Consider the following 144,179-nt stretch of genomic DNA (forward strand, 5'->3'; position numbering starts at 1 on the left):
AGCCATAAAACAAACGTGTCACGTCAATGATCGTCTTCACCACTAAAGTCACTACCATGCCTCTGCATAAGCATTCATTAAAAGTACCGTAACTACGAATACCAGTATCACACACCACCAGTATCACATTGTTGAAACATTGCAAAATTCAAATGCCTGTACAAGTGTATCTTTGTAAATAAAGCAGTGTAGTAATGTAAATTAAATATTTACAAACTCTGTGGACATGTAGGCCCACTTTAATAGGGACTTACAGGTAAATTAAATGTGACAATTGGGTATAAGCCAATATTACCTTGTTTACAGGAGAGAGAACAAGCATTTTAGCACTAATTAGCAATGGTAAAGTGTGCAGAGTCCTAAAGCCAGCAACACTGCAGTCAGCAAAACAGGAGGCTAGAAGGCAAAAAGTTGGGGGGAACCCATACCATCTATGCCAGGTTCAACAGGCTGCATTTAAAAAGATGAAAAACATTTTAAATGAAAAATTATCACAGCAGCAGACCACCATCCCAGTGAAGGGCACCAATGGTATCGACCTACCTCGTGAACATTGATGAGGTAGCTCAGAATGAGACCCACTATGATTCAGAGTTTTGTGAAACCAGCCTATTTATACACTGGTCAGTTTGCTAAATTCCATACTGTTCATTTAAATACTGGTCGCAATCTGCAACCAGTGTTTTGCAACCAATGTTTTGTACATTTGGCACCTATATCTCTTTATCTACCACGTTCTCTTTCTACCCCTCTGCATCTTCCTATCTGGCTATCTCACCATTCTCTCTACATTTTCACAACCTTGCTTCATACCTTGCCAGTCACTCTGTCTCAACTCTATCTTTACTTCCCTTCTTCCTCTACTCCACCTTTCTCACAACACTATTCTCTTTACCTCTTTCTCCTTCTCTTGACTCCTGTCAACTACCATTTGTCTACCACAACAGAGTTGGAGATAACTGTCTAACCAGAGAAAGGTTCGCATAAAAAGAGATAGGGAAGGACAAAGCAGGGAAAAAGAGCATTAAGGAGAAAATGAATACATTTCTCCAGATGGAATAGTGAAAAGCGCAGTGCTTTGATTTCTACTGTTGCAATGGGAATGACGGTTGTGAGTGGGGTACATTTGTGATTTCAAATATGCAACAATTAAACAAATACATTTAAGTGCTATGCATCTTCTTTTATTATTATGCACTAGTTAACTAAACATCCACCAGGTTACCCTTGGCCTGTCTTTCCTACACCTGATGAACTGTCTGGTTGACACTGAATTCCATATAAAATATTGCTCTTCTTAGATGAAAGAAATCAAGAACCAAGAGAAAAAAATACTTTTTGTCTTACGGACACCAGGAAGCTGAAGTTTTCATCAGTTTGTGTGTGCCCTTGTCTCTGAAAATGTAACATTTGTCATTATGAGGTCAGAAAATGGGTAATAAATGCAAAGTTGGCCCGAAAGGGTTAAGTGATTCGGGCATTTAAGTTTTAACATAATAATAATTAACAATGTTATCAAATTATATGTGACTATTTGGAAATATTATACTACCTCTGGAAAAACAAAGTTTCTAGAGAAAAAAAGGTATCAATGTGGTTCTTAAAAGTTTTGCCTGTGACTGTCTAGAGCTTATTAAAATCAGTAGGTCAGACAATAGTAAGAATTTGAGTACTAGTAAACATTAACATTGAGTTAAAATTGTTTGTGGTCAAATATCTTGTAGAGGGAGTAATTTGAAAGGATTTTTTTGTGTAATATTTTGAGGAGAATTTCAAAATACCTCTGACTCCTGTAATGAAACTGTGCCACAATTCACTGCTGAGATTTTGCTTTATCATAGGGTTAGGAGCAGGACTGATAGACTTGTTTCTACTTAATCAGATGCTATTATCATTTGAAATTTGCATTTTAAGATAATTAATATTGGTTATTAAAAGAAACAAAATGTGAGATTTCTTTTTAATACATTTTTCTTATATTGTATACAGTTTTAACTCATTGTTAAAATAAATAACTTATCTGTCTACCTAGTTCAAAGAATAGGCATGTGTGGAATGTGTGAACTTCAATTGCTTGTTACAATAGAGAGCTGTGTGTTTCACAGCAGCTGTGCTTAATTTGTGCCGGTGTTTGCCAGCACTCGACACCGCAAAATATTCATAAACACAGGCACATATTTATGAGAATTCACCACATCTGGCCCTTTGTTGTTTTTTTTTATAATAAAATCTAACCCCATCCTAAACATACTTTCAGTTAACCCTAAATCTTAATTTACCCTCAATTGCAATTTAGAAACTAAAAACAACGCAAACCCTAACCCCGAGAATGATTTTCAAGTCAGCTTAAACTGAAATATAATGCTAACTTTAAAGTCTGATTAATTACTTCCAAATACAAATTAAGACTTATTTTCTGTAGTTAATATTTTCTGTATCTTATTAACCTGTATGTTGAAGTTACAAACATCTGCTGAAGAGGCAACAGATAGAAGTAATGGTAGGAACAAACAAGGATGTCCAATTAATGGTACATAGAAGTGATGGAGGAGAAATTGAAGATTTGGCATGGCCAAAGGACATACTCTGACAATAAGACTTGCATGGTTACAGAGTAGAGGACATACACAAATGTATAAGCCATGACCTGCATGCAAATGCAAACATGGTTAATGTGCATAGGGAAAGGCTACAATAGATGTCTTTTGGATCTTTATAAATATAACATACTAATTTATGTGAGTAATCATGTTTTATTTCCTCATAACAGCTTTTGCCTGAAGACTGTTAGAATTATGATGCAAAACCATGAAAAAAAAACAAAAGTAACCTTTGAGGATAACTACATAACCATAACATTCCACTAATACTCAGCTCCAGATGTCACTCATGACATCACAGAAGATAACATAACTAGCATCACTACAATAATACAGCTTGTTAAGGGTATTCCCTATGGCCATGGGGAGAGCAACATGGATCAAGCTATATGCGGATTTACGCTACGCCATTTTAAGTTGTGCACCTTTTCACCATGCCTTACTCCTGTTACATGCCTCAAATCATATATGTGGCATGGCCATTGTATTACATTGTTATATTTGTAAAGCTCCTACTTGCTTTATACGGTGCGCTGAAATGCTTGTACAAGAAGGTAGCACACTACAACGTGTGCGTGTTTGTGGCTGGAAATGTCTTGACTTTGTTTAGAGCTTATGTGGGAAGCATATATGTTGACCACCCATGAATGTGGCGTGTGTGTGCAACATACATTGAATCACCTCAGACAAAGCCTTGAATGCTGCCAAACCCAATACTTTTTAATAGATAACAAGATTTTCATTAAATCGTTTTGGGTGAGTCTTGTGAAGATTTTGGGTCCATTTTAATATCAAACAATCAATCAATGGCTTGTAAAGCACAGCTACTCATCCATAAGTGTCTCAAGGCGCTGTGGTTATTTGACTGCATTTTTTATGAATTTGTATTTTCTGGAATTAACAATTTTACTACAACTTCTTAAAGAATACTGCACAGTATTGCAGGGGGTGAGTCTGGCTGGATCTAGGCAATAAATACAAATCGAATGTTGTAGGAAGGTATATAGAGGAGAATTAAATGGGCTTTATGTCTGTTTTTCATTGCATTGCATTGCAAAAGTCTTTTTGCAGTTTTCACATCGAGCTATCCTTTCAACTGCATCTGGATGTGTTATTCATTTTGAAGTTATCTCTATCATTTGGGAGTATGTTTTTTATCTGTACAAAAAATAACTAGATGCAAATATTAGGACAGTTCACCGTCGTTTCCAAAATAATTTCAGCGTTTCTATAATTATCATCGGGTATCAGCGGCTTTCTGCACATAATTTTCTATGTGATACAAAATACAATCATGCTGTCAAGCCCGTGTATAAATGAGATGTTGTAATGCATGCATGTCAAGTTGTGTGAGGTTTGAAAGGTAAATATTCACGAAGCTGATCCCACAGGGCCTTGGAACAACCTTTACAGAACGGATTCCGGAGCACGGAATTCCCCTAAAGAGATGAGCCGTGGAGAGCAGCGATTTGTCACGAACCAGCGTTTATGAATTGTGTCATGCGGTGTGGTGCAAGAAATTGGTACCATCTGGCTCATGGAAGAGAGGTTGGCTAAAGAACATTTTTTTGTTTTTCTCTGAGGTCATTCTTGTCCAATTGTGAGCCAATTAGATAAGGACACATTTGCTTGGGATGCCCAAAACACCCATGAGGCACATTTTAAAATATACTAATTATGGTTGCTTTACTAAATGATTTTCTAAGGCATATTTTAAAAAGATCTGGCTGCCATTCCTAATAGTTTCCTGAGGAATGTGTGTAAAATAAGCAAGATATGTAACTTTGCTTCTCGATGATTTTCTGAGACACATTTTGACATTTTCGAAACATGACTACTTTTAATGGTTTTCTGATTTTGTGAGCCACATTTTAAACAAGCTTTGGGAAAGCCAATCCTCACTTTTTCAATGTTTGTTGGTCCCTATAGACTTTTGTTGAAACAATGTGGACTGGCCCACTATGTGTAGGTAATTATTTGTTATTTATTATGTTTAGTCACTGTTTTGTGGCCTGAATTTAGGACCCATTAGGTGCTATTAAAAGACCCCTCACACACCAACCTGGTTGGTGTAATGCTTCATCATCGGGGTGCTACGACCCCTGATTACAGCGGAGCGGGTGCGGGTGCAACAATGGGATGTGATGTGAATAAAATACAGTTAAAAATACCTCTGGGAATCCTTACCTTTGTATTTTAATGTTGGCGGCCCAGGGTATCGGTTAAAAATATGTGTAGTGCAACTACTAAAGGAGTAATTTTCCTATGAGTTGACTTATGTGTGGCGGTCTACACGTTTCAGCCCTCTCCGAGTGATTAACGGGGCTTTCTTCAGGACCAAGAGATCGAAAGTGAGTGGCAAAAGGTGAAAGTTGCCACGTGAAAAAAAAACAGTGTTTTCCCTACACACTCGCCAAGGTGTGTGTGTTAAAGAAAAGAGGAAAAAAGTGTTGGCGTACTCACAGACACTTTAGAGTAGCAAAAAAATTCAATGCTACAGAGTTTTGAGGCAGTAATCGGGGCTCGGGGAAGAGGCACAATCAATGTCCAATTTGGTTGAAGTGTGTCCTCTGCATCAAACCTATCTATGGTCCCTCGTCGTCCAGGCCCTATAGACTTTTGCCAATCCTGCTAAACTGTGTTTGCATTCACAGAGACAAAAGCTGTGGTTCTAAGGTGGCTGATGCATTGCATGTAAACACAATTTACCAGCCATTTTAAAAGCATTGAAAATAATATTGGGCCATGTTTTTCTATAGTTCCAAGATAGCCACCATGTTGTGTCTACATGTAGAATGACAGTCATTTTGGAAGAATAGAAAATAAAATTCCAAGATGGTCGCTGTCTTGACAGGCTTTTTGGCTCTATTTCGGAGTGATAAAGACTTTAAGCTTGCTCACATCTATAGGCTGTATTCTTCCCTTTTATGATGATAGATCCCTTCCATCTATTGCCTATTGGCTTTGCCTTTCATTATTTTGCCTATAGTAGAGGGTGGATCCTGTGGTCCTGACTTTATATTATACACTAGCGGCCCGTCCCGACGTTGTCCGGGTAAAAAAAGGCTAGGCAGCAATGGTTTTAGTATTGAAAATAACATTTACTTCAAAACTTCATTGTACACCACTTTTCGTGTTTCATGAGAATCAGGAAGTAGAATAAATTGGTTGTCGGAATTCCCCGACCTCGATAGCGCGACATATAACTGTCCATGAGTGAAGCAGTCCTCTTGTAAGTCTATCCCAATGACTTTGTATGTCTGACCTTGAGATTTCCTAATGGTGGATGCAAAAGCAATGTTAATAGGGAATTGTAAGCGTTTGAATTGAAATGGTAGATCAGTAGGGATCATGGGTATCCAGTGAATATGGGCTAATTGTTCTGCAGCAGGGCCAGTGAGAATAGTAGTCTCTATTACATAAGGTAAAAGAGATTTAACTTGTAGGCGCGTCACATTGCAGAGATTTGGTGGATGTAGGTTTTGTGATAACATGATAGGAACACCTACTTTCATTTGGAGTGTATGAGGGGGAAGCCCTGAAGGGTTAAGTGAGTGGAAGAATTCTTGGGGATAATGCACAGCGTCTTGTGTATCTAATACTGTATCAATGGAATTATATATTGTGGTTTCACCTGGGAATAGTTGTACTATGTGTTCATTAATATGATGCACTGCAGAGTTTCGGGCGGCAACTATAGACCTTTCGCAAATCCATGTGTAATCCTTGCTGAGAAGATGCTTGGTGTCTGGGTAAACATGTTGTATGAGTTCATGTAGGGTACAGAGACGCTTACCTAAGATTTGCATGTTGATAAAGCCATTTGTGTCAGATATGTCTCCGTTGGCCACTTCTATTAGAAGATCTGCAAATTGTGTATCTCCACCTCCTAAATGTGTCCTCATGTTAGTGCGCAAGGTAATAGATTGAACAGAGTTCCATAGGTGTGATGCTTTTAAGCATGCTTTTATTATATCAGCCCGCGTTCCTGTAGGCACCACAGGAAGAGTTTGTCGGAAGTCATCAGCAAACACAAAAGTAACACCTCAAATTATGTTGTATGAATTTCTAATGTCTTGGAGAGTTCTGTCAACCGCCTCAATATGTGAGCGGTGTGTCATTGTACATTCGTCCCACATGATAAGAGACACATTTTGAAGCAGTGTCCCCAAAGGTCCGTTTTTCCGAATAGAGCATATTGAATCCTTTTCAAGGGAAACTGTTAGAGGCAGTTCAAAGGTAGAATGTGCTGTTTTCCCAGCTGTTAGCAAAGTGGCAGCTATTCCAGATGAAGCAACAGCTAGAGCCAAATTCCCAGAAGATCGAACTTTGGCAAGTATGAGGTTGATTAGGTAAGTCTTTCCTGTGCCACCGGGGGCGTCTATGAACCATAGTTTGCCTTGCTTCTTTTCAACACTATCAACTATGGTGTTGTAGGCGAGTTGTTTATCGGGAACTAAGTTAGGCAAGTGTTGAGCAAGGTAGTTATTTAGCTCTGGAATATTGTGTGCGGTGTCGATATTGTGGTATCCAGTTAGGTTAGGTCGGACCGCTGGCGGCAGGCTGAAATCTTGTAAGGACTTCTCGCTTAATAGATACAGTGAATCTTCAATTTCTATAAGTCCTTGGTTTATGATTTCATTGTTGATAGCAGCCTGTGCCGACGTTGTCCGGGTATGAATTGCTGCCGGCCAGTAGTATATTGTTTTGTAGGATTTCGTTTTGATAGCATTTCTTATCTGTGACAGGCCTGTGAAACGCTCCGATTCACAGTGCACTACTCATGCACTTAAGAGTTCAGTAGTGTGTGAACTCGAGTTTCCCTACTTTATTTTTCCTTGCAATATTATATAGCGCAAACTCGACAACATGGCATAAGCACAATTTACATTCAGGAAGAACACATTCATTTGTGGTAGGCACGGGGAGACAAAGCGATTTGCCTGGAATCACAGGATGTTGAGCTGATGCCAAGATTCGAACGTAGCTCCCCAGCTCTAAAGTTCGCAATTCTAGAACTTGTGGCGGGAGGAGTGTCTAAAAGTGTATGTTGGTGCTTGCCATCAATGAGAGAGACCTGTACATTTTTCAAATGGGTGGTGAAAAAATATGAGTATGTTGCTGGAGATGTGGGCCGCCGTGCCACCAATGTACTTATCGGGGGAGGGTAAACACCGATTATTCTGCAACTTTCTTTCCGCATACCATCACTCCGCATACTTTCATTACGAAAGTAACATGACTCCCCGATGCCATTATAACGCATGGCATTACATTTTATATGCTTTTACTACGCATACATTTACAACGAAATTCGTTGTAAATGCATGAATGGTAAAAGCATGTTTTTTTTTAATGTTTGGATAAGGTAAGTATGGGTATAGGGGTATATGTTTTGGGGTACTGAGGTATATGTTTTGGGGTGTTTGGGTATTTTAAGGGTTCAGATATAGTTTTGGGTTTTGGTGTATATGGGTATTTTTAGGGTTCAGGGGTAGGTTTGGGTTTTGGGGTACAGGGGTATTTTAAGTGTTCAGGGCTAGATTTGGGTTTTGGGGTACAGGGGTATTTTTAGGGTTCAGGGCTAGGTTTGGGTTTTGGGGTACAGAGGTATTTTAGGGTTCAGGGGTAGGTTTGGGTTTTGGGGTACAGGGGTATTTTTAGGGTTCAGGGCTAGGTTTGGGTTTTGGGGTACAGGGGTATTTTTAGGGTTCAGGGCTAGGTTTGGGTTTTGGGGTACAGGGGTATTTTTAGTGTTCACGGCTAAGTTTGGGTTTTGGGGCACAGGGCTATTTTTAGGGTTCAGGGCTAGGTTTGGGTGTTGGGGTACAGGGGTATTTTAAGGGTTCAGATATAGTTTTGGGTTTTGGGGTATAGGGGTATTTTTAGGGTTCAGGGGTAGGTTTGGGTTTTGGGGTACAGGGGTATTTTAAGGGTTCAGGCGTAGGTTTGGGTTTAGGGGTACAGGGGCATTTTAAGGGTTCAGGGCTAGGCTTGGGTTTTGGGGTACAGGGGTATTTTTAGGGTTCAGGGCTAGGTTTGGGTTTTGGGGTACAGGGGTATTTTAAGGGTTCAGATATAGTTTTGGGGTATAGGGGTATTTTTAGGGTTCAGGGGAAGGTTTGGGTTTTGGGGTACAGGGGTATTTTAAGGGTTCAGGGCTAGGTTTGGGTTTTGGGGTACAGGGGTATTTTTAGGGTTCAGGGCTAGGTTTGGGTTTTGGGGTACAGAGGTATTTTAGGGTTCAGGGGTAGGTTTGGTTTGTGGGGTACAGGGGTATTTTTAGGGTTCAGGGCTAGGTTTGGGTTTTGGGGTACAGTGGTATTTTTAGGGTGCAGGGCTAGGTTTGGGTTTTGGGGTTCAGGGCTATTTTTAGGGTTCAGGGCTAGGTTTGGGTTTTGGGGTACAGGGGTATTTTTAGGGTTCAGGGCTAGGTTTGGGTTTTGGGGTACAGGGGTATTTTAAGGGTTCAGATATAGTTTTGGGTTTTGGAGTATAGGGGTATTTTTAGGGTTCAGGGGTAGGTTTGGGTTTTGGGGTACATGGGTATTTTAAGGGTTCAGGGCTAGATTTGGGTTTTGGGGTACAGGGGTATTTTTAGGGTTCAGGGGTAGGTTTGGGTTTTGAGGTACAGGGGTATTTATAGGGTTCAGGGCTAGGTTTGGGTTTTGGGGTATAGGGGTATTTTTAGGGTTTAGGGGTAGGTTTGGGTTTTGGGGTACAGGGTATATTTATAGGGTTAAGATGGGTTAGTGTTTAAGGGTGTTGGGGTATTTTAAGGAGTAAGGGTCGGTTATGATCATGGGGTGCAGGGGTATTTAAAGGGAGCAGGGTGGGATTAGCACACAATATGAGACATGGCATGAAGGGTGGAACGTACCACACGCCCCCAGTGTTTGTCACGCCCCCAGCACACGCCCCCAGCACACGCCCCCAGCACACGCCCACAGCACAACGCAGACACGCCCACAAGGGACTACTTTGCTGGCACGGTTCTTTTACCTTTTAAATGTATATGGGGGGCATCTGTATAGCCTATGTCCTTCTGTTGCAACTGCCCTTTCCAACGCTGTATTGGGTGTTGTGATTGGTGCTGTGGTTCCTGAGATTACCCGCCTCAAAGGTTTGGGCTCTCTCTTTATATTATTAGTATGGATTGGTATGGTTTATGTAGGTACTCTGACAGAGCTAAGGGTTATTTCATCCTTCTCAGGCCTACAAGGCCCAGAACTAGATAGACTCCATTTTGCTTAGTATCCCTGCAGAGATGAGATGCTTCAAGGGAAAAGGTAATATTTTGGTTTTGAGCTGTTGTTCGCCCTAAGCGAACCGGAGAGAACCGGCCAGAGCTGAATCTAATCAAGAAGTGTCCCTGGGCTCAGGTCTCTAGACGAAACAAGCAGCTGATCACTGTGGGAGCGTCTAGAGCGAGGAGCCCGGTGCATGGACCTGTTGGGTGGAGGCTGCTGGCTGGAGCTTTCCACTAGAGGAGAGGAATCCATATTAGCGAATTGCAGAAGAGGAGGAGTGGTCAGTTCAGTTTGGTTCTTGAAGAGTGGAGAGTAGGATGTCTGCTGGAGCTGCAGAATACCGTGCAGTCCTATTGGTTTTCTGGAATGGAGAAAGAAGGCAGATGATTGCTGAAGCTGAAGAGAGAGCAGTAACTATCAGCTGGGACTGCCAGTTTGTCAGAGAGCATTAAAGCAGATGGAGGAGTTGAGGCTGTCAGCTGGAGCAATTGAGCCAGAGGCGTGAAGCTATGGTGACGAAGGGAGAGACAGAGAGAGCCCTGATCCCACCAGAGTCAGAGAGAAATCTTCCTTCTAATAGGTGAGGTAGTCTAAACTAGTCCCCTTTACACTTACACCTTAATCTTGTCCTTATTCCCTAGGCTATTGTATGTCTAATCCTTTTCTTTCAGCGGTGTGTTAAAAGTTCCTGTTAGTCACAGAGACCCCACAGATAACATTGTTCCTGTATGTCTAATCCTTTTCTTTCAGCGGTGTGTTAAAGTTCCTGTTAGTTGTAGAGACCCTGCAGATTTGTGTATTGTTGTTGTAATAAAGATACCCCAGTTCTTAGTGAACTAGTGTGCATGTGTTGTTATTCCTGCATACAGTGTGTATATCTTTTGTCCCCACACAGTAGGGGTAACCTTGTCTCCTAGTCAGGTATTACTGTTTGAACAGATGTTACCCCTGATCAGGTAAGTGATAACTGAATAATTAGGGAGAGAGAGGAGACCTGGAACTGAGGGATAAATTATATACTAAGTAATTCGGCCATCCCATAATATTATTGTAGTAGCGAACCCTTAGTGAATAGTGACAACATAGAGACAGAGAGCTGAAGGTATTCATAGGAAAGTGGTCGTCAGTGGTAAGTGGCGTTAGTGAGAGCACTGATTGTGGTCAGTGTGTAGATCTGCCGGATTGCAGATCGGATTGTAAGTGAGTGAGCACGGGGGAATACGGTGTTTAGTTCTGCCGGATTGTGGACACAATAGAAAGAGAGTGAGCACTGAGGCTGCAGCTCAGTGTGTAAGGCACGCCGGATTGTGTGTCGAGTGAGCACTGATGGTGATCAGTGTGTAATAGTAGATAATCAGAACTGCCCCAGGGTAGATTAGTCTGGACCCATGTGGTCGCGAGACTATGAGGTATGAGTGTGGTGTAGGGCATGGATGTCCTTAGTAATCAGTGAGTATTCTTAGTATCCCTATAGATTTAGTGGTGTTTCTGATGATATGAGCTTGTATATTGCGAGTTCCCCATCCTCAGGTAGGTACCCAGGTGCCTGGATAGATGGGTCCTGAGGAGGGAGGTGGTTACGTTCCGGCTGGGTTGGAGGGGCTCTCAGGAGCTGATCCCATCTGGTCTAGAACCCGGTCGTTACAGTCGCTCAATGCTTTTTTCTTTGCCAATAATGGCTTGTTTGTATACATCGATTGGCAAAGCAAAGCCACTAGTGGTGTGTGGTATCTTCATGTCTATGCCATGCATTCTCTCCTTAGCTATATTTCCCCTGCTGCTCAAACCAGTGTGAGGTAATGAAGGCTGATGTGTGCATGGTTTGAGTGAGTGGGCTGAGCAGCAAGGATGCTGCTCCCTTTGGGGCCTTCCTACTTCCCTACCATCATTTTCTACTTGCAACCTAAATCTACTAACTTGAGAATAAACCTTATCCTGTTTAACCTACACTACTGGCTGCCCTGCATCTTCATTTACCACATGATAGTTAGCAGAGTGCGATTGAAGAGACGCTGGGAAGGGGACAGAGAGCAAGAAAGGCCCCAAGTCATAGCAGTACATAGTGTCGAAGGTAAACAAGTGAGGAGTACTGATGCACTGGGGAAGAGGAGAAGGAAGCAGAGGATGACATGGTGGGTAGATCACAAGCGTATGAGGACCACTCACTTTCGATATATAGCAGTGGACAGAAAGAAAAAGGAGCAAGAGATGCACTCACTCCCACAGTGTGTTGTGACAACATATTCAAGGCCAATGGGCAAACCTGTATCCCTCCACCTTAGTAGCTTTATGCAGTCCTTCTTATAAAACCTGATAATAACAACGCAGGCAAACATAGATTGTCTCAATATGTATAAATGTCAATTATAACACTACTGTCCGATCTCTGTTCCATGAACGTGCATTGAATCTAATGACCTCATATTGCAATATGTCTCAATTCATATCGCCTTCAATCATAATATATTTCAGTATTGAAATCGAGAATGCATAAAGGGCCATGGTGCGTATGGAATGTAGAGGACAACAATACATGCCCAAACAAGCATTTTCATGTTTTCATTTAGTCCTCCACCACTCTGCTACCACTGCTCAATGCAGCAGGTGCCATTATCAATGAGGGTGGAACTCACTTGCATGGGAAGAACTCTGCTACTTTATTTTCTTAATAAGGCCTGTCTGAAAAAAGACACTGACCCAAATAGTCTTTCAATGATGTACACCTTTTGTACGTAACCTATTAGGTAGTTGCCATTTGATGCCCAATGAAAAGATCTGCCTTCAGGATTCACCAATTTTGTTTTAGAATGTTATATACTCTGGGTGAGCCTTTGGAGAATGTTGTTATCATTCTTACTGTACCGTCCTGGTTAGATTGTGTCTCAGCCTTGTCTACTTGCAATTTATTATGTGTAATCTTTTATACCTTAGCTTTGGCTGCCTCTAGAACTACTGGTGAGTAGCCCTGTATTCTGAATCTCCTTAGTGTACCAGCTTCTGCTACTTCCTAATCCGATACCATTGAGCAATTGCGTATGAGATGCAGTAAGTAGCTAACCGTAAGGTATACAATTCTTCTGATTATGTGGGCGGTGGCTTATTGCATGGAATAGAGAATTCCATGCAGTGGACTTCCTATGTAGGTAACATTTGCAGCTTATTGTCTTGCACAAACACTCTAATGTCTAAAAATGATACATTTGAACTGCTGGTGTTACTTGTAAATTGCAGATTATGGGCATTACGGTGAAGAACCGCTATGTATTCCTCAGCTTCCTGGTGTGTTCCCTTCTACACAATGAAGAGATCATTTGTTTTCCTTAAACAATTTTTATTGCAGAGTTATTTACAGTGTACATTGATGAACTTAGGATCTCTTTGTGCAGAGTCGTTGATCCCTTATCTCTTTCCAGATGTCTCATACACAGCCAGTCAGCCCACACCCCGGAGGTCGGGCGGCGTTACTCATTTACATGTTACTCTCTCGGCTGGGCTGCCTGCTGTAATCAACATATGGGGCCCTCCGCCCTCTGCTTTTGCTTTTTCGCCCCGTTCCCCACTTTCGCTCGTCAAGGTTCGTACATGTTCCTCTACAGGATCCCGGGATGCTTTTCCTCTCCTCCTCCCTCCCCCCCCTGTGTCTTCGTCTTTACCTGGCTCTAGGATATGTACCTATACTGTGAGACTTCGGAGCTTTGTATTTTTACTGTGTGTGTGTGCCTGGTGTAGGTGCCGGGGTCGTTACCATCTCTACTGGAGCCACCAGGTCCCCTGTCCCCTCATCCCCTTCTTTCTCCACTGTGCTATCTCTCAGCGCCTGTACTAATACTTTCCCATGCCAGTGCTGCGTCCTGTGCCTTCTCGTCTGATCTACGGCGGGCCAGTTGGTATCTGATCGTACTCTCCGCTGTTGCCCACTTCAAAAATTCATTCAGCCACCTCCGGTGTGTTGGCCCTACCGTCGACTTCCACCCCTTGGTCAGTTCTCTCTTTGCTATAAGTAGGCCCATGTCAATGAATTTGCTTGATAGTTTGTTCTTGCGTGTGTGTGGGAACCAGTGTAAGATAGTGACCGCGCTGTCGTACTGCAGTTCCCTATCCGTTACTTCATTCAGGGTGTCACCTATTCCCCTCCAATACTCTTGTAAGTGGGGGCAGCCCCTCAGCATGTGTACTAGGTCTGCTCCTATCTGGTTACATCTGGGGCATGCTGCGTCCGCCGCGCCAAATGACGCTGCTATTTTACTCGGGGTGAGGTAGGCCCTGTGGAGATTATAGAGGTGTATCAGTTGGAAACGCGTGTTTCTGGTGCTCTTCCTAGCCCTCCGCACTAGCTGGGACCACGTCGTGTCTGGGATTTCTAACTGTAGGTCTGCCTCCCATTTGTTCTTCAGCGGTGTTAGTGGTTGTAGGGTTTCTGTGTGCATTCTGGAATAGAGGCATGTAACCGCCTTAAATGTTCCTGCCGCCATCATTGTGTATTGGCACGCCAGTGTCGTCGTGGGCTCTATCAGTCCCTCCCCCCAGTGCGCTTGTATGGCTCTCACCACCGCCGCATGCAGTAAATAGTCTCCCCTCGGAAGGTCGTATCGCTCCTGTAAAGTCTGGTACGGGGTTAATACTCCGTCATCATAAAGATCCCCTATCATCTGTAACCCTGCCTCTTTCCACATTCGTAGCCTCGACCAGTCTCCGCCATGTGGGAGTGCTGTCACCATGCCCAGCGAGATTTCGGGCGCATACGGGTGCCCGGGTCCAGCTCGCTTTTGTGAGCAATTCCAACACAATCGGAGCGTCCGTTCTTCTTGGGTCAGCCCTCTAAGCATCAGTCTTTGCTGTAGGGTTATGTATGCCAGGACGTGGCGGGGGGTGCCATTCTCCCTCTCCTGTTCCGGGCTGCGGTAGACCCTCGCAACTTCCAGTGTGAAGAATTGTAATTGAGCCGCCAAGTAGTAGAGCTCAAAATCTGGGACCGCCAGGCCACCCTCATCCTTCGGGCGGGTCAGCATCGCCAATGCAATTCTACGTCTGCTCGTTCCCCACAAAAAGGACACAATCGTCAATCTTAATCGTTTGAAGATCGCTTCTGGTATCCATACGGGGAGGGTCCGGAAGAAATATAATATTCGCTATAGGGCTATCATTTTTAGGAGTGAAACCCGGCCCGCCATTGAAAGGGGCAGGGTGGCCCAGAAGGACATACTACTCTGTAATGCGCGGATACAGCGTCCTATATTACCGTCTAGCAGGTCTGGAGGTCCGTGGTATACGTGCACCCCTAGGTAGCTCAGGCAGTTGGGCTCCCATCTAAGCATCGGGCGGATTGGGGGGTGCTCCTCCTCCTTCCTCAGAGGGAAGAGGCAGGTTTTCGTCCAGTTAACCCGTAGCCCTGATATATCGCCAAAGCGTGCTAGCAGTCTCTCTGCGCCTTCCACAGCCTCCTCAGCATCTTCTAAAAAAAGGAGGAGGTCGTGGGCCCCTCTGAATTCTAACCCGCCGTAATGTTCACCCCGCCTAGCCATTGCCGCTAGAGGCTCCACCGCAAGCGCAAACAGCAGGGGAGAAAGTGCACATCCCTGTCTGGTTCCCCGATTTACCTCATATTGGTCCGATACCAAGGGTCCGATTCTCACCCTAGCTTTCACTGAAGAGTAAAGCACCTTCGTCCATCCTATATATCCCTCACCCAGGCCAAAACCCTGCATCACCCTATATAGGTATTCCCATTCCAAGCTGTCAAAGGCCTTTTCTATGTCAACCGCCAATACCAGGGGGGCCCTTGCACTCGGCGGTGGATTATCTACTAGCCTGAGCAGCCTATGGATGTTGTGTGTCGTGTTCCTTGTGGGTATAAAACCTGATTGATCTTTATGGACCAGGTCTTGCATGTGGGCTAATAGCCTGGTGGCCAGCACTGTGCTCAAAATTTTGTAGTCTGTTGTTACCATAGACAACGGCCTATAGGATGCTGGGTCTTGTGCTTTCTCTTCGCGGTTTTAATAAAGGAATCATTATGGCTTCGCGCATTGATTGGGGAAGTCTGCCCTTATCCCTGGCTTCATTATATATCACCTGAAGTCTCGGGCCAGTTGATCTAGGTACCTCCCGTAAAATTCAATGGGCAACCCATCTATCCCTGGTGTTTTGTTATGCGCCATTCGCCTTATCGGCCCTCTTATTTCTGCCAATTCTATTGGGCCGCCTAGGGTGTCAGCTTGTTCTTGCTCCAGTTGTGGTAGCTGCAAATCGCCCAGAAAAGCATCTATTGCCTCATTCTGGTTCCCTAACTCACTCCTATACAACCTCTCGTAATATGATCTAAAGCAGTCCAGTATGTCCGGCTGTGTTTTATGGGTGCTGCCTCCACTCCCCTTTAGGGTCATAATCGGTTGATTACTCCTATTGGGGTTTGCTAGCCAGGCCAAGAGTGTTCCAGTTTTGACCCCCTCAGCAAGAGTCTTCGTTAAGTATGTTTTATAATCGAAGCTACGAAGGCGCTCCACCTCTACGGCCACTGCCTCCCGCGCCTCACTTACCCTCCCCTGTAACTCAGGGCGGTTAGGGCGTTCTAGCTCCGCCTCCCTCAATTTACGCTCAGCCTTATCCAAGTCTTCCACCAGTGACCTGCCTTCCCCCGCATATTTCCCTATGCAGTGCCCTCTTGCTACTATTTTGAATGCCTCCCACTCCATGGCTCTGGATGAAGCGGTATCCTTGTTTTCTGTGAAGTATTGAGAGATCCTATCTTCTAGCTCTTCGCGGAAGGGTGGGTCATCCAGCGTGTCCGGCCGTAGCCGCCACGTCGGAATCCTTGAGGTTTCAGTCATCCAATCTAGTGTTAGGAGTAGAGGGTTGTGGTCAGATATTGTACGTGCCAAATATTCAGTCCGGGCCACTGCTGGAAGTACTGTTTGAGAGCAGAGGAAGGTATCAAGGCGGACATGGAGGTCATGTATGCTAGAGTAGAACGAGTAATCCCGCTCTGTTGGATGTTGTGTGTGCCAGCTGTCTGTCAGCTCCCATTTCCCCTGCCATTCCGTTCTGCACCTCGCTAACCTGTGTACTGGGGATGTATGCAGCGGTGGATGTGATATATCTAGTGTTGTATCTTCTATTGATTTGAAGTCCCCCCCCATCAGTATAGGACCTGTGAAGTAGCTGGCCAGTACTCTGGAGAGCCTCGCGAAATAGGTCGCCTAGTCTACGTTCGGCGCGTAGATGCTACTGAGCACTATGTGTCGACCTCTAAGTAGTCCCTCAACGGCTACAAATCTCCCATCCGGGTCTTCTGTATGCCTAGTTACTTGGAAAGGAACACCCGCTCTTACCCAAATTAACACTCCCCTAGCAAAGGCAGAGTACGTGGTGTAAAACAGTTGGCCGCTCCATTTACGCTGTAGCGCTATTCCCTCTTTCCTCGTTAAGTGGGTTTCTTGTAGGAATGCTATATGCACTCCTCTACGGACTAGGTAAGAATTAATTTTGTGTCTCCTTGCCATTGTATTTAATCCCTGCACATTCCAGGACACACATTTTGTGGTATTGGGTTCTTCAGGCCTACATACTCCTCAGAATACCCACTACACCGTAAGAACTGTTGGCACGGAAACTGGAAAATGCAAAAGACAAGTTTATTAAGACCCCATGGGGTGGTGGTACATTCCTACAGCACCCTTCGGCAATGCAAGAAGTATCACACCGAACATTGGTGCAAGTCCTTCTTTTATACAGTTTTCAAACATAAGAAAGGTAGGCGGTACATGGTTACAGAGTTTTAGGTACATATATGGTCATTTTTGGAACACAGCCAACTCATGGGAGGGGTTACAACACCACTGGTCAGTTTGGCGGAACATTCCTAAGGGGTGACTGGTCAGTCAGAACTGCGCATGTACAGGCTTGACCGTTACTAAAAAATAGCCTGTTGCTGGGCAAACTCGAGTGGTCAGTGGCACGGACAAAGGACTAAAGGGCACGCCAGCCACGAGGCGGCTCATTCTCTAAAATGGCCGCCGTAACATACAAAATGGCGTTTTCGAGTAAGGCCAAGATAAGAGTAACAACGTGTAGCAAAGCTAAGCGCTAACCCAGGCATCGTCAAATTACGACAGACGACCCTTTTAGCGTTTAGCTGAAGCTACCTCATAGTGAACATAGTCAGGATACTCATCTTCTATATCGATCGACATAATCTGAGCCACTTCTTTATGAAGCGTTAATTCATTTTGGGCAAGAGCTCGTCTAGATGGAATACAGGCTGATAAACACATAGAACATAATGCAGGGCCACATTGTATACATAAACATAAGAAGAATAATATCCCAACTATGATACATAAGATTGTCAGTAGCTTCCAGCCCCACGTACTAAGCATTGACCAGAACCACCCCGAAAAGGTCCATGTACCATTGTCCGGATGTATCTCTGCAGCAATTTTATGTAATTTGGATATGGCATCATATACAGATGGTGAATTGTCTGGCACGTAAACGCAGCAGCTACTTCCGATAATTCGGCATGCCCCCCCTCGATCGGCTATAACTACATCTAGAACCATCCGGTTCTGGAGCGTTACAATTCTAGATATTTGAAGCTCTTCAGTTATATTCCCCAATGCAAAAGCAGTATCATTCGCAACAGCTTCAACAACACAAGTTAATCGTCGTATTTTCCGACTATTTAGAGCAGCTCCCACAAATGAAAACAAACCCAAGTTGAAATCTACATATTGTTGCAGTGCAGTATCAGTTTGGTCAATGTCTTCGAGGACTACAGCTCTTTTGACTCTGTTTAGCACAAAGTCATGGAATAAGACGTAATCATTATGGTACATTGGTGGGGCGATGAATACAGGGGGCAATACAAAAGAGATATAACATGTGCCTAACCATCCTAACGGGAGACGATGGTAACCTTTATTGCCACAGATGAAGTATGTATTTCGGGATGCTACGAATGAGATGCCATTTGGACTGTCAAAGGTAAGTGTGGTGTTACATTCACTTTTGCCAACCGGGATTGTACCTTTATTACGTATACAGAGATCAGCCTTAGTATCTATAACATTAATAACATGAGAGTTGGACATGTTAATGTTCCGTTGGTTGCTGTAAATTCAGGGTGCAGATACGTTGTCAGGGCGGTACTCCTCCCATTCGAACCGTGTACCTTCAGCTTGTGGGTAGCCATCCCGATCATGATAACATATCTTGTTCAAACGGAAAAGCACCCCCCCTTTTGTTGGCCATCGCAAAGTGAACAGAAGAGTATACCAGGCATTGCAAGAACCATTGTGAGAAAAAGGGAGCAGGATAAGTGGTGTGCCTCCTTTCTTCTGATGTCCAGGCAACATCCCACATACCCAACAGTTAGAAGTGTTCGTCATATTGTGAGTATGATGCAAAATTTGAATGAAGCTATTGTTCAAGTAAGTCTGTCGGTGACGTTCTTCATGATAGGGTAAGGTGAAATGAAAATGTTCAGATGGAGCCGGGGTAGTCGGCAGCAAATGTTCTCGCACAGGTACCACAAGTTCTACTACCCAGGCTATCACAGCTATCACCACAATTGTCAATACAAACAATATAGCACCAAGAATTCTTTTGTCTCGTGATGCAGAAGACGCCATAGTTCAAAAGAGTTCACAATGTCTCAAATATACAACTAAAAATAAAAATGTGAGTGCTGAGCTCAAAGGTAGCCGTTGTTTTCTTCTCCGGGGTCAAGACGGGTGTCGCTACTCTTGGCAGAACTGATCCCCCCCCCTTGAGATTCCCGGCTTCCGTTTCACAAACCCCAGAGCGGTAACTCAACCAGTCTCGCACCAAAAAAAAATCTTCCTCCTATCGTGGCCGCAGATTGTATCGTTGTCGTCCAGAAACAGTGTGGTCCGGGAAGGCTCCCTTCGATTCGGCCGACGTCACAGCTGGGCTCTTTTCCTCGTCCAAGATATCTCTGTAGTCAGATAGCACAGTAGGATTCACCAGGTCCGTAGAGACACGGCGGCAGTGAGTTGAATGCACCCACCGCTTCCTGTTGGTCACTCGCACAGCCGTTCGAGTTGCAAGCAGGACTTGCTCGGGGCCACGCCACCTCGGTTCCAAGCTGTTCGCTCTCTCGAAGGATTTAACCATCACAAAATCACCAGGACGAAGATTGTGAGCCTCTCCAATAGAATGGTCAGGGAGCGCTTCTCGAACCTGTTGGTGAATAGAAAGTAAATCATTTGTTAATCGTGCCTAATAATCGTTCATCATTATACAAGGCACATCATGTAACAATCGAGGCTTAGGAACTCCCCATATATTCATTGGTCTTCCAAACACCACTTCATAAGGTGTGAGACCAGTTCGAGAGTGGGGCACTGATCTAATAGAGAGTAACGCTAACGGCAAAGCATCCGGCCACTTCAAAGACGTGGATGCCACAATCTTAGCCAACTTTAGTTTCAAAGTGGCATTGTACCGTTCGACAAGACCTGCTGACTGAGGATGGAACACAGCGTGAAACTTTTGCTGAATCCCCAATCCCTTCGGCACATATTCCACAATTTTCCCAACAAAATGGGGGCCATTATCGCTCCACAAAAATTTGCAAACTCCATATCGAGGGAAGTACTCTTTGAGCAAAACCTTAGCCGTTGTCAAAGCTGTATTATCTTTCGTGGGGAAGGCCTCAACCCATTTGCTAAAAGCACATACCACCACTAAGACATACTTAAGGTTATTGCAACGCTCAAGCTGAATGTAATCCATTTGAAGTACCTCGAATGGTGCAGAAGGTGGAACAAACCCTCCTTTCGGAGTATGCGTCCCTTTTGCAGGATTATGCTGTAAACATATCAAACAGGTCTGCACTACTCTCTTGGCCGTGTTGGCAATCTCAGGATACTCCCAAACTCGTGTTAACAATCGAGTAATTGCAAGGGCTCCAACGTGTGCCAACCCATGCGTCATCTGGACCATCGCTTGCAAGTAAGCTGCAGGCAATTTCCATCTTTCCATATCTTTGCTCCTCCAACAACCCTCATCATCCAGTACTCCCTCTGCTGCCCAGGTTGCAAGTTCTGCTTCAGTCGCTGATTTCTGGATATCTAATATCTCAGCTCTAGCATCATGCCATCGCTCAGCCTGTGACTTCACTACATACATGGGGGAGTCATTTCGTGACATAGCCGTTTGTCTTACTATACATTGCCTTGTCCCACTTTGTCAGTGACCTTCTTATGTGCGCTACATTTTATTATCGCCACTTTCTTTGGACAAAGCAACGCGTTTAGGAGATCACGCACTAGCTCTCCGTGCATAATGTGTACTCCATGCGAAGTCAAAAACCCACGCTCCCTCCAGAGTAGGCCGAAGTCATGCGCTACTCCAAAGGCGTACCGGCTGTCTGTGTAGATGTTCACACATAAGCCAGCACTCAGTTCGCAGGCTCTTGTCAAAGCTATCAGCTCCGCTGCTTGGGCCGATTTCTGGGGTATTCGTGCTGTTTCTACCACCGTTTTAAGTGTCGTGATCGCATATGCTGCACAAGTTGTGCCATCTGGCAGCCTCAAACACGATCCATCAACCCACAGTTCCCCATCCACATCTGGAAGTGGCATATCCTGTAAGTCGACACGACCCTTTGTTTCTTCTTCGGTCAGGAAAACACAATCATGGTGTTCTTCCTCCTGGCCCTCAGCAACCGGATATGGTAATAAAGTGGCAGGGTCTTTTCAGTGTGATATGTGGCACCAGAAGTGTGAGCTCATATCTTGTAAACGTGCGCTCGTAAGATACTGTGTTTTCGTTTGATTTAACAGGGCGTCTACTGCATGGGGAACTAGCACCAACAATTTGTGCGACAAAACTATTCCCTCACTCTGCCGTATAGCTACTGCTGTTGCTGCAACTGCTCGAAAACACCCAGGTAACCCTCGCGCTACAGGATCAAGGATGGCTGAGAAATACGCACATGGCCTCTGCTTATCCCCGTGTGTCTGCACTAACACTGATAACGCGCACCCATCTTTCTCGTGCACGTACAACGTAAAAATCTTTGTGTAATCTGGTGTACCTAACACGGGTGCAGAGCAAAGGGCCTGTCTCAATTGGTCAAAAGCAGTCTGACATTCATCTGTCCATTCAAGGGGCATTGGTGTCGTTTTGGACAATAACGCTAACAAAGGTTTGATAATGTGCGAAAACCCCATGATCCACTGTCTACAAAAGGACGTTAATCCTATGAAAGCGCGTACATCTCTCTGAGTGCGGGGGACTGGTGTATCTAAAATCGCTTGAATTCGATCAGATGTTAATGCACGCCCTTCCTTAGACAAAAGATGACCGAGGTAGGTCACCTTGGGTCTACAGTATTGAAGCTTTTTCTTAGAGACTTTATGATTATTCTGGGCCAAAAAGGAAAGCAAGGCAAGTGTACTTTCCTCGCATTGTGCATAAGTGTCTGCAGCCAACAGGAGATCATCAACATATTGTATAAGGGCTACTCCAGATTGCAATTCAAAGGAGTCAAGCTGTCTTTTTAAAGCCTGGCTATAAATGCTAGGGCTCTCTGTGTAACCTTGAGGAACACGACAAAATCTATACGATTTATTATTTAACGTGAAGCCAAATAGGTATCTGCTGTCAGGATGAATGGGAATGGAAAAGAACGCATTCTTAAGGTCAATAACAGAGAAGGTCGTTGCAGTCGGGGGAACCAAAGTAAGCAGTGTCGTGATATCAGACACCACCGGATATTGGGAATGACAATTTTGTTAATTTCTCTCAAATCAATAATAAATCGATAGACTTTGTCGTCAGTGTCTTTTTTAAGAATCGGAAGAATAGGGCTGTTACAGACATTGTAAGGAACTTCCTCCACTACTCCTACAATGATCAAATCCTGAACGATGTGCGTCAGGGCAATTTCACCTTCCCTAGAAATCTTGTACTGCGGTACACGTGGCAAAGAGACTCCCTCCTTAACAGTAATTCGAATAGGCGGGATAAGCATCTGTCCCACATCCGTATCTGAGGTCGCCCATAACGTGTGTGGGAGAGAGGCTAATGCTTCAATTTCCTTCATGGTACAAAATCTGCCTGAGTCTGGATAATTGTCATTCAAAATAACCTGCACTCCTTCAGGAGCGCAATGTATCGTTGCTCGAAAATATTTGAGCAAATCAATGCCCATAATGTTATCTGGAGTGTGGGGCGACAACAAAAATGGACAAAAACTAAAAAATTTGTCAATACAAAATGCAAGAGGTTGTGATAATGGGCTTGGAGAGGGTGTGCCATCGAACCCTATACATGTTATCGTTTCGCCAGACAGGGGAGCCCTTGGAACCAAGTTTTTAGACAAAGCACTACGAGTAGCTCCTGTGTCAACTAAAAACTGATCAGTAGAACCCAAAATGCCCGCTGATACATATGGACCTCTTTGATCTACTGGCACTTCAACCGATTCCACACCCCATCCTACGCAATCCTATGCATGCACATAATCCTGATTCTCCACATTCTCACCCTCCGATATCTGATACTGATTCCGTCGGTCAAAGGTGTTTCGTTCATCCTGACCACGACCCCTCGTTTCAAACCTACCACGATCACCTCCACCACCTCTCGCTCCCGAATAACTATTCCGCGACCTTCCACTTCCTCGACCACGCTGACTACGTTGCTCACGAAGCACCGGACAATCGTCAGCCCAATGTCCAAATTCTTTACAATATGCGCATTGGTCCTCAGCAATGTCGGTACGACCGTACGACGCATTACCCCCTCCTCGCCTGCCTCTATCATTCCCTCTAGAGTGCGCACCGCGAACCTGCGCCAACATCACCTTCGTCTTCAATTCCTTCGCTTTCTTATCAACACTTTCTTTAGCCTCTATTTCCTGCCGCTCGTAATACTGAGCGATAGTTAACAAAGACGCAGGGGTCGCTGTGGTCCAGGAACTTTCACTTGTTTTCAATCTTTTTGCAATCTCCGGTAGGAGATTAGCCACATACTTATCTACAAACAGATGCCTACCCGTATCATCTGTTAACGATTGCCCACTGTAATCATGAAACGCTTCTTCAAAACGTGTGAAAAAGTCAGAAACCGATTCATCTATTTTCTGTTTGCACGATGCTAGCATGGTCCAATCAATCTTTTTAGGGGGAACAAGCGTTTTTAATTTATTCAAAATAGCTGTTGGAAGATCTAAAATCAAGCGACATGGTTTGCATGCAGGCTCCCTGTCTAAATTAGCCTGGCCTATATCCCTCCACGTTGCCCCAAACATTGCTTGATCATCAAACTTACGAATCGCTCTCCACATATCAGGGGGAAGAATTAATCCAAAGAAAAGGTCTATATCAACAAGAGTCATAACACAAGAGGAAATGGCCCCCTCCACCCCTTCATAAAAAGCTGCTGGATTTTTACGGGGATCAGGTAAAGCATTTTTCAATGCCATAACATCCGCTCTGTTCCAAGGCGTATACACCCAATTATATATAAAATACCCTTTCGTATTTGCGGACGTTTTATCATCGTCTGTACCTTGCCCTTTAGGAGGAACATACAAAGGTGCAGCTTCGCGCATAGGCATAACATGCACTTTAGAATTCTTATCTGCTCCAAAGATAGAACACTCTTTGGTAAATCCCGTCGGCCCTGGCAAGGACTCCTCCGCGGCTTTCTGTGCTGCCCGCAATCTGGACGCCTCATCCCGTAGCTGGACCAATTGTTGGAAAAAGGTATCCGCATCTGAAATATCAAATAAACCTTTACGCATTTGTTCATGATAGACTGATACTTCCTTAGGTTCTAAGTCCTCTGAATTCTTACGAAACCGCTCAATAACTTCATCCGCAAAAGTACCTAAAAAACACATTTGTTCTCGTTCTGACCACATTTTCCTTTCAGCATTAAGTTCTGACAGAGTAATTCTATTCAAATTCAATTTCCTAGCAAACCCTCGTAAGTCAGAAGCTCTGTGCGCAGTTAACCTTGTACTCGTCTTATCCTGACTGTCATCACCGGAATCCTCGGATGGGGCCGTAGGCTGAACATACGGAGGCGGAGATCGATCTAGTAATGAAAAATCATCAGTTTCGTTAGTAAGGACAGGATAAAGCGGCCGTCGAATAGGAAATTGACCGGTCGTTTGCAAATTACGTTCCCGTGCCTCCCTCTCTTTCTTCTCCTACGACTCCTTCTCCTCCAGCTGTAAAGCTTTATCTCGAGCAGCCTTGCGCTGCTCTTTGTCCGCCAAGGCAATCTCACGCTTTATACATTCGCGCACCGCTTTCTCCCACATTCGCACTCAATCAAACATGTCCTGTCTAGACCTGCGCTGAAACAAACATTGCTCCACAAACTGAACCTTTCGTAAATCAAACGACCCATGTAGTGGCCATTGCAACTCGGGATCAGATCGGGTATATTTATGCCATAATTTACTGTACAGTATAGGGGGAAGGCCAAATTTCACATACATATCGCGATTAGGGGTCCCCTCTGGGGGAGCTGGCTGAGATTCATTTAACATATAGGTAGTACTATTTCCAAGACAGCACATCCCTCGGAGTGTGCTTAAAACAGGCATGTTCAAAAAGTACCACGAAAACGTGATACCGAAAAAAAAATGGCACTTACGATACTTCACACAAATGTGCCGCTCAAAGTACGAACAAAGTTAGAGAAACATCTCTACATGCCTGCCTATGTGAAGTGCACTACACATATGTATTCAAATTCACAAACTCAAATGTTAGCTAACTCAAATCATAGTCACATTCATAGAACTTCAGTAAGCGTCCGCAGACTACCTTACCGATCACAATTCTTACCCAAATCTCAAATATCCAGGTTCCAACTGCCAAGGTCTTTGATCGAATCAGCCAAACAGGCACTGTACCGCAACGCAGACGAGCAGGATCTCAGTCGGGGACCGGCGCCACCTGGAAGGTCAGATCAGAAGGAAGGGAAGAAAACACCGTGGGTGCCAAGACTCGGGTCACTTAGTGGCAGCGTAGGCGTCCATGGCGAGTTTCCAATCCTTCGTCACGACCTCTCCTTCGGGCATCCGAGTCGCCGATGAGTCCCTTCGTGGTCGCCAATTTGTGGTATTGGGTTCTTCAGGCCTACATACTCCACAGAATACCCACTACACCATAAGAACTGTTGGCACGGAAACTGGAAAATGCAAAAGACAAGTTTATTAAGACCCCATGGGGTGGTGGTACATTCCTACAGCACCCTTCGGCAATGCAAGAAGTATCACACCGAACATTGGTGCAAGTCCTTCTTTTATACAGTTTTCAAACATAAGAAAGGTAGGCGGTACATGGTTACAGAGTTTTAGGTACATATATGGTCATTTTTGGAACACAGCCAACTCATGGGAGGGGTTACAACACCACTGGTAAGTTTGGCGGAACATTCCTAAGGGGTGACTGGTCAATCAGAACTGCGCATGTACAGGCTTGACCGTTACTAAAAATAGCCTGTTGCTGGGCAAACTCGAGTGGTCAGTGGCACGGACAAAGGACTAAAGGGCACGCCGGCCACGAGGCGGCTCATTCTCTAAAATGGCCGCCGTAACATACAAAATGGCGTTTTCGAGTAAGGCCAAGATAAGAGTAACAACGTGTAGCAAAGCTAAGCGCTAACCCAGCCATCGTCAAATTACGACAATTTTATCGATCCCGCATTAGCCATTGTCCCATTGTGTTCGGTTTAGTTCAACAACAATTTGCATCCAGACATCAGACTTGACACCGTCCCCGCCCATCCCCAACATTCTCCCCCCCCTCCCCGAACTACGCCTTGAGTTACCCCAACTTCTCCAGGCCCCCCCCCCTCAGAACAGGACCTAACTGCAGAAGAGTCGTTCCCATCCAAACTTTTGAGCTAACGTGCTCTCAAATCTTCCTAATCCGTAGTAAATACTACAGAGGCCTTATGGGCCTTGGGGAGCATGAGCTAACCTCCGGTACCTTCAAGTGCTGTCCTCATGCCCCCGCCCCGCAATACGCATTATGACTCACGATATTCCAGTCTTACAGTGGCCTGCTCAAGAGTTCGTAGAGGCTGTACCAGTCGCTGTCACCCCAGCCAGGTACCATGTCCAGGATTCAGCTTCCAATGATTTCTTCTGACGTCTGCGGCCTGACCTTTGAGCCCCTTGCCCCGCCCAGCTCCGACAACTCAGTTTCCGAGCCCATTCCCTGACCCTCTGAGCCCGATTCTCTACCCGATTGGGACAGCGCCGATCCCGACACATCCTTTACTGCCTGCAGTGCTGCTCTCCGTTCGTCTTCTGTTTGGGATTCCGTCGGTCTTCTGGATCCCTGTCTGCTCCCTCGGAGCCTCCTTGACTTCCTGACTGATTGTTTCTGGTGCTCCTCCTCAGCCCTGAACCGAGCTCCATCCATGCCTGCTTTATAAGTGTCCCACCAGGCCCATGCCTCTGCCGCCGTTGGGAAGAACAGAGCTTTCTCGTCTACCACTACTCGGAGTCTGGCCGGGAACAGCAGCAAATACTGTATTCCTTCTGTGCGCAGTTCTTTTTTGATGGAGAGGAATGAGGCACGCATTTTTTGGGTCTCGAACGTGTAGTCCGGGAATAGCGTAACTTTGCTGTTGTCCACTTGGAAGGGACCTGCATCTCTGGCTCGTTGCAATAGCCAGTCTCTGTCCTTGTAGTGTAGCAATTTGATGACCACTGGGCGAGGTGATAGGCCCGGTCTCGGGGGCCTGGATGGTACTAGGTGCGCCCGCTCTAGAGTGAAGAAGGGAGAAAGGCCCTCCGGGGCCACCACAGTCTTTAGCCATTCGTGCAAGTAGCCCACCCTGTCCGTGCCCTCCTTTTTTTCGGGAAGTCCCACTAGGCGCACGTTTTCCGCCGGCTGCGGTTTTCAGCGTCCTCTGCTCGCCTCTCCAGGGCTTGTGTGTGGTCCAGCGCCTCCGCGAGCTTCCCCTCCATCGATTTATGCGCTGGCACGATGTCTTTTAAGGTGTCTTCCGCTTCCTTGACCCTATCTGTTAACTTCTCGTGGTCAGCCCGCAGGAGCCCCAGCCCCGTCGACAACTGCACAACGTCTTGGTGTAATGCATCCTTCGTGGCTGCGATAGCCTCCAGGATTCGGTCCTGCATCTGTTGCAGTTCTGTTGTGGACTGTGGGGTATCCTCCGGTGTCTCCGTGGCAGGGCTCCAGTCTCCTTTTGCTCCCCTAGGCTTTCCCATCTTGCTCCTGCGTCGTCGGTCTGGGCTCTCAGGGATATTCAGGGGCTGTCGGTACCCCCCGCAGTGAGCAGTCCGTTGAGTATTAACTAGGAGGGGTTTAGTCCGGGTTCTCCTTCTGGGCTCTCCTCTCTGCTGGGTCAATCAGCCCTCCCCACCGCTACAGACCCTGGCTTCATTCAGGTCGGCCACGCGGTGCTTCTATCGCGTTCTGGTCCGCCAGGGTGCACCACTGCCGCAACGGCACTCTGGCTCCTCGGTGACGTAATGGGGGGGTCCGAGGAGTGTGCTGGCTATGGGATCTCTTGCGGCTCAGCCGGGGGGTCGCATTGTCAGATATGCCCGCCGGGGGGTCCGCAGCTTGAGTGGACCGCTGCCCGCCACTCGGTCCCCTCCCTCTTCTCCTCCAGTGGCGCCCGCCAATTGAATGCGGTCTGCATTATGGTGCCTGACCCTCGGTGCTCAGCCAGTCCGGTGTTAGATGGCCGCTTGTCGGGTCCCGACCTCCTCCCGGGCCCAGAATTCAGGGAGTTCGATCGGGGTCCTCCTGCTAGGAGTGGTCCATGGGTGGGTAGACAAAGTTCCCCCCTTAAGTGGGCCCCCTTATTGGCTTCTATCCTCGGGGCGCTCGCTCTGCACTGCGGGCAAGGTCGGCCTCCGGTTGCTCCCGTGGAGGCTGCTGGCTTTCCCCAGACGCTCCTCTCCTTCGGGCCCCAATCCAGCTGCAGCACAGACCCAGTCGCCTTCGGGTCGTTCCTCGCGGCAGGTCTGGGCCATCAAGGCTCCGGGATCGCTCGTGTTAGCCCTTTCTCCTCCCCAGGGGCCTGTTACTGCAGTCTCTCGCCGTTTGGGCTGTCAGGCTAGACCTCCAGTCGCTCCCCGGTGCTTGCAGGGATGATAGGCCCCAAAGCCGGGGTGTTGATTTTCTAGCTCCTGGGTGGGGCGGAGCCTCCCCGGAGTCGTCCGTGCGCAGGGCGCCGCATCGGCCGCTCCGGAGTCGGGGGCCGGTGGCTCGCCAGTCGGCATCAGTCCTCTTCCCGGCTCCTCGCGGTCCCGCCTCCTCCGCTCAGCTGGGCGTCGGGCCGGAGCTGTATCCACAGAGATGGTAGGCCCCGAAGCCGGCGTGTAGATTTATAGCCCCTTGGGTGAGGTGGAGCCCCACCGGAGCCGCCCGCACACAGCGTCCCGCACCGGTCACTCAGGAGTCAGGGACGGTGGTTCGTCAGTCGGCCTCAGTCTCCCCCCCGGCCTCCCACGGACCCGCTTCCTCCGCCCAGCCGGGCGTTGGGGCCGGAGTTGCGCCCGCAGGGACAGCAGGCCCCAGAGCCGGGGTGCAGATTTCCTTTCTCTTGGGTAGGGCGGAGCCTCGCCGGAGCTGCCTGTGCCCAACACCCCGCACCGGTCGCTCCGAAGCCGGGGGCCGATGGTGCGCCAGTCGATCTCAGCCTCTCCCTCGGCCTCTTACTGTCCCGCTTCCTCTGCCCAGCCAGGCGTCGGGGTCGGAGCTGCTTCTACTCCTCGGCAGTCACTTCCCAGGATGCCGCCATCTTATGCTCCGGTGTCCCGGGCTCCTCGCATCAAGTTGCGCCCGCTGCAGTGGTCCCACCGGCTCGCCACTCGAACCGGAGCAGGCCCGAGTATTGCACCCGGGATCTTCCGATTTTCGCGGGGATCCCGGGTCAAATGCAGGATTATCGGCGGATCGTTGGGCGGAGGGCCGGGAGCCTCGCTAGGCTGCGACCGTCCTCATCGGCTGCTAGCCACACCCCCCACAATGAAGAGATCATACATATAGCGTGCCCATAGGGCCAGATTCTCTACCCATCTTTCATTTTCATCTGCCAAGGCCACATGCTTCTCCTGCCAGCCCACAAATAAATTTGTGTAGCTGGGGGCAAAGCACATGCTTATCGCAGTTCCCTGTCTTTTACGATATAGTTGTCCTGCAAAGGTAAATATGTTATTATTCAAAGAGAACTGTATAAGCTGTAGTGACAATGTATTTCGCTCATAGTATTTGAGTGTTCTGCCTTTAAGACCATATTGCACTGCTCCAAGACCTGCTGCATGGGCTCTGCATGTGTATAGACTGGTCATGTCTAAGGTGATTAACAAGAAATTTTCTTCCCACTGGATCCCATCAATTAGTCTCACAAATGATTATTTAGCATAAGGAACTATTGAAATATCTTCTGATTCGGTTTGTGAAATAGGTTTAGATTTGCCTTGGGAGTCTGATTCGTATTAAATCCAGGGTTTCCCATATTCTATGAGACAATCTGGACTTGTGGAACCTGCATCATTGGAAAGTAGTGCTGCATTGGCTCCTGCATTCACTGAACTGGTATATTCTGCATCTGCATCTGATTTCCTCCCTACATTTAGGCACTTTCATTCACTCAATTTGGATACAGTCTATACTCCCTCTTCCAATACCCAATCTTATTACAAAGGTGAGAAGGTGTCATTTTCATCCGCTTTGCAACATCTACACCAGAATTAGGATTAACCGGAACACCCCGACCTTTACCCTGGGAAACACTGAATCCTCCTTGAGTACCTTGTACTCCAGGTTCTAAATCAACACCTTGAATACCACCCTGAATTCCTGCAAATAATTGATTGGGAAACCCTTTCTATGCAAACTGTGTCTAGGCCAACATAAATTTCTCTTTAAGCTTTTTCTTTTTTATTTCTTGTTCGTTACTGCAATAATGTTCGTACCTCAGACTCCAATGATTTTGTTTTCCAGCAAATCACACTTTTTTGTATATGTGTACTGCTGTCTGGTCTCAAGCCAATAACAAATTGAGATACAAAAAATCCCATATCACTTGGTTCAAGATATTCCCTTCCAGTGTGTTGTTGAAACACCTGAAGCAACCGCTCATAGTAATCATGCACTGTTTCTCTTGTGGGGTTTGTTTAATCTTCACTCAATCAATTTCTTTTGGGGGAACCTTGTCTTTTAGGAATGTAATCAGTGCTTTGTATTTCTCCGTGACTACAGGAGATGGTGCATCAGTGTGGTCATCTCTTGTTGGCTCTTCACATGGCCATGGAACAGCAACCTTCCACTCAGCCTGTAAATCATTTAGCACTAAAATATCAAAACATGTATTCAATTAAATCTACGGAAACTTTGTCAAATCTGTCAACTTTTGTGTATAGCAGTACTGGATTGGTTCGTAAATGCCTAAAGATTGCCTCTGTTCAAAGGTACATGAACATACACTCCACCTGCTATTTCTCTCAATGGGTAAGCTGAAGCTAAGTTCTCCCTCATCTTGTTTATTGTTTCTTTAACTGTTTCTAGTATTTTCATTTTCTTCCCAGTCTTTGTGTCCGTTTACTCTCTAATTTTTTTTAATCACTCCATTCACGGATGCATTTTACTAATTCTGTTAAGTGCAACCACATTCCTGAAGAATGTTTTTTCTCAATGACTTCATCATCCAATTGTACCCTGAAACTTTTCTCGATTGAAAAATGTTTTGAAAGATTGACGTTATATTTTTGGGCCTAATCAGTTCATTTGTCATGAGTAATTGCTGCATGCTGTGTAATTTATTTGCACAGTTAACTCAGTTCCTTTCTCTGATACTGGTTCACATGAACAAGATCTAAACATTCCCTGAAAATTTTCTCCAATTCAACCTTTAATTTTGAAATATTTATTGGTCTCTCCTTTTCAGGTTCAGGGGTAAATCTGCTCTCTGTTTTTTATTTAATGCAGCTTCTTCAAACCCTGGCGGAAAAATCCCATCTTCAAATACATTTTTCAGTGTGATATTGGTGTTGTAAAAAGACAATTCTTCTTCTTTCCCTAAAGGACAAAATCGTTTGCGGTGTGCATGCAACAATCTGTGAATTTTGCGATGTCGGAATGAACCCTGTTACAGTTAGTCCTCCTACAGCTCCTTAACCTCCTAAAGTCTGGGCAATATTTATTGTGGCAGTTGCAGCTGGTCTTGCCACGGTATGTGCTGTCACAACTTGTAGTGCTTGTACAGGAACAGCCACAATCAAAGCAGTAACACCTGGTGTTCCCACAGATAGTGCAATACCGAGAGGTGCAGGACTAATCAGCAATGTTTGAAATGGCCTATCAATCTGGATTACACTTGGTTCAACAGGGGCAGTAGTCACTGTAGTTCTAGCAGTTGTATCACTATCTGCATTCATTGTAGGGGCCACAAAAGGCGGTGGACATGGGGCTAACAATGCTTCCAAATTTCATCCCCTGACTCACCATCTGTGTCTGGCTTCTTTTCATCTTTTTCATCTTCTTTTTCTGCTTCTCAGATTGCTCAGTGATAATTCTGGGTATAGTCTAGTTCTCTTAACTATGGCTTTCCTCCATCTCTGTTGCTCCTCATCCCATTGAGCACCTGCATGAATACACACCGGGCTCTTAGTTTTGTCTTATGTTTCTCTTTCTCCCTCTCAAGTGCTGTTTTCTCTCAAATATTCAGTGGTTCGTTCTGTGTGGGTCTAGGTGGTAGCTTCATCTCATATAGCGTTTCTCTCAATCTTTCAATAATTCTAAGCTCAAATGTACCAAATTTTAGAAAACTCAAAGGACCCACATTCTTATTGATTTTGTACCATTGAAGAAGCCACAAACATGTTTGGAATTCCAATTTCATTGCCATATAATGTGTGGGTGTACCCTTGTGAGGCGCCTCTTCACCTTCACATCACCTCTTACAAGACTCTTTATAATTTAAAGCTCTTCTTTTTTTACAAATATTCAACAACAAGTGTTCAGCAATTCAGTTCAATTCAATATTTAGATTCTACTCCATAAATGTTACATTTCTTTCCTCTAACCCTCTCACATCTTTAATACTTGAATACTCATTAACTAATCTCACTAGGCACTTCGAGGACAACTGATTTATCACAGTGCAGCACTCAGTGTCGTCATCAACTAATCTCAGTGTGACAATACACCAACCAAGCTCACTGCTGCACAATATGATGTATTATCTTACTCCGAGCAGCGGTTCGCCCTCCTTTACAATTTTCTCATACACACAGTTCTACAACTCTAAGTGAACAAAAGCAAACAAATCTTTGCCTGCTTCAACTAAAAAAAAAAACGCAATGCAACAATCAGCATATTCCGACTTTTCACACAGATTTTCACACATGTAAATGAAATCTCGACCAGTAGAAAATCACCCTAATCAATATAGCTTCACCTTTTGTGCAATATGGTTCTGCTAACAATAATCAATATTAGTACATTCACAGCAAATTCATTTTAATCCTTATCTTATTTGTGTAGTCAACAGTACCTCATGACCTACACCACAAATCGTTAGCAGGCAAGACAAACCATAAAGTGTATTCTATACTTATCTCATTATCCTGAGATCTTAGGCTACGTCAAGGTCAATAACCTCTTCAACTTGTTCACAATAAACATACAAGCATCACCAAATTCATTCAACACAAATACCCAATATCTCATGAATAAAACACAATAGTCACAATTCACGACTTGTGACACTGTTGATATTCACACCTTCAGTACAAAAAATCTCACCTTGTCAGTCTTCAAGTTCTGGGCATTAGCCTTTGGGACTCGAGCATTACTCTAACTTGGGCAATTATTTATAGCTCCTCTTCTCAGAATGTGAACCGTCCTCTTCCTACCAAATTTGCTGGAGCAGGAATCAGTTTAAATAAACTCTGTTTGCCATCTCTCGGGCTGATGTTTTAGAGAAGATCAAGAGCAATACATCACAATAATTAAAATCACAATTTTTATTCTAAGTTCATTCACTAATGAGAGTTTGGTATGAGTTAAAGGGATTTATTGTAAATATTTTAGTGTGTCATATTTATTAGATCACAAGTAAGTTCATACATTTTAGTCATTATAATCTCTTTAGAAATCAATAATAAATCAGCTAACAATCAATGATAAAAATGCATTCAGCACATTTTATTAAAGAAAGAATCCCTATTCTATGACTCAGGAGAAAATAGGAGTTAGTAAGAATCCATAAAGAGTACTAGTTCAGGAAAGTGAGAGATAAGATCTCCCTCTATGCAGACGACGTCCTGTCATATATCACTAACCCTGACACCACTCTTCCAGTCCTGTTTGACACTATAGAAGAGTACGGATGACACTCCAGATACAAGATAAAGTGGAACAAGTCCACGCTTTATAGCCCAGGTACACTCCTGGATAACCTGCAGTTACTTGGTAACCTGAGGGTGGCACAGGAAGGTTTTCAATACCTGGGAATTTTTATCACCCCACACAGAGAGGGATGCAGACACCAAAACCTGGGAAAGGTCCTACAAACTTTCAAACAAGATGCGGAAAGATGGAAAGAGCTTTCCTTATCTTTGCTCAGAAGAGCAGCTATTTTTAAAATGATTACCCTCCCACAACTGCTCTACACACTCCAGAACATGTATCACCCTCTGTGATGATCAGTCCTCATCGGGCTGGAGAGAGACATTAGATCCCTCTTATAGAGTGGGGTACACCCCAGAATAGTGCTGCAGACGCTACAGTGAAACCCTTATAATGGGGGAATTGCATTCCCAGACTGTTAGAAATGGGATTTCTGGTTGGCTAGAGCTTGTGCCTAAGCCAGGCAGAAACCACCACTGTAGTCAGGGCAAGCGAGTTACACGTTGAAGATAACCCCTGCTCACCCCCTTGGTAGCTTGGCACGAGCAGTCAGGCTTATCCCAGAGCAATGAGTAAAGCGTTTGCGCAACACACACACAGCAGCAACACAATAGGCACACTAGAAAAGAAAATCCACACAAGGTTATATAAAAAATAGCCTTTGTATTATCCAAAACACATTAGAATTTTAATCACACAGATACACTGTGCCAACTGGCACTAGGCAATATTTACAGGGGATTATGTACACCTGGCAGAGCCAATCAGGCCACTGTCAGAACCTTTTAGAAATCACTAGTAACAAGTAGTAAATAACGCAACCAGTAACTACTGGTATAATGATGACCTCAGCATTAGCAATATAAACACATTAGCATAGGTGCCATGGGCATAAATGCATTATGCATAAAATCACATTAGATCAGGCATTAAAATCATAAGCATAAACGTTAGGCAGCACATCAGGGCCGGCACCCTACAAACATGATTGACCCCAGGCCAACTGGCCTTTCACTAGGGCTCTGATGCCCTATATGATATCCAGAAAGCCAGGGCGTGAGGTAGGGCCTTTCAAGTAGCCCTGGGGTTGCAAAAGCAGCCAAAGCCATGCGCGCAACGCGCTGGGGCAGAGAGGTGTATCTCACTCCTCCCTTCTTAGAAACAAAATGCCCCTAAAGGAAAAAAAGGCACTGTCACTACTGTGCCCTGAGAGCCCCACTGGGACTCTATCAATAAGTGACCCCCACGGTGCAGCTGAGGGGAAATTACCACTGGCACTACCTGTGCCTCTGGGGTCCCCACTGGGACTTTACAAAACAAATGGCCCCCAACAATGCAGCTGCCCAAATTGGGCACCGGAACCCCGATCCCCGGGCTCCTTCTGGGGCCAAAACAAGCAATACTCAAGTGGAGCCCTACTCACCGGGGCTCTTCTTCCACTGTCCTCTGGCTCCTCCGGTCTAGTCAGCCCACGAGGCTCTGGCCGGCTCTAGACTGCACGTGGGGCTCTCCCCACCAGACGGGAGCCCCGCCTCGACTCAGGTGCAGTGCTGGTTGTCTTCCACTGTCCACGCTACCAGCTCTCTTCCACCAGACGGGGATTGGAGCTTGCCGAGCTCTGACACGCGGAGCTCCCTCCGGTGCAAGGAGCCCCACCTTCCGCAGGTCAGGCTTCCTCTTCGGCAGCGCCGCAATTGGTGGGCAGATTAGCACCGCCCACAACGAGGCAAGATGCCTGTATTCCAGGCCGCGGCGGTGCATTCTCTGCGGTGAAATGCAGGGTGGGCTCCCGTTTTAAATAAAGATAATTGCGGGGTGGGCTCCCGCCATCCTAAAAAGGCACACAAGCGGGGTGGGCACCCGCCACAAAAGCAGCAATGCGGGGTGGGCACCCGCTTATCAAAAATGCAGAAGAGCGGGGTGGGCTCCCGCTCTGATCGACAAAATGCGGGGGAATCCCCACCTCAGGATTCCCTCTAAATAGGTTGCAGCTCCACATTGCAAAGCCCCATTACTCTCCCCGTCCTGGGAGAGATATTTTAGCACACCCAGGGTGCTCGGGTCCAAAGTTCCAGGGGGCAAAGGCTGGGCCCAGGCAGGCCAGCACGCAGGGCCCTCCAGCATGGAGGCAGTCCCTTGTGGCGGGTCCTCCTGGAGCCCAGCAGCAGCAAGACCCCTGGAAGCCCAAAAGCACAACACTTTCATGGGGTCACAGCCCCAATATTTATACCAATCTTCTCTTTGTCTGCCCTGGCACAGGGCATGGGGGAACCAGCCTAAACTGGTTCTGGGGGGTTTTGGAGCACTTTGTTGACAAGGCTCCTCTTCCCCTTTGTCAAGTGGGGGCTCGTCATCAGACACACCACAGGGGGGCGGAGCCAGCATTCACATAGGCAGGCACAGCCCTACTCTGGGTCAGGGGACTACTCCTCCTATTACTGCAAATGCAGATGCCCTATACAGCCTAGCGCTGATTCACCCTGCCCCTCATGGAGCCACACACACCTCACCAGCCCCTGTCACTCCAAAGCCAGACATGTAATCCACATCAGGCAGGCATACACATAGCACACAGAAAAGCCAACTTCTAAAAGTCGCATTTCTAACATAGTTATAATAAATCTGCGCACACCATTGCGCGGCTTTTATCACTATTCCAAATATACCAAACTTAACGACTCTGCTCCTCTCATAACAGGAATTACCACTGAAACACTTATCAGGGAATCCCCAATGCATTCCTACGGGAGGGCTGCCTCACAGTAGTGAGAAACCTAAGTGGCTGTTTGTCATAACCAGGACAGTTCACACACTTAAGGTACATGTCCTACCTTTTACCCACAATGCACCCTGCCCAGAGGGCTAGCGAGAGCTTACCTTGGGGGTGACTGATATGCAGTAAAAGGGGGGTCACAGACATGGCACACACTTTAGGTGCCATGTCACAGCGGCAGTAACACTGCGCGCACAGGCCCTGCAATGGCAGAGGCCTGAGATAGGTTTGAAAGGCTACTTTGGTGGGTGGGGCAATCAGCGCTGCCGGCCCACCAGTAGCATTTAATATACCAGCCCCGGGTATATGAGATGCCACTTTACAAGGGACTGACAGGAAAATTAAATAGGTCAAACAGGTGTAGACCAATCTTACCATGTTTAACACAGAGAGCACACACACTTTACACTGGAGAGCAGTGCTAAAGTGCCCAGAGCCCTAAAACCACCAACACCATATCAGAAAAAAGGCTAGGAGAAAGACAAAAAGTTTAGGGATGACCCTGCAAAAAGGGCCATGTCCAACACAGACATAAAGGCATACTACTGGGCAGCCCATCCTATCCTCATTAACAAATGGACGCACTGGGCGTGAGATCACCCCGCACATAGAATGAAGAGAGAACTGATGTCACCACAGACACACCTACACTACCTTTATGGCAGGAAGGGCACCTCACAATTACTACCGGCGACAAGAGTTACCTTAGAGGCATGGGAGAGAGCCAAAAGAGCCACTGGGTAGGCAAACTGGGTCACAAGGGCCACGCCACTCTGGGAAGGGAGAAGGCTCAAAGAATTTAAAAAAATAAAGGGAATTGAGGCATGGAACCTCCTAAGCATCTCCGCATTTGGAGATATCATAGAACAAGCATTTACAATGCAACGGTTTCGCCTTTGGAAAAGTTAGAGCTATTGGCATTGTAAATGACAACATTTTTATTTATGTGTTGGCATTGACAACATAAATAAATGGCATTGTCATTTACAAAGCCAATAGCCTAATCTCTCGCAAATGCGACACCTATTGCATTTGCACCCACACACACACAAAACCAGCCACCCCATATGCAACGGTGTGCTCTCCCTGCTGACTGAATACAGACACATTCCACCTCACCAGTCCGCAAAAATGAACGTCAAAAATAAGCATTTTTTCACTTTTTTTAGTTTAAAGAGTTATTTAGTTTTATTTGCTGAATCCAGCGCAGACGTGCATGACCCTCTTGGTCGCCAGAGTTTTGGGGAAGGACGGGAGCAGTGGGGGTGGTATAATCGTGCGGTGGAGGCAAGCTCAAATTAACAGTTGCATACAGTAATATACACAATTCTAACATGTTTGACCAGAATCTTATCGTGACAAGTCTTGTGAATTGTATTACTCCTGTGACATCCATCCTAAAACCAGAGGTGCAAACTACTGAGTGAAGAGATTCGATAGATGAAACTGTATTGGACTACTGAGATTGGGTCAGCCAATCAGAACGCTTAATGCACTATCACTGTTGTTTCCTAGCATCTTATAGTTTCAGAAACATTAGGTAGACAGCGGGGGTAGGTATGTTTTTTCTGGCTGCGTTAGGCAGGTGTGAATAGGGGCATGAGTTGTAATAGCCTTATTACCAAATGGTGGCAAGGTGTTACCAACAGTTAATTACCCTATTCCTCAGAGGATTTTAACAGCTGTTAATGCCCTAAGAAGCAGGCAGTAACACCTACTTATAATAGAGAGTGAGCACTATCTGATAACAGATCTTCATCCATTCTTCCTCTCAATATTTTCTCCACTACTATTTTATTTCATAACCCAAGGCCCCTTCTTGGAAGTGTATGCCTACACACTCTGGCATTCTAGTGCTTAGAAACCGACTCCCCAGACAGATTATCACTTTCTTTGTAGAGATGGATGGCCTCCAGCTTTGTAAACATCGTCCCGAGACGAGGATTTGATAAAAGAAAGCACCCCAAGGCTTGTAAAAAGCTTGCAAGAGTTGAGCAACTTCTTTGCCAACTTAATCACATGGGCAACAAAGCGTTGTGCAGTACAACCGGAAATGAAACTTAAAATAGTAAGGAAGCCTCATACGCCCTGAGTGCGATGCCCAGGGGAGGACCCTGGCAAACAGGTTTATCGAGAGACAGAGAGAAACAAGCATTGGAAATGCAATAGGTCTCGGATTTATTTGAGTTAGAGCTAATGGCATTGTAAATGGCAATGTCTTTTAGCCATGTGTTTTGGAGTGTATGCATGTGGTGTGTAGTGGAATTATGTGGGTTGGATTGGAATTGTTAGTTTGTGTGTGTGTGATTGTGTTTGTGTGGTTGTGTGTGTGGTAGTGTGTGTGGTTGTGTGTGAGCCTCTTGCATTTTCGTTACTTGCACCTCAGCCCATGGCATTCGGTCCTACGTTGCGGCTCGGATTGGCCCCGCTTGGGGAATGCTTTATAATAGTGCGGCCAACAAGTAGTCATTTTGTAATAAAATACAACAATAATATTTTACTTATTTGTCCCTCGTAACAAAAAGTCTTACTCTCTATATTTTCATTAGGGAAAGATATCGCATGCACTTTTTGTCCTATGACCAATATCCCACACAATGTTACATTGAGACCAAAATTGAGAAAAACTCAGACAGATTACGGCTCTTGGCCCAGGCCTTCCAATGCCATAAATATATATACACACACATGTCTGGCCCATCAGAGTATCTTATCCTCTGTAGATGTTTGTTCTTTCACTGTCCTCTTCCACTGGTCACAGATAGTCGAGCTTTGCCTTTATCCTAGGGTTTATCCTTCATTACTGACATACCTGTCTGTCCATCTACCTACCTATGCCTCTGATCCAGCGACCTGTCTACACATTTATCAATATCTATCCGCGGAGCCTGGGAAGGACAGGATGGAGGAAAGAGGATCTCCAGGCACCTAGACCCAGGGGGCAAGTAGCCTTGAGGAAAGGTAACCTTAGAGAGAATAACACCGGTTGGGCAGGAAAACAAGGGGCATAGAAACACAGGGACATGGGACAGAGGGAGCAGCGGGTTGTAACCTAGAGTAGGAGTGTTTTGGAAAAAACAGATACAACAACTTGAGAAAAAAAAAAGAAGATAACGCATAAAAACAGGCAGGCCTGTGCCAAGTACAGGGAGAGGGGGGTCTCAATAAACGTTACTACTTGCATCAGGCTTTAGATGTGAATGAGAGTCAGTGTTTCCACCCAGAACACGGAAGGCAGTAGGCACTGCATGCGGATAAGTTCCTTGTTGAAGCGTGATGCGACCCCAGCCTGAAAAGCAGCAGGCACTTTCTGTGCACTTATAATGGTTGCATATATACTCGGACAGCCGAGTAGGAAGACAAAGAAGGGACAGCCGGGAAGGAAGACAAAGAAGAGACAGTCAGGTAGGAAGACACAGAAGGGACAGCCGGGTAGGAAGACAAAGAAGGGTCAGCCAGGTAGGAAGACACAGAAGGGACAGCCGGGTAGGAACACAAAGAAGGGACAGCCAGGTAGGAAGACACAGAAGGGACAGCCGGGTAGGAAGACACAGAAGGGACAGCCGGGTAGGAAGACACAGAAGGGACAGCCGGGTAGGAAGACAAAGAAGGGTCAGCCAGGTAGGAAGACACAGAAGGGACAGCCGGGTAGGAAGACACAGAAGGGACAGCCGGGTAGGAACACAAAGAAGGGACAGCCGGGTAGGAAGACACAGAAGGGACAGCCGGGTAGGAAGACACAGAAGGGACAGCCGGGTAGGAAGACAAAGAAGGGTCAGCCAGGTAGGAAGACACAGAAGGGACAGCCGGGTAGGAACACAAAGAAGGGTCAGCCGGGTAGGAAGACACAGAAGGGACAGCCTGGTAGGAACACAAAGAAGGGACAGCCGGGTAGGAAGACACAGAAGGGACAGCCGGGTAGGAAGACAAAGAAGGGACAGCCGGGTAGGAAGACACAGAAGGGACAGCCGGGAAGGAAGACAAAGAAGAGACAGTCAGGTAGGAAGACACAGAAGGGACAGCCGGGTAGGAAGACAAAGAAGGGTCAGCCGGGTAGGAAGACACAGAAGGGACAGCCGGGTAGGAACACAAAGAAGGGACAGCCGGGTAGGAAGACACAGAAGGGACAGCCGGGTAGGAAGACACAGAAGGGACAGCCGGGTAGGAAGACACAGAAGGGACAGCCGGGTAGGAAGACAAAGAAGGGTCAGCCAGGTAGGAAGACACAGAAGGGACAGCCGGGTAGGGAGACAAAGAAGGGTCAGCCGGGTAGGAAGACACAGAAGGGACAGCCGGGTAGGAACACAAAGAAGGGACAGCCGGGTAGGAAGACACAGAAGGGACAGCCGGGTAGGAAGACACAGAAGGGACAGCCGGGTAGGAAGACAAAGAAGGGTCAGCCAGGTAGGAAGACACAGAAGGGACAGCCGGGTAGGAACACAAAGAAGGGTCAGCCGGGTAGGCAGACACAGAAGGGAGAGCCGGGTAGGAACACAAAGAAGGGACAGCCGGGTAGGAAGACACAGAAGGGACAGCCGGGTAGGAAGACACAGAAAGGACAGCCGGGTAGGAAGACACAGAAGGGACAGCCGGGTAGGAAGACACAGAAGGGACAGCCGGGTAGGAAGACACAGAAGGGACAGCCGGGTAGGAAGACACAGAAGGGACAGCCGCGTAAGAAGACAAAGAAGGGACAGCCAGGGAGGAAGACAAAGAAGGGACAGCCGGGTAGGAAGACACAGAAGGGACAGCCGGGTAGGAAGACACAGAAGGGACAGCCGGGTAGGAAGACACAGAAGGGCCAGCCGGGTAGGAACACAAAGAAGGGACAGCCGGGTAGGAAGACACAGAAGGGACAGCCGGGTAGGAAGACAAAGAAGGGACAGCCGGGTAGGAAGACACAGAAGGGACAGTCGGGTAGGAAGACACAGAAGGGACAGCCGCGTAAGAAGACAAAGAAGGGACAGCCAGGGAGGAAGACAAAGAAGGGACAGCCAGGGAGGAGGGTTAAGGTTCTTCTGGTAAAATAAACGATTTGTACCTTTTTCAGCAGGGAGGGCACTGAATGCGGACGGGGTCTAATCTGGAAGAGGGGGGGGCTCGCTTGAAAACACCCCATTTTATCAACATCTGAGCACCAGAGGTGTAACAATGCGCCCCACCCCCCACCCCGCAGTGGGGGGGGGGGGATTAGCTCCAGGGGGGTCCCTCAGCAATACTGGTAGGAGGTGGGCCGGAAGGTGGGGGGAGGGCTCCATGTACTTTGCAGGGGTGCGAGGGGGGATTCAAGTTTCACTACCCCACTGCCCAGCACCCAGACTGCCAGCAGTATGGGGGCTTCAGGGCGCTAGGCACAGATTGATGCCGGGGGAGCTTAGCTCACTGAGCTATCGTGCTGGCCTTCCAAGAGGTCAATGGGGAGCAGAAAACGCCACCCCCCCCCTCTGTAGAGACAAATTCAGTGTAAATGGGAGAGCAGCCGCCACCACCGAGGGGGCAGCATAGGGGGGGGGGACCCCGTGGGTTCAACAAGACACAGGGGCGTTGAAAGATGAAATACCGAAATCATGAAAGAAGTGCTGCAGCCATGTCTTAAGATCCCAGGACCACAGGACCCCACCCACACCCAGGAATCCACCAACACAGGAAGAAGGGGAGGAGGGGGGCGGCAACGACCACGGAGGGTCGTTACACTCACCCAGGATGATGGTCCTAGGCACAACTCCAGGGCAATTTAACATCCAAGGACATTGCTTCTGCCAACTTGTAAAATATTACCACTGTGGTTAAAACCTCAAAGCGCCCACGGACGGACCGACAGACCGCTGACAGGCCCTGGTCGAGCCAAAGACCCCAGGGAGAGGGTGTGTGCTCACCACAGGGGCAGAGAGCACAGACCAGGGACTGGCACAGAACCACTGCCCCAGAGGCGGGAATCTAGGCGCTGCCTGTGAGCGCTGGGGCAGCCCGAAGCCTGGCTTTGGCTCGGCTCGAGGTGCTGTTGGAACCCACCAGGAGCCGAGCTTTCATGTGGCTTCTGTTACGTCAGAACTGCCGACTGCGTAATTTCAAGTCCCGGCGTCCGCTCTACACCTGTGATCTTGGGCAGATCACTCAATCTCCCCGTGCTTGTGAACAATAACACTTCCGAAATGTAACCGGTGCTCGTGAAAAGCGCTCCGATGCCTTCTAGTGGAGTTCCCGCTACATAAAAAATGCACAAATAGGTAAAAACACATTCTTATTATGAGGAAACCTTACCTGATCGCTAGGCTCCAGCATTAAGTGATTTGCGCAGATTCACAGGATGTTGTGAAACGTCGAGAGTGAGACTGCTATCCCCTGTCCTCCGCCATCACGAAGTTGCACCAGTCTCGGCCCAGTCAGATTAGTTCTACCCCTGGAATCGCGCGGAGGTGGGGGCCGAGGGGGGTGTTTTAAAATAAAATAATAGGAACAAGGAAAGAGCCGGGTGAGGGCTGGATATGTTTAAAAAAAGAGGGATGTGACATAGGAAGCAAAGGACGAGCTGGAGTAGGGGCAGGAGAAGCAACACGGAGAATGAAGAAAAGCCGAGAGAGACGGGGGATTGGGGGAAGCAACACAGATCAAAGCCCGTGAATCTTAGCTCGGCTTTGATAGTGAAACGTTCAGTTTCTTTACAAGTGGCGCGGCATTGAAAGCAGCCAGGCGGAGGGGGGCGGGAAAGGCACGGACAGTGGGAGGGGGGTACGGGAATGGGCACAAAGAAGACTGCACAATATGGATCTAGATATATATCTCTACACACTTTTTTTTTTAAACACAAGTAAGGTCCCCGACAACCTATAAAATACTATAAGGACGCTCTACAAACACTCACACCGGACAGGGAACAGACCGGCCACGGGATGGTAACTGGGAAGCTGAGGGCCGTGAAGGATGGCACGAATACGAGTTTCAATACTGCCGCTTTTGCTACAGGGGGCCGGTGCCCATATTGCAGAACCGCTGCATAGCTGGCCCCCAGTAACAAAACCGACCCCTACCCTTCCGGCGCACCAGGAACAAGCCCGGTGCCCGCTACAGGAGTGTACAGTAATGCACATAAAACATTCCTTAGCTTATAAAGTATATGCTCCGTTTCTCAATACATCAGTATACGTTCTGCAGACGAGAAGACCACCCGTCCGAGTATGGAGGAAACATCTGACTCTCTTGTTTTTTTTTACAGTTTACTCACAAGCTCAACCGCACCTCCCCTCCCTCCCGGAGCAAATTCACAGCGGGTACTCTACAGCGCAGCAAACACAAGGCGCCCGGGCTCCACTCTTACAAATAAACAAACCAAAAAGAATAAAAGTTAAGAAGTTTCAGCCTCGAGAGTCATGTCAGTCGTGCTGCTTCAGTCCAGACCGGCGAAGGAGTACGCAGACCGTGAAAAGTAAACTTGCAAGATCAGTCGCCAAGCTCACTTTTTTTTTTTTAAAACACAATGAAGGTCCCCGACAACTTATAAAATACTATAAGGACACTCTACAAACACTCACACCGGACAGGGAACAGACCGGCCACGGGATGGTAACTGGGAAGCTGAGGGCCGTGAAGGATGGCACGAATATGAGTTTCAATACGGCACTAGCAAGATGTTCAAGGTGGCCAGGTGCTCACTAACTAAGATGACCTGGACGCCACGCTGGATATCGCGCATCGGGAAAACATGAAGCAGACGGACAGGGGGGGGGGGGCGGCCCTTGCTGCCAGCCGGGGGAGTGGTACACCGGCTCAGGAGATACAGACGAGTGTAGGTTAGGGACCCCTAAACTCCACTGCGGAACGAAGACACCGGCCTCAAAGAGGCCGCTGTGATCACACGTGTCCTGGGAGGAATTTCACACCAGCCGAATATGCAAACGTTCAAGTCACGCAAAGAAACTCCGGGGAGCCAGCTATCCCTCCCCGATCTCTCCTGCACCATTAACGCCTCTGGGCCTCGGGCAGACACCAGCCTCCTCCAGGGAGCACTCGGAGGGGCTTCAGAAGATGGCCAGGGGGGCAAAGCCGCCCCATATAGTCAGAAGGCGCAACAGCAAATCGTTTGTACTCACTAGTAGATTTACAGCGACAGTCACGGCCAAGTTACTAGGCACATAGTAGGGTCGCTCACGGAGAGCGGGAGGGGGGGTGCGGGGGCGGGAACGGACACACGGGGGGGGGCGGGAATGGACACACGGGTAGCGGGAGGGAGCCTCCCCTAGCCCCATCACGGAGGGTAAACAAAGCACTCACCTGGACTTCGTTCCAGAGCCGAGGCGGGACTTGCACTTTCCCCGGGGCTCCTCCTTCGCTAGGGAGCCTCGGGACAGACGACTCAACTTTTGCTAATTATGTTAAGGACACAACACATCTGCCCCATTCAATTCCGAGTTTCCCTTTACGCTGCGGTTTCTGCCCCTCTTTCGCCCTATCCCCATGCTCTGCCACGGCTCCTGTTACGGCCGGCGGTGCCGGTTTCTCAGTACCCTCATTCCGTGATTCATTTTATTATCCTGCGTTTGCATAGGACACATCATTCTCTACTCTGTGGGCTTTTTCTGGCACAGATGGTTGACTGTTGTCAAACTACTTCAGCGTGAGAGGCAGCGGGAGGGGGCGGGAACGGGGCCGGAGACACGGAGAGCGGGAGGGGGGGGCGGCCACTTAACTTGGACATTCACTCCCTGCCTGCTCTTCAGCACACTCACTCACCCCTCTACCGTTCAGCACGGCCGGAGCAGGAAGGCGGGCATCAGGAAACAAGCGGGAGGGGGCGGGAAAGGGGGAGGAGAGACGCAGCGCCATTGCGAGGCCAGCATCAGGAAACAAGCGGGAGGGGGCGGGAAAGGGGGAGGAGAGACGCAGAAGACGGCCGGAGCAGGAAGGCGGGTGCCGGCAATGCCGGAACAGATTCGGGGGCGTTCCCGGCTTTTGGCTGACGTCGCGTGACGTAGCCAAAAGCCAAAAATTCTCGGGAACGCCCCCGAATCTGGTCCGAGATTGACGGACGGAGCCCTCTCCCAATGGCTAGCCTCCATTTATGGAGCTAGCCAATCGGAGGAGGGGGCGTATCCCGACCCACACACACAACTCAAGAGGTTTTTTGGCGCATGCGCAAAGCGCATCGCCAGGCAAAACCTAAAAAGGGACACTCAAACATGGCCAAAAATTAGCCAGGACTATGGGCTACATAGATCCCAATTTATTGAGTATACACACCTGCGTCATGCATGGCAAACACAGGACATTCCATGCACAGAAATACCCGAATACGCTCCACTTGAGGGGAGACTACTACAAGAACTAGGAGAAGGCCTTCTTCCTCACATATAAAACCATAAACAATAATAAACCAGAGAACTTACACAGAACCAGCAAAAGATGGGAGAAAGACATAGGGCCTTTGGAAGACATTGATTGGGAGGCAGCACTAATGCACCCCAGAGAGATAGCCATTAAAGCATGACTACGCCTTGTACAGTACAAGATTTTGTACACCGACAGGGAGAAGCTACACAGATGGGTAGGTCGGAGACACCAGACTGTCTCACATCTAAAGACATCACAGGCAATTTTAAGCACACAATATGGCTATGCCTCACCATACAGGCTTACTACACTGCCATAATCGGAACAAAAGGGGAGATACTAGTTGTAGCATTACCACTCTACCCTGGAATCGCCCTCCTGGGAATCCCGAGTGAGGTAGAAGTGCCCAGAACACAGCTTCTCTTTGCCTCCCTGGGCCTGGCAGCGGCAAAACGTGATATAGCCAGACAATGGGGGTGGAAATGCTCACGGTGTAGGAATGGACAAGGGAAATGGATTGATATATGGCCGCCAAGCTCACCACATATCTGAGCAGAAAATTTGATAGAGTTTGGGGTCCATTGAGACGATACTGTGGACTAGACCTCTGGGACACTGTACAAGATTCCATAGCGCCGTCAACTGAAGAGGATACCATGACTGAGCATAGAGACTCCCAATAGCCGAGAGCATAGTAGGTCGCCTTTTCGGGCGTACACCCAGGCAAAACTACCCCCATTGACATACATTGACCATAATTCCACCCAACAGGGTAACCTAGGGGAGATGAGAGTCAGTTAATGGTGGCTATGTTTATAAGCGACTAAAGTTGTGGTTTTGACACTTGAATGCACTTTTTTCATGTGAAAAATAAAAGAACATTTCTTTTATAGTGAGAGAAAGTATAAGGATTCAGCCCATAGAGCAGTTCAAATAATCAAAAATCATTCAAAGCAGAACTTTCCATAAAGAAAAGTTCTAAAAGTCTCAGAGCAATGTGTAATAAGGACGAAAGGATACAGATAGGATCAGCAGCCGCAGTAGCAACCGCAACGGAGTAAAAGAAAGTGCTAACCTCCTCTAGGAACACACACTATTATAAACAGTCAACAACGATGTTGCTGTTCATATTGCATCTTCTCCTCCTCTCATCCAATAAGTTTTCTGTGTTCTCCTGGGAACAGGATCACTCCTCTTCTTCTCACAGTAATATAATAGACTACAGACAGCTATGTTAGTGTTTGAAACTTAAATGTATCAGTTATAGACTTGTGTGGAACATTTTCTCATTCAAGACTCCTTTACTCCTTTACCCTGTATTACACGGTGAACAGCAATGACAACGCGGGGATTACCCCGCACTGCCATTACAACGCAGGATTTACAACGAAAGTTGTTACAACGACTCTCGCTGGAGGGCGCTCTTGGATGGGGAATAGTTTAATTTTCTATCCAACTCCTTCCCTACTGTCAACGTGGGCTGGAGTTGGAATAAAAAAATTAACTATTCCACTATCCAGCGCCCTCCAGCGAAAGTCGTTGTAACGACTTTCGTTGTAATGGCACACGTGGTAATACCACATGTTGTCATGTCATACAACCTATTACACTACATGGCTAAACTTCTAAATATTAAATTATATGTTTCGTTTCCCTAACAATGATCAATCTAAAAACTCAAAACTGTATCAATGAGAAGGAAACATTTAGGGGTCGATTCCGATGTCGTTTGGAAAGCATTCCTACCGAATCGGTTACGGAATGCCTTCTTGACGACTCGGATTGAGGGAGTACAACGGACCGATTTGGATGTATCTGGATGCTTCCGGATACAAGTCGACTGTACTCCCGTTGACTTCAATGGGAGCCTGTGTCCCGTACGAGAACACAGGCTCCCATTGAAGAAAGGGGTGTCTGGGGAAAACCTTGTACCCTATGGGGGTCGCCCCATGGTGCTTGCCACAATGTTCATGGTAGGAAAGGGGGGCCCCTTGGGTAACCCATGGGCCCTAATCAGATGGCCCCAGGTGAAGGGGGGCCTGATATGGGCCCGAAAGACAGATTCTGGCAGCCGATTCATTCCATAGAGTTGTATTATTCGGCTCCGGAAGACGTGACCTGTCCGAATGCCTTTCGGAACCGATTCCGACATCCCTAATGGTTTCCAGGCATCGGAATCGGTCATTGGGCAATGTGTTTGATTTGGTCGGAAGCAAGGGTTACGGATAGTATTAGGCAAATCTGAATCAGATTTGGAGCCCTTCCGAACAACATCAGAATCTACCCCTTTGTATAAATCCATTCATTGGAAACAAGGGTTCCGGATAGTATTCGGCAAACCTGAATCCGATTCGGAGCCCTTCCGAACGACATCAGAATCTACCCCGTTGTATAAATCCATTCATTGGAATAAACAAGCAAGTTAAAAAAAGTGAAGTTCACATTCAAATGCTGCATTCTTTATGGGAGATTTGTGTCCATTCATTTATTAAGAGACAACTCCTATGATGTCATCTAGAGTCAAAGGATGTGTGACGTTACATGGCATTTTCGTGAATGGACGTCTACCTGCATGGAGCTCGGGTGTGAGCAGGCATAAAATGGTGAAGACCGACAGCAGCGAGAAAGGGAAGGGATAATGGGAGTAAAACTAAGGGTGCAGATGCAGGTTTTGGGGCTCGACAGGTCTTTCTCAATAAAAAAAATGCAGCATGGTGCGGTTCAATTTGCACTATGGACAGAAGTGCATCTGGACAACAGGGTGTAGCTTTGTTGGTTTTCACAATTTAACCTGTCACATTATGCCATGGAGCTATAATCATATACCATCTACAGGACAATTAAAGGCCACACATTTCTGTCATTTATAGGGTTCGAATCCTGCACAGAACTCTTCACAGGTGGCTAGAAAAGCACAGGCCAAACATTTGGTTTTGGAATAAATTACAAAAGCACTCTATAATTAAAAAAAACAAATTTTTTCGTCTGCATTGAGAATTTGCTTTGAAAAATAATCTGCAGGTTTTGAATGCACTGCTCATTTGCTTAATGCTGGGTTAGGACAAAAGTAGTCCTGCTAAAACACTCGAGGAATGAAGTTTAGTAAGTCGAGACAAAGCGTGGCACGCGACGTGCCAAAATCTGGTGCTCATGACAACAGCTAAACAGGAACAAGCCCAGCCATGGTCACAGTGCGAAAAAGATGTGGCGTGTGAGCTAGGGTTCAAGTGCGGACAGCAGAGCTCTTGGTGAAGCAGCCTGTGTGGAGCAGTCCAGCCTTCAGCACGGTACTCGCAATGGCGACCGAGGTGATGTGGAAGCTCGCGGACCTCCACGACTCCATCTCCCTCTCCAGGTCTGAGCTGCAGCTGAGGAGGGCCTCCGGGCTGAAGCAGTGGCAGCTGGAGAGGTGCGCGCACCTGCGCTCAGAGCTGACCGACGGGCTGGAGAACCGAAAGGAATCTCTTCTCAAGGCTGTGTGGGCTGGCGACGTGGACCACGTCAACGCCATGTTTAATTCTGGCGTCCCCGTCAACTGCCAGTAAGTGTGTGCTTTGACTGATGACGTTGCGGTTGTCAGACCTCACGTCACTAGGCGGCTTCTACGTGTCACAGGTTCATTTATCATTTAAAAAATACAAGGGCAGTGGTAACTTTATGATTTGCAATTGGCCTGACTTCGCTTAAAAGAGTTTGGTTTGCTCACAATCATTCGGGACACAATCGGTCACAAACCGGAAACCTGTCACAATATTTGCATTTCTGACACCCGCGTGTAAGATATCGTTGACAGAGATAAGGGCTTCACACCCTATCCCTTCCAATGCAATGACGCCTTTTGTCTTCTTGTGAACACTTCGTTTAAACCACAAGAGAGAAGAAAGGCCCTTGACGCCGCTCCAAGTACCGGTAGCGCTTGTAAACAAGGCTTAATCTATGCAAAGGAATCTTTGAATGTGTTTGGACAGGTGTGTCGGTATTCTTTTAGTGTAACTTGGCAGCCTGGATTACTAAAAGCTCACGTAAACAGTGCAATGCTTACAATGTTGCAAATATTACAAACTTCACGGTAAATATTAGTTTCGGAATGCTAACGAGTAAAATCTAATTTACATTTCTATGTTCAAGAGCTTGGCAAGCCTGTTCAAAACTCCCCGTTTATTGTGATTCAGGCTACGCTAGTTTTAAATTTTATATTTCCGCCTTTGTGTTTTCTGAGAGGCTATGGGATAAATTCTACTATATATCTAATTTGCAACTCTAAAAAATGTTTTACGTTTTTTTTTAGCTTTGCCTAGAATGAGTGTAGCATATTGTATTTTGGTGTCTCGTTGCTGTGCATGAGAATGATTGTGATCTGCCCTCGAGGCGGTGACTTCAGAGAGAGGCTTGTGCTGTCCATTACTAGATCTCCCAAAGACAGCCGCCTTGGTAACAGTGATGACAAAGATGGGCTTGCAGTGGGTCTGTGCCGAGCTGTTGTTTGAGGAAATGCGTGATGTATGTTGATGCAGTGTGGTGTAGATTGGCTTTATAGTGGGATAAATAAGGCTCAGAATGCAATATACAACTGGAATGGAGCAGGTGGTTACTTGGCAGGCCTGGGAAGTAGTTCAGCATATCAATCCTGAAATACTCATTTGACTTATAAATCAGTTATGAGTTCTTATGAATATACATTAATATATACATACATACATACAGGGGCTTTTGATCAGCCATTTTCATCCATAGTTCTGTTCATGCCTCATTCACATAGCGCTTCCACCCACTACAGTATGGGGCAATGGGCCAGATCCCTTCATCCATTGGCTGTCTTTCACTCCGAGTGAAGATACATTTGCCTGATCACATGTGTGCATCTTCCTGAAAAGCAGTGCACTGTAGCGACAGGACCGGTGCCCCAGGGCTTCTGGGCCACTCCTATAGTTCCATGTATTCTATTTGTTTGCCTTTTTTTAAAACATATTTCATAGTTTTGCAAAAAGACATTAAAAATTAAACATTGCTTGCTTACCAAGGCCAGGCCTATTGGCTTTGCCAGTACTTGCCTTGTCTGGTAACATGCCTGAGATATATTGGTGGCAGCAAAGGCTAAATAGTTGCCATAACAAATACCACCATTCTACAGTTCTACCTTTCTTGTGAACATGTTTTTCCTCACAACACGATTTTCCCTGGATTCAAGGTCACTGAATTGTCTCCTGGCTAAGCTTTGTCCCAGCCACTACTAAGAAGGGCTCCCAAATCGATTATAAGTAAAAAAGTAAGGTTGTATGGCTTGTCATAAGACTACATGGTGCAAGATTGAAATCATTCAAAGAGGCTACAGGTCAAAATAGTGCACCCTGAAGCACAAATGCAGAGCCATAGCTTGTTTGCTTGTTTCTGTGTTTATTGATTTATATTGTCCAAAAAAATGCCAGACAAGACCAGCTTCACGTGCTATCAGTAGTGCTGCATGCACAGTAATCCCGAAGCCCAAAGGTGTGAAAGTCATTCCGCACCAGGATTATGATTGTCTTTTAATAATCTACCAGGGGAACGAATTTCCATTGTTTTCATTAGCAGCCATGACACTTTTGCCACACCACTACATATGATATGTAGTTATTAGCTGGCTCTATATAGGGAGAGCTGGATAGACAGTAAGCCAAATCATCTGGAGAAAGGGTCAGCCCATTTCCAGCACAATAAACCTCAAATGAAGACGCAGACAGACAGATTTGATATAGTCTGCGGAAAGTATCAGCTGACAGAATCTCCTCTCTACTTGGGTCTACTCACAGTGGTTCTGGATTCTGCATATGGGCTAGAATATATGACCTCCATGGTCAGAAATGGACTAAACCTGGGCTGACCTATCACTGGGTGTTGGTGCCTGGGGAAGAGATAAAGGACTATCCTCTGACTTCATTTGGAAGTCATTTTATAATTTACTCAATACATTTAGCGTGGGCCTCACTCTTTGAGATGTCCCCTCCAGAAGCCTACCACGCTTGATTGAGTGCTCACTCTGTACCTTGAGTGCCAATGGGATATCTCTTGTGTTCATTCTTTGCTCTACCAAGTTTATCCTGGGGTCGTGTGAACTGGGAACCCTACTCATAAGACCCTGGTGTGTCATGGTGCTGCGGATATTGTTGGCTGATCTTGGTTTGCCCAAGGCATTCAATAGCCCAGAGCATGTTCTTTCTCCGGTGTTTGGTCAAGCTATCGAGTTGTAAATATTGTGAGACAGAAATATTGGGAAGCAAATATTGTGATACAAAAATATTGTGAAACAAAAATACGATTGTCTAGAATTTTGGGCCTCATCACGATCTTGGGTAATGGGATACTTTGTGACAAGCGTGACAGATATCCAGTCCGCCGTATTACAATTCCGTCATATCCTTTGGAACTTGTAATATGGTGGAGGGGATATCCATCACTTTTTTAGGTGCGTAATATCATTTTAAAGAATATTTTTGTTTTTAATATTGTTTTCCTTAATATAGTTGAAAAAATATCATTTTTAATTATTGTAATGTGTTTTAGTTCATATATTAATTGTATGTTACTATTATTTGTGTAATTGTTATTTATTTTTTAATATAGTATATATTAAGTGATGTAGAATGTTTTTGTTGTATTGGTAATAGTGAATTCATAGTATCATAGGAGATTGGGTTTGTAGGGGGGTTGGGTGCAGTGGCGTCACTAGGGGGCTGCGGGGGGTGCAGACCGCACCGGGTGACCCCATCACATGGGGTGACACCAATCTGGTTACGCTGTGTAACACAGCTCTGCACCTCACAGCAGGTGTTTTCGGTAGAGAGGTGCTCGGAGTCGGTGAGGGGAAGAGGGCCTACGCCTCCTCCGTGGGCGGGCAGACGCCAAAGGGGCTGGACTGCTGTGCTTGAGGTGTTTGCTTGTCCAATCCGAAACCGACTCATGGGTGCCCGCCCCCTCTCTTGCAAAAACTGTCTGCTCTGCTGTTGGGAGGGAGGGTGACAGCCCTCTGTGGGGGAGCCGATGAGAGAGTCACCCTCGAGGTATCAAGGGAGGGGGAGCCAGTTAAACTAACAGTATCTCTGTGCAAGGTGGAAACGAGACTCCTTGCGTATCTGGAGTAGGAGATCCTCCCAAGTTTTTGACTGTGAACATTGGTACTGACAATCCCTTCCGGAGGTCAATGGGGGGGCGTTGCTCTCAGACTGGGGCTACAGGATGAGCAAAAAGACAGTCCCTACTGGCAAGACAGCTGTCTGTCTCTCCGGGGGAGGAAATCCGCCCATCCTTACGGGGCGGCGGCCGGAGGGTGAAACAATCCTTGGGGAGGAGAGAGACACTTTAGGGGTGTTGCTGTGTTTACGTGAAGGGATGAGAGGAGAGCTGGTATCCAGGGGGAAGGCGTCGTAGGGTGTTATGTGCTCCTTTCAGGGATGGGAGGCGCGGTGACCGCCGAGCCCTGCAACCTTGGGCTCACTTTTCTGCGTGGAGGTAAAAGGGGGTCGTGTTATTCCATTTCCCAGGTAGTGTGTGCTTGGATTCCTCCCCTGGGTGTCGGACATTGGTGACCCTCTGGGTGGGAGGATTTTTGGGCGGTCGAGTTACGCAAGCCTTGTCTTTTAAGAGCACTCTTGCGCGGTCCCTTCCATGAAAAGGAGGGAGGAGTGCTGCCGGAGTCGCTTTCACTGAGGGTTTGAATCCTTCGAAGGTGGGGTTTCCTTGCCATTCTGTTGCAATGTGTGCTAGAGGCCGGAGCGCTTCTCCCGTGAGGGTGGCGTGAGCAATGCACCATGAGTTACCCGCACCAGGTGACACTAACCCTAGTGACGCCACTGATAGGGTGGGAAGGTAATTAAGTAATAATTATTTACTAACTTCTGATCAGTTATATAGTTGGCATCAATTATGTAAATTATGTAATACTGATTTATTCTAATTATAGTTTAGGTGGGGGTTGTTAGGGTCTTAGGGGTATAGAGTGGGAAGTTAATTAAGTAATAATTACCAATGACCAGATAATTAAGTAACTGATTATTAATTATCTAAATTGTGTAATACTCATATTTTAGTTATATTTTAGATGCAGGCTTTTAGGTTTGTAGGAGTATGGGGGCAGTCAATTAAGTGTTAATGAATTAACAATTATCAATTGATAATTATATAGTTTATTGTTATGTTAATTGTTTAATTGTTATTTTATATATGTATGTCATGTTAATTAATAATGTTTAAATGGAGAGTTTCATTTTTTTCTAAATTAATAGCGTTATTTATATATGCAATGTGTCTGAAGATAAGTACTTCCCTACTGTTGCTTAGACTGGACTACAAATCGTCAATCTCATCTTTCCGAAGTCCAGCGCTTTCCCTAATGTTGCGCTGGTTGGAGTGGGAATAGTAAATTTAACCCCTCCGAAGTCCAACACTGTCCCTACTGTCCCCTGTTTGGAGTGGGACTTGTAAATTTAACCTCTCTGAAGTCCAACGCTTTCCCTACTTTTGCACTAATTAGAGTTAGAATAGTAAATGAAACCACTCCAAAGTCTAATTCTTTCTGTACTGGTGCGCAGACAGGAGTAGGAATGGTAAATCTTTGCATATATGACCCCTCCAAAGTCCTAGGTTTTCCCTACTGTTACATTGACTAGAGTAGGAATGATAAATGTAACCCCTCAGAAGTCTAACACTTTCCCTTCTGTTGCATTATTTGGAGTGGGAATAGTAAATGTAACTCCTTCGAAGTCCTACACTTTCTCTACTATTGCATAAATGTGAATAGTATATCTAATATTCCAAGACTCCAATAATTTTCCTGATATTTGTTAATTATATTTTGATCATCATGTTTATTTTTTTACCTATATATTATTTTTTTATATGTTTTAATATTTTTCAATTGTAAATTTTGTTATGCGTGTGTTTTGGTTTTTAATTTTCTTATGTTTTGTTTATTTGGTAATGTATTTAATATTTTGTAATTGAATTCTTAATATCATTTATGTTTTACTTAATAGATAGGTAGATGCTTTTTATATATATATTTTTTAAATAATGTAAAATATATATTTCAATAATTGTGTTACACTATACACATCTATATATCTACATATATATATATATACATATACATACACAAGCATATGCATACATGCATGTGTATGTTTATATAAGTATATGTTTAAACGATCGCATGAATTACTAGTGGAATTTATTTAATTTACATTTTATTACTGTTATATAGTAAAATATTTAAGATTTAGTACTTTAAACTGTATATGTATAAAAAAATATAAGTTTGTATATTTTTGGACAATATTAGTATTAACTGATATTTTATTTCCAATATTTGTGCATCCTCTTATAAGATATTTGCTCCAGACTAACAACTAATTCCTAAGGTTAATTGTTTTCAATTTTAATTGTGGCCCCACTCTTTGCCTCTCACTGGCCCTTCAGCTCAGTATTCTATAAGATCTGTAACCCATTACAAACTTCCATTAAAATTATCACATATTTTTCTAGTACCATTTACTTTACAGGAACATTAGAAGTACATGTTATTCTAACATAGCAACCCAAATTTCCTTTTGAGCAGTTGTGCCTATTGGGTAACAGTGCGGATACCATCTTTGCTACCTTTGGAATTTTCTTTGACTGCACATCACATTCTTGATCCTCTCACCTAATGTAATTGTATTTTCTGGAACTTGTATTCCTTTATTACCTGCAGGGTTTAACCCTTTGGCTTTGCCACAAAATAGGAATAGCTGGTTTCGGGAGCTGTGGGAGCTTGGATAAAGAACATCAAACACTTTGTGGCTCACCCAGAGTTAGGCGGGAAGCTCTGAGCTCAGCTTCCCTGGTGGAATACTGCCCAGTCTATCATTCTATCCGCGTTTGCCTGAATGGGATCTCACTGCCTTCAGACCAGCTGTCAGTACTGCAGAGGAAGAGTCTAGCAAGAGAATGCCATGTTTTTGGGGCCTCAAGCTGAATTTGTTTTTTTAAAGCAAAGGCAGGGAGATTTTTCCATTGGTTGGTGTCATTCATTAGTTTCCCTGCTAGAGACTACCATGCCTCACATGGTAGTCCCTGGTGGGTAAAAGTAGTGACAGTTGTCCAGCCCTTATTAATAATAATAATAATTTGTTTTATAAAGCACTTAATTACTCTGAACGGATTGTCCCCGCGCTAGGATTCTTCCTACCAGCCAACTACCAACCTGAACTAACAAAGAAGAAAACAGACCAAAACTAAAAAAACAGCTCCAGACAATAGTGAGTTCAATCTCAACCAAGCCACCGGGGCAGCAGAAACAGCCAGGTTTTGGGCATATTACTGAAAGCTGATTCTGAAGACTCCATCCTAAGATGGAGAGGTAGGGTGGTTCACAGCTTTGCAGCCCAAAAACCACAAGAGCAGAAACCCTTCCAGGCTTTTTTCACGGATGGAACCACAGCCAGCTTAGCCTTAGATGACATGAGACTGTGGCTGGGATGATATGGTTTCACCCTGGAAAACTGGTACCAAGGGCCCCTGCCATTGAGCATTTTATGGCATAGGTACATAGCTTTAAAAAAGATTCTCTTGCTTAGAGGAAGCCAGTGCAATTTGGCAAGAGCTGGACCAGAAGATATGCATCTGGGTAGATTTAACAAAAAACGTGCAGACGCGTTTTGTACTCTGCCACTTTTGCAATCTACCCCGTGAGGCCCCGATGTAAAGGATATTGCAATAGTCCAGTTGGGATGTCACTAATGCCTGGATTATTGTTTTCCTGGCGGCCAGAGACAGAAAATCCAAGATCTTCCTCTGAATGTTTAAGGTGCTGAAACATTTACTTGTGACACAAGCAATCTGACTATCAAAAGTCAGCTTAGGGTCAAACCAAACTTCTAAGTTCTTCATCTTCAACTTAGGGACTGGAAGGGGGCCCAGAGCATCAGGCCACCAGGCGGAAGATCAGACAGAGGGAGCTTTACCAACAATGAGTGCCTCAGGTTTTTTAGCATTAAGCCGGAGGCCGCTCCTGTTCACCCATTCTGCCAGCTCCACCAAACAAGATGTAAATTGGGCAGCCACACCATCCACTTCCTGGGACAGAGTGACAATAAGTTGCTTGTCATCGGCATAAGACGCAATGGTCACACTGTGTCACTCAATGATCTCTGCCAGAGGGAGCATGTATAGAATAAATTAATATCCTGGAGTGCTCATAACCTGGTCGTACTGGGGCAAAAGGACCAACAGGCCAAGTGCTTCCTCTGACAGCACCAGCTATGACTTGCCAGTAGAATCTGAGGCTCTCCACCTCTAACTGGGGTAGAACCTACAAGTTTGGCGGGGCAGAAGAATCACCAATTTATGCTGGTTATACTCACTATCAAACTCTAAATGGTCCACTCTCTCTCCCCTCTATCAGAAAAGAACCTGAACACCGGTGCTGTTTTCTTTGTCCAGTGCCTGCTGTGAGAGTCTACTGCTATTTAGGTGGGTTTGTTGTGAGAGGGTATGGGCTGTGTGTCTCTTTCATACTTTACAGATCTAACAAGTAGCCTCATGCTATGAGTGACATCTTCAGCCAGCACTAGTTTCAACTAGAAGCGCGTGGCTTCTGAGACTTAGAATGTCACCATGGCAACGATAAAGATCTGTGGGGAGGAGTCCCAGCATGCAAATTGCTACTGACAAAGAACAGTTCAATATGTGAAATGAAATGAAATGAAATGAAATTATATATATAAAGCGCATGGCTGCCCGAAAGCGTCCCAGCGCTAACAGAAAATAGAACCAAAAGCAGACTGAGGAAGAAACCAAAAATTAAGGGTCCTTGGGAAAAAGAAAAGTTTTAAGTGCCTTTCGAAACTTCAGATGGCAAGGTTCTGCACGGATCCAGTTGGGGAGAGAATTCCAGTTTTTTGCTGCATTTAGAGAAAACCGGCGACCCCCTGTACGAGCCTTCCTAACTCTGGGGACCCTTGCAAGATTGCCACGCTCCGACCGGAGAGCCCGGGATGGTTTATAAGGGCATATCAAACTCCTGAGAATCGGGGGTCCTTTGCCCTGCAGAGCCCTGTGGGTGACACATAGCGCTTTAAAGATGACTCTTTCGCGTATTGGCAGCCAATGGAGTGCTCTCAGGGCTGGTCTGGCCGAAGATCTTCTTGATGTGCCTGCAAGCATCCTGGCTGCTGCATTCTGCACCCGTTGAAGAATGTTAAGGGTGGCTTCCGGGGCAGCCAGAAACAGGGCGTTACTATAGTCAAGTCTCGATAGTATTAACCCCTGAATCAGAAGTGTCCTGGACTGGAGAGGCAGAAGAGGGAGAACTTTCCGCACTGAGCGGAGCAGTCCGAAGCAGGTCCCTGCAACTTTCTGGGCATGGGCCTTAAAAGTCAGATCGGGCTCAAGCCACACCCCTAAGCTTTTGATTTTTTCTTTTGGAGTGGGCAGCTCACCTAGGCAGGAAGGCCAGGCGGCTTTAGGGAAAGATGTAAGATGATGACCGAGGAGCATAATCTCAGTTTTCGCTCCATTGAGTTTGAGCCGCGAACTGGACATCCAAGAAAATATCTCAACAAGGCAGGCGGAGAGATTTTCCAAACATCCTTCCTGTTGGGTTAGCGAGACGACTAATTGGGTGTCGTCCGCATAGGTGACTGTTTTAATCCCAAAGGGGGCGACTACTTCCTCCAGTGGGGCCATATAAACATTGAACAGAGTAGGGCTCAATGAAGAGCCCTGAGGGACACCACACTGGAGGGGGGTGGATTTGGACAGCAGACCACCTTCCCAAACTCTGAAGGATCGATTATTCAGAAAGGATGTGAGCCACTTAAGGGACATTCCTGCAACGCCCACCCTGGCGAGACGGTGCGTTAGAATTTTATAATCCACCGTATCAAATGCAGCGCTTAGATCCAGGAGGATCATAACAGCGGATCCTCCTGAATCTAAGATGCACCTTGCCTCTTCTGCTACCACTAGAAGGGCTGTGTCTGTCCCTTGCCCCGGTCGAAAGCCAGTTTGAGAGTTGTTCAGCAGTTGATTATTCTCCAGAAATCCGGAAAGCTGCTGGTTTACCATTCTTTCCGCGATCTTACTAAGACCGGGTAGCAGTGAGATCGGGCGGAAGTTGGCCAGGTCCATGGGATCAAGCCCCGGTTTTTTAAAAAGGGTTTTAACCCTTGCCTGTTTCCAACTGGGTGGCACGACTCCATAAGAAAAGGAGGCATTAAGGAGCTCTGTTGCCACTGGGGCAATCGTGTCTGCAATTTTCTTGAGTACATACATGGGCGCAGGATCGGCCGGGGAGCCACTTTTCATGGAGGAAAGGGCTTTACAAAAATCTTCCCTAGTAATACTGGTCAGAGAATCAAGCCGGGGGCCAGAAACGGCTGTCAAGTCTGAGTCAACATCCGACGTAGAGAGATTCTGTGGAAGACTCTCAAGGATGTTAACTATCTTGGAGTCAAAAAAGTCTGCAAGTTGATTGCATCTTTCTTCTGAGCAGTCTAGGGTGTTAATAGGGGAGGGCACCTTAAGTAGTTGTTTAACTATCTTAAAGGTTTCTCTCGCAGAGTTGGAGGCTGAATTGATTTTAGTCTCAAAAAAAGCCATCTGTGCTTTTTTCAGGGAGGTTTTATATAGTCTTAGAGCAGAGCGATAAGCCTCTTTGTTGTTAATTGCCCAATCTTTCCTCCACCTACGTTCTAATTTTTTGCAGATTTTTCTAAGGTCTCTGAGCTCTGGATTATACCATGGAGACTTAAAAGAGCAACTTTTCTTTATTACTGTCTTCAGCGGTAATACCTGATCAAGGGAGTTGTTCAACCAGTTACAGAAACTGATATCTGCGGCCAATGGGTCTGGTTCGATATTGGGGGCAGTTTGTTCAAGTGCTCGAGTCAGCTCTTCCACGGATAGTTTGGGCCATGCCCTGTCAAGAGTACGAGGCGGCACTGGCCGATGTACCTCCACACATGTTTTCCAGGAAAATGGAACTAGGAAGTGGTCAGACCATGGTACAGGGAGGGGGGAAGTAGAAAAGAGCTGATTACACATTACAGGGTCTCATTAGCAGCTACACTAAGACTGTGAGTACAATGATGTTTCAAAGTTATCTTTTATTTCCATTGTTACTATGGTTACCTCAAAGGCGCAACCATGGAGCTCTACCTCACTGCCCTGCTGAGTTGTTTTCCAGAGCCAGTTAGGGAGGCAGTATATGAGGTGTTAGCGTCAGCAAAGTAGAAAGAAAATCGACACACCTCTAAATTATAGGTGTTACTGTAACCTGATTTAATATTACTCAATTTACAGACCTTGGAAGGATGGAATGGTAAGTCGGCTTTGCCAGGGATTAGAAACCAGGACCTGCAGATCACCTCATATCTCAAAATTAATTGTCGCTCACTGAGACATCCACCTTGCTTTGACTTATAATTTAACATTAGAAGTGTATGTGCCATATTTCTTATATTCTTTTTGCTATCAACGAAGTTTCTGCAAGTTCGGTTTTAAAAACATTTTAATACCATTACTCATTTAATTTCACAATAGGAACGATCAAAACATCAGTGGCGAAACTTTTGGTTCAGGGCCGGACTGGCCATAGCGGGCACCGGGTAATCCCCCGGTGCACCGCACAGGTGGGGGCCGGTTTTGGGCCCCTGGAGGCCGTTTTTGTTACAGGGCCGTTTTTGCAGCATGATGTGGTCGTTTTTCTGAGGATGTTCATACCGACTGGGATTGCAAAGCATATGCAGAGAGTTTTCATTCATCTGAACAACGCAAAGGTATTTCTAAATTACCAGACCCCATTCCCTGATCTTTCTCCCTAGCACCCTCTCTCACTCTCTCTCCCCTAGTCCTTCATACACCCCTTGCCAGAGTTTTCTCCAGTTCTGTGACACAAAAAAACAGAGCTGGTGGGTTGGTTGGGGGACCCATAAAATTCCTGCACCTCCAGTAACTGTCCAACTACTAACACTGAAAACTCCCTCACTTCCTAAACTCACTCTTTTGCACTTCTAACTCCCCTGATGTTCCCAAAACAATGGGGTGTCAAACCATGTTTCCAAACCTGTCTTTCCATCTTCATCCCAGCTACCATGTCCTTAACTGTCAAATCACACGAGATACAGTCGAGTTGCTATCTGAAGAATGCTGCGATTTAGTTACTATATCACACGAGTTACAGAACAGAAGTGACATAACTGAAAACAAAATAGTCGATGTTATTTCTTGAAGATTTCTTAATTGCTTAGCTAAAACTGTATGTAGAGCTTTGAACTTGTAGAGCTCTTTAAAAACGTAAAATGTGTCGGATGAGATTCCTGGCTAGATAAAGCTTTTCTACGTAAAGTAACGACGAAGGTATAACTTTGGAAAACAGCCTGCAGCGACTCTGAACAATGGAGGGCTTTGCTAATTAATGCCTGCCTGCCTCTTTTTCAGTCGCCACGTTTTTGTTTTGTTTTCAGGTGTGTTACGTAGCAATATGCCCTGAGTGTGTCACAGGGCGAGTGACACTAACTAGGGGAGCTGTGGTCTCCTAGCCAATGAGGTTTCTTCCGGCAGGGTCATGCACCCGCCCAGCACCTGCCTTGCTCTTATTGGCCAGTGGCAATGTCATAGCACCCGCCGTTCCATATTTTCACTTGCTAAATCCTTCACAATTCGTTTGCATAGTCTAATCTCAAGTTAGTACTGTGGGTTTGATACTGGCTGCAACTGCTCTGGGGGCACTGGGTTTATTTCTTGTTTGAATTATGGAATGCATGTTAAATACGAGCGAATTTACCAGCTCAGCTAGTGGTGCTTACCGCATCAGGTATCTAAGGCTGGAGGTCTTTTTTTGGGGGTTGCGGGTAATTTGAAGCTGGTGGACTGTCCTGTCAGAAGTCTGGTTCAGAACCCCTCCTTCATAAAAAAAACACTCAAGGCAGCACTTGCTTGAAGCACCATTCAGGGCCCCCCTCAGACCTTGCATGTGTAGGCCTCTGCCCAGACCAGAGTGAACCAACCATCCCTTCGGGCGCAGCAGGTGATAGGTGCACCCCAGAAACCTCATGTTTTGGGTGAATTGCCAAGATACTTCAAAGCACCATGGTGCTATTGGACGCCCTGTGTTGGATTGGTAGCTGGGTACAGGTAAGAGGATAAACCATGTGTCACTGGGGGGCGCCTACCGGCCCCCGCATGCCCTTGTCGTGAGTTACAGGAAGGCTGCTCTTAGGGAAAAGGTTTCTGCCTTCGGCTTTAGTGAAATTCCACTCTATCTGAATGACTCCCCAAGGGAAAAGCTCAGGAAACCACGTCCTACACAAACATTTAGAATCCAGAGACGTAGGGAGGGAAACCCGCTTTTGGACTCATGAGGACCAGGTCACACCGACATATAGGGGTAGCAAATGTATTGATACCCACTCAGTCAGGGAGAGACAGGGGTGTAGCAAATGTGCCAGGGGCCTAGCGTAAACAAGGGACATGGGTCCACCAACTGCTGTTTGGATTGTAAAATACAGCAAGCAATCATCAGGGATCACTTGGTCCCTCAGGCCACTAGGACCAGGTGCCATTGCAACTGTTGCATCAATGGTAAAGGAGACAAGCTGAAGCCCAGGTAGAGAGGGCTCATGGCTTCCAGGGGAACCCAAGTAGTTAGAGACCCTAGTACTCCAAGCCCTAGGATCAAAGATTGATATCAAGAGACAAAAAGCAAAGGATGAAGACCCTATTGGGTAGCCTAGGTTGACACCCAAACCAAGTGACACAAAGAACAACCGCGTTGTTTAACACAAACTCTAATGTGTCAGAACGTAGTTTCCAGCTACATAGCAAGCACAGGGTAATTTGCCGATTATGAGCCTACAACTTTCAGAATAACCTGAATGTATGACTACTTACCAGTCACTGACCACTTACCCACATGATGGACATATGTAAAAATCCACAGCTGGGTGCCCATCACCACTTTGACACTGAAAGCAGCACCAGTGACAACTAAATGAGGTTTATCGTGAAATGTATTCTGCAGAGCAGAGCAGAGCTGTAGCGAGGCAGGGCTCTACAAGACTGGATATTTGCCTCAAGGTCAAGCTGAATCTCTTTATTTTCTTCATGGTAAAATGCCCAAAGTATGATGTTCCTGGAAATCTTGCTCACGCAAGTCACACCTTTTCTTGGGTGTATCAGCACACTGCCCATTCTCTCCAGAGGTCTGAGGTTGACCATGTCGCACTTTTATGTAGGTGCTGTACAGCCTACGCCTTTCAGACTTTCAGTGGTGTTCCTAGGGACCCGAGTTTACACCAAGAGCGTTCCAGAGCTTCAGCAAGATCCAACGCAGCTCTCTCACAGCAGTGGCAGCTCCTCCGCTAAGGCGGAGGAGCGTCGCTCCACTGAGCAATTCAGAACGGAAATATAAAATGATAATAACGCAATTTTATTATTTTATTTAACCGTACTGCCTCCGTTGATTGAGAGCGGGCTGTTTAGAACTGGGGGACGAGTGGTAGGCACTTCCTAAGTGGATAATATATTTTGGTGGGTCCTTTCGGGCCGGCCAAACCGTCATGTGCACTTTGCATGTTCTCCACCCAGGCTACATTGAAGCCTGGGTGGAGATCATGTACAGCCTCCCAGCCTCTGTCTGAGCGCTGAACCATGACGCTCAGACCAATAATAAACTTTGCTGTAAGGCAGCATTGTGATTGGTCAAGGGAGCCTGTGTGCTTCCTTGTTCCTGCTGCCCGAGAGAAGAGAAGAGGATGGAGGAGAGGCGGCAGCCGGTCGGCCATATCCAGGTAAGTGTTTTTTTAAATCCCTCCACTCCTCCCCCATGCCCTCCGCCACTTCCCCCGATTGGTAGCACCCGCTGCTGTCTAACAGGCTTGTGGCTGGTGGTTCTTCCTTACAGATCGAGCCCTTCTTCAGCCTTTACAGTCCCTAAGGCTAACAGGAGTTCAGCTAACTGGCTATTGTTAAATGCTTTTGATCAGCTGTGCACAAGGAAAGAGCAGGTCACACCTCTGCCCTCCCTTGACGCAGATCCAGAAAAAAACTTTTTTTTAATCCTTCACCAGGTTCAGTTATGTTGGGATGGGCTTGTGGTGAAGATCCGGATTTATAATGCCCACTTAATAATAATTCGTGACAACATTCAACACAGTGCCAAAATAATTCCCAGTTCCCAACCTGCCTACTTTTTTCAACAGCTTCTGCTAGCTTTCTCTCAAACTATCCAAGAGCACCCTGCTTTCAGGCTTTTGAGATTACACTATGCCCAAAGCTCCTAACATCACACGGTGACTATTTTATTGAGATGAGAACACAGCCCTGCAAACCTTTCCTGACTCTTGCCTCATTGGGAGCATAGATTGAATGACTGGGAAACCATAAACCTGCCTCAAGCTAAGCTCTGTTGAGTGTAAACATGTGAAAGGTGCCAAGCCTCACCTGGTCCTTTGTGATTCACTTTGTATTCCTGTCCGCTTCCGGCTCAAACATTCCACTATATGTGGCCAGTGATTACTCCTTCCAACGTAATTGGTTCTAAAGGTTCCAGGAAGCACAAAGTATTTTAATATTGTGGGCCCGATTCACAGAATGAACTTAAGACTCAATCCTAAACTTACTACTATTTTGGCATTCATAGAATGCACTTACTACTTTTGGCATTCACAGAATGAACTTACTACTTTTGGTATTCACAGAAGTTAGGATTTTGTCTTAAGTTTGTCTTAAGATAAACTTAAGACAGACTTAAGTTAGGATTTTGTCTTAAGTCTGTCTTAAGTCTTTCTTAAGTCTGTCTTAAGACAAACTTAAGACAAAATCCTAACTTCGGGTCCTCCAGGCTTACCTGTTAATGTCTCCCCTCTTTCCGAACAGCATACAGACTCCTGGAAATCCTCGGACGCAGCATACAACCCCGGGATGGTCGACAAGGACCCGTGTTTCTTTAATTGGGCGGAGCTGGACCCTGACCCCACCCACCTGTCATTGGTAAAACCCAGCCCGAACACTACACAGGTGTGTGATACACCCGGAGGCGGAGAAGGAGAGTGGTGGCGAGAGAACGGAGCAGAGTGGAGTACGAGGACGGAGGAGGCGAGCAGGAAGGAAGAGCGGAGGACAGAGGAGGCGAGCCAAGACGAGCGGAGGTCGGAGGAGCCGAGGGAGGAAGAGCGGAGATCGGAGGAGGCAGGAGGCAGAGACCGAGACTACAGCGACATGGCAGGAGGCCTACGGGAAGGCGCATCGCCCAGCCACACTTCCCGTGAAGTGTGGCTAGAGCAGGTACGGTCACGCTTCACGGGATGGGCGGTTCGTAGGTGGGTCAAACCACCCTGAGGAAACACTCGGCACACCTTGCACGTATACCCCCCCTCACTTTACCGACACTAGTACTGGGGTACGTTTTCTGCACAAGTGTGTCCTCACTCCCTTCCCCGATTTAAACGCCTTTTCAGGGCCAAGTTGACACTGGTTTCTTTCCTTCTTGTCGGTATCGGGAATACCTGGAAAAACAGCAGAAGAGCGGCCTACAACTCCCAGAAGACATCGGGAACGGCGGCTGGGAGCGGCGAGGAGCACAACGGAAGACACCGACAATCCTCTCCCATACTACAGAGTACGGGTCCAGAAGAGGCGGCTGTATAAAATAATAAAACCAGCGTTACCAAGAACCCCGTTGTCTGTGAACCTCTTTGAATCCCCTCCCGAAACCCCACACAAAAGTAGTAAGTTCTTTCTGTGACTACCAAAATAGTAGTAAATTTAGGATTGAGTCTTAAATTCATTCTGTGAATCGGGCCCATAGTCACCTTTAAAACATATTTGCCACATCTGTGCTAAAGGCTTAGCCAAAGCTGCCCATGGTCAGAGGAAGGCTCTGGAGGCACTTAGAGTGTGTCAGACGCACTCAGTGCCCAGCAGATGGCTGGCCGTCCTTGCAGCCTGGATCGCATTGATGATGGTTATGTGATGGCAGCCACCCATAGGGGTGTTGTGTGATTAGAAGTCAGCATTTGTCAGGACGCGTGGCAGAGGAGTCACAAAGTAGTTCATGGGCAAAAGAGGTCAAACCTGGTCTTCCTCTTTGCATATTTAGATTATATCATGAGCCTAAGGAAAGAGGAACATTCAATTCACTGAGCAACTTTTCCCAAGACTGTGGATTATCTACAAAACTCTATTGGAGGTTCCCAATCCAACATAACGTATGAGTCTTTCCTGTGATCTCAGTTCCTATTTGGATTGTATATAAAGGAGGCAATCATGTAAGGAAGATGCATTGCAACACATTAGTTCCCTATTATTTAATTGCATTAATCACTCACTTGTTCTCTATTTTTGTCCTTGATCTCTGCCTCTTGCAGCTGGATTCCATTTGGACCCTTCTTGTGGATTCTCTGCCTTAGCTCTTCTTTATTCCTAATAGAAAGGGGAATTTGGTGCCTGGCTTATCTACTGCAAAATATACCTCCATCTTAAATCAGGCATGATCAAACTGGCAGAGGTTCCTTTCTAGGCTATGAGTCAATAGATAATGCTGTACTGGCAAAGCGTATGTGAATTACCTCTATCTTGGGCTTTTTTTCTTCCATACAGTTCTACTCAAGGCCTGTGGCCCCCAAATGCTGCTGTCCAAACAGATAGCCACTGTGATCACATAGCTCATGTTCTCTGTACACCAATACGTTCAAGGCCAATTGACAGCTCAACAGGCGATTTGAAGGTAGAGGCCTTTAGCACATGTTCAATAAAATCCACAAATGCAAGACACTGAGCGGCATATGTACAAGCCCCTATCGCCACCACAACATCACCTATATTGACGTTGCGGTGGGGATAGGGGCTGCTCCTTATGTACAAGGCAGCGTTAAGCCACTTAACGTGGCTTAAAGCTGCCTTGTACATAAGGCCCACTTTCAAGCTATGGTTAGCATGAAACGGGTGGGCAGTGGGTGTTCCACCGCAACACCCATTCATTTTGACACTGCCCCCTATGTAAAAGAGTGGCTTACATAGTAGGATGCGCCAAAATTAAGACCACTTAAAAACTGGTCTTAAGTTGGCGATACGAGGAGAAATGCATTATTTCTACTCGTTTTTGCTTTTTCCATGTGTGCTGCCTTGTGCAGCACACAAGGAAAAAGCTAAATCCATGGTTCGTTTATGCACATAAACAATCCTCCCCTACACGGAGACAACCTTGCCCTCTGGTGCAAGGGTGCCTGCGTTGGCGCTAAGTGTGTTGGCACTAAGTTGCTAAACTTAGCGCCATCGCAGGTGGAAACGCAAGGCTGCACCACATTCTAGTAAATATGGAGCAGCCTTGCGTTTCAGAAGTGGAGAGAGGTGTTAAGCCAGGAAGGCTAATGCCTCTCTCCTCCACTTCCTTGTACATATCCCACTGAGATTCTAACTTTTTTCTCCACTGTGGACTTTTTATGTTTTCAGAGCCCATGTGACCCTGATTATGTCCACTCTCAAATAAAGGGTTGTCTCAATAACTATGGAATATAGAAGTACTAATAAACGATTCTATTTTTTCATTTTACACAGATCCAGGTTGTTGCTAGGACTTGGCAGATTGGAGGAGTGGTGTGAACTACTTCTTCTTGTATTAGCCACCTGGAGCCTGGTAGCTGTAGCAGTAGATGTTTTGATGCACTGTGGCAATATTATTTGGTTACATTGTACCATCAGATTCCTGATAAATGAGGGTGCAGGCCATAGAAGAAGAAGATGCAGGCAGATAAAAATCTCTGTTTTGGAGGAATTAAGCATGAGGGAGCGGTGAGTGATCAACGCCTGATGAATGTGAGATATACAGAGATTTTTGTTTAGAGAGTGAAAGACCAGAAGAAGACCTGTTAGTATCAACATAAATGGCTGGAGGAGGAGAGAATATCATTGAGGAAGGAAGTGTATAGAACAAAGAGTTGAGCATCTACACTGGCAGATGAATGGGCAAAATAAAGTGCACCAATTGACAGAGAATGAACAAAAGTAGAACTAGGATGGGAAATGTGTAAACAAAGTATCTATGACTAAACAGATGAGGGTTTCAAACATAATATATTGAAAAACTGTGTAAAACGTTGCAGAGAGATTGGCAATCTTACAAGGTGTTAGAAACTGGGGTTCTGGTTGGCAGAGGTACGCATCCTGTCCAAGCAGGGTAAATCAGACACACACCCTAAATTAACCTGTGGTCACCCTTTGGCAGTTTTGCAAAGAGCAGTCAGGCTTAACTTGAGACAATGTGTACAGTATTTGTGCAACACCTCAAACAGTAAAACAGTGCAAACCTCAAGCAAAAACATTCCACACCAAGCTAGAATAATGGCTCTTAATTTAATAAATAAAACAAGACTAAAACGAAAAAAGTCCAATGACTAGAAAACTATATATGATTTTTTAAAGAAAAAATGCATAAGGAGCGCTTAGAGGCAATAAGCACATATGTGGGGTATCTGGTCATGCTGGACCAGGACAAAGTCAAAAGTTCAGGCCAATCGCAATGGATCGTGGGCTGGATACAGGGACCATCCAAGGTCTGCTGAATAAAATGACCTTGATTCTTGTTGCAACACAAAGATGCAGGGTGCAGTCGGGTAATCTGTCGATCCTGCAATTGAGGTGCTACCTTGTTTACTCAACGCAGCAATGGTGAGGCTTCGGTTCCGAAGATGCTTTCTGGAAGTTTTTTCTACAGATTTTGATTTTTAGATACTTCCGTGCACGTGCAGGCCTGCAAATGTCAAACACAGCTTCACAACCAAGTTTGGGGACAGCTTTTAAGACCCATCTATTAAGCATAGAGTACTGCATAGAGTCAGACAAACTGGACATCTGATTTGGTAATCTAGAGCACCATCAATGTCCGCACTCCCTCACTTCTTCATCAGCTGTTCCCTCTAGTTCTGTATACCCCAGATTTAGAAAGATCTGCAGAGACAAACTACAACTTATTTGATACTATAGCATTGAGAGAAAAGCTTAGCCAGTGGCTTTCAAGATTTACACTCAACACTGTCAGCACAGTGCCATAAAGGACAGCGGAGGAGAGCATGTTCCTAAAGTCATCTCAAGTCTAAAGTCGCCTCATTTCCCTATAAATGTCCATCTTGTGGCCAATAGTCCATAAATGGAGCTCAGTACTCCTGGCAGAAGAATTGATGAAGGCTATTCGTGTACCATTGAAGCTAGTTAAGGTGGACCACTGGTTATCCATACTTGGACGGGTGGTGCTGCTGAAGGGGACTACTCTGCTGAGGATTAATGTACACAGTGCAAAATTATCCATACTACATACTAAAGTGGACTTTAGCGTCCTTCACCTCGGCTCTTACTGCGTTTACCTAGAGGGGAGGGCCCCAAGTAGTGGCCTTCAGTAAGTGTTGCAAGTCAGCATTTGATGAAGGATTAGCAATGACTGACCTGCTGTCCTACTATAGAGCTTCCTACCTATTGGTCCTCAATCATTGGACCTATAGAACAGTGAACAATCCAACCTACCAGTTGGAGAAGTGGTTCACGAGCTATCACTCCTAGCTTCACTACAAATGCAGAGGCAGACTACCATCACCCACCACCCTTTGATATCAGCAATGCTGAAAATACGCTTAGAGATCTCCACTGGGAGGGCAGGGTGGCACGGGAGGGGAAACAACCTTTACAACACAACTTTTACAACTCACTACCATTACAACAAAACTTTTACAACGCAATATCCATTACAACACATGCCATTACATTGCAACCATTAAAACGCATGACACTACAACACATACCACTACAACGCATACCATTACAACGCATAGTACCCTTACACTATCCAACACTTACCCTACTGTGGCACCCCCTGGAGTTAGAATAGTAATTTTTACCCCTACACTATCGAGCACTTACCCTACTGTTGCACCCCCTGGAGTTATAATAGTAATTTTTACCCCTACACTATCCAACACTTACCATACATGCAATCTAATGGTATGCGTTGTAATGGTATGCGTTGTAAAGGTAGTATGAGTTGTAATGGAATGCGTTGTAAAGGTAGTTTTTAAAAATTCGTTGTAATGGCATGCGTTGTAATGGAGTGCGTTGTAATGGATGTTGCGTTGTAAAAAATGCGTTGTAATGGTATGCGTTGTACTGTCATACATCCCGTGGGAGATGCCCTGTGGGGCAGGACCCTGATGCTTCGTGGCTCGAGGGTTTCCTTGGTTGGGATTTCCTCAAGATCACTATTTTAGGTCACGTTCTGATTGGCTCTGACATGGAGTCATTTACCCGGCTTCAAGATGAATTTGGGCTGGAGCGCTCCCAACGGGCCCCCACATGCAGACACTGCATGCAAAAACAGAAGGATGATTCAGAAAATGTTGTAGACTTTAGTTTTGCTGAAAAAGCAATAGCCTATCACCTGTATCAAAGCAGTGGCAACTATGTAGTGAGAGAGGTAACAACAAGGTAACAATGGTCCCCATGGTGCAGGGGGCCCTCCAGGCAACCCCCTCAGGCACTGTTCACAGGCAGTGGGCCTCTGACCTGAGAGCTCCGGACTGGGTTTGGAGCATGGCTGGACCTACATGTACTTTGTAGGGGCGCTCACTCAAGTTGCATAAACCCACTGTATGGATACAAGCGTATTTTATATAGCGGGCACAGTGTATTTGCCTCAGCATGTGTGATGGTTATTATTCATGCAATAAACCTGATACCCTGTGATTCTGATTCTTTCAATAATGTGACGGTCCTGCATACACTGGGGCACAGATTTGGTCACTTGGAGTGCTCTGCTTGATTGATGATGGCATGGACATCTTTGCAATCTCCCCAGCTCTGTTAACAGCCAAGCTCGATGCATTTAAACTGACTGAGCGTGTTCTGATGACCAGTGGCATGGCTAGTGTGGTCTGGGCCCTAGTGCAAGGAAGGGAATGGACCCTCTGGGTGCTGTTGAATTGTAAAATGCAGCAATAATCATGATTTATTGGGCCCCTTATGCACGGACCCCCCAGTGCAGCTGTACCTTATGCACCAATGGAAGCTACGCCCCTGCTGATGACCACCCATCACCCACAGGAAGTGCCGGTGGAGGAGAAAAGAAGAGTGCAACCACTTTGCTGCCCTGCCAGAGCAGCATGTGATGCCAATGTGTGCAGGCCGGCAGTGACATGCGAGTGAGCCTGAGTCACTTATATTTGGGGCAACATTTACCAAGCCATTGCTCCAGCACTAGAACAATGCAAAGCAGCACACAGTCACAGCACTAGTCTACTATCTAATGCAAATTGTGTTTTGAATTGTAAAGGTGACCTTTCCACACCACAAAATCCACTTTGTGTCAATGAGTTTGCTTCTGGGGCAGTTCAGTGTAAATACCCATATACGACAAATAGCTGACGCAAAGCCCAATCAACTGATATATAATGGCTGGACTTTTTAGTCAGAAACTAATACCTAGTGAATACAGGGGCAAACAAAGGGGACTGTGTTGATTTTGCCCAGAAAACAATGCATTATTTGAGGAGGGCTGACATTAGCACAAGTAGTGCCCGGTGCAAGTATCTTTTTGGGTGCCCCTGATGACTTCCTTCTTCACGGATTACCTCACTTCCACCCTCTGGCACTGCCCCATAGCTCTCCATAGTCCTTCTCTCACAGGCATTTAATTTGGTTTATAGCACTACTCATATCTATATAGGGTGTCAGCATGCTTTATATTACACACATATTATCAATCAATCAATCAATCAATCATGACATTTGTATAGCGCGCTACTCACCCGGAAGGGTCTCAAGGCGCTCGGGGGAGAGGGGTCCGTTACTGCTCGAAACGCCAGGTCTTGAGTTGCTTCCTGAAGGAGAGATGGTCCTAGGTTCGCCGAAGGTGGATGGGGAGGGAGTTCCATGTCTTAGCTGCCAGGTAGGAGAAGTATCTTCCCCCGGCGGTGGCTCTGCGGATGCGTGGAACAGCTGCGAGGGCGAGGCTGGTCGACCGTAGCTGGCGGGTGGGCGTGTAGAAGGTCAGGCGGTTGTTGAGGTACTTGGGGCACAGGTCGTGGAGAGCCTTGTGTGCATGGGTGAGGAGTCTGAACGTGATCCTCTTGCTGACGGGAAGCCAGCGCAGGTTTCTCAGGTGGCCGGAGATGTGGCTGTGTCGGGGGATGTCCAGGATGAGTCGTGCGGAGGCGTTCTGGATGCGCTGGAGTCTTTTCTGTAGTTTGGCTGTGGTTCCGGCGTAGAGAGTGTTTCCGTAGTCCAGTCGGCTGGTGACGAGTGCCTGGGTGACTGTCTTCCTGGTTTCAGTGGGGATCCATCAGAAGATCTTTCGGAGCTTGCGCAGGGTGTTGAAGCACGATGATGAGACGGCGTTGACTTGTCTGGTCATCAAGAGGGAGGAGTCCAGGACGAAGCCCAGGTTATGTGCGTGGTCCATTGGCTTGGGAGTGGTGCCAAGGGCAGGGGGCCACCAGGAGTCGTCCCAGGCGGAGGGAGATGAGCCCAGGATGAGGACTTCCGTCTTGTCTGAGTTCAGTTTCTGACGGCTGTTCTTCATCCACTCGGCGACGTCTTTCATCCCTTCATGTAGGCTGGTTCTGGCGGTGGCTGGGTCTTTGGTGAGGGAGAGGATCAGCTGGGTGTCGTCGGCGTAGGAGATGATGTTGAGGTTGTGTTGGCGTCCGATGGCTGCGAGGGAGCTCATGTAGACGTTGAAGAAGGTGGGTTGAGCGATGATCCCAGTGGTACGCCGCAGATGACTTCGGTGGCCTCGGATCTGAACGGGGGGAGGAGGACTCTCTGGGTTCTTCCGGCGAGGAACGAGATGATCCACTCCAGTGCCTTCTCTTGGATTCCGATGTTGCTGAGGCACTGCCCTAGGGTGCGGTGGCAGACAGTGTCGAACGCTGCGGAAAGGTCCAGGAGGATGAGGGCCGCTGTTTGCCCATTGTCGAACAGGGATCTGATGTCGTCAGTGGCTGCGATGAGGGCGGTCTTGGTGCTGTGGTTGGCTCGGAAGCCGGGCTGCGAGTGGTCGAGGGATCCTTTTGTCTCAAGGAAGGCGGCAAGCTGTCTGTTGACGGTCTTCTCGATGACTTTGGCAGGAAAAGGGAGGAGCGAGATGGGGCGGAAGTTCTTAAGGTCGGTGGGGTCCGCAGTTGGTTTCTTCAGGAGGGCGCTGAGTTTGGCGTGCTTCCAGCTTTCCGGGAAGGTGGCGGTCTTGAAGGAGGCGTTGATGATGTCCCGGAGTTGGGGTGCGATGATGGAGTCGGCCTTGTTGAAGACGTGGTGGGGGCAGGGTCGGTTGGGGATCCGGAGTGGATGGTGTTCATCATGCGGGTGGTGTCTTCGGTGCTGACCGGGGTCCCGGCGCAGAGGGTGGTGGGCGCTGGTTCGGTGGTTGGGTGCGTGGTTGGCGCGCCAAAGCTGTTGTGTATTTCGGCGATCTTGCGGTGGAAGAACGAGGCGAGTGAGTCGCAGAGGTCTTGCGAGGGAGTGATGTTGTTGTTTACGGCGCTGGGGTTGGAGAGCCCTTTGACGATGCTGAAGAGTTCAGTCCAGAGTTCAGTCGTTCTTTGGATGCTGTCTTCTTGGTGGTGCGGATCAGCTGGTCGTGATTGCGGGTGGCTTGCTTGAGGGCAGTCATGTTGTCTGTGGTCTGGTTGTTGTGCCAGGCTTTTTCGAGGGTGCAGCAGTTCTTCTTGGAGTTCTTAAGTTCTTTGATGAACCAAGAGGCTTTCTTGCTGCTGTGTCTGCTGGGGGGGGGGGGGGGGGGGATCTTTATTGGTGCAAGGTTGTCTGCGCAGTTGGTGATCCACTGTGTGAGGTTGCTGGCTGCTTCGTTGGGGTCCGTTGTGCTGGTGGGAGGGTTCTGGCTGAGGCAGGTGGTGAGCTGTTCGGCGGTGATCTTGTTCCAGTTCCTGCGAGGAACCTGTTGCGGGTGGTGGTGGGTCGTGGTTCTCCTGAAGCTGAAGTGGACGCAGCTGTGGTCAGTCCAATGAAGTCCAGTGGTGTGGCTGAAGGAGATGTACTTGCTGGAGGAGAAGAATGAGTCAAGCGTGTGGCTGGCGTAGTGGTTGGGGGTGTTCACCAGTTGCTTGAGACCGAGGTTGGCGAGGTTGTCCAGCAGGGTGGTGGTGTTGCTGTCCTTGTTGTTCTCCAGGTGGAAGTTGAGGTCCCCTAGAAGGATGTAGTCAGCGGAGGGGAGGGCGTGCGGGCTGATGAAGTCTGTGATGTCTCCGCTAAATTGTGTGCGTGGTCCCGGGGGTCTGTAGATGAGGGTGCCTCTGAGTGTGGTCTTGGGGTCGGTGTGTATCTGGAAGTGGAGGTGTTCGGCAGGGGTGAAGGTGTCCTCGGAGCTGGTCGTGATGCGGATGGTGTTCTTGTGTATGATGGCGATGCCACCTTCAGCAGGTTGACGCGGTCACTCCGGGTGATCTTGTATCCGTCCGGGATGGCGATGGCGATGTCGAGCGCTGAGGAGGCGTTCGTCCAGGTTTCCGTGAGGAAGGCGACGTCTGGTGATGTTGTGTCGAGCAGGTTCCAGAGTTCGACGGCGTGTCTGTGGACGGAGCGGGTGTTGAGCAGGATGCACTTGAGGTGGTTGCTGCTGGTGCTTGGCTTGGCGGGTGCGGTGCAGGTCTGAAGGCAGGTGTATTTGCAGGCTTGGCAGGTGAAGGGTCCGTGGATGCGCCTCGGGGTGGCTTGATAGCAGGCGGGGGTTCGGCCGGAGTTAAGTGCGTTGAGGGTGGCGGCGTCGTAGGTCCGTCGTGTGGTCTGGGGTCGGCGGGGGCCAGGGATCCTGGCGCTGGGCGTGGTCCGGGCGTGGTCCGGGCGCGGACAGGCGTAGACAGGCTTGCCTTTGGCGCACCTTCGGCGCACAATCGGCGTGACCGCTGCGCGTACGCGCGGTCTCCATTTGAGGATCTCTGTGGCAAAAGTAGTAACCAACTGAGCTATAAATAAAATACATTTCTGTAATCTGCATGGTATACGCTCTTATGAACTAGTTTATGTTGAGTCAAAACTGCCTCTAGACAAAACTCTGATCTCTCTCCAGCAGAGACATTAATCACTACAGTTATCATGACATTTTTACTGCTACATGAAAACTGCTGAACAGCCAAGGAAATATACAGCAGGTGCTTTTAAACATGTACATTATCTTAACAGGCAGCCCCCCTTTCCCAAGGTCAACACCAGGTGCAGCTGCACCAGTCGCACCGACCTAAAGCCGGCTCTGCGCATGAGTGCTGCAGAACATACGCAGATACAATTTTTCTGACCCTTCTATGGTTGTCTATGCACAGAATTTGCATTGGAAGGGTATGCCTCGAATAAAAATCATACGCAAGACAGTGTACGCGCTCCACTGCACTGTGGCGTGAGGCTATGCATTGCGCATGACAGCCTGTTTGTGTGCTAGCACAAACAATGACACCAGGAGTTGGCCAGTATTTGGAGATGTGGCACTGCACTGTTTTCTTCTTTTCACAAATGTGAAATATTTGTAAAATTATACCTTGTTGTGATCCATCCAAAAGCCATTCATTAATCATGGTAACAATTACTTACTCAGCAAAGCCAGCCTGCACCGATGTGCATGCCAGCTGAGCCCAAGGTGGGTACTGACATGACTATGGTGAAGTGGGGAAGTAGGCTGACTGAGTGATATGGTAGCATGCTGCCACCCACCCATCTGACAATGGCAGCAAAGCACAACAACACCCAGTGCTTAATTTATAATAGAATGAGTGCAAGTGCCAATGATGCCGAGGAAGGCAGGGACGAGGGCAAGCAAAGGAGAAACCATAGCCCCTGGGAGCTGTGTGAATGCTGTGCTGGCATCCAGTATTAGCAGTGGTCCTTTGGGTAATGGCGGCAAGAAGGGGTGGGACCAGTCCTTGAAATGCATATTATTAAACAAGGGATCAGTGGTCAAGCACAAATATCAGCTAGAATGTCTGCGACAACTTGCTAACCCGGGTGTAGTTTTTGTGAACGAGACCTGGGCGGATGAGTCCTCTGAGCCCGATTGGAATATGGCCCTCCCCCCAGGCTACATAGTGACTAGACAGGATAGGGCTGGGAATAAAGGAGGCGTTATCGCCCTAATACATCCAAGGCACCTGAAGGTGTGAGTCGAAGCAATCGCACTGCTTCCAGCAGAGGTGATGCGTTTCTCTTTCAAGCTAAATAACACCTCCAAGTTCCAAGACCTACTTGTTTATACGCCCCCAGGCCCTAGAGCGGCTTTTTCCCAAGCCCTTCAGACCTTATTAGAGCCATGTCTGGACTTCCATACAATCACGATTTGGGGGTATTTTAATTATCATCTGGAGTTAAGTACCAACTCAGACACTGCAACTCTCCTGGACATTGCAGCAGCATACGGTCTTACTCAATTAGTGTCTGAGCCCACCCCTTCAGCCGGCCACACGTTAGATGGCATATTTACCAACAACCCAGATATTAGTTTGACTAAGACCTTGCCACTACCCTGGACAGACCATAGGGCGATCCACTTTGAGATTAAGACTTTAAAGCCCATCCTCTCGATCCCAAGCAGATCTTCTAGTATAAGGACTCGCTGGTGGAATAAGATTCAAGGGGGTGACTTAGATCATCCCCTTAATATCTGCCCCCCCCCACATTGGATAGGGAGAATGATGAAGCAGCGCAACAGTTCGATAACTGGATTTGCACAGCAATTAACTGTGTAGCGCCTGAAACAACCATCTCGGTTAAAAGAGGCTCAGCAACCACGCCTTGGTATAGGCCAGACCATAAACGCATAAAGGTCAACTGTAGGAGAAGTAAACAAATCTGGAGGCCGTACTACAGTAAAGAGCACAAAGTGGCCTACAATCTACAGCTAGAACAATATAAGGAGGCAATTATTGAGGCAAAACGTGCCTATTTAACGACTAAAATTGAGGCTGCCAGTAACTCCTCTAAGGAACTGTTCAAATCTATTCAAACGCAAGCCAAATCACAATTGGCTAATCAGTTCAGACCGGGCCAAGCCTTTTGTAACAAACTGGCTACTTTCTTTCAAAACAAGGTGCAAACGATCTATAACAATCTCCTTAATACCGCCGGTATTATGAATAGTGGTAACAGTTCATATACGGAGAAGGTAGCTCATTGCCAGCTAACCTGCGTCAGGCCGTTTACTCAGGAGGTCAACAACCTCCTCCTAACCATAAAGTCTTGCTCGCCCAATGCCCCCTGTCCCCCGGCCACCATGCATCTAGTGTCTGGAAACAGCTCACCCTTAAACCCTCTGTTAAACCAAGTTTTAGAGCCTGGTATTTACCCCTGTACTTGGAAAAAAGCATGTATCAGGCTGATCCTTAAAAAACCGCCCCTTGACCCAACTGAGACAAAAACCTATCGTCCAATTTCAGGGCTGCCGGTGGCGGCAACAATTCTTGAAAAAGCTGTTAACAAGGAGCTAACTCACTACCTTGAGCTCAATGATCTGCTTGATCCCACACAGCACAGCTTTAGGCCATGCCACTCCACTGAGACTGCCCTGATAATGGCAACAGAGGAGATTCGGAAAGTGATGGATGGGGGTGGGGGGTGAGGCAGAGCTGTTCTCATTCTTTTGGACCTATCAGCAGCATTTGACAGGGTAAACCACACGGTGTTAGTACAGTGGCTGGGGGGCGTGGGAATTGAGGTCACAGCACTGGCCCTTCTCTCCTCCTTCATAGAAGCAAGGGAGCAGAACATACACTGGGATAGTTTACAGTCCGATACCTTTCATCTCCCGTGCGGAGTACCACAAGGTTCGGCCTTGTCCCCAATGTTTTTTTAACATATATGTCACCCCTTTAGCCAGACTTATGAGAAAGCACGGCTTTACTTTAATTTCGTACGCTGATGATTCCCAGCTCGTAATATCTGCGACTAATTAACCAGAGACAGTGGCTAAGGGCTTTCATGCATGTGTGACAGAAATTATGGGCTGGATGAGCTGGAATTTTCTTAAGATAAACACCAATAAGACGGAGGTACTGGAGTTCGGCAAGGGCCTTTCACTTTGGAACAAAACCCGGTGGCCGACAGAGGCAGGTGATTGTCCTTGCCCCACTGAGGTCAGGAACCTAGGAGTGATATTTGATGATCAGCTCAACTTCTCAGCCCAGGTCAACTGTCTGACCTCCTCTTGTTTCTTCCTACTAAAGTGTTTACAGAAGATTTTTCACTTCATCCCAGGAGAGCTTCAAAAAACTTTTGTAGTAGTGCTCTTTCTTTCGAAATTAGACTACTTCAACGCGCTTTTTATGGGCATTGATAAGTCTCTGACCAGGAAATTACAATCACTGCAAAATGCTGTGGCACGATTGTTATTCAACATTCCCAAAGGCCATTCTACCTCGGCAAGCATAAGGTCTCTCAACTGGCTTCCTGTCCAGCAACGAGTAGAATTCAAGGCCCTCTGTCTGGTGCACAATGCTCTTTATGGTGGAGGGTCGGTGGAGATCCAGAGGGTGTTTTCATGGTACTCTCCAACCAGAACTCTTAGATCTACAAACACAGGCCTCATCCCACCCCTAAAATCCGTAGAGCAAGATGGGGGGTCCGAGTCTATCATACTGTGCAGCCAAGCTATGGAATCAAATGCCCTCTAGCATGCGACTCCAACCCAATCAGCTGTTGTTTAGGAAAACACTGAAGACCTGGCTGTTCCCTCTAAACTAAAAAAAATTTTTTGAAAACCTTTATTGTGCATGTAAAAGCATACAAATACGGGCCTACAACCGTTCAGGCCGGCCGCGAAACAGTATGATAATATAATAGGAAGTATAGCAGGATCCGTAGCAACTGTTAACATCTGAATACTCATGGCGGGCTGTTGGGAAAGCGTCAATACAAAGGAGCAATGATAGGTGGAAATAACAGCAGCATTTGGCAAAAATCAACGTATAGTCGCCCCGTTTCAATCAGTTCCCACCGCGGCCCCCCACACACTCGTTACCACCTGAATGTGCGCGGTACAAATCAAAAGAATCAGAGCAGCAGCGCTAAGACAGTCATCCACTATACTAACCCAATAAAGAGAAAAAGAGGGGAGGGGTAGAGAAGAGAACATTAGAAAGAGGAAAGAAGAACGCAGCGCCACTGCACGCGCCCCACAGCAAAGAAAGCACACAGAACTGGAGGATCCCCAATCGGGGTCAAGGCATGTAAGACATGATATACGTGCAGGCAATATCGTGGAAGTGAGGAAGGCATCTCCTATACTGCCGACTAACATTCCATGGAGGACGCTCGCGGACACAGCGTCCCGATAAAGGGATACAAAAGAGCCATAGAACTAAGAAATACGAACAATATAAAGTCCCCAACCCTCCCACACCACCCTGCACCCCTGCAGAAGGCTACGGCCTACCCCCCCAGCAGCGTGCCTGTCGCCCTAAGTAGGACCCGAAATACAGAAGAATCAGAAAGTGAAAAAAGAACACATCAGACAAAAAGGAGGAAGGAAGGGGGAAAGAAATCCAGTGGAAGAGGAGATCTGCAATCAAACATTCAGCTCCTACCCCCCGCCTTAACACTAATCAATCCCACATCGAAACGAGATCGACACAACCTCAAATATCAGGATCAAGAAGAGGAATCAGTCATATTGTCGCAGCTGCAGGCAGTCCTCATCGCCATACATCAATCCGTAGTCTGCCGAAGCAATTCTGTCTCACCCCTGTCCACGCCTGATCACAACTTTCGTGCACCATAAAGTAGAATACAGCAAGCAGTTCGGCATAGAGTGTGCACAGGATCGAAACAAGGCAGGCCAAGGGTGCAAAACAGAGGATCCCAGTCTCAAGCAGCAAATCAAACAATGGCAGTGGCAGACCAAACCGTCGAATAGCCACATCAGGAGCAGCAAACAGTCTGGGTGTGGCCCGCCACCCGGAAAAGAGAGGTATCTCCCACGGGGCAGCCATGAGACCTCACCAAAGCAGTTCGAATCGAACATCCGCCGAGCTCCCCAGCCAGACTGACCTGGACGGGCCCCGACGTGGGGCCCTCACTCATGTTCCCCACACTCAAAACTTCCTGGAGGGTCGAAGTTGCAGACATATGGTCCCTTAAGTGCGCAGTGGCAACACTCTCCGCAGCATCCGAGGGAGGCAAGGCAGCACACTCCGGCAATCGAGTCGCAGTCATGGGGGACGGTCCAACTGGCCTGGCGGCAGAACCGCTATCCTGCTCAACAGCGACAAAGGTCATGGCAGCACGCAAGGAGCATAGGGCGGCAAGGACATCACCAATCGTGGGCTCATGCCCACATGCTTCAGCCATCGTGCAGATCCACAGACCAGGTTCGCCGCCCCAAACAGGCCCGGGACCCAGGGCGACGGCCGCCATTTTGTCAGTGCAGCAGGAACGCTCCGTCTCTCACCTCCGGACCAGGCCGTTGAATAAGGCCCGCCGGAGTCTCGTCGAGCCCCCGCAATGGCAATCCTGGTGCAGAAAGATGGGCCACCAAAAAACAGGGGTCGCCGGCGTCACCATCTCGCGGGCGCCGCCCGCCGAATCCGGGCGAAGGGCTTCAAGATGGCCGGACAGGACAACAAAGGGGGGACCGGCCGCCTATACGGTCTACCCCCGTCCGAGGCGGACCGCGCCCCGCAACAGAGCCCCCGGGCCACCAGACCGGGCCCGGTCAGTCGCCACCGGATCAACCGCACAACGGCTTCTTCAGCCGACCCCTCTTCTCCACCGGGGGCCGGCGTCGACACCCCGCTCCGGCCGAGCGTCACTGGCGAGTATCCGGCCCGCGCGCCGCGGAGGCTCTGGAACAAACAAGGGCACAACTCCAGATCCGCGGCACCCTGGAGCCCCCGGGACAGATGGTGAGTGCGAACAGTGTGTCACCTTCCCATATTTCGCCGAATGTGTCTCCTCGGGGCAGGATGGGGTACAGGATATGCGTTGCAGGCAAGAAGGTTGGCGGAGCCGAGCTACAGTGTGACCATCTCGGTCCCGAGCTTAGCTCCTCCCCTAAACTAAAATTTTTATCTCTGGTTCTACAACTCAATCTCCTCCCGTTCACACCCAGCGCTAAGACGCCGTGGCATTTGAGCGCTTTATAAATATCTATCGTATCCTATCGCCCAAAACTCTGCTACGAAACCCATGGCTAGTGTGATTAAATGTCCGCAGAACAGTTTCAAATAGACACAATCTGCTATGCTGTGAAATAGGTGCAGTCAGATAAATAAACAAAGGCACTACGAAAGAAGCGATTTACAGCAACATTAGAAGGAGGCAAGAACTGATGAATCTGGTATGTGGCTCACATCAGAAGCGTCATCAGCCTCTAAACACAACTCTAAAGCAATAATTAAGTAAAAACATGGACATTAAAAGGAACTAGCTTTTGTGCAGATGTGGTCCTTGTGAAAGAGCAAATTGCATTCACTCAAAGTGAAGTTAACCAGCGGCGTATGCTGGCTGCACCACTGCCCCGTGCTGTGAGTATGCTTGAGAGGGAGGAAGTAAAATTTGACTGACAAAACGACAAACCAATGGATGAAGAGAAATAGATGAGAGCCCCTTTAAGTAAGTATATTATATGTATAGTTTTAGTAAAATCAAAAAGACTTGGCTAACGCCAACCCAAAAAAGTTGGCCATATACTTAATATATATATATATATATATATTTATTTATTTATTTTATTTTTTGGTTTTTATAGAGCGCGTAGTCACCCTTGAGTATCCCAGCGCTAAAACCTCGAACTCCTAACGGGGGGCACAGGGAGATTTCGAAGAAAAATCAGGGAAAAAGGAGGGTTTTGAGGGACTTTCTAAATCGAAGGAGGTTTGGTTCAGCTCTGAGGTTCGAGGGGAGAGCGTTCCATTTTCTGGCCGTGTTTACCGAGAATCTGCGGCCGCCGATGCGGGTTTTCTTCACCCTAGGGACAACGATAAGGTTTCCCTGTTCGGATCGAAGCGCTCTCGACGGTCTGTATGGAGTGATCCAGGTGCTCAGAATGGGGGGACCCGCATTGTTCAGGACCTTGTGTGCCAGACAGAGGGCCTTGAAAGCGACTCTTTCCCTCACGGGGAGCCAGTGAAGTTTTCTCAAGGCAGGTTTGGCCGATGTTCTTGCTGGGGTGTTTGTGAGCAAGCGGGCTGCGGCATTTTGGGTTTTTTGTAGTGTTTGCAAGGTGGCTTCCGGCGCCCGAGGTAAATAGCATTACTATAATCCAGCCTTGATAGCACTAAGCCTTGAATTAGCAGGAGGCGGGACTGGAATGGCAGTAGGGGGAGCACTTTCCTACATGATCTCAGGAGCCCGTAGCAGATGCCGGCTGTTTTCCTGGCCTGTGTACGGAAAGTAAGATCTGTCTCTAGCCACACTCCCAGACTCTTAACCTCAGTCTTAGGGGAGGGGGGGTCACCCATACAGGCGGGCCAGATGTTAGGGGGGAGACTCGGGGTTTTGTGACCGAGAAGCAAGATCTCTGTTTTTGACCCGTTAAGCTTTAGGTCAGAATCGCCCATCCATTGATGGACAGTGGATAGGCAGTCTTGTAGGTTGGAGGGCTGTAGCTTGGGGTGGGAAAGGGTCACTACCAGCTGAGTGTCGTCAGCATAGCTGACGATCGTGACTCCGAAAGGGGCGACCAGCTCCTCCAGTGGGGCCATATACACGTTGAAAAGTGTGGGGCTCAATGAGGAGCCCTGGGGCACTCCACACCGGAGGGGGATTGAGGGAGAGCGGCTTTCTCCTTCCCAGACTTGGAAGGAGCATCGGGAGAGAAAGGATGTGAGCCATCTCAGCGCACTGTCTTGTACGCCAGTGTTCTCTAGGCGCTGGGCTAGGACCTGGTGGCTGACAGTGTCGAATGCTGCGCTAAGGTCCAGGAGGACCACTGCCACTGATCCTCCTGTATCCATGATTTCCCTCGCTTTTTCTACTGCCGCCAGGAGGGCGGTGTCTGTGCCCTGACCTGGTCTAAAACCTGTTTGGGAGTTCTTTAGGCGGTGGTTTGCTTCCAGGAAGTGGGACAGTTTTTTGTTTGCGAGCTTCTCCGCGACCTTACCTATCCAGGGGAGGAGCGAGATGGGTCGATAATTGGATAAGTCCGTGGGGTCTAGTGACGGCTTGTTCAGCAGACCTTTAACAACGGCCTCCTTCCAGCTTTGTGGGACTTCTCCTTGGGCAAAAGAGGTGTTAATGAGGGCCGTGAGTCTAGCTGTGATGGTTCGGGCTATGTTTTTCGTGAACCGTACGGGGACTGAGTCGCTGGGGGCTCCACTTTTCGTGGTTGCCACTTCTTCTTCTGTGACTGGTCCGAATGCTGTTAAACAAGGGGATTCGGGTTTGTCCGTGGGATTCCCTGACGTGAGGGTACAATCCTTTGCAACTCCAGAGGTGGCCTGATTAGTAGCAGGTAGGGAGGAAAGGATTTTCTTGATTTTATTGTCGAAGAAGTTGGCCAGGTTAACGCATTTCTCCTCGGCTGCTTTAGAGTCCAAGGGTGTCTGCGGGGGGCTGGGACATGGAGAAGCTCTTTAAGTATGGAAAAAGTCTCTTTAGCAGAGCACGAGGAATTTTGTATTCTTACCTCAAAGAAAGAGCTTTTAGCGCTGTGGAGGGCTTGTTTATATGCCTTCATGGCAGTTTGATAGGCGTTTTTGTCCGTTGCTGTTTTATTTTTTCTCCATGTTCGTTCCGTCTTTTTGCACTCTTTCCTAAGAATGTTCAAGGCCGGGGTGTACCAGGGAGCATGATTGATCCTCTTTACATGTTTAAGAGAGCATGTTAATGGAATGAGGCTGTCTAGGGGGTTGGTGAGCCAGCTGTTAAATTCTCTATCAGCGGTGTTAGGGTCAGTTGAGAGGGGGCCGTCGGAATCCCTGAGCTTCGCTTCCCATTTTTCTGGACTTAACTTGTACCAGCGTCGAGTTAAAATCCTGGTTTTCTGTTTGGGGACCGAGGCGGGCTGATAGGACCAGTGCATCGGGACCAGAAAGTGGTCAGTCCATGGAAGGGGGGAGGGGTCTTGGGTTTGTAAATTCCTGATGTTGGTGAAAACTGGGTCTAGGAGATGACCTTTCTCGTGAGTGGGTTTCGAGTTCAGGAGCTGGAGGTCAGCTGACGCGAGGTCTGCTAGAAGATTCGCGGCAGTGTGGTCTGCCGGATCTAGGAAGTGTAGGTTCAAATCCCCTAGGAGAAGAAAGTTGGGCGTTGCTATTGTTTTTAAGAGGATGTGATCCATCAGAGTGTTTGAGAAGTCCCCTATTGAGCCTGGTGGTCGGTATACCAGAAGACCCGATAGTGAGGTGGTAGGGGAGACCTGAAGGGTGAAATTACAATTTTCACAGTCCTTGACCGTACCGTCGTTGATCCTGCAGCTAAGATGGTCTTTATAGAGAATGGCGAGCCCGCCACCTCTTCCAACTGGTCTGTTAAGGCAGCAGATTTGGTAGCCGGGGGGGGGTTGCATTGACCAAGTCTGAGCTGTTGTTGGGGGTCAGCCATGTTTCGGTCAGAAATAGGGCGTCTAGCGAAAGGGTTAGGGTGAGGAGGTTTATCTCGTGCGAGTGCTTTACTAGCGACCTGCAGTTCAATAGGCCCAGTCGAAGCATGCAGTTAAATTTCGTGGTTTCAGGGGTGTTGCAGAGGGGACATCCTGTGAACGGGGTGTCGTCCTTCAGGATGAATTCGCAGTGCGGATTTTTCTTTGTATTCCAGAGACGGAGGGTGTCCGGGGGGTAGGATAGGAGGGGCTGTGAATCGGGCATAGTGTCAGGTCCTAGGGCCGTCTGGGCCCGGACGGGCCCAGACGGGCTTGCCTTTGGCGCGCCTTCGGCGCGCTGACGGCGCGCCCGCTGCGCCCGTCCGCTGCGCGTCCGGTAATTGCACATCTTTAATGTGTAGGAAAGGGGCGGGTGGGCGTGGCCTCAAAGTGGGCGTGGCCTCTCTCCCTCGCCGTGAATGGCGGCAGCAAAGTTTGTTTGCTGGGTTAGAGTTGCAGCGAAGGGGTCGCTGTTTCGGCGCTTCTGGGCCCGCTCCAGTGGTGGTAGACGGGTGAGTGATAATTTTAAAAACACAGAGAATTAGGCGTGACACAGATATACAATTTTTAAAAATGCTTGCTAGTCTCCCGGCTTCCGCCTCAGAAGCTTACGAGATTCTAGTGAGTGGCGCTGAAGGCAGCGTTTATATAACGTGGGCGGCGGGTGGGCATGGCCTCTCTCCCTCGCCGTGAATGGCGGCAGCAAAGTTTGTTTGCTGGGTTAGAGTTGCAGCGAAGGGGTCGCTGTTTCGGCGCTTCTGGGCCCACTCCAGTGGTGGTAGACGGGTGAGTGATAATTTTAAAAACACAGAGAATTAGGCGTGACACAGATATACAATTTTTAAAAATGCTTGCTAGTCTCCCGGCTTCCGCCTCAGGAGCTTACGAGATTCTAGTGAGTGGCGCTGAAGGCAGCGTTTATATAACGTGGGCGGCGGGTGGGCGTGGCCTCAAAGTGAGCGTGGCCTCTCTCCCTCGCCGTGAATGGCGGCAGCAAAGTTTGTTTGCTGGGTTAGAGTTGCAGCGAAGGGGTCGCTGTTTCGGCGCTTCTGGGCCCGCTCCAGTGGTGGTAGACGGGTGAGTGATAATTTTAAAAACACAGAGAATTAGGCGTGACACAGATATACAATTTTTAAAAATGCTTGCTAGTCTCCCGGCTTCCGCCTCAGGAGCTTACGAGATTCTAGTGAGTGGCGCTGAAGGCAGTGTTTATATAACGTGGGCGGCGGGTGGGCGTGGCCTCAAAGTGGGCGTGGCCTCTCTCCCTCGCCGTGAATGGCGGCAGCAAAGTTTGTTTGCTGGGTTAGAGTTGCAGCGAAGGGGTCGCGGTTTCGGCGCTTCTGGGCCCGCTCCAGTGGTGGTAGACGGGTGAGTGATAATTTTAAAAACATAGAGAATTAGGCGTGACACAGATATACAATTTTTAAAAATGCTTGCTAGTCTCCCGGCTTCCGCCTCAGGAGCTTACGAGATTCTAGTGAGTGGCGCTGAAGGCAGCGTTTATATAACGTGGGCGGCGGGTGGGCGTGGCCTCAAAGTGGGCGTGGCCTCTCTCCCTATATATATATATATATATATATATATATATGCTGTATTGAACTAATAATAAATACATTTCTATGTGTCTGGATTTTCTTGATTTCCTTTAACTTCATTTCAGGTTGCTCTATATCAGAGCTGAGTTAGGGTGACAGGCCAGAGGCACTTTCTAAAATGCTTTGCTTGGTTCCCTAGTTCTCACGTACAGTACAAGGAGAAAAGAAACATTATCATAGTTTATGTTTCTTTTTTTTGTCCTCATATCACCACCCTGTAGTCCGTGGCTGCAAGCGCCTCTACCTCCATGCCTGGTCTGGTCATCTACTGAATGTCTCTCTACCCTGCTCAGTTACCTAGGAGCGACCGGCCCAACCTCGGTCTCAGCAGGGGTCTATGGTGTAATCATTGGACATTCCGCTTTTGGCCTGCCAGGTTGGAAAAGAGCTCCACATTTTATAATTTGTGGCCTTTTTACAGCATAACTGTAGGCCACAGATATAATTAACTGACCTTAGCCATTCTGCTACTGTTGGGAAGTCAGCAGTAACCCACTTTATACATAGTTCTCTTCTTGCGGATGAGGAAAAATATCAAGGAGGTCTGCTACCTCTGCATCTAGGGGTTAAGCCCCCTATTGACACTAAATAATATCAAGGTGTAGCTTACCTTGATTTCTTGACTAACAATTTCTGCAAGAATCTGACTTACTTTTACCCAAAAGGAGCTTAGCGCTGGGCAATCAGTGAACATGTGTTTGTCATTAGGGACTTCCAAGTGAATCTCATCAATGCTGTGAGCGTGTGCGTTGTGAATGTGCACCCTTTGTGAGGATTTGCCTTGTTATCGTGTGCACGGAATCCACGTGAGTCTCATCGCCGATGTCTGTGCAGGTGCATTGTGCACAGTTAGACTTTCATGAGGATTCACTGTTATCGTGTGCACTGGAGTAAAGGGAGTCTCAGCAACGCTGTGCGTGTGATCTTCGTGCAGCCTGAGACCTGTATGTGGAGTATCCAGTGATCTTGCACCCGGAGTGAAGGAAGACTCAGCGACACTGTGTGGGTGTGCTTTGTGGCAGCCTGAGATCTTCGTAAGTGAAGCGGCCCGGACCGGCAGTCCCAGAGGAGCTGTGTTGCCTGCCCGAGCTGCCGTTGCCATTTCAAAAATCTGCTTGGAGGCCCAGCCTCTGGACAATGAGAGGAGAGTGGGCTCGCGCCCCCCAGGTAACGTGTGTCGACTACTGGGGTGGGACGCGGACTCAGAGGGAGACGCTCTCGGCCTCTGTCTCATGCTGGCAGTGCGAGCTTCTGCTTCGGCTCATGTCACGGCCTGTATTGCCAAAGGGAGTGGCGGTACAGGGGCCCAGTCCGAAGCTGTACTTTGGAATTACATCGTACTGTGTTGGGGCAACTGTGAGAGGCTGACTGAAGGTCAGAAGAGGAGGCGGAGGGACCGCCTAAGGCCCGGTGATTGGGGCCTGAGTGTACAACGTAGTATTCCATTTCTGAGAGCGGAGTACCTGACTGACTTATTACACATTGCAACATTTCTATATAACAAGCTACTTGATTGTCGTATGACGCATTGCCTTGTTCCTGCATTATGAACTACCTGATAGGCGTATTGCGCATTGCATATTCCTCCATAATGAATTACCTGATTAGTGTATACACATTGCCTTATTATTTCAGAACAACTTATCTGGTGGTTGGATTACGCATTGCATTGTTTTACCTTGCAAAGTGCCTGATTGTTGCATTACACATTGCATTCTTTTCACTGCAGAGTGTCTGATTGCTATGTTATGCATTACAGTATTTTTACATTGCAAAAGTACCTGATTCTAGCTTTATGAACTGTATGACATGTGGTTAGAAGTACAGGAGAATGTTTAGAATTGCTCATTGACATCTCCAGAACTTACAAGGCCTGGCTGGCCTAACAACCGGCCAGGAGAAATATTACACAACCTCATATGTTGGTTTTATATTGTGAGGTCTTATCGTATATCTTTTTACATCAATTTGTACTTGTTTTATAAAACTCGTGTGGAGTCTATTTGTGGTGTCATCATTGGGTTATTTCGAGCGTGGTTGCGAATACTTTACACATTTGCCTTGAAGATAAGCCTGGCTGCTCGTGCCAAGCTACCGAGGGGGTGAGCGGGGCTATCTAAAAAGGTGACCTTCCTTTCCCTGACTTTGGAACGTGGGTCCCTACTTGGCCTAAGGTACCTACCTCAGCCAACCAGACATCCCGGGTCTAACAGTACTCTTACTCTAAATCCAAGCCTTCATCAACACAGTCCTAGGCTCCACCATCCCAGTCGCTTGGATAGGCAGTCCGACCATGCATCACGAAACTTAGTATTAACAGGAGGTGGAGATGAGGTACAGCCTTCTTATTGGCCAGTAAAATGGGTGGGGTTACATTTAAAACAGGGGATTGTGTTCTGTTTTGAAACGCAATGGAAAAATTCATTGTAAGGGGGCTGTAGGAAATTCCAAAGTGTGGGCACCTAGAAGAAGGGCTGTTATATGAAGGGGAGTGAGAGGATGGTGCACTACCAGCTTTCCAACAATAATGTCTCAAATAATTATTCTTAGTTTTGTCTTCTGAATTGTTGACAGAGACAGCAGAGGATGGTCACCTCTTCATTGTGCAGCCAGCTGTGGGAATCTACCCTTGGTGAAATTTCTTATCCAAAAAGGGGCATCGGTCAATATGAGAGATGTCTGCAGCTACTGCCCGCTACACAGAGCTGCACTGAATGGGCATACAGAAACCATGGAGTATCTCTTACAAAATGGCGCTTCAATAGATATGCTCACATCTTCTGGAGAATCAGTCCTGCTTATAGCTGTGGCCAATGGTCATACATCTGCCGTAAAGGTATTACTTCAATACAAAGCCCCATTGACTATTAAAGACAATAAGACATGGACTGCAATGCAGTGGTCGGTCATCAACGACCACGTAGATGTACTTGACCTGCTTGTATCATTTGGGGTTTCGTTAGAAGAAGAAACCAGTACTGGGAAGACACTCCTCCACTTGGCGGTCCTGGCTGGCTGTTTTCAAACCACAAAGTACCTATTGAGGAAAAAGTTGGATGTAAACATCAGTGATGAGGATGGACAAACTGCAACTCATATAGCAGCAGAAAATGGAACTGAGGAGGTAATGTACAAAACATGAGAAATGATCTTCACTCAAACATGTTCTGCAAATTTACTCTCATTTCTTTTACGACGTTTTAGCAACACATTTTAATACATTTAGTGTAAGAGAAAAGTTTTATGAAGAATGCTCCTTTTTAACACTTCAGGAAAAGAAGAGGGGCGGTACCATTAGGTGATGAGTAATGGCACATTGACTTTCTTTGATTGTAATTTTCCTGTATATCCTAACCCCTTGGTCAATGCAGAGCATCTGTTTCTTGAGTATTATCTCCCATTCTTGCCTAGCATGACTCAGTCATGTCACCAGAGAAAGAAATGTGTTACATTCTACCAATTCTTTTGTTGAGAATGCTCTTGTTCCTAATGTTGCTTTAGGGAATATCAATGTCCTTACTAGACTAACCTTTTGTAAGCCTTTTTTGAATTTACCTTTATTTAGGCAACCAAAGCACAGCATAAGAAAACAATTATTATTCTGTTGGTCTAAGTACATTTTCAAAGTGAATGGCTCAATGAAGACAGCGAGACGTAAAGGGAATAGTGAGCACCCCTGCCTTGTGACATGGCTAACTGAAATCTTTTCTCCTCTGAATCCATTTATTATTGAGTGGATAAAAAACCCTGTGCATAACCCTGAGTTTGGCCTGAAGAACCAAATGGTTCCTATACAAACCATAGATAGTCCTAGTTCACCATGACAAAAGGCTTTCTCGTCATTAAGAAAAACAGTATGCCCTCCCTCCCTCCCTCTTATGGAGAGGAAATACCTTCTGTTAGATCATGCGTGAAATCTGGTTTTGCCAACTGCCTGCGTCATAAAAAATCAGTTAGGTGGAACCCGCTACACACTCAATAACAAACATCAAGCAGATTGTCAAGATCTTCGTAAATATCTTACAGTTTATGTTGAGGAGTGCGATTGGTTGATAGGAACCACACTTGACTGGATCCTTAAGTCTGCATCTGTTCCTTAGGTTCATAGAGAGTTTCATTTAACAATGTTGGAGCACCTGCTTTCTTTACATAGAAGAATTTTGTTACCAAGTATTTACAATGTTTATTTATTTTGTTCTGTTTTTCCTTTGTTTGCACCTCCCTACTACTGTTTGTGCCTTACTATTTTTCTAAACTCTTCTATTTCGGATATTGTTGTTATTTGTAAATGATACATTGGTTTCTGACTGTATAATCAATACAGCTTTGAAAAAGGCCCAGGTCTGCTCACCACCTAAGGGGCAAAACACGTGTTTGCTGAAACCTCGTAGATTTTATCATTTCTGAGGCTGATTTATTCCTCAAATCCCAATACATTTTTCAATAAGTTAACACATAAACATTTGTATAACTCAAATTACCTGAAATTTGCCTTATCTCAACAAGAACTTCATTACATCTTCTATTGCCTCCCTGTGTTCCCCTTTACTTAATCTGTCCCGGTGGGCAAAGGGGTACCGTAAACAAAGTAGGGCTAGGCAAACACAACTATAAAGCAAGCCATTAAAGAACAATAGAATCCACATGAGACTACCCCTCATCTCGATCGCACTCATATAGTGTCTGCTTATGCAAGGCAGAGTGAAGCAGCTGTTGTTGATAGAAGATGGTCTGCATGTCTACCTCTGCAAGAGTGCATAATGGTGAAGAATGGTCAATGAGCAGTGTTCAAATCTTGGATCTGACGTAATGGATTAGCTAGCTATTATAAAAGCAGAGGCTTAATTCAATATTTAATACAAACTCAGATTATTTTGCTGCAGGAGAAACATATTTGCATGTAAAGATAAGGAAGATCAATTGGAAACAAAGATTCAACTGAATCAAAGATATCCAATGTTCATGCTCATCAGCTTCGCATCATGAGACGAAAGGTCTTGCGGTAAGGCAACCATCTCAATTTTCAAGGTGTCAGGTTTAGATTTAGCAACTGCTCTTGTGGCAAGTTTGTGAACTGAAGAGGAGATGGGTTAAGAGGAAGGTGAAAAATAGGTTGAATCTCCAATTGCTTCAACACCGGAAACCATAGGCTATGAAGCGGATATGGGGCTAAGAGAATCACTTCCATCTCCCCTCAAATCTTCTTTAGTTCCTTTGGGAGGAGGTGAATTGGACGAAAGGCATAAAGAATGCCAGTTGGCCAAGAGATGGACAGAGCATCCACTGCCCAAGCTTCCTGACACCATGTGTCTGAGCAGAACTGTGGAAGTTGAAAATTGGTTGGTGATGCAAACAAGTTCAACCATGGACCCCCAAACAACTTCCCCATCAAGTGAAACATCTGTACACTCAGGAACAAAATCACTGAAGAAGGTAGACTTTTCTCTGTCCCCGGAATATACATTGGTTTTAGAGATTTAACATGGGCTCCCATCTATGAAAATATGGCTGTTGTAATCTTTGAGAGAGATCTGCCCTTTGTCCCTCACTGCCTGCTGATGTAACTTTTCACTACCCAGTTGTCGGTTTTCACAGTGAATGACTGTGATGATCTATGCAGGGCATGACAGATACCCATTAGCTCCTGACAATTCAATGCCTGAGTGTGCTCTGTGATTGACCATTTTCCCTTCTAGTCCATCCCTCTACAATTGCAACTCACCCACAAGCAATGGCATCTGTGATTATCACTAAGAGATTCAGATACTGCAAAAAAGTTCTCTTTTGTAAATTTACAGGTACAGACACCACAATAGGTCTTGTTTCACCTCTCTCTGAGGACACTGGAGTGAGCTTCTCATGGTCCTTGGTTGAAGCCAACCACAAATGGCAGAAGATGGAACAACAGATGTCTGATGCGATGCCAACCCCAAGGTACTTCGGCCATAGTTGCTGCTAACAGTTGTTGAACTTGAGCCACACTCTGGTGGTAGCTTGAGTAAGAGAAAGAAAGTGATCTAGATCACTCTGAAAGCTATGGATTATAAATTCCCTTGTTCCACTTTGAGAAGGACTCCAATGAACCTTTTCTGTTGAGTGGGAACAAGACTGGATTGCTGGTGGTTGATTATAAACCCAGGATATGTAGACAACTAAATTCCCAATCCACATTCTCGTTAGTCTTTAAAAAAAAAGAACCAGATATGAGCCAGTCATCAAGGTTAAGGAAATATTGTATACCTTGCACTGCAATAATGCTACAAAAAGGGCCAAAACCTTCATGAAAATCTTGAGAGATGATGACACACTGAACGGAAGAGCTCTCAACTGAGAGTATTGTTCCTCCAATACATATCAGAGATATTGTTGGCTGTCTTGATGGATTCAAATATGGAAATAAGCATCTTCCAAATCCAGTCTTGCCAATCTCCCTCTGAAATGAGTGGAATTATCATCTTCAATGTTACCATCCTGAATGTAATCTAAAAGGCATGTCTGTTCAATGTTTCCCAGTTCAGTACTGGCCTGTAATTCTCTCCTCATTTTGGAACCAGAAAAAGCCTTGAATAAATTCACAGCACAGTTCTGCTAGCGCTTACTGAATCGCTAACGTCCTGCTAAGAGCCAGGATCCACGCGGCGAACAGCAAACGCCGAGCTAGCTTCCCACGCCAGTTCAGTAAATGAGCACTGGGCACTTCTGCACACGAAGCATTTCAAAAGTGCTGCACGCTACAAGCACTGCCATTTATGTACAAAGGAAACCATTACAATAAACTTTGCATCTTAGCTTGACACACTCTATCAGTCCAGTAACTGTAAACCAGCAATGATTCAGGGACTAGGGTAAGTCACATGGGTAGCAAAAGAAAATGCTTAGGACACGACCTGTCCAGGGTCGGAGCCACCTTATTCAGTAAAGACTGGGAGGAGGAGCATGGGTGAGGGGGACTAAGACCTAGCAGCAGGAAGCAGAACAGCTGGTATCTCTCTGCGCATAGAAACAAATACACCAGGATCAAGCTTTCTTCAGTGCCAGCTTTGCTCTCATATAGTGTTATATGGCTTGACAGATGTGTCAAAACACCAGGATAAACAAAGGGAATGAAGCCCACCACTTTCTCAACCATGGTAATCTAGTAGAGCCACTGAGCATAAATAACTAGGCAGGAATGAGTTCAGTCAGCTACTGCAAAGTCAAGCCTACCCGGGCTCATAAGATGGAAGAGGAACCTTACAAGTTAAAGGTTTAATCCTGCTAGTTCTGGTTCATCCACGTATCTCAAATTGAATACAAGCACCAGTGCAGTAAGCAGTAGCGCCCAGACATTCGAGAAGGCAGGGGGGTTACCGGACCACACACACACACACGCACACTCACACCCATCCATTCACATGCGCACACACAAACCCATCCACAGCAAGCACTCACTCATTACGCATACACTCATGCACGCACAGGCGCACGCACCAAACATAATCTTTTTTTAACTTACTGGGCCGCAGCAGTGATCTCAGATGGCAGGAGTGAAGCCTTGGTGGTTCCTGACACTTGGGCACTGCTGCCTCCTCTAATTAGCTGAACTTGTTATGGGTCAATATGTGAGAGGAAGAACAATTGTTACTTACCTGTAAACAGGTGGTTCTCCAGTATTGGTGTCGTTCATAAATTCACATGCTTGAATATTCCCAGTCGTCGAAGTGGGAGTCCCACGGTAAATAAAATAGCAATAATGCTAAATATATATAAATATATATATGTACACATAATACATGATAAAGAAGAGGAAAACATAATAGAAACCTCAAAAAACGATTCCTACATAGGAATGCATGGTAAAAAGAAAAACTATTTGCAACACATCAGTGTCATTATGTTAGTCCAAATTACAGCCAATCAGGCGCCAGCACCCTCTAGAACCTTCTCCTCAGAAGCTCAAGACCTCAGATTTTCGTAGCACCAAAGTGACCAAGAATACATGAGGAGAAGAGAGCCTCCGAGGGGAGCAGGGTGGGTCGCATGTGAATCTATGAAAGACACCAATACTGGAGAACCTCCTGTTTACAGGTAAGTAACAATTGTTCTTCTCCAGTATTAGGGGTGTCTTTCATAGATTCACGTGCTTGAATAGAATAGAAAGCAGTAACCTCCGAAACCTGAGATTGCTAGGCACATATGGCAAATGCAAGACAGTAATAATTATACAGTCATGTAAAACATCATAGCAATCAAGCAAAAAGAGCAAGGAGGGGGGAAACAGAGGCTCACCTTAATGGAAAAGATGGCGAAGCACTGCCTGTCCCACAGCGGCATCCGCTTCATTGATGGCATCCAAACAGTAATGTTTGGTGAAGGTGTGCCTGCTGGACCATGTCGCTGCACGGCAAATCTGATGAAGTGGCACACCGGCAAACAAGGCGGTGGATGACGACAGCGCCCTCGTAGAATGAGCCCTCACTGAAGACTGCAAAGGTTTGCCAGCTTGTGAATGGCAGAAGGTAATGGCTGAAGAAAGCCAATGGGCAATTGTTGGTTTGGAAACTGGATGCCCCTTACGCAGTCGTCCGTAAGCAACGAACAGTTGATCAGACTTGCGGAAGGAGGCAGTTCTGGCAATGTAGAATTTAAGGCATCGTTTGATGTTCCGCCGGAGAGCTTGGGACCGGAAAGAATGTTCGTAGGAACTCCGTAGGCACTTTAGGTAGGAAAGAGGGGTTGGTGCGAAGCGCCACTCCATTAGGTTTGAACTGCAGATAAGGCGGCTTGAAAGTAAAAGTGTGAAGGTCGCTCACGTGACGAGAGGAAGTCAGTGCCAAAAGCAGCGCAACTTTCCAAGTGAGGAATTTGATATCCGCCTTATGGATAGGCTCAAATGGTGACTTCATAAGTTGAGATAGGACAATATTGAGGTGCCAAGATGGAGGAGGGCGCCGCACAGGTGGGAACCTGCGGAAGAGCCCTTTGAAAATTTGCCTTATGATTCTGGATGAACAGAGGGAAGAAGATCCATCGTGTCGAAAACGAGAGATTACAGCTAGGAAAACTCTAGGGTAGCATGTGAAAGTCCTGACTGAGCGAGACTTAAGAAGAATGGAAGAAGCTGCTCCGGAGTGGAATGGATGGGATGGACATTCGCTGCCACGCACCAATGACAAAATCTCTTCCACTTGAGTTTGTAAGTTTTGATGGTAGACGGAGCCCTAGCTTGAGCAAGGATGTCTCTGCATTCCTGAGATATGTTCAAGTTTGCGAATTCAAGGAACTCAGGTTCCATGCCGACAACTGTAGCGTGGAGGGGTCCAGATGGCACACTTGGCCCCTGTCCATTGTTAGAAGGTCTGGACGGGGTCGCAGAGGAATGGGCTTGCACTGGGACAGCAGAAGCAATTCCGAAAACCATGCCTGTCTGGGCCAACGAGGTGCGATCAATATGATGTGGCAGGGCTGTCTTCGCATCTTCCACAGCACCCGCGGTACTAGCGGAATCGGCGGAAAAGCGTAAGCGAATAGATCGCACCAATCGATCAAAAGGGCATTCCCGCACGACCCGGGGTGGGGATGCCAACTTGCGTAAGACGGGCATTTCCGATTCTCCGATGTGGCAAAGAGGTCTAGAGCCGGGTGACCCCAGCGGTGGAACACAAGATCCAGAGTCCGTTGGTGCAGTTCCCATTCGTGGGTTGAGGATGTGGACCTGCTCAGAGAGTGCGCTAGGATGTTGGACACGCCCGGCAGATGGACAGCTGTCAAGGTGATCTGATGTTGAAGAGCCCAATCCCAGATCGACTGGGCCAAGCGAGACAGATGTGAAGACTTGGTTCCTCCCTGTTTGTTCACGTAGAGCATGCTGGTGGTATTGTCCGTTTGGATAAGCACTGACTCCCCGTGAACTACAGGTAGGAATGATTTGAGCGCATGGAAGATCGCCATCAACTCTAGCCTGTTGATATGCCACTTGCGTTGGGGCGGAGTCCATTTGCCTTTGATGGAGATGAGCGCCCCACCCCTCCAGAGAGGCATCCGTCGTGAGCATGAGATCTGGTGCGTGAACAAGGAAGGATGTTCCCGTCTCCAAATTAGTTGGCTGCGCCCACCAAAGCAAGCCTTTTCTCATGTGGGCCGTGACTGCGACCAGGTCGTTGAAAGACCCTGAGACCTGACGCCACTGTAAGTCCAGTTCCTCCTGAATGGGACGGGTTCGCAATCTGCAATTTGGGATCAGTGCGATACAGGATGATGCCAGTCCCAAAAATGACTTTAACGTCCGAACAGAAACGGACTGTTTTCTTCGAATGAGGGAGACCAGACGAAGGATCTTCTGTCGACGCTCCTGTGAGACGAACGCTTTTGAAAGTTTCGTGTCTAGGATCGCTCCCAAGAAGTTTCTTTTTTGCAGAGGCGCAAACTGTGACTTTTCGATGTTGATGGTCAACCCAAGGGATTGAAACACTTGTTGGCAAAGACGAGTGTCCTGACATAGCCGACGGTGGGATTGAGACTTGAGGAGGCAATCGTCCAAATATGGGAAGATTTGAACACCTTGGAGACGCAGGTGAGCCACCACGGGGGCCAGTACTTTCGTGAACACACGAGGAGCTCATCGCAGCCCGAAGGGCAGGACCTTGAACTGATAGTGCATTTGTCCCACTTTGAAACGCAGGTACTGGCGATGTTGATGGATAATTGGGACATGAAAGTACGCGTCTTGAAGGTCTATGGTGGTCATGAAATCCTCGCGGAAAGATTGGCACTTTAGGAACTGGTTGAGAGCCCTCAAATCCAGAATGGGACACCAATCTCCGGTCTTCTTGAGTATGAGGAAGAATCGAGAGTAAAACCCCTCTCCCCTCTGATGTTTCGGGACCACTTCGACTGCACCCTTCAAAACAAGAAGACGGACTTGATGGTAAAGCTCCTCGAGGTGTGCAGGAGATGGGCCAAAAGGTGGAGTACGAGGCGGAATCTCAACGAATTCCAAAGTATGACCCCGCCGGACCACTGGGAATAAAACAGAGAGATTCGACCTCCAACACTTTGGGGATGACGAAAGTCTTTGACGCTTAGGAGCGGAGCCGCGATAGGTGGACTTTCCCCTGTAGGGTCTGGGGGGCTGCTGATGAGTCTGCTGAGTGGATGTGTAACGCTGGTTGCTTCCCTGATTGTAGGAGCGGTACTGTTGCCCTCCACGGAAATTGGAAGAAGTGCTGCGTCCGTGCGCACCTCGAAAGGACTGCTTCCGGAATTGCAATGTGCCCAAAGACTTCGCCGTATCAGTGTCCTTCTTAATGGACTCCAGGGCGTCATCGATGTGAGAACCGAAGAGCGATTCACCATAATACGGCATATCAAGTATCTTTGACTGGACTTCCTGCCGGAAAGACGTGGATTTCAACCAACCCTGGCGTCGGAGGGCAGCTGCACTTGCAAGCAGACGGAAACCTGTATTTGCAATATCGACTGCACAATCGATAATTTCTTCGGAAGCGCTCTGCCCATCAAGAAGAAACTGCTGAGCGTCCGCCTTGGAAGCATCAGGTATAAGATCTATTAATGCAGATATGTCTGACCACATCTGCCGGTCATAGCGTCCCAGAATGGCAAAGGCATTGGCTGCACGGACAGAAGTAGAAGCCATGGTTGAAAACTTGCGGCTAATGGCGTCTAGGCGTCGACCCTCTCTATCTGGAGGTGCAGTGATTTGAGACGCTGGGTTCCGTGCTCGACGCTGTGCAGCCTGAGTGACTACTGAGTCCGGCTTAGGGTGAGAAATCAAGCATGCTGGACAACCAGTTGGGGCCTTGTATTTTTTCTCAAGGTGCGGTATCTGAGCAGGTAAGGAGTTTGGAGCTTCCATGAGTTTAATCCCTTCTTTCCAAACAAAGTCGCTGATTGGAATCGTGTGGACCTGCTTATAAGGCTTATCTTTAAAATCATAGAGGAAACAGTCCTCCTCACGTTGCGATCTAGGTCATTTGAATCGCTGTGCCGCTTTATCCATTAGTAGGTGAAAACTGGCGATATCTACCGGAGGTGATTCACCAGAGTTTCCTGGCTGAGGAGAGGGCATTTGCCCTTGGTAATTGTCCCACTCTGCCATATCTTGGTCGTCTTCATCATCATCCGAATTGTTAGGGACCTCTCCGTCTTCACGTTCTGGGATCGCCTCATCATCTGCATCGTGCGGATAGACCGTAGTATGGATTCTGACTGACGTCTGAACCTGAGACGAAGTTGTAGGTGGCAACGTAGGCGGAGGAGATGGTGGAGGCAGTGCAACAGCAGCAGGAGATTGTACAGGAGTACCTTGCGGCGTTGCTGGAAAGCGACGGTTGTAATCATCCAGCATATGTTGGAGATTTGAGATCAAAGTTAGTGGTATCGTAGCCATAGGTATTTGGACCAACTGTTCTTCAGGTTGATATTCTTGGTCTCCGCCATCTTCGTCAGTGTCCGTATCCTGACATTTGATAATCAAGTCAGAGGGGCTATGGGCTGCCCCAAACGTGTCAACCTCATTTTCAGACTCACTCTCATGCTCCGAGGTAGAGGCAAACATTGGAGAAGGTGGTTGCGCCTCTGGAGCAGAGATTTGTTGGCACGGAGCCTTACTGCGACAATGGGAGGCATCAGTAGAGGATCCTGAAGTTTTCAACGGCACCAAAGGCAACCGGTGCCACCGTTGACGGCGCGGTCAACGGAACCGATTTGGCTGTCGACGAGGAGGACTTCGAAGAACTCACCGTCGACGGAGTCATCGACGGGGCCACCGTCGACGGGCGATCCATCGTCGACGGGATCGTCGACGGTACCGTCATCGACGGTACGTTGTCGACGTTGTAGTCGTCGACGCAGGCAGTACCTCCGTAGACGGGGTCCTCGTCGACGGGGCTTTGGTCGACGGAGACTTTGTCGACGAGACCTTCATCGACGGAGTCGTCGACGACGACTTCTTTGAGGCTTTCGTCGACGAGGATTCTTTCTTCTTCGTCGGCGAGGTGATAGGAATCGTCGACGGGACTGGTTTGGATGACATAGAAACGCTCGTCGACCTGGACGCTGTCGACGAAACCGTCGTCGACGAAGTAAAAGCTGACGCCGTCATCAGCGTCGTCGTAAAAGATGCAGTCAATGCTGTTCTCTTCGTCGGAATACTCGTCGACGGTCCCGTCGACGACGGAACCTTAAGGGGCGTGGAAACACCCTGAGAAGCAGTAGAAGACGCCTGAGAGCCAGGTCTCGTGAGCGTAGTGGTAGTGGAAGTGGTAGGAGCCACCACAGAAGCCAGAGGTAGGGCTAATTTCTTCTTTTTAAGGAAAGGAGATGGCAAATCCTGAACACTACCACGCTTAGAGGCAGAAGAATGACCAGAATGAAAACTTTCTGCATCTGATAGGACAGACTCCTTGTCCTTTAGACGTTGAAGCCAAAGGAGAAGACGGCCTTCCCTGTCCTTAAGTGTCTTAGTTGAAAAAGTTCAACAGAACTTGCAGCTGCCAGCCTCATGTTCTGGGTATAAACAATAAATACACTTCTGGTGGGGGTCCTTTTCAAAAAGGCGCAGCTTCCCACAAGAAGAGCAAGGTCTGAATAAAGACTTCTTACTTGACATTTTGAGGAAAAAAATGGAAAACTTGAAGTTTTGAGGTGAAGAACTGAGCAGAGCTCAGGGAGACTCCCTTCACACGACGTGCGGTAGAAAATCTGAGGGCTTGAGCTTCTGAGGAGAAGGTTCTAGAGGGTGCTGGCGCCTAATTGGCTGTAATTTGGACTAACATAATGACACTGATGTGTTGCAAATAGTTTTTCTTTTTACCATGCATTCCTATGTAGGAATAGTTTTTTGAGATTTCTATTATGTTTTCCTCTTCTTTATCATGTATTATGTGTACATATATATTTATATATATTTAGCATTATTGCTATTTTATTTACCGTGGGACTCCCACTTCGACGACGGGGAATATTCAAGCATGTGAATCTATGAAAGACACCCCTAATACTGGAGAAGTGCTGTCCCTTACTTTTACCCAGAGTGGGATGGGATCAGTAAAACTGCTGACCCACCCCACTCTGCGAGGCGCATCACTAACTGACACTCTGCCCTGGGCGTTCAAGGCTTGAAACTGAACCACCCACGTCCACTGCTATCAGTCATGCTCCCCCTGATAATGAGGGGGAGGACCACCATGCACTTTGCCGAGCTGTGGAGGTCACACCCACAGGGCTGCGACATCTTCAGCCCAGCAAAGTTCAGCTCAGCCAGCCAGCCAGCATTTAGCACAAGTACAGAGCCTGGCTGACTTACCTGAACATAAGGAGTGCTTAAAAAAATAAATAATTACGGGCGAACTTGACCCGGTATCAGGTATTAGAGCGCTTTACATAGCACCAGTTGCGTTACCTGAGGACACACATTCATTTTTTGTTTGGGACGGGGAGATAAAGTGATTTGACAACAATAGAAGGGGGCTCCCCGTAGGGTTTCTAAATGATATAGGCAGGCCAAGGGGGGAAGAACAACTGTATATAGAAAAATAGAAGGTACCCTGCCAGATATTTATAGAGGTCCTAGCTAGAGGATCCTACTGTGATAAAGTGAGGGGGTGGTTAGCCCAGAGGCTGAGACTGCACAGGACAAAACTAAGTCATTCCAAACACACTCAACAACATGTTTTGAAAAAATACATATTTTTTATTTTTCTCTTCTTAAATATATTCAAAAAACATACATGTATAAATTAAATAGTCAGTGGTATTTAGCAAAACACATAGCAAAGATTCTTTTCAGGATTAAGATCTGCCCACACTTCATACAAACTACCACACTCATTCACACAGGGATTTCCTAGCTAAGGTAGAGACATTCAACTTTCATTCATCCATTCTTATAGTCCTGGCGTAGACAACAATAGATCTTCAATCAGTTGCCTAAAACGGGGGGTTCAACCAGGAAGATGGTGTTAATACGGGTCCTGATGTATTTGGAACAGATTGCCGTATTCCTGGGACAACGTGCCGACGCGCGTTTCGGTGGGAAGCCAATACGGCCACACCTTCGTCAGGGCCAAGGTAGTATGCTGGGCAGGGGTAGGGAGTAAAAATCTGGAAGTAAAAATTCATGCCTTAGTTCTTCATTTTTGATATACAAACACAGGATGGACATATTTCATCATTTCATTCTACTTGAATTACTATCACTCTAAAGAACAATTATAAGCCGAGTTGATTTGATACATGCCGGGATGATATTTTTGACACTGTGCAGTGACAGACCACCTGATAACACTCCCCAAGCTGGAATTCCCTGTTTCGTGGAATCCAAAAAAGGCAAACAGATAGCCTTAGCCAAATGAATAGTAGAATCTTTTTTTACAACATCATACAACATCATACACCTATTTTATATAATCTCACATACTCAATATCATCCACCAAAGACCTCTTGTATCAACAAAGCAGCTTTCCATTTATATTTTTAATCAAAGAAGGTTACTGATAGGAAAAGAAATGGATTTATACTAACAGAAGGTTAACCAGATCGTATTATCTAACCTAGAACAGATTATAACTATTTAGAACATGATGTTATAATAGATGGTTTTGCTTTTGTAAGTGTTACCTGTTTGTTTTATTGAGGACGCCTAGGATGTAGGGGCCACCTTCACCAGTTTAGGAGGGAGTACGTTCCAGTTATTCCCTTAATGAAGAGGTACATTAGGTTACTATTTGCCATCCAAGATTAATTAGCCTTTATAAAATACTCATTAGAAAAAGTGTTCATTTACCAAGGTTTAAGGAATCCACTCGTGGTTCCTCCTGTAGGGTTAACAAGTCGGTTTACTCAACCAAATGGGTCCTATAGGTCGAATAGACAGAGATTTCGAATCGTCTGTAACTTTTCGTCATATTTTCTAAATATAGAGAAGACGAGGAGATTATATTGCTATCCTTCTATCTTTAATGGAACAGTCATGCCCCACTATCAATAAACAATTTAGCATGAAATTATACCTTCCGTTTAGTTGCTCTGTCAGTTATTTTATCACTTCTTCAATTGAGACCATCGGGCATCCGGTAGGGGGTTGGTTGGTAGGTAATCCTATTAATAACATAGAACATTGGAGCGTACTCATTACTTCCAAGGTATGCCTGTATTACCGTGATTAGGGTAGGAGATTCATCTAAACTTAGTTACCTGCACTGTCTAATACTTTGCTTTCGAAGCCACGGGTAGAGTCAAATAATAAGATCGAATATTTCTGTAACTGGTACAAACAGAGAAACAGATGGGAGAAAAGGATATAAGTGAGCGTTACCTTTCATGTTTGTGTGTTTTGCCATTTTATAACACCGGTGATCCCCTTTACTACCAGAGTCAATTTTAAAGGACTCGTTTTGTAACTTACAAAATATGAGTTTCAACCGGGTGATTAATTAGTAGAGGGCAGATAGGAAGACTGAGAAAAGCCCATTGCATAGGGATTTTAAATACACCCTTTTGAAATGTCGAACAATGGTGTACAACCAAGGGCTATATATCAGGGATAACCACTTAGTTTACCGCGTTATTGACTCGAAAACAGTATTTACCTTAAAATGGACCAAGCCGGGCTTTTAGATAGGGATTCCACCGACATTGTTCGGAACCATGACGGAGTGCCGCTTCCGCGAGTCCCTGAGCAAGGGCGAGATAAATGCATACCGCCCGTTATGCAATGGCTTAACAGAGTGGTTTTAGGCACTAAGACACGCATACGTCGCTCTTCTGTACTTACCGTCTTGGAGTCGGTCCTTTTCGTTCGATGGGGTTCCGCCGGCTGCCTCGGTCGGCCAACTGCGTGATACAGGACACTCGCCAGTGCTCCCTGTGTTTGCGTTTAAATAGGGATTATTTCGCGCTATCCTTAACTTTCCTCAGCTGTGTCCCGTATTTTAGTGAACACTAAGAAAGGACTTCTCTATCTACATTTCAGGTCTCCGCCATCTTGGTTAAACCACCAACAGGCGATCGATTTACTGTTGTAGTTTACTTTTTAAAATAGATTCGGCCATATTATGCAAGTCCACCTTTCTGAAATATGATGAAGGTTGAAATTGTTATAGCTAGTTAGCGAGTCCTCGCTATACCCTTTTCATGAAAATGGATATTGTATTCACGAAGCCAAATGACTTGGCCTGGTTATGCCACTTTTTACAAATATTATATTCAAAAAAGGATACTTGCGTTAGGATCCGGGCCCTTCTATTATTCACATAGAATAATTACGCCGGTTATGACAGGTTCATTTTTATATGTTCATACTAGGTGTTAGAGTTACATCTTCTGTATAGTCAATTTACCATATTTTCCATCACAAAGTGCCTTCAGTTTGCTCGTATGCACACCTTCAGTTTATTAGTATGTTCCTACAGAATTGCCTGGTGCCAGGGGCATTCTTCATTCAGTCCGTTTTCCACCGCATTTAGGTAAAAAATCCAAAAAACCTCCCGTTTCTTTCGGAGGTTTGTGATGTTGGTTCCTGGGCAAGTTTTTATTTTTTCCAAGATGAACCATCGGAGTTCTAGCTCTGTGTGATTTTTCTCAATCCAGTGGGCTACCAATGGGGCGGCCAGCTTTTGGTTTCTGATATTGGATTTATGCTCACCGATTCGTACCCTACATTCTCTGCCAGTTTCTCCAACATAGGGGAGATTGCAGGGGCACAGTATCAGGTAGATGATGTTGCTGGTCCGACAATTGGTCATGTTTTTATTACATATTACTGACACTGTGCGGGTATTTGTGCTGACAGTCCCACCAGTAATGGCCTGTGGGCAGATATGGCAAGTCCCACATTTATGGTTGCCATATACTGGATCCAAACCAGTGATGGTAGTTTGACTGTTCACAAAGTTTTCTTAAATCTTACCCCGAACCAGATGGTTTTTAAGGTTGGGGTTCTTTTTAAGCGCAAAAATGGGGCGATTTAAGTGTGTTTTATCGTTTTCCAAATCCAGAATATGCCAGCTTGAGTTGATGGCTTGTCTTATCTTATGGTTCAACTCAGAATGGCGGGTCACACATACAAGTTGTTTTAGTTTCTCTGGTTCTCTTTCCACAAACATAGCCTCCCGATCCGTATATCTCGCTCGTTTGAACGACTCTTTAATGAGTCTTGGTGGATACCCTCGGACTCGTAGTTTTTCCTGCAGAATATCGGCTTGGCTTAAGAAGTCATCCACGTGCAGTTCCTTCTAATGCGAAGGAACTGGCTGTACGGGATACTGTCCCTCTGGCTACGTGGGTGGTAACTAGCATATTGGAGCAGAGTGTTCCGTGCCGTGGGTTTGGTGTAAAGTGAGACCTTGATGATGTTATCGTGGTGCTCAATCCAAATGTCCAGGAATTCTATTCTGGTTGTGCTCAGGTGGCTGGTAAATCTCAAATTGGCGTCCGCCGCATTGAGCCACTCAATGAATTCGTGAAGTTGTTCCTCTGCCCCCTTCCAAATAAAGAAAATATCGTCAATAAACCTTTTCCCACTGGATTGAGAAAAATCACACAGAGCTAGAACTCCGATGGTTCATCTTGGAAAAAATAAAAACTTGCCCAGGAACCAACATCACAAACCTCCGAAAGAAACGGGAGGTTTTTTGGATTTTTTACCTAAATGCGGTGGAAAACGGACTGAATGAAGAATGCCCCTGAACATACTAATAAACTGAAGGTGTGCATACGAGCAAACTGAAGGCACTTTGGTAAATTGACTATACAGAAGATGTAACTCTAACACCTAGTATGAACATATAAAAATGAACCTGTCATAACCGGCGTAATTATTCTATGTGAATAATAGAAGGGCCCGGATCCTAACGCAAGTATCCTTTTTTGAATATAATATTTGTAAAAAGTGGCATAACCAGGCCAAGTCATTTGGCTTCGTGAATACAATATCCATTTTCATGAAAAGGGTATAGCGAGGACTCGCTAACTAGCTATAACAATTTCAACCTTCATCATATTTCAGAAAGGTGGACTTACATAATATGGCCGAATCTATTTTAAAAAGTAAACTACAACAGTAAATCGATCGCCTGTTGGTGGTTTAACCAAGATGGCGGAGACCTGAAATGTAGATAGAGAAGTCCTTTCTTAGTGTTCACTAAAATACGGGACACAGCTGAGGAAAGTTAAGGATAGCGCGAAATAATCCCTATTTAAACGCAAACACAGGGAGCACTGGCGAGTGTCCTGTATCACGCAGTTGGCCGACCGAGGCAGCCGGCGGAACCCCATCGAACGAAAAGGACCGACTCCAAGACGGTAAGTACAGAAGAGCGACGTATGCGTGTCTTAGTGCCTAAAACCACTCTGTTAAGCCATTGCATAACGGGCGGTATGCATTTATCTCGCCCTTGCTCAGGGACTCGCGGAAGCGGCACTCCGTCATGGTTCCGAACAATGTCGGTGGAATCCCTATCTAAAAGCCCGCTTGGTCCATTTTAAGGTAAATACTGTTTTCGAGTCAATAACGCGGTAAACTAAGTGGTTATCCCTGATATATAGCCCTTGGTTGTACACCATTGTTCGACATTTCAAAAGGGTGTATTTAAAATCCCCATGCAATGGGCTTTTCTCAGTCTTCCTATCTGCCCTCTACTAATTAATCACCCGGTTGAAACTCATATTTTGTAAGTTACAAAACGAGTCCTTTAAAATTGACTCTGGTAGTAAAGGGGATCACCGGTGTTATAAAATGGCAAAACACACAAACATGAAAGGTAACGCTCACTTATATCCTTTTCTCCCATCTGTTTCTCTGTTTGTACCAGTTACAGAAATATTCGATCTTATTATTTGACTCTACCCGTGGCTTCGAAAGCAAAGTATTAGACAGTGCAGGTAACTAAGTTTAGATGAATCTCCTACCCTAATCACGGTAATACAGGCATACCTTGGAAGTAATGAGTACGCTCCAATGTTCTATGTTATTAATAGGATTACCTACCAACCAACCCCCTACCGGATGCCCGATGGTCTCAATTGAAGAAGTGATAAAATAACTGACAGAGCAACTAAACGGAAGGTATAATTTCATGCTAAATTGTTTATTGATAGTGGGGCATGACTGTTCCATTAAAGATAGAAGGATAGCAATATAATCTCCTCGTCTTCTCTATATTTAGAAAATATGACGAAAAGTTACAGACGATTCGATATCTCTGTCTATTCGACCTATAGGACCCATTTGGTTGAGTAAACCGACTTGTTAACCCTACAGGAGGAACCACGAGTGGATTCCTTAAACCTTGGTAAATGAACACTTTTTCTAATGAGTATTTTATAAAGGCTAATTAATCTTGGATTGCAAATAGTAACCTAATGTACCTCTTCATTAAGGGAATAACTGGAACGTACTCCCTCCTAAACTGGTGAAGGTGGCCCCTACATCCTAGGCGTCCTCAATAAAACAAACAGGTAACACTTACAAAAGCAAAACCATCTATTATAACATCATGTTCTAAATAGTTATAATCTGTTCTAGGTTAGATAATACGATCTGGTTAACCTTCTGTTAGTATAAATCCATTTCTTTTCCTATCAGTAACCTTCTTTGATTAAAAATATAAATGGAAAGCTGCTTTGTTGATACAAGAGGTCTTTGGTGGATGATATTGAGTATGTGAGATTATATAAAATAGGTGTATGATGTTGTATGATGTTGTAAAAAAAGATTCTACTATTCATTTGGCTAAGGCTATCTGTTTGCCTTTTTTGGATTCCACGAAACAGGGAATTCCAGCTTGGGGAGTGTTATCAGGTGGTCTGTCACTGCACAGTGTCAAAAATATCATCCCGGCATGTATCAAATCAACTCGGCTTATAATTGTTCTTTAGAGTGATAGTAATTCAAGTAGAATAAAATGATGAAATATGTCCATCCTGTGTTTGTATATCAAAAATGAAGAACTAAGGCATGAATTTTTACTTCCAGATTTTTACTCCCTACCCCTGCCCAGCATACTACCTTGGCCCTGACGAAGGTGTGGCCGTATTGGCTTCCCACCGAAACGCGCGTCGGCACGTTGTCCCAGGAATACGGCAATCTGTTCCAAATACATCAGGACCCATATTAACACCATCTTCCTGGTTGAACCCCCCGTTTTAGGCAACTGATTGAAGATCTATTGTTGTCTACGCCAGGACTATAAGAATGGATGAATGAAAGTTGAATGTCTCTACCTTAGCTAGGAAATCCCTGTGTGAATGAGTGTGGTAGTTTGTATGAAGTGTGGGCAGATCTTAATCCTGAAAAGAATCTTTGCTATGTGTTTTGCTAAATACCACTGACTATTTAATTTATACATGTATGTTTTTTGAATATATTTAAGAAGAGAAAAATAAAAAATATGTATTTTTTCAAAACATGTTGTTGAGTGTGTTTGGAATGACTTAGTTTTGTCCTGTGCAGTCTCAGCCTCTGGGCTAACCACCCCCTCACTTTATCACAGTAGGATCCTCTAGCTAGGACCTCTATAAATATCTGGCAGGGTACCTTCTATTTCTCTATATACAGATAAAGTGATTTGCCCAGAATCACAGGATGTTCAGCGTCATTGCGGAGACTCGAACCTGGTTCCACAGATTCGAGGTCGACCGTCCTAGCTGTTAGGTCACTCGTCAGACTGACCTTAGCTCAACCTGACAGCCATTCTTATTTTTTTTTTTAATGCCCCTCCGCCCTTAGGGACAGCCTGCCCTTGGCAGTAAGTGCATATATGAACAATGTGCTATTTGTTCATCTGTGACTTCCAGATAGAAAGTAATCATCAGCAGAATACCACGCTATGGTCATTACGACATTCGACCCTGTCAAACGTGCATATGTGCAAGTTATCTGAACGACGATCTCTAGTCAGCTCGAGAGTCCAGTGAATCATACTGGGTACTTCTTGCCCAAGAGCCGCTTGTTCTTGAGTTCATAAGTGTACCTCTTGCTCCTTTCTTTAACAATATCCCTGACTTAATGGCTGCAATTATTTCATTAATGAACAATTACAATTCTTAAAACTTATGTCGCCATCAGTGGTAAATAAAAGATAATTCTAAGCAACCAAACCACTATTCACCACTAGATGGCACCTAATCCTCGTAAATCGCAATTTGTTTTAAACTCACGTCACTATCTGCCCGGATATTTTAACAGCCGCTCAATGCTGCCTTGTTTCATTAGTGGATAAAAACTGGATATGTTCCATTAACTATACATTTTAACAGATTACAGAAACATTTTAAAGAGAGTGCATTCATCTTATTTTAATCCTCCAAACATTTAGGCAGGGCCTTAAGTGGGTCGGGTCCGTCCAGGTATCCGAATCGGTAATAATTAAAAATGTATATGGAAACGTGTCCCCTATTGGCCCCTTACGTTTACTGGCGAAAACACTGATCGAATTCCGAACAATGAATGCAAAAAACGGTAAGGTAATCCTATCAGAGATTTATCTCCGGTTTATATTTCACAAGTCTTACATGATTAAATTACCTAACAGCACCATCATGTCCGCAGAAAAGCAAGGAACAAGTGAGCCAAAGATAAAAGCAGAATATGCAAGCAAGTTCCACCTTGGGGTTGGACCAAAAGCAATGGAAACCGACATGAGGACAGGTGTCTGGTACCTGTTGGCAGGGCCGGACTGGGAACCGAAACCGGCCCTAGCAAACTGTTCGGCTGGACCCCCGGGGAGGGGGGATGCGGCCAAGGTTTTTGCTAGGGCCGGTTTTGACCGATTTTGTTACAGGCGGCTGATACTGCCGACCCCTGGTAACAACGCCCCCCCAGGTGCCCAAAACCGGCTCCTACCCTGTTGGCCCAACGGGGTAACGCCCGGTGCCCGCTAAGGCCAGTCCAGCCCCGCCTGCTGGTATGGGTCGTCCAAGCCTGTCTAGCACCAGCTGCACGAGTGGTAAAGGCACTTACAGTTTGTTGCCAGTGGTGGCTCCTCGATAAGGGCGGAGGAGCATCGCCCCACTAAAAAATGCCACCAGCAAAGCCCCAGAGATGAAAAATAAAATGGGAATAAAGTAAATTTATTACCATTTTATTTTTCACTAACCCCCCCTTCCCTATCCTCCCCCCCCCAACCCCCTTCCCTATCCCCCCCCCCCCCCCCCCCCCCCCCGGACCGAGTGTCAGGACGGAGCAGGGCAATTGCTGCTGAGTGGCAGCACGAGCTGTGCACTTAAGTTTAAAGTGTGCCTGTAATTTTGTCCGGCTGTCTTGAGACGGCCAGCCAGACATGCACATTTTAAACCTTTTAAATTCAGCTGTCTAGGACAGCTGGGTTGAGGGCAAGCACAGGCCTGCACTGCTCTTAAAATCACTGAGAGAGCCTGCTCACTCCAATCCTGTCGCTGCTCTCATGCTGATTAACGTATAAGAATTCGCCAGATGATTATCTGGAAAACCTGATGCACTGCTCAGGTCACTCAATGCGAGTGTACAAGGATAAGCATTGAATAATGTAATACAAATTTTAACAAGTGAATCAATATATAACCACAGTGGAAAAACACACAGTGTAATGAACAAAGAAGAGTCTTCAGGCTTTGAATTGAATGTCTTTATAGTAAATCATAAAGTTCAAGGATGATGTTCAAAATTCACAAAATCCAGGCGTAGAATATTCAAACAGGCCTTCAATTATATCTTGGATTAAAAATCCCAATGCATTTCGGGCTTCAATGGTAGCCCTTCGTCAGGGGAATCTATGAAAACAATATAATACAAAATGGGACATGTGGCAGCTGCAAACAATCATGTTCTTACAGTGGGGTGAGGATACAGTTATGATGGTGAAACGGTCAAATGCCTCAGCCAAAGAAAAGAAAGGAATGAAAGTCAGTCGTAACTATGGAGAATATCTACAGTGTACCACAGGGAGAGAAAAAAATGAAAATCCTTCAGTGAAATGCGAGGGAGAACAGGTGAAAAGTAACGGGGCCAAAGGCCATATGTCCCATATTGTATTATATTGTTTCCATAGATTAGAGCCGACAGTCCTGGATCTGAGGGTCTGTGTTTATATGTAGTGAGCTGAGACATGTTGAAAGCATCCTCAGGCCAATCCCTCATGTGATTGAAAAATGAAGCAGTGGAACCGCGGTGGCTCCTCCGCTATGTCTGAGGAGCGTCACCCCACTCACTGCCCGCAGAGGCAAAAAAAAAGAAAATGATCTTAATGCAGACTCTTTTATTTTTGGGCCTGTGGCTGAGTCGGGGGAGGGGGTTGCCAGAGCACTGCAGTAGGTGGAGGAGAGGTGCACACTGTGTCAGTGCGCATGACGGTTTGGTCAGCCTTCTTAGGACAGCCAAACCGTCATGCGCACTGAAATCTCTCCAACCCAACTGTGTTGCTGGGTGGACAGACCAGCAGACATAGGCTCCCAATGGGGTGCAAAACAAGCCTGCTCCACCCAATTCCGCCACTGCTCTCATGGGTATGAGAGCAGCATCTGGATTGGCCGTAGGGGAGGCTGGGAGCTTCAGTCTGTGCCCAGAGGAGCGAAGACCAACGAGCAGAGTGGTGGGCAAAAGACCTGTAGGCAGTTTTTTAAATTATTTTCTTTGTTACAGCCCCCCATGCTGTCCCCGACACCCCCAATGCTGCACCTCCAAATTTCCCTGACACCAGCTGCTACTGGTGGACCACAAAGGTATTTCTTTGCTCCACTGGTCCTTCGGGCCAGGGATGGGGTGAAGCAAGTTTATAAGATTCATGCTTATTCTCACAGCTTGGCTCTGAATTAGTTGTAGTCCCAGTAGTTCCTTTTAGTCTAAGGGCGACATGGCCATTGTCTAGAAAGTTCCGCCCAGTCTGTTGATAAGAGAAAGGGGAGAGATTTCTAAGCATCATACTGTGCAGATTGAGACTGCTAAACCTAGTGCTGATTTGGAAGGAAATAGTAAGGTCTGTGGCAGACAAGATTGCTAGGTTCTTGAATTCTAAAGGTGGTATTGTACTTCCTCCCATTACATGAGACCAGTTAAATGGAATATATTTTTTGTTTGAATTGGTGAACAACAAACTTTCTCTTTTGGATATGTTTCTGCATTAGAAGTTGTCTTTCAAGTACAAATTAATGTACATAAGATAATTGATGATAGCGATGTGGTGCTCTGGACCGGTCCTAGTTTCATCTGCATACATCTGAAATTGAAACTGGTGTAGTCAGATAAAATGTCTGAGTGAGCTCAAGAACAGTTGAATGCTGGGTGTTCACTGGAGGGAGTGTAAAGTGATCCAGGAAGTGACTCTCTTACTTGCAGACTCTGAGGTTCAGATTATGAAAGTTTTTTGCCCATGTAAATTGCATATGGCTTGTTTTAGGAGTGAAAATTCACAATATGCGTATGTCAGGTCTTTACCAGACACTTGAAGTGGAAGCAGTGCTTAATTTGAGCTGGTGGGAGCCAACAGCACTCATCTTTGGGGAACAGCACTTATTTTAACTTTTAAGACCTTTCCTGAGATCAGCAGAGAGAAATAAGCATAACAGGAAAAGGAGGAAGACAAAGATGGAAGAATGCTCACAAATGAAGAAAGCAAGAATGAGTTAAAAGGACAGGGAGTGTCTGGAATTGGATTAAAGAGGACTGGGGTGAATTCCAGACTATGCATCCTTGGTATTCAGCATGTTGACATTTCATTGCACCAGTCGCGGGCCTCTGAGCAGAGCTTTGGGCACCGGCACTCATCATTTTACAAATTGATCACTGAGTGGAAGGGACCGTCTTGCATATTTGGCACATGCTCTCTATTGACTATCATGTTGGGTCTTGATTTTAGATTGAAAATTGGGCGCCAAAGACACTTTGACTCTCTGCTGTAGACTGGTCGAACAATCGTGAACTAGCACTTGGGGCGCAGTCAACAGCTGCACAACTTCAAAGCTCCCTGGATAATGCGGCTGCGCACTATTCCCATCGTCTTGAATGGCCACAATCCACACTTTATCTGGATACTCGTAACCGATCATTTCATACTCAGATGAGGAAGATCTGGCATCGACAAGAGCCGAGTTGCCATACTTACAGCCGCTCAGGTCTCTGTCAAGGTAGCAATTGATCCTCCTTCCCAAGGTTCTGTGTTACTAATCCTTCAACTGAGTGTGACTCCATGGTGACCATAAGAGATGTTTGGCTTGACAGAACAATCAACTGCTTCTTTTTCACAGTGGATGCGCTCTTTCCTAGAGTGCCCTCCGTTAATCAATTCAACGTATCTTTCCTCAAATTACCCTTCAGAAGTAATATTCAGATCTCCCTGTTGCATAAATTGCAGCAGTGCCAGGTAGTTTTACACTGGTTCTGGGCAATTTTGCACCAGTTCACGGCCATTCTGCAGTGGCATTTGCACTAACGATGAATGAAAAAACAGTATGTCTACTAACCAGTGGGAAAGAAAAATTGTACCAGTTAGTTGGAGAAAGTATTGCTTCAGATCTGGTAAGATTTACATGATTTGTTCCAGGGCATTGAAATGTTTGTATAATCTATGTGCAATCATCAAGAAAAAAATACATATAAGATTCTATTTTGCATAATAGACTTATAAATTCCATATTTTGTGCCACCCACTTCTCTCTTCAATAATAATAAAATCACAGAAGACCTGCATTGTGACAAAACTTGAAAACACTACTTTTATGCTATTTCACTATCGAACCCTGTAGTCTCACCTGTTTTCTTGTTGGCCAAGTACTGCAATCAGATGCATGTGTCTACCCTGCATTCTTTTTTTCTTTTATTAAGGATTGATAGTTTATAAATACTTTATAATTTTAGTGCCCTGCACTCTTTGTACAAAAAATCATACTGAAGAACAAGAAAGCATTGCTAAATCTAAGTCATTTTCCAAGGCATTAGTTATGTTTCTTTTGATATTAAGATTTGGTGGTTTATTAATCGTCAGTATTGATTGAACGAACATGTGTTACATTTTGCAGAACTTTAATAACTATCATTTTTAATGTTAAAGAAGCTCTTGTCCTTAGTGGCATTATTGCTGTTACTGTTATTGCTAATTTCATTATTATTAATATTGTTGAGTGGCACCTGTATAGCGCAGTCTGCCATTAGTGGAGCATCACAGCGCATTTCGCTATTCCAGAATATGACTTTTGTAAAGGTGTGATCAGTAGTACTTAGGGCTTACTCTATAAAAGAATGAGTGTGGGAGCTGAAAGCTCTGTTTAGAAGCCCGCAGCTGGTGATATTAAATGTTGGCTCCCTGAATACCAAGGCTGCCTAGTCTTGAATCCACATCATGCCTCTTTAATCCACCACCAGACACTCCCTGCCCTTTTATCTCACTCTTTCAGATTCCTGCATTCTCCCTTTGTGACAGTTTGTCCGTCTTTCTTTTCTTCCTTTTTTCCCTGCTTGTGTGTTTTTCCCTCTCTTGCTCTCGGTAACTGTCAAATGAGAAAAAATAAGTTCCCCAAAAATGAGTGCTGGTGGGCCCCACCGGTTCAAATTAAGTACTGGTAGTGCTAGTAAGCTAGTTTTAATGAGTTGTGTATTTTTGGGTAAATTGATATTAACTCATCCTTCCCTGTTTCATAGATTCTGCAGCTGCTGTTAAATGGAAGGGCTTCAATAGACGCTTTAGATAAGTACCACCGCACGCCTCTGCACCGAGCCGCAAGCAGCGGCTCCGACGTTACAGTGAACATGCTGCTCCAACATGGCGCGTCGGTGGACAGCCAAGATCTGCTGAGCATGACTCCGCTGCATCACGCAGCCTACAAGGGCAACAAGGAAGCAGCCTCTGCTCTCCTTCAACATGGCGCCGATATTAACGCCAAGGAGTGGCTTGGGAAGACGCCTCTCCTGCTCGCCGCTGAGAAGGGACACACTCAAACTCTGCGCTGTCTGAAGGAATCAGGAGCCGACTTATTTGTTAAAACAAAGTGGAACGAAACAGCCTCTGATCTGGCGCTGCAGGGGAAACACGAAGAAGTGCTTAATATAGTAAGCGTGCATGGTATGCATCTCTGCTAGGTATGCTTATTGACACGTGCACCAAAAAATCCAAAGTGCCACAAATTACTTGGTAGGGATAGAAAACGTGTTGCATCAAAGTAACTTAAGTACCAAATATGAACTCTTTAGCTGAGACACACAATGTGTTGCATTAAAGTATTGTAAGTGAAAAAGATTGGTTCTGTGGTTGGGATGTAAGGTATGCCATATGACGAGTAAAAAACCAAGTCTTCGGGCGGGCTACAAAATATGTGATATAACATCTTTATTTAAGCTGTAGGCTGCATCTTCTAGAAGCGTGTTGCTATTTGGTACTCCTAATGTCAACTACTCATTGTCTATTCTTTTCGTTCAATACATAATTTTCTTCAGCAATTACTAAAAATGAAATATTTTAGTCACATGTGTTCATTCTGTACATAGCAGATATTATGACTCAAAATTGTCCCATGCATTCAAAGCAGTTTTCAGATCAATGTAATACATGGATGATATGCTACCTTCATTTGACACAATTTAAAGCAGCTATTTTAAGGTTAATCTTATGCTCCGCGGTATTGCAAAAATGTACATGAATAATTAAACGGTTTCATTTATACCAGATGTTGGTGTTTGTTTAGGATCTGAAGGACGGTGCTAGACTTCTCTCTGTGGTAAAGTCCCTGACACACACAAGGCGCGTGAAACTCCCACAGTGAAACACCTGCAGGGCTGCCCCAGGCCCACGAAGGCGGCCCTCCTAAGAGGGTGGCCCCCCCTTAGTGCCACAGGATGGCACACGAGTCAGCCGCCCAGTGTTTTGGGACGATCAAGGGTCCCCATGCCCGTGTCACTTCGGGGCAGGAGGGGGCGGGGGGGAGAGGTACTTATACCTCTACCGCCCACTGGTCGCCCTCTTTGTCTGCTGCCCTGACGCCTGCCCTGGGATCGCCCATAAGATAACCCACCATGTTGGCATATTTGTTATGCAAATAAACCTGCAGCAATTTTCTCCACAAATAATGTGTCTTGTCTGATTATTTCTCCAGGATATTGCTGTGGGAGGAATGGGGAGTGTTGCCGATTTTGGCACTATGTCTGAGGATCCAGTCTCCTTCCGTCTGCCCTCATGTATAGCTGCTGTATCTGCTGTTTGTATAGAGGCAGATTTCACACCACCAGAAAGAACACACACCATCTGAAGACAGGGCTATAGGAAGAAGGGGCGGAGCATGTCCCCGTAAACATTTGGGGCAAACGGTGGTACATGAAGGGGGAAGAAAGACTGGTATATTTCTTTATCTGTTCCACCAGGTTCAGGAAATTGGTACGAGGACAGCGGCGCAAACCACTAGGCAACAGAGACAGAACAGATTCAATTTTACTCTGTTCGTCCTGGGTCTCCTAGGACAGGGGAGGAGGCAAGCCAGGGAGGGAGCTCAGGACTGAGGTTGGACAGGGAAAGTTTTCCACACATGCCATGTTCCATTTCCCACCAGGGCGACCAAAGCCTGTTTTTAAAGGGAGGTGGTCTGCAGCCGAAACACTCCTTAGCAAATCCGTGGGAGAAAAGATGAGTGTGGAGAGAAGGGATATACGATTGGTCCTGTATACTTCCCGAGGAACACAGGAAGGGGTGGAAAAACCACCCCTGTGAGGGCAGATCAGGGTTAAGAGTGGTCAGTCAGTGAGATGAAATGGGTGCAAGAGCATATTCATGGATACCTGCCTTTTCTTCTACCCGCCAGGCATGTGAAAGATATCAAGGTGGAGATTGGAAGGTACTGTCAGCGTTTGTAGAAAGGGTGGAGGTGGCTGGGATGGGAGCATATTCATTAATAACTGTTTCTCCTCTACCTTCCACGAGCCCTATCTTTGTCAAGTGGACGTTTCAGGTTACTGAGAGAAAGAGACTTGGTGATTTTGTTGACTTTACCTTAAAAGAGTGGAAGGGGTCAGACTATATGTGTATATCTAAACCCTCTCAATCCACCCAGAGGGAGAGAATGAATTCTGATTTTAGATATTTGTATTCCTACCTGGTATGAAAACTTATCCAGTGGGGAGACGGTGTATTAAATAAAGGAAGTTACGAGAAAACTACGCGAGTCCTCAGTAGTTTGTGTACAAAGTGAGATCAGGAGTGGGATCAAACCAGCATACAGTCACTACTACCGAAACTGACAGAAGGCCATCAACAACTAAGCCAAGCTGTTTAGAACAGCAGACTGAAACAGATCGACCAAAACTTCCAACAAGACATCCAACTACAAAAGGCTCATAACAGGCGGCTAATGAAAAACATAAAAAGACTCCCACTCAGCTCATAGACATTAACACCATCACTCTGGTCTACCCAATATGCCATCCTCTATATCATAAAAGTATACAGGAGGGGAGGGCCCAGATTTTATTTTTCGAGAAGGTAGCCAGCAATTCCATCTTGCTCAAGGAACATTGGACCCACTACATGGCTCCTTTATTGACTGGGGAACAACAGTCCAACTATCAGACTGTAGAACCAGATGGGAATTCCCTTTATGTAGAGATCCAGAAGACAGGGTTGGAAGAGATGGGTTTTGATGAGGATACACATCAATTGAAATTCCATATTGTCAGGCAAAAGTTATTGAGGCTTCTCGCCAGCTGTTTTTCTACACCGATGATCTAGTGGGTAAGGGGTTGAAAGTTTCTTAAGTGTGTCTTACAACACATTTGATTTTTCCTTCTTGAGAGCCTTCCTCAAGCACAATCATTGAGTGTTATTGTCTTCCACAGTTCCCCCTCCACCTAGCCTCCCCTTTGCTTTTTTCTTAAGGACCTGGAATCTGAAATTGTAGAAATATATTACACATGCACGACAGCTGATGTTGTTTACTTTCAATCAGATGTTAATTTAAAATAAGTAAACTATGAACTCTGCCAACATATTTATTATACTTTTACCATTTGAACAACTACTGCACAGTGTGCTGATCCAGACATTTTCTAAATAGACTATTACCGTGCTCTACATGCACTCATCTTTCAAAGTTAGAAGGATAAAAGGCCAAGTTTTACTCACCTGTTGACTTTGTGGATTGAAGAGGGAGCTTTGGACTGCGAGCACGCTGGAGCTGCTCTTCCTTTAATCTCTTCACTCTACTCCTCGCGGAATCCGCTCCGCGGGTCCCGCTTCGCCCCTGGTTCTCTTTGTCTGCGCTGCTGGAAGTGCGCTGTGCCTGCAAGGAATCTTTTCGGACTGAGCCTCTGTGGCGGTGGTGTGGGCAGGGCTGCGAGCGTGGCCAGGCGAGGACTCCAAGTCCCAGGAGCGCCTGACCCTCGGCATCATCAGCAGCTGACCCGCTCTCCCTGCTGGCTCCTCCCCCGCCTCAGCGCGGCTAAAACCAGCGCGTCAGTTTCACTGTTGGTTTACTCACCTGTTGACTTTGTGGATTGAAGAGGGAGCTTTGGACTGCGAGCACGCTGGAGCTGCTCTTCCTTTAATCTCTTCACTCTACTCCTCGCGGAACCCGCTCCGCGGGTCCCGCTTCGCCCCTGGTTCTCTTTGTCTGCGCTGCTGGAAGTGCGCTGTGCCTGCAAGGAATCTTTTCGGACTGAGCCTCTGTGGCGGTGGTGTGGGCAGGGCTGCGAGCGTGGCCAGGCGAGGACTCCAAGTCCCAGGAGCGCCTGACTCTCGGCATCATCAGCAGCTGACCCGCTCTCCCTGCTGGCTCCTCCCCCGCCTCAGCGCGGCTAAAACCAGCGCGTCAGTTTCACTGTTGGTTTACTCACCTGTTGACTTTGTGGATTGAAGAGGGAGCTTTGGACTGCGAGCACGCTGGAGCTGCTCTTCCTTTAATCTCTTCACTCTACTCCTCGCGGAACCCGCTCCGCAGGTCCCGCTTCGCCCCTGGTTCTCTTTGTCTGCGCTGCTGGAAGTGCGCTGTGCCTGCAAGGAATCTTTTCGGACTGAGCCTCTGTGGCGGTGGTGTGGGCAGGGCTGCGAGCGTGGCCAGGCGAGGACTCCAAGTCCCAGGAGCGCCTGACCCTCGGCATCATCAGCAGCTGACCCGCTCTACCTGCTGGCTCCTCCCCCGCCTCAGCGCGGCTAAAACCAGCGCGTCAGTTTCACTGTTGGTTTACTCACCTGTTGACTTTGTGGATTGAAGAGGGAGCTTTGGACTGCGAGCACGCTGGAGCTGCTCTTCCTTTAATCTCTTCACTCTACTCCTCGCGGAACCCGCTCCGCGGGTCCCGCTTCGCCCCTGGTTCTCTTTGTCTGCACTGCTGGAAGTGCGCTGTGCCTGCAAGGAATCTTTTCGGACTGAGCCTCTGTGGCGGTGGTGTGGGCAGGGCTGCGAGCGTGGCCAGGCGAGGACTCCAAGTCCCAGGAGCGCCTGACCCTCGGCATCATCAGCAGCTGACCCGCTCTCCCTGCTGGCTCCTCCCCCGCCTCAGCGCGGCTATAAATCTCCCTTGTGACACCGCATCGCGGGAGCGCGCGGGAGTGCGCCGGGAGAAGCCCGGGACAAGGGCGGGACCGTCTGAGGCCGTCAGAGGCTGAAGAAGGCTGGGCTGGGCCCCCTCCCTTTGATCTCCGGTATTAAATCTGTGTGACATTGCCTCTATAGACTTGTATTGTATCTCAGGGTTTGGTTTCATATTTTACAATTTTTATTATTTTATTTTTCCCCTTTAAATTCTGTCTCATGACGGCTAAAAAACTGCGCTCTGGGCGCGTGATTGTAGGGAGATCTGGGTCTAAAACCAAATCTAACCCCCTACGGAACAAAATTGCATCTTCCATGCAACTGAAAGGCCAATGTCAGCTTTTCAATTTATGGGACAAAGGGAAAGATAAATCCACTGATCTGCAGTCCCCGAGTGAAATTCCAGGTTCTAACGGTTCGGTGCCTGTTAATAGGGTTATTGATGTTTCCTCTAGTTTGAGTTTGGTTGCTAGTCAATCCTTGCCTATTCCGGCTAGCCCCGAAGTACTAAGGGGCTCGCCTTTGTCTTCAAACAATGCACATTTGAAACAGAATGCTCCCCTTGAGTCTTCGGGTAGTATGCCCTCAAAATCTGACAGAATTGACCTCCCCCAAGCAGCTCTTATGGAAGTCCCTAAAGTTTTAGTGAATACTGATCTTTTGTCAGCTGTGTCAGTTAAATCTCCTGTAATAGGAAATGATTTTACATTACCTGACATTGATCTAACAGCTCATAGGCTTCGGGTGGGATCCCTACAGGGGAACTCTAAAGGTATGCCTAATTTAGAGGAAGCAATAACCATTTCGAGTACCGGTCCTCTAAGTAGCACACCATCTAATAAATTAGATTTTTCCCTTGCGCAATTAAATTTTACATCTTGTTCAGGTCCAGTGTTGAACAATTTAGCTGAGGGTTTTCCAAATATTAATGGGAGGTTAATTTCCAATTCATTGTCCTCTTTGGAATCAATTCTTTCTTCGATTCTGAGTTTACTTGAAAAATTTGTGGGAGGTTCGGAGTGTATTTTTGACACTGTAACGCAAATTTTGCAAGTTCTCTTGCTAAGTAAAAATGAGTTAGTGTCAGATCTCCCCATAACATCGGCTTCTCTGTTGGTGCCTCCAAAAATAAGCGCTCCTACCGCTTCGGCAGTTTTGGATTCAGCTCAATCTCCTCCTTTGACAGAAGGTCAAAAAGCAAAGAATCCTGTAGTGCTCCCAGCTGTCCCCAATCCTTCCAAAGTGGTTTCGGCTGGCGCTAATTGTATAGCTCCCATCAGTGAAAAGATAGAGGTAATATCTACATCTCCACTCATTCTCAAAACTGAAATTCCCTCTCTCTTTCCGATATTCTCCTTGCCGTCAAACAAAGAAGAGGAGATTCCTAAAGTAAATATTGGATTGATGGAAAAAGTGAGTCCCCTGAAACACAAAAAGATCAGAATGAAGAAGAGGAAACCCATCCGAAGATTCTCCAAAAAAAGACAGAGAAAACTTCTTTTTGATAAGAATGCAGAATCAATACTAGAAGATTCTCCTCAGGTGGAGCAGTCTCCTACCCCTCATGTAGAAGCTAGGGTTGTTTCGCCTAAAGGGGACCCCCTGTCTACTGGTCTAGGTCCCATAAGTTTCACTAATCCTTTCCTTCCCAAGGTTTCCCAATCATCCGTTAATCCTTTTTCTTCATATTGTAATGCTATAGCAGGATCTTGCCAAGTCGTTTCTAAGGTTACTTCTCCTTCTGTCATTCCGTCCCTTATTTCTCTCAATCCTTCAGCAAGACCCTTTCAGGTTCCATCCTCAATGACAGTTATTCCCCCAAAAGAAAAAATAAATGTAGATACTTTGTATCTTGATTTTTCTCCCTTATTTGAACAAGATTTAATTTTAAATAGATCTGCCCTACTGATCTGTTTTAAAGAGATCGAAAGTTTAAAATTAATTCAAACGTCCGATTTGGACGTTGTATTTCTCCTTAACTCTTTGGTGGGGAAATCTATAAGATCTACAAGGGTGAAATTCCATTCGAAAGTTGTGTTAAATCTTGTTCTACAGTGGGCGGAGGAATTACAAGTTAGAGGGATAGATGTCATGCCATACTTTGGGGAAAAACGTACTCAAAGTATTCTTGCCAATTCTTCACTATCACTTCCCTCTAATATGGGTGTGCTGTTGTCGGATTGGCCTAATCTTAGATCAGAGGACTTAAAAATTTGTGTGGCTAGGAATGAAAGGCAAGTTTCATATAAAAACCCTCCCCTTAAGCAGACAGTGAAGGATGATCAATCTAAATGGAGTTGGTTACCTGGAGTTTTAGCGAGTAAATCTGCTCCCTGTTCCAAACTACATTCTAATTTTTAACAGAGAGCTGAAATTTATCTCATGGAACACTGCCGGTTTCAAAGATTATAAGGAGAAATTATGTTTCTTGCATTCTCAAAAGGCAGATATAATTTGTTTGCAAGAAACCTGGGTCGAAGGAAGATTAGCTTTGGAAAAAGATTACTTTGTTCTGGAAAATAGCGCAATCAGCACCAGAAGAGGCCATGCAAAGGGAGGATTAGCATGCTTGTTATCTAATAGATTGCAATGGAATTATTCACACTATCTCGATCCAGGGAAACTGTTTCAAGCAATAACCTTAAAAGATGTATTTGAGGATTGCCGTAATAGATCGTTGTTTGTGATAAATATTTATATTCCCCCCAATTGTAGCTTTAATGCTGGTCTAAAAACTTTGTTCACTTTTTTAACTAAAGCGTTGGACATTTCCCCGGCTCCGCATGTGTTAATGTTTGGGGATTTGAATTGTAATATATCTAACTGTGGGTTGGAGTTGTTTAGAAATATTCAAATGGAAGAGTCTCTGAATATACCATCAGCCCAGTTACCTACCAAAATTAAAACTAACAAAAGAGGTAAACTTATTTTAGAAGGTCTACATAAAGTTGACTGCTTAATAGTAAATGGGAGGCTTCCGTCTGACACCCCGGCAGCTTATACGCATAAATCAAATAAGGGAAAATCTATTATTGATTTTATTATGGTAGATTATGCTTGTTTTTACCTATTGAAGGATATGTAGGTCATTGAGTCTAACCTTAGTGACCATAATGCGTTGATGCTTTCAGTCTCCGTTAATCTCCCGAAAGTGGATCCGTGGAGTTTGGATACAGATTTTGTGAATTTTGATTCCAACTCAGGGAAATGTTTTTGGAACTCTTGTTCCTTTGAAAGTGTGGTGCCTCTTTTGTATTTTACTGTCGAGAATTTACCCCTCTGGGAAGGGAGAGAGTTGTTGAGTTTTGTTAACTTTTTAGAATCTGTAACGTCTAGAGCGAAAAAGAAACCAGGTGTGAAACAATCCTTCGCAGTCCCTCATCCCCTACGGGCTATAAACAGAGAAATAAACAAAGTTATAAGGGGGCAATTTTTATTCTTTACCCAAGAAGCTAAGACTAAGTTGTCTATCTTAAAAAGAAGGAGAGTCAGGCTTAAGGCCCGTTTAAAATGCTCCAAGGAAGATGCCCTCTGGATACAACTGAGGGAAGCTTCTTATAATGGCCAAGCCAAGACATTCTGGTCCTTAATTGGCAAAGGTTGTGGTACCAGAGCCAGTCCCACTCCTATTGCCATTGAGGAACAGGTGTGGGTTCATTATATCGAGAAGTTGTACAGTAACAATAATTCTCAAGTATACAATGCTGAATTTAATAATGTCTCACGTATATTTGACTGTCCAACGGAAAAGGAAATTGAATTTGCCATTAAGAATATGCGCTCCTCTGGTGCGATGGGTCCTGATAAAATCCCAATTTCAGTATTAAAACACCAGAGTGAACTTTGGAGCAAAATTCTCTTTCCAGTGTTTAAATTTTGTTTTTCCAGTGGAACAGTCCCCCCTTCCTGGAAAGGAAGTATTATTGTTCCTTTATATAAAAAAGGGGCAAGAGATCTACCACAAAATTACCGTCAAATTGCTTTGCTTGATGCCATTGGTAAGGTTTTCGCAAAATGTGTTCTTACTTTAATGAACCAATGGGTATCTGAATATAAAATCCTCCCCATGGAACAAACAGGTTTCAGACAAAATCATGGAACTCTAGATAACTTGACGGCATTGCAAGTTATCACAGAAAAATATGTGAAAGTCCGTGGTGGTCAGGTATATGGCGCCTTTATTGACTTCTCCACCGCTTTTGATAAAGTAGACAGAATTTTGCTGTGGAGAAAGTTATTTGATTTAGGTATGCCCCCTTTCCTTATTAAGTTAATTCGCGCCCTCTATTCAGACACCTGGTGTAGAGTTCTACTTGGAGGTGAACGTGGTGTATCTAAAATAATTTCTACTGCCAATGGGTTGAAGCAAGGTTGCCTTTTGGCTCCTTTGCTATTTTCCCTATATACAGTTGACCTACCCGTCACCCTCTCTGCTTGCGCCGGTATTGCCCCGTCTTTGGGCGGAGTTCCAATTGCATGCCTTATGTATGCAGACGACATCTTGATTTTGGATCTCACCCCAAAGGGCCTGAACAATCGGTTGCAAGCACTCTCTGAATATGCTGAAAGTCATTTCCTATCGATAAACACGGCAAAAAGTAAAGTGATTTGCTTCTCTGGTAGAAAGAAGCCCAAATGCCTTAACTATCCTTGGGTTGTGGGGGGAAAAAAATTGGAAAGTGTGAAATCTTATACCTTCCTGGGTAAAATTGTCACTTATAATTTAAGTGACAAATTACATATTGACAATAACTCTCGGAAGGCTATTTCACAGGGAAAGAGTTTAGTTTCCCTGTATAAAGCCACAGGTAGAAGGCATTTTTCTATTCTTTTAGATGTTTTCAGAGCGAAAGTTCCTGCCTCCCTGTTATACGGAACAGAGTTAATTGATCTAAAAAAGTGGAGTTTTTTAAACTCAGCGGAAGGGAAAATTTTACGTAGTTTAATGTCTGTTGGTACTGCAAATTCGACTGCTTCCTTGAGACAGGAACTGGGTTTACGTAGCAGCTGGGTTCAAGGTCTGGCAAGTATCATACGTTGGGTAGTAGCTTTATCTAAAAGTGAGCCTAACACCTTAAGAGATCTTATAAAAAATGAATTATTAGGATCTTTTAATGATTTCTCCTTGATTGTAAAAAACTTCAGATTTGCCGTGCTACAATTGAAATTGGATGAGGAGACTCTATTTTCATTATCCTCTTATCAATTAAAAACCATTCTGAAGTCAGCCTCTTGGGAATTGGGGTTTTGTCAGGATAGAGATTTCTGTCTAGCGAAAAAAGGTTGTACGCCTGTTATTGAGTCTTATACTTTGCGGAAAGCTCAACCTTATATGTACTGGAACATCTCCCATGGCGTTAGACGCCTTGTGTACTTATTAAGACAAAATTTGCTTCCGTTGAAAGTTCTACATGCCAGCTGGTATGGCCATTCGGCACGCTGTGATCTTTGTCAATTGTATGATCAGGACTTAGATCACGTTGTGTTTGTTTGTCCTGCCCTGATGTCTTGCAGGCGTAGATGGTTAAGACCAATTTGCTTACAACTCAACATTTTATCTGCTTCTTCATTTAAGGCGGCCTTGATTAACCCACCTAATGAAATGTTTTCTTTTAAACTGTACAACTTTTTAAAATGTTTTTTGGACCTGTACTAGGATGTTTCTTCTAATTGTGATGGAATAATATCTTATGTATTTCTTGTTTTGTATGTATATTTTGTTTTATGTGGACCTCATAAAGAGTTCCTTATCATAATAAATAAACTTGAAACTTGAGGCCAAGTTTGTTACACCCTTTTTTGTCAATTTGACCTACATGTGTACGTGTTTCTCTGCAGCCTTTACATCATCATAGTGAGACATGTTAGTGGAATAAGTTTGCAGGTTGACCACAAGGGTATATTGAATATTTTTTTAAGTGCTTAATATCTGTTACGTGGAAAAGCTATGTATTTTGCAGCAATGGTGTGTCAGTGGAATATGTATATAGACGGACGGATGGATAGATGCTTAAACAGATATCTAATATCCTTATGGTGTTCTGATCACTGAAATACTCTATAAGGACACAGCTGCCACGGTCAATAAGCAACCAAGATGGCCCTTAGTTTTTCTTCTAAACTGCATGAAAAGAGAGGCAGAAAGTAGAGCAACATTAGACCAGTTCTGTGGCTAATGGCTATGAAAACCTCAACATCCCACTCTTCATGGGAACATAGATAGATTGCAGGGCGAACTGCAGATCATTTATGCATTATTCATTTCTCTAGTTAACTAAAAGCAACCATGGCCTCTTCTCTGTGTGTCAAGATGGGTATGTTTCTCTTGTAGCAGCTTCCTTCCCCTATAACTGTCCGCCACCACAGTATGTACTTTTGTACACACCTACCCACTTATAATGTTTGCAAAATTGCATGTGAATTCTCTTACTTCCCACAGTCTTGCTGCTCTTGTTTTTTGGCCAAATGAAACTTTCTGTTAAAAGATTTGCAAAATATTGCTAGTGACTAGCCCAAGAATCCTCATTTCTGCTTCAGAGAACTTTTGACTCCAAAGTATGTCCAAATGAACTATAGTACAGGGCTCACGTCTGACAGTAGATGTGTTATTGCTCCAGTAGATATCAGTGTTTACAGACAATATAATAAGTGCCCTGCATTGTAGGAAAGTACCCTTTTTGGATGTTCAGTCCCCCCCACCTTTTGCTTGGATGCAGAGGTAATTTATAAGAAAGTCTACTGGAGATTGCTAACCAGGTCCCAGTTCCAGTGCCCTTTCCCTATTATATTCTGTAGTTTTTGTATAGCACATGGCTACCCATAGGCTTCTCAGTGCTTTTCTCAGCTACCAAATAATGGCTCGGTGTGACACTATTCCTTGTCTAGCCGGGTCTTCCAGGCTCTACGGAATAGGAGTGCTTGCTCCAGCTGACTAAACTGCGGAGGGAGGGAGTTCCAGAGCATGGGTGCCAGAAAGGACATTGAGCTTCAACCCCAGGGGGCTCTTCGAATCTTGGGGACCTTTAGTAGGTGGGCAGAAGCTGATCTGAGATGCCTACTGGGTACATAGGGGGAGGCCAGTGAGCATAATAGTGGGTGTCCTCTGCTGTTTGATGCCCTGTGAATGATGCATAGGGACTTAAACTGCACTCTGTGCTCCACCGAAAGACACTGGAGATCCCTGAGAGCTTTAGTGGCCAGCTGATATCAGTCGAGCCACTGCGTTCTGCACAATCTCACTCAAACCTCTTGACCACATAAGACGGTGAGCCGAGGTATAAGGCATTGCCATAGTCTAGCCGTCCTAGTGCCAGAGCCCTCAAAAGGTAATGTGAATTGCTATGCCCAAATGGCAATATACATTAACCACCTCTTGTAAGTTCCTTGTATATGGTATCAGTGGTATCCAGGGCAGGGGTGTTAAAGGGATCACAAAGGTTGCAGCACTATTTTTTCCACCCTGATTGACCCGAGTAAAAGAAGTCAGCAAGTCTGCCATCGCAGCCTGCATGAGCAGCTTCTATGCTTGACACTGACCCTGCACACACCATGTGTAACGGGGTTACCTCACTGCCTTAAAGATAAGTAAGCCACCCCTAAGGCAGGCCTTCTTTAGCCCAGGAGGCAGGGTGCAATATATTAATGGTGTGGACAGTTATGTGCAAGCATATATGTCCCTACAGTGATCTTTCCGTTAAAGATTTACTTCAATTACTGCATTTACAGTGGCCAAGGCTGGTTGGTCGACTTGCTGACTACCAACTCCTTTACTCCACACTCCAAGAAGAGGTAATTGCGTGCTTATTCAAGCGCTGGCTTCAGTGATGCAGTTGTCAAGTATTTGCATCTCAAACCTGCCTGCCTTGGCAAGCCTTGCAAAGCAGCCCTTGCAGCTCCGGTTCAGCACCGCGGATAGCCAGGTACACCTCTGCACCTGGGACGCCTAAGCTGGGTAGAGCCATTCTGCCTGGTGATTCCTGGTCCTGAGGCCCCTCCATGGTATTAGCCTGAACTCAAACTGCAAGTGACCGAGTGTCACAAGTACTTTTTTTGACAGCTTAAGCGGATCCCCGTTCAGCATCAAGGCAGTCAAGTCACCTCTGCATCTGGACTCCCTGGGCAAGGTAAAATTGTTCTCTCTGTCGAAACTTGGTCTGTGGACCTGCAAGACCTTAACTCCAAGGGGGGTCCATTGAAATTACCCCACAAGTGACCGGATGTCATCTGGTGTTTTCTTCATTAACCGAAATGGTAAGGTTTGACAGTTCTGCAAAGTACTGATTTCCCTAAACACTTTAAACTCGGTAACTCTGGTTATACGCATTGTATTGATTTCAATTTGGTGTCTAAATTTATATAAATATTAGCTCTATTTTTATAAATTGATGTCGAATTTCTTTCGAGTCGTGTTAATTACTTATCGTCCATGTTGGTGCTCTGAAATGCTTAACACGGAAAGTAATGTCCAGGCTCAATGATGTGTAGTCTAATAATGTTTTATCCCCTCTAAATATGTGCGAGTGTTTTCTCGTGCTCTTAAGCAGTGCGTCGGATATCCTCATAAAGTCCACTGTTAGGCATAGTTGTCTGACCTATCTCTCTCTCGTGGTCTAGTTCTAAGTGTTTGCTGTCTTTTGATTTTCAAAATCTTGTCTTATTATGACATTTATTGAGCGCACGGCTACCCCCAACGGGGGTGTTCCGGCGCTGAGGACTGCGAACGGGAGGAACCCAGAATTTAGCAGCTGGAAAATAAAAATGTCTTCAATTTGCCCCTGAATTGTGATTCGGCGTCAATAAGACGGAGACTGATAGGTAGGGAATTCCAAAGCTTAGATACCACCAACGCAAATGCTCTACCACCCTTTCTTGCTAGGCGAAATCTGGGAGGGAGCAGGAGACGGAGGTGGTTTGATCTAAGAGCACGTGACAATTGGACTATCTTCAGCCTGTGTCTGAGGTATCTAGGGCCTTTTCCATTCAGTTCCCTGAAGACAAGTACAAGGGCCTTAAATTTGATGCGCGCAGTAATAGGGAGCCAGTGAAGCTTCCTTAGGTAAGGCGAGATGGAATGCCAGTAGGGGACCTTACAAATCAGCCTGGCTGCAGCGTTCTGCACGATCTGCAGCCTGTGGAGGAGGTAGGCTGGAAGTCCTACATACAGACTGTTCGCATAGTCCAAATGGGAGGTAACAAGGGCGTGCGTCACTGTCTTCAGTGGGGAGAAAGGGGGAAATCTTTCTTATCATGTGAAGTTTGCCAAAGCATGCAGAGGTAACTTTCAGGATCTGGGTTTTATAAGATAGTTCGTTATCAATTTGGACACCGAGATTGCGTGCCACTTTAACTGGGGAAGGCGGAGGATTCAGTTCCGCAGGCCACCAGGTGGCAAGCAACAACGGGGTCGCTTGATTAAAGAACAGCACCTCCGTTTTGTCGGTGTTGAGTTTTAGCGTGTTCAGAGTCATCCAGGCTACGATATTGGATAGGCAGGTTTTAAAATTTTCTAACCCGAGGGGCAAGTGGTCTCTGAAGAAAAAAATAAGCTGCATATCGTCAGCATAAGAGACCACTCTAACCCCAAATGCCTCTATCACCTTTGCCAGGGGTGCGAGATAAACATTAAAAAAAGTGGACTAAGGGCAGATCCTTGTGGCATGCCACAGCCGAGTGGCTTTTTATCTTTAGACCAGAACGGTCGGCACCAGACTTGTTGTGTACGGTCTGTCAAGAAGGAGGTAATCCAGGCCAGCGGGGTATCACAGATCCCCATCTCTAGGAGCCTGTCCAACAGAATGGAGTGGGAGACCGTGTCGAAAGCTGCGGACAGGTCGAGGAGCACAAGCATGGCTACCTCTTCCCTGTCCACGCTCTCCCGCACGGTCTCCGTGACCTCCAATAATAATGTCTCTGTGCTGTACCCGGTCCTAAATCCAGATTGTGAATCGTGTAGGAGTTCATTCGACTCTAAGTAGTCGGAAAGTTGTTCTTGGACAATTTTTTCCAGAATTTTAGCTGGTTTGGGGAGCAATGATATTGGGCAATAGTTGCTGAACACAGCTGGATCGGACTCAGGTTTTTTCAAGAGGGGGATGAGAATGGCCTGTTTCCATGTCTCCGGGAACTGACCCGATAAAAGGGAGGCATTCCATAATGTTGCCAGGGGTTGTACAATCGCTGGTGCCACTGCTGTGAACACCTGGGCGGGAATGGGATCTAGTGGCGAACCCGATTTACATAGCTGTATTTTTTTCAACGCCACGTCCAAAGAGATAGGTTTCAACGCACGCAGCCTCATGTCCCTAGCAGGAGAAGGATTGGGGGGTGCAGACTCTATGTCGGACTTATTCGCCGCATCAAATGAGGCAAAGATGTCAGTGACTTTCTCGTGAAAAAAATCCGAAAGTCCATCGCAGAGCTCTTGGCAGGGCTCTATCAGGTGCGTGAGGGCCGCAGGGTTAGTGAAGTCTTTAACAATCTGAAAGAGCACCTTTGCTGAGTTGTCTGAGGATTTAATTTTGCTTGCAAAATATTCTCTCATGATGCTTTGTTTAGTCTTGTGAAATTTTTTTAGCGCCACTCTATACGTTGTTTTGGCAGCTGGATCGTAGGTGCAGCGCCAGAGGCGTTCTAACTTATTACATTTACTTTTTTCTTCCCGTAACGACTGGGAAAACCAGGGTGCTGAGGGTTTAGTTCTGGCCGAAGAGAGAGTGGTTAAGGGGGCGATGCTCTCAATGGCCGTGGTTAAGTATTGGTTAAGGTTTGCTACATCGATATTTACGTCTTTGGAGGGTTGCCATTTGAGCTCGGCTAGTGCAGGTTCAAGCGCTTCCTGCGTTACTTTGAGCCATTTCCTTCCTACTTTCTTTGTTCTGCACATAGGGGCAGTGGTAGGGACAATTTTAAAGTTAAAAGGGATAATAAAATGGTCCGACCATGTCAGAGGTAGGGGGGCGAGGGTAGAGAGGCCTGGTAGGGTCGAGAAAATGAGATCTAGGGTATGGCCCGCTATATGGGTGGGGCCCTGAACGTTCTGGTTGAGATTAATACCCGCCATAGTTTTTACTAGGGAACAAGCTTTTGCACAGTTGTTGTCGTCTATTTGTAGGTTGAAGTCACCAAGAACAGTAAAGTGGGGGTGCTTTAAGGAGAGATAAGCCACGGTCGTAAGTAAATCAGTGGTATGGATAGGGGGGGTATTGGGTGGATTATAAATCAGCACCCCCGCACAGATAAGAAGTGAGGCCTGGGAAATGCTGAAGTACATAGCTTCGATAGATCCAAGTTTAACTAATTTCCTGTAAGTTATCTTCCAATGGGCTCTGAGAATTATGGCTATGCCTCCCCCTTTTTTTGATCCAGGTCTGTTGAACCTGACAAATTGGTAGTCTGGGGGGACTGCCAAACAAATGTCGGGGTTTGAGGCATCTTTAGTCCATGTTTCCGTGAGAAACATCATATCCCAGGCGTTAGAAGTAAGGGATAGCCAGATGTCACTTGCATGTTTAGGCAAGGACCGGCAATTGAGTAGACACGCTTTAAAGTTTGCATGGAGGTGGTGGGCAAGGTCCATCTCCAGTATCCCAACGTTAGGCGTGGCGGTGGGGGAACAAGGGAAAAAGGGCAGTCTGTACAAGTAAACCGTTCATTAAATAGTGCTGGGTTGCACCAGGTGTGGTTGCCTTCTATTGTGGGTCTAAGTTGAAGGAGACTCTTTCTGGTCCACCTGCGGCACTCTGTAAGGTGAATTTGGGCAGAATGGCTGGCACTGGACGAGGCACAGGCGCGGACGGGCGCAGACGGGCTTGGCTCCGGCGCACGCTGACACATAGGTTTTATAGCGAGCGAAGCTCACAATCAGCTCCGCCCCCTCTGCTGCCGGGAACGCCCTGCGCGTTCTAGTGCCCGGTCTCCACCGGCAATACGTTCTCCCATGTCCTGTATACACTCCTAAAAATCTGAATCCTGACAAGAGATTCACCTTGCACACATCATCTCCCCATATGGGATTGCTTTAATTTGACTCTTCAGGTGTGCACTAGATGCATGGAGAAAAGAATTACAGGAGGTAGGTTTACAGTATAGCCTACTCTGAATAGTGTTATCCTGAATTAAGAGTTCTGTATCCCCCAAAAAATTCACTCCTTGCTGCTGTGATATGTGAATCTAATATTTGGTGTCATTTGTATTAAGAAAATCACAAAATTTGTTGTAATTTATGTTCTGTACCAGTCCAGATCATAAGGCAGTCGTCCATTTAGCGTCCCCAATAAAGAATAAAGTCAATCCATTGACTACCCTTAGTGCGCCAGATCCAGTCCTACTCCAGCCGCCTTATACCAAGGTTTGCATATGCTGGAGAAAATCTTGAGGCCATGGCCACACCTTGTATCTGTTGGTACCACTCATTTGTTAAAAGAAAGACATTATTATCAAGATTTAGCTTAGTCATTGTGATCAACATATTGGTGTTTCCCAAAGGCTGGCCGATCCTGTATTCAATATGTGTCTCAATGCCTCGATACCTATGTAATGTCTAATGCTTGTGTATAAAGCCACCACATCCATGGTTACCAAACTCATACCCTGTTCCCAGGTCACATCAGAGATTAAATTAATATATGTTCAGTGTCTTTGATGTAGGAAGGTAAATTAGCAACAAAGGGTTGTAAAAAAATATCTACATACATGTGCATGTTTACACAGTTGACTGAGGTGAGCGGGTATATGCGCTTGGAGAACTAGTATAGTACGAGTGATCTGATGGGGATAGTCAATCATTTAGTTTATGTTTATTTGACGGGTAATGCAGACTTTATACTAGTAGCAGCCTTACACTATAGGATTGCTTTGCACATGACAGAGAACTCTCAGTGGACTGGGTGAGTTTGTGCACTGTTTTTAGATTTTTATGGATGCAAGTCTACATGTTATGTTATTTGGCACGCAACAAAAGGAGATTTATGGTGATGAGGGTTATAGTAAGAACGCTTTGTTTTGTATCGACTTAGGATTCATATGTGGTATATTTCAATACAAGGCTGTTGGGTCAGAATTAGACCTGGTTAACAAGTACGATCATATTTGATAGCATAAGGAATGGAAACGATGAATACAAAACGTGGATAATGAGATTCTATTGGTTGATAAACAGGTTTCCTCAAGAGCACAAAGCGTCACCTTTGCAGATATTTGGATAAGTTCAAATGTCACAGTAATTCATTTTGACTTATTGCTTTTGTTATTGGCGCACAGAGGATAACTTATTGTGTTGAGGTGAATTACTGGACATCGTGCCGCGCTCCTTATGGTTTAAAAAAATAAGCATATCATTATGTTTCTGTAATAGGTTAGACAAAAATATACAAGCTTAATTGCAATCAGTATAGATTGCATGGGTTTCCACTATATTGTCACAAATGTATTGCAATATTTAGAAACCACACAACAAGTCACTGGAATAATGTAATGTGTAGCGGATCCAATGTAATGAATGTACATTTTTATTTGGAAACATTCTCATTGTTTTGTATCCCTGAAGAAGTCATGAGGCACTCTCTCATACGATGAAACACGTGCTGGCTGGCTATAAAAACAAAGGAAGATTCCAATAGGCTCAAAATAAAAGAAACATATTCAATTGTGATTTTCCAATCTCTATAACTGCACTGATTATTTTAGTATCTAGACGTATAAAAGGACTGTGTGTGCTAGAGCTGTGTATTATATTCCTGTTAAGAGATCACAAACTGTGAATCATTAAATCTCACAATGTACAATTCCTTAAAAGGAATCTTTGTACATGAGGGCCAATAAGTACTAACTCCAGATTGGGAGCAGAAAGAAATAGGTTGTTTCCACTCAACTAATTGTAATTTGAAATGCTCTTTAATGGTAAAGCCAGATTCTTAGTTACAATGTATTACTGTTTGTGTGTTGCATAAATACTTTACAAATTGACTAATACATCTTCTATGACAGGCTTGGCGTCGCATATCGCAATGCACACACGCAAGCTGCGTCACGTGCAACCAAAAAAAACACATGCAGAAAGGGCTGGCTAGGACCACCCATAGTCAAATATTTCACATATATAACTGAAATAATCCTTGTAATGTCGTGATCAACGTAACGTCACGACCATGTGATATGTGTGATAACCACGTGACTGTAGTTTAATAAATACAAGGGCCCCGTCGACGTAAGCCAGTTCAGGCGACAGACACAAGCCCAGTAGTCAAGCAGCAAAACGGGCTACTGTCGATATTTCATACACTAACCTGTGTGCCACCTGGTTTCCCCACGATTGTGTCGGCGCTGCCACAGTCCCGACACAACAACTGGCGACGAGAGTGGGCGTGACCTCGTGTCTTTCGGTGAGGCAGCCGCGAGCGTGTCCTGGTGCTCGCGGCGCTTGTGCCCCGACACGTTGCCCATCGTTTTCTGCTGCTCTGAAGGCCTGCTGTGACCCCGAGGTGAGGCGCGACCTTGCTTTGAAGCCGCCTGCCGCGTGTGTGTGCCTGCGGCGATGCTCGGCTCTCGGCCACGCCCTCCCTGTACTCTGACTGCCAGTCTGCCCCGCCCGATCCCAGCCATCAGCGTGAGTGCGGTCGGCACTCGAGAGGGGCTGCCGTATGCTCTGATGCTGCTGCGAGGGGAAAATAAAGCCTGAAAGTAACCCGGCAGCAGTTTTCAACCGGCAACAGGCCTATGGATCGGAGAAGTGATCCTGCACGCCCACTTGAGCCATGCCCCTTTTTTTTTTAGAACACTCAAGCTACGCCCCTTTAGAGGAAAGGTCCTCACATAAACTGCAGAGAGACACAAAAAACGAACATAGGAGGCTGGAAAACTGTTAAAAGCGCAGTGCATGGGTGAATACTGCCTGGTGAAACACAATACATCACCAATCAATATAAAAAAAATAAGGGAATAAGAAAATAACGCAGTCCCAGGGGATAACAAGGACACATACCTGCAACTAAGGGGAATTACCACTTTGCCTTGCCACCTTGACAGCCAGTGTATATTTCTAGAAGAACTGATTGCCTGCGCAGTGTAAAACCCTGAGGTGGGTAGCTGGTGGGAAGTAACTACACCCATAAGGGCTACAGGTGCTGCTCTTCAAAGTTGAACCATGGCACAGCTACCGCCAGTAGAGCCCTTCATAGCAGAAGGATCCCCGTCCTCCCTTGCGCCCAAATGAAAAGACTGGGTGGATCGCGTCCAAATATTTTTTGAGGCCACTAAAGTACATAAGGACCAAAAACGTGCAATGCTACTGCACCTAGGAGGAAAAGACATACACAACATTGTCAAAACGATTGTGGAAGTTACTCCAAAGAATCACCACACCTTAATAAACATGCTCAATGGGCATTTTGAGCCAATGGCCAACCAGGACTACGAAAGGTTTATATTTAGACAAGCACAACAACTTCCCGACGAATCACTGGACACGTATCACACAAGGTTGAAGAACCTCGCCTCCATGAGTGGATTCTAGAATACTACGGAAGAAATAAGGAGTCAAATAATTCAGGGGTGCGTGTCAGCCAAACTTCGAGCATGTATCCTAGAAGCATCTGGCAAACCGCTTGCTGACATCCTAACACTGGGACGCACCAAGGAGCTCTCCAAAGCCAGTGCTGCCCACAAGGAAGCCGCCCTCCAAGTCCCGGTAAAAACGGAACCGGTCAATGTAGTGACCACCAGACCCGTGACAAAGTGGACAAAAAAAGGACCCAATGCTGCGATGGCTGGACCAGCCAAGATGTGTGGATAATGTGGCGGGCCGCCACACCCGCCAGCAGAGTGCCCAGCAAAAGGAAAGAAATGTTCTGGATGTGGAAAGTTTAACCACTTCGAAAAAGTATGCCGATCTAAGAAGTATCAAAGGCCACGACAGAGAGCCAATGCAGTGTCGGAGAGGGATCAAACTCCAAGCGAGGTGGACGATGAGGAGGAAGAAGAGAAAGTGGTACACAAGGTACACATGATTGGCACTACCACCCGGAAGGCTAGTCGATTGCCACAATGTAACATCCGCGTGGGATCTCAAGAAGTGATGGCCGTAGTAGACACTGGAGCCACCATAAATATCATGGCAGCTGCTCTACACCGGACTCTGCGTCCTGCACCTGTACTACGCCCCTCTGCGATCACGGTATTTGTCTATGGACAGGAAACCGCTCTGAAGATTCTAGGGCAGTTCAAGACTTCCATAGCTCATGGGAAATGGACTGTCAACACCAATGTATATGTCACGGAGGATGGGCAAGGAATGCTGTTGGGGTGTCGGGCGGCAGAAGACCTTGGAGTTGTGACATTTGCCTACAGTGTACACCATGAATCCATACAGCACCTTCTTGACGAGTTTGAAGAAGTCTTTAAAGGAATTGGCCGATTCCGAGGAAAGGATATTCACCTTCACAGCGATCCCACGGTTCAACCTGTTGCTCTGCGACATCGCAGAATAGCATTTCCTTTGCGCCCACAAGCAGAGGAGGAACTTAAGAAATTGGAGGCTGCTGGAATCATCGAGAAAATCTCTGGTCCCACTCTGTGTGTCTCTCCCATTGTGGTCACGAGAAAACCAAAACAGCCTGGAGCTGTGAGAATTTGCGTTGATATGCGTTTACCAAATGCAGCAATCAAACCGGAGCGCAATATCACCCGACTATTGATGATGTCATTGGAGAGATGGTTGGAGCCTGCTGGTTCTCGAACCTTGATCTACGCTCAGGATACCATCAACTGGTACTTGATGAGGCGTCGCAAAACATCACCACTTTTTCAACTCATGTGGGGTTACGACGTTACACCAGGTTGAGTTTTGGAGTGTCAAGTGCGGCTGAAGTTTTTCAAAACGTCATACATGAACTGATCATGGACATCCCAGGGGTGATCAATGTAAGTGACAACATCATGGTACATGCAAAGTCACTTGTATGTTTGTATGTGAATTGGTATAGTAGATACCTAGGGCTTAAAGGATGGCAAATACATGGGCGGTAGAAGGTTTCCAGCATAAAAAGGTAGGGGGGATGTAATATGTAAACTGGCACATCCTTCAACATCGATCCTAAAGGCTTGTTAGAGTCCATAATTTATTTTTATATGGTCATAAAAATACATGAATAATGGATGGATGCAGGGTGGGTGCATTAATGATTGTTCGGTGGATGGGTGGGTGGATGGTTGCATGGATGGATGCATGCATGATGGGTGGATGGATGCATGAATGATGGCTGCAGGATGGATGGGTGGGTGGATGGGTGGATGCATGAATGAATGATGTATGGATGCTGGATGGGTGGATGCATGCATGATGGGTGGATGCATGATGGATGGGTGGATGGGTGCATGAAGGATGGGTGGATGGATGCATCATGGATGCATGGATGCATGCATGATGGGTGGATGCATGATGGATGGATGGGTGGATGGATGGGTGGGTGCATGAATGAATGATGTATGGATGCAGTATGGGTGGGTGGATGGATGGGTGGATGCATGAATGATGTATGGATGGATGCATGCATGATGGGTGGATGCATGATGGATGGATGGATGGATGGGTGGGTGCATGAATGAATGATGTATGGATGCAGGATGGTTGAGTGGATGGATGGGTAGATGCATGAATGATGTATGGATGCATGCATGCATGCATGATGGGCGGATGCATGATGGATGGATGGGTGGATGCATGAATGAATGATGTATGCAGGGTGGGTGGGTGGATGGATGGGTGGATGCATGCATGATGGGTGGATGCATGATGGATGGATGGATGGGTGGATGGGTGGGTGCATGAATGAATGATGTATGGATGCAGGATGGGTGGGTGGATGTATGGGTGGATGTATGAATGATGTATGGATGCATGCATGCATTATGGGTGAATGCATGATGGATGGGTGGATGCATGAATGAATGATGTATGGATGCAGGGTGGGTGGGTGGATAGATGGGTGGATGCGTGAATGATGTATGGATGGATGCAAGGTGGTTCGGGCTCGCTCGCTGCGCTCGATCGCTGCGGTGCAATATGCAAATTAGATGCAAATTAGTTTACGCCTCACCACTTTCAAATGTCACCAGCCGCCCCTGGGGAGGAATGTAATTGTTGGGGAGGAATGTAATGTTGTGATCAACGTAACGTCACGACCACGTGATATGCGTGATAACCAAGTGACTATAGTTTTAATAAATACAAGTGCCACGTCGACGTACGCCAGTTCAGGCGATGGAGACCAAGCCCAGTAGTCAAGCAGCAAAACGGGCTCCTGTTGTTATTTCATACACTAACCTATGTTCCACCTGTTTTCCCCACGATTGTGTCGGCGCTGCCACCGCGCCCGACACAACAATCCTCATCCTCCCAATATTAGGGCATGTACAACCTACAATCGTCTTGTTCTCCTTCGCAGTTTATTTATCGTTATTGTATACATGAATTTTACAGTACTAAAAGCACCATTAGCAAAACTTTAAAAATACAATATTCAAGCCAGGGACTAAATGAGTTGTAAAGTGTGGGTTAAATGTAACAACTATTGCCTTAGTCAATATATTCCTTTTAACATTGTGTCAATAAATAGAGCTGAAGTTGCAGCCCTGCGTGTCCGATTATTACCCAGCAGATGGCACTAGAGGCTTGTTTGTGAATTTAGTCTAATTTATTATTCCATTTACAGTTTATTTGAGCAAATTAACTAATCTTTGGCGGCGGTTTTTGTGCGAACTATTGGTATGGGCGTCATCGTCTGTAGGTTGCTGGGGCTGAGGGGACTCATGGAGAGTGGACTAAGCTTAAAAACACCCATGTGTGGCCCACCAACAGAAATGAAAATAAACTGAAGAGCACAAATACATGTAATCGAGCCAGTCGCAGCAACGGAGTAGGCTGTTGGAAATGTCACAGTGAAAGCCTCTGCTTTTTATGCCCATCTTGAGTTGAGGAGTAGGTGGGAATGATGCTGATCAAAAAATAACAGTGCATGTGGCAACCCTTCTCAGCAGACTTAGATAGCGCCTCCCCTTTAACAAATGTGTATCGGTCAGCGTTCCATCAATAAAAAGGAACAACTTTACATTCTTCCGTTAAATTAAAACATTATTCTAAAATATAATTTTATACATTACAATAATTATTTGGGAGGTGCGAAGCGTGCATCAAAATATGCGGGCATCTCCTCAAATATATCCATTCGCTTTAAATTAATTTGCTGCGTTTGTGAGTTTTTCTGCAGTAGAAGCAGAGATGAAGTTTTTATATTTGAAAACTGGCTTTTTTTGCACTTGGCGAGGAGACCCAAAATTATCCACTGCAAAATGGCCTCACCTTCCATACACTCGCAAGTCCTCTTTTTAACGTTACAGTCCTCCTTGTTATGTGTGCAGTTTTGTATGTTCTCCACTCGGAGGTTTTAGTTGTTATGTCTTGCGCAACGTTACAGACTTTCACAACGGAGACAGCGCATTTAGGTCCGGCTTCCGGAAGTAATGATGGCGGAGGGATATTTTTTTTTACATATTGTCCAATCAAGAAGGAAACCACACCAGAAGCGAGACCTTGCTGGAAATTACGTCAGTGGTTTCGGTTCTTAGAACACCTGTCTAGGTGCGCCTTTTGCACTTCTCATTTAGTGTCATTATCTGACGTCATCTTCTAGCACTTTCTGTGCTCTGATTACCGTTCTGCTTGCCCCAGTGTTGTTAACTTTCTTCTCTTGGCACCGACAATGTGTTAGTTGGCGGCTTTCTGCAAGACAGAAAGTTGTCGAAAACCTGATGTTTACGGTGGGTTGAGATTATGGATTGGCGACTTTGTCTGTGGTAGATCTCTTATGCGGTTGGGAAGGGGCGAGCCAAGCTTCGTGCATGCGTGAATTTTAAAAGTCTGGCGATGCACAAGAAAGTGATATCAACTGTACATCCACTCAAACTGGTATGGTCTCTGTTCTATCCCACTTAGTTTTTGGTCCCTTCTTGTTCACCATCGGTACATTATGGATGGGATTGCATTTTTAGGGTTTCAGTTATTTATACATTTTTATCTAGCGTGTACTTTACCTGAAGGTGTCAGATTGCTTTACAAGTGATCCAGTTACATTACAGAAGGACATCACAGTACATGGATCACATGCAAGATACGAAACAGATACATGCGTGAAATAACAACGAAACAAGTAAGTCCGGTTATCAGGTTCGCTTTAATACTCCTGACACAGCATCGTTAGACTTGACAACTGCCGTTGAACCAACTGAAACACAACAGACAGAGAAGAACATAGCGACCGGGCAAAAGAATGAAAGGTTAGTTTGAGGGGAGAAAGGGCCAAACCAATTAAGAAAGTACTAGGCGGGAAAATACAATTTGGTAAATACAACAACGTGCCTACACGCAAAAAACGTAGATATCTGCCAATATTGGCGGGAAGTGAGCACAAACAGTATTGGCAGGTAGTGAGCGCAAATAATGTAGAAATAGCATAATGATATAATATAGAAAAGCATGAAATACAAACAACAGTATACATAGAGCGCAGACGAAGGACATATGAAACGATAAACAATGGTCCATTTTCAGACAGTTGGTGGACCTACATACATGGCATTCCCTTTCTCTTCAGCCATCAGGGACTGTGCTTTGCACGTCTTCTTTATATGGGTTGCATCAGACACACATTACAATAGACCCTCGAGAAGGAGTCGACTTCAGCTGCTTTTGTGCCCTTACTGGAAGGGAGAGCCTCCAAAATTGCTGTCTGTTGCTGGATAGATGGTGCGTAGTCCTACCCCAGTTTCTCCTTTTTGGGGCATGTCCAGGCTGGAGTGAGCAAGGAGGGGGAAAGACTGAGCATTCTAAATCCTCCTTTTCTAAATCAGGCCTATTTAAAAAGTATAACTCCATGTTTGAACAAACTTATTGAATATAATTACCATTTATACTCCATACATGCCAACATTTTAAAACGGGAAAGTGGGAGATTTTCTAAAAATAATGGGGAGACTGTATACCTCCCATTGACCTCTGTTGAAGCTTGAATTGGGCCTATTGTCATGTACTGGGACTAAATAAAATATAGTTGTTTTACCTTACCTGTCAGCACAGAGAAAGTGCTATGGCAGGCAGAGAGAGCATGGCGAAAATGTTGTGTCCTGCCCTGCACGAGAAGGTTACAGGCAGGAAATGCTACAAGTCTCACTAGACTTTTTCCTGTCTGCAGAAGCCAGAGGAACCTGTTTTTTGGATGCAGGAATCTGGATGCGGGAAACTAGCCTTGAAATCGGTAGTCCCCTGTCTTAATCGGGAGGGTTGTCATTTATGATGGTCTATATGAGTTTGAGTCCCCTTACTACCTGCTGAGGTAAGCCGTGGCTGCTAGTTATTTCAACATTAGAGAGACTGGTTTAGCGGATGGCCAACTCTAGTATCCAAGTTGAATGAAACAGCCTTAAGCTTTGAAATGCAATGGCACATATCAGTATATACTACACATTCAGCCCATTAACCTCCTACTGCCACAGGACATGGTCCATTGGCTACCTTTTAGAAACAGAACTAGATACATGGCATAAAATGTCAGCTTTGCCACTTTACCTAAATATTGTTGAAATAAAAACTGTATTTGTAATTAAATGCCTCTTTTTTTACCCAAAGTGCACTGCGGCCTGCTAACCAGACCTCAGTGCCAGTGTTCTATCTACACATTATAAAGTTTATGTCGAATAGTCCAACCCCAATTGGCGGAGACTGACATATATAAGTCCCTGTTAGAAATTGTGTTGATGATTGACTGGGGTATGAGCCCTGGTCTAGCAGCAACCACAATCCTGTCAGGGTGAACCACAAGCAAACCCCAAATTAACCCTCTGGTCGCTTGGCACAGAGTAGTCAGGCAGGGGCGTAGCTTCATGGGGGTGTTTGGGGTGTTACACCCCCCATAATAAATGTATTATATAATAAATAGTCAGGGCTCGATAAATTCACTCGACCGCTCGCATTTGCGTGGTAAATTGTATGAGGTCGAGCTATTTTTAGGTCCTATTCGCCCTTTCTGGCAAGTAGGAAAGCATACTACTACTCGCCCTTTCTGGCAAGTAGGAAAGCATACTAACTTTTGTCCTCCGTCTCTGAAAACAGAGCAAATGTGACAAGATTTAAAGGCCTTTTTATTGCTCACAAAGCAAATGAGGAATAAAGATGCCTTTAAATGTTGTTATCTTGTCACATTTGCTCCGCTTTCAGAGACGGAGGTCAAATAGGTTACTGTTAGGTCGAGGAGATTTTTGAAGGTACTAGACCTGCAGGACTAATACCTTTTTTCAGATTTTTCGAGCCCTTCTAGTTGGGTACAGAAGCTTTCAGGTGGTTATAGTAAAATGTCTGTTCGACTTCACCTGCGATATTTAAATACTCACTCAGAATAAACACACACAATATCGTCTATGTTTTGAAGATCTTAAAACAAGATTATTTTACAAAATGCTGTGTTTTAAGTACCCCTCGCAATCCGCTCTCCATTCCCTTTCCAGTGGCCCTGAAGCCCTCCTTTTGCGCTGCTTCCCATATAATGATTAATATATGTCATCATGATTGTTAAAAAATCTGAAGCTCACCCATTCCCCTCTCCCCCATCTTACTGACCAAGGTAAGCCCCTGCAGTCAGGCTTAACATGAAGGCAATGTGTAAAGTATTTATGTTATGTTAGTATGAATTTGTAGAGCGCACATTCACCCCGGGGTTTCTTGGCGCTGTGTACCGCTGGGGAACCCGTCCTGGCTTTCCCTGTGAGATGGTCCCTATTGAGCATCCCTAAGGTGAAGCCAGGCATCCCCGGCAGCGAGGGGGCCATTGTGGAGATTAAGCAAGCTATTGCCCAGAGTTGCAGCGTGGGACCCATGGTTAGAGAGGCACTGAGGCGAGATTTATCGAGCCCGCTGACATTGGTTCCGTACCCTGCCGAGTCAGGAATTGAACCCTGGTCCCGGGCCGACCTCTGCTTCTGGGTCTGCCGCCTCTAACCGGTGAGCTACACTTCTCCACTATAGAAGACATATATGTAAGTCTCCCCTAAGGATGCAACACTTCAAACAGTAAAACTGAACACTCCACACAAAAGATCCCACATCAGGTTTAGAACAATAGTATATATTTAATGAATATAAAAGACCAAAACGGCAAAAGTCCAATAAGTAGAACTTGAGATATTACATTTTAAAGTTTTTCAGTAAAAAAGCACCTAGAAGCAAAAAGCGCAATTTGGGTTATCTGGTCGCATCAGACCAGACCAGGACAAAGTCGAAAGTTCAGGCTGCCTGCAATGGAGCACGAGCTAGCTACAGGGACTCAGCTAGGTCCTGTGAATCAAACTACCTTAAATCCTGGTTGCAGAACGTTGGGTGTCTCTGTGGGAAGAAGCCCTGAGCAGTCGAAGCAATGCATCGTTTCCGAGATGCGACGAGACTGCGGTGCGAGGTCCTGTGCATTCGTATTGAGGATACTGTTGACAAGGCTTTACAATACAAAGTTCAGTTCTCGAGGGGTCGGTTACGAGGAGCTGCAAGGCTGCGAAGTGGAGGCTGGCATTGTTGAGCTCCCATCGCAGAGGGATGGAAGGACCTGAGTCGTAGATGTGCAGGCGTTGGCGGAGATGCATCTGTTCCTAAGATGCAAGGGTGAAGCAGACCTCCAATAGGAACAAAATTCCCTGGCAACCTTATTTTATATCTCACAGCTCATTAGTCTCACATCCACGCATGAATGTATGGCTCAACAGGTTATGGTTTTATCATTTGTTTAACACTTTATTTATTTGTTCATTCATCTGTGCATATAACTCATTCATATTAGCATAGACCTTTTTCTTAAGTATTCACAATTCAAGACAATATGAAAACTATGTTAACACTGTTTAAAAATCAGCATTCATACCACATCCTTTATGCATTCATACAACTCTTCATCTATACATGCACCCACTAAAGCAATTATTACCAAATTATTGTCAAAAAGCTGTAATACCAGAAGTCTTGAGCATTCACAACATGTTCGTATTTCAACATTTAGCAATTCTTCTTTCGTCTAGATTCCGAAATAATGGGGGGTGGGAGCAATTTAGACATCCTATTATCGCTTATTTACAATCACTAGAACAATGGTTAGAAATTTGTTTCTCTCACTATGGTGGCTTAAGACTGTAACAAAGTACAAAGGGGCTCCCAGCCTGCCACTGCAGACTGGAAGGGCAGTGTTAAAAATACTAGTTTAACTTTGCCATTTAAACCAATGGCAAAGCCCCCACTTTCCTTAACAATATATGTAAGTCTCCCCTAAGGAAGGCCTACTGAGCCCTAAGGCAGGGAGCTGTATATTAATAGGTGGGACATGTATTTTTAAAAGTATATATTTTCTAATTGCAATGCTTCCAAATTGTCGTTTCTGCTGTGGAAGACTTAGTAGCCCCATTGGCTAACACAGAGTTACCACCTGACCACTCAGCCCGGCTAACCTCTGAATGGGACTACCTTAGCGGATACTTTAAGGTGCCAAATTAATCGTGGCTTTAAATCTTACTTGATGCCCAAGCTGAATTAATGTCAGTTTTATGGAAACACAACTTTTAGAAAGTTGCCAGTCTGTGACCCAGTTTGTCAAATGGCCTCACTGTCACTGGCCACCAGACAGCTTTCTGCCCACCTGGGAAGTAGTGTGAACGATTCCTAGGCTCAGGAACAATAGCAGCCTGCAAGAAGCCACTCATGGTGTTAGCCCAAAAGGCGAACTTCATAAAGAAGCCACCTTCGGTGGGTAAATGGCGATCACACTCCTGAGCTCCTGAAGGGTTACCTCTTCATTTAGGTAGATAGTCTAGAGGCGGGAACAGAGAGGTGAGACCAGTGCCCAGACTGTTTTTTCCGTGGGCATGTAGCCCACAGGTAGCCACACCTCTAGGGTGGGGGCTACCAAGCTCCTAATATGGAAGGAAGGGTTCAGACATCTTGAGAGTGGGCAGAATAGCGCACTCTACGATGACTAGATGCTACACATAGCTGAAAGTCGTCACAGGATGGGAAGGTTCCTAGTAGCCAAGTGGCTAGTGTCCGCATAATCCCCCCAGGGCACGTTCTAGGTATAAATATGGCACCCCTGATATCCTGAACCCCAACCATGACGGAACTGGAGAAAT

General features: G+C 46.1%; 1 protein-coding gene across 1 annotated transcript; it reads left to right on the top strand.

Moving 5' to 3' along the window:
* The first annotated feature begins 49,546 nt into the window (after positions 1–49,546).
* Positions 49,547–114,931, top strand: LOC147683832 (uncharacterized). Its single transcript, XM_086944916.1, has 3 exons — positions 49,547–49,877; positions 89,072–89,621; positions 114,106–114,931. Exons 1-3 carry the CDS (start codon positions 49,633–49,635, stop codon positions 114,541–114,543), a joined length of 1,233 nt encoding a protein of 410 aa, XP_086801042.1. The 5' UTR covers positions 49,547–49,632; the 3' UTR covers positions 114,544–114,931.
* Positions 114,932–144,179: the final 29,248 nt, after the last annotated feature.

The sequence above is a fragment of the Lissotriton vulgaris genome, chromosome 11 (assembly GCF_964263255.1).
Source record: "Lissotriton vulgaris chromosome 11, aLisVul1.2, whole genome shotgun sequence".
Taxonomy (NCBI): domain Eukaryota; kingdom Metazoa; phylum Chordata; class Amphibia; order Caudata; family Salamandridae; genus Lissotriton; species Lissotriton vulgaris.

Bases quoted from the DNA above. Each gene is read 5' to 3' on its own strand.
- LOC147683832 (XM_086944916.1), top strand. From the start codon at position 49,633: ATGGCGACCGAGGTGATGTGGAAGCTCGCGGACCTCCACGACTCCATC. The intron at 49,878-89,071 runs GTAAGTGTGTGC...AATTGTTGACAG, and splicing joins GGCGTCCCCGTCAACTGCCA to AGACAGCAGAGGATGGTCAC. The intron at 89,622-114,105 runs GTAATGTACAAA...CCTGTTTCATAG, and splicing joins CAGAAAATGGAACTGAGGAG to ATTCTGCAGCTGCTGTTAAA.